This window comes from Coregonus clupeaformis, unplaced genomic scaffold (assembly GCF_020615455.1).
Source record: "Coregonus clupeaformis isolate EN_2021a unplaced genomic scaffold, ASM2061545v1 scaf0043, whole genome shotgun sequence".
Taxonomy (NCBI): domain Eukaryota; kingdom Metazoa; phylum Chordata; class Actinopteri; order Salmoniformes; family Salmonidae; genus Coregonus; species Coregonus clupeaformis.
In genome coordinates this window covers 550,320-694,498 of record NW_025533498.1, presented here as the reverse complement: position 1 = coordinate 694,498, position 144,179 = coordinate 550,320, and the positions used below count along the sequence as shown (strand labels likewise).

At 43.3% G+C, this 144,179-nt stretch overlaps 3 protein-coding genes, 1 long non-coding RNA gene and 1 pseudogene across 7 annotated transcripts; 2 read left to right on the top strand and 3 right to left on the bottom strand.

The window, feature by feature from the left end:
* Window positions 1-210: 210 nt before the first annotated feature.
* LOC121578569 lies at window positions 211-639 on the bottom strand (annotated as a pseudogene).
* Window positions 640-19,038: 18,399 nt separating this feature from the next.
* On the top strand, window positions 19,039-23,456 carry sox12 (SRY-box transcription factor 12). Its single transcript, XM_041891661.2, has 2 exons — window positions 19,039-19,448; window positions 20,043-23,456. The coding sequence occupies exon 2, from the start codon at window positions 20,091-20,093 to the stop codon at window positions 21,279-21,281; it is 1,191 nt and encodes a 396-aa protein (XP_041747595.1). The 5' UTR covers window positions 19,039-19,448; window positions 20,043-20,090; the 3' UTR covers window positions 21,282-23,456.
* Window positions 23,457-79,980: 56,524 nt separating this feature from the next.
* Window positions 79,981-117,989, bottom strand: LOC121577783. The gene is made up of 3 exons (XR_006002677.1): window positions 117,319-117,989; window positions 106,466-106,561; window positions 79,981-82,252 (listed from the first exon to the last, which is right to left on the bottom strand). It is a non-coding gene; the product is annotated as an uncharacterized LOC121577783 (long non-coding RNA).
* On the top strand, window positions 116,149-124,583 carry LOC121577782 (tribbles homolog 2). Of its 2 annotated transcripts, XM_041891663.2 has the most exons (5): window positions 116,149-116,393; window positions 116,810-116,939; window positions 118,038-118,334; window positions 122,117-122,409; window positions 123,177-124,583. In XM_041891663.2, exons 3-5 carry the CDS (start codon window positions 118,038-118,040, stop codon window positions 123,646-123,648), a joined length of 1,062 nt encoding a protein of 353 aa, XP_041747597.1. In that variant the 5' UTR covers window positions 116,149-116,393; window positions 116,810-116,939; the 3' UTR covers window positions 123,649-124,583. The 2 variants fall into 2 exon arrangements, with proteins under 2 accessions (XP_041747597.1, XP_041747596.1); XM_041891662.2 differs by having other exon boundaries at window positions 116,149-116,939.
* Window positions 124,584-128,571: 3,988 nt separating this feature from the next.
* Window positions 128,572-134,328, bottom strand: LOC121577784 (repressor of RNA polymerase III transcription MAF1 homolog). 3 transcript variants are annotated; one of them, XM_041891666.2, is made up of 8 exons: window positions 134,147-134,328; window positions 133,451-133,533; window positions 133,113-133,241; window positions 132,590-132,758; window positions 132,030-132,151; window positions 131,621-131,740; window positions 130,913-131,002; window positions 128,572-130,717 (listed from the first exon to the last, which is right to left on the bottom strand). In XM_041891666.2, exons 2-8 carry the CDS (start codon window positions 133,531-133,533, stop codon window positions 130,690-130,692), a joined length of 741 nt encoding a protein of 246 aa, XP_041747600.1. In that variant the 5' UTR covers window positions 134,147-134,328; the 3' UTR covers window positions 128,572-130,689. The 3 variants fall into 3 exon arrangements, with proteins under 3 accessions (XP_041747600.1, XP_041747601.1, XP_041747599.1); XM_041891667.2 differs by having other exon boundaries at window positions 133,451-133,461; window positions 134,147-134,327; XM_041891665.2 differs by having other exon boundaries at window positions 133,451-134,327.
* Window positions 134,329-144,179: the final 9,851 nt, after the last annotated feature.

The window sequence follows — 144,179 nt, the reverse complement described above, 5'->3', positions numbered from 1 at the left end:
TTCTTCGTTTCTGCCATATTGCCTTCAAATATTTGGCACAATGAGTCCTATACTTTCTAGCCTACACACACTGTATTGACAGTTTCATGACCACTAATTTCTATATCCTCACCCATATGCCTATCTTCCTATTGTATCTCATTCCCATTCCGAATTGAGTTATATTTTGACAGTTCTGCATGTGTCCCACAGAAGCATCAAACGAACTGTTTACTTCAGCTTCTTCTTGGGGCCCAGGTTGTTGGTATGTCCTCACTTCTTCTTGAGGCAGTTGACAGCATGAGGATGGAGGAGAGCGTAGCACTTGCGGAAGATCATTCTGTCACAGTTGTTCTTCTGGGCCAGCTGATGGCTCGAGAGATGGCTCGATGATGCCTCCACGCAGACACAGCACAAAATGCAGGGTGGACTCTTTCTGGATGTTGTAGTCTGACAAGGTGCGACCATCTTCAAGCTGTTTGACTAGTCTGACAAGGTGCGACTATCTTTAAACTGTTTACCAGCGAAGATCAGATGCTGCTGATTAGGAAGCATACCTTCCTTATCCTGGATCTTGGCCTTGACATTTTCAATAGTATCGCTGGGCTCAACCTTAAGGGTGATGGTTTACCCAGTCAACATCTTCACGAAGGTCTGCATCTTGGCAGGCCGGCCGCTAGCTGAGCCTCAACATATGTTTTGAACTTTTCCATTATTCAGATTCCAGTAGCGCATTCTATAATTTTCTCATGAATAATACATGTCCTTTTTAAACAGAAAAACACAAAAGGAGGCTGAGTAGGAGGAGGATGATAATTCCTGGGGAAGCTAGACCAGCACAACAGGCTCCCTGGAGACCAAACAGATGTTTACATTTGAGCTGCATCAAAGACACATCACAGCACATGCCAGTGATGCCAGTGAGCCCCAGGAAGGAAGGCCTGCCTAGCTTGTCACAGAAACGTCTTCTCGGGTTTGCTGTTTGACGCTGTTAAATTCATTAATGAGCAAGAATGAGCTGATTTGAGAGGAGAAGACAAATCAAGGTCTTCCTTGATGGAAATCGTATTACTTTTAAAACAAGGTTTCGAGATGGAAGCGAAGTGTCTATGTGAGCTTTTGAGGTTTTTCTAAATTAACCTGTGAATAAATGAGACGCTCTGGAAACGTGGAATATTGGTGAGATTAATACGAAAGAGAGAACATTTGCTGTATAAGTACAGTATACAGTATATTAGGGGTCCCCAATAGGCGGCCCGCGAGCAAAACAGGATTTTATTTGGCCCCCATGTTTTCTGAGCAAAACATTTTATATACAGTACCAGTCAAAAGTTTGGACACACCTACTCATTCAATGGATTTTCTTTATTTTTACTATTTTCTACATTGTAGAATAATAGTGAAGACATCAAAACTATGAAATAACACATATGGAATCTTTTTGTAACCAAAAAAGTGTTAAACAAATCAAAATATATTTTATATTTGAAATTCTTCAAATAGCCACCCTTTGCCTTGATGACAGCTTTGCACACTCTTGGCATTCTCTCAACCAGCTTCATGAGATAGTCACCTGGAATGCATTTCAATTAACAGGTGTGCCTTGTTAAAAGTTTATTTGTGGAATTTATTTCCTTCTTAATGCGTTTGAGCCAATCAGTTGTGTTGTGACAAGGTAGGGGGGGTATACAGAAGATAGCCCTATTTGGTAAAAGACAAAGTCCATATTATGGCAAGAACAGCTCAAATAAGCAAAGAGAAACGACAGTCCATCATTACTTTAAGACATAAAGGTCAGTCAATCCGGAAAATTTCATGAACTCTGAAAGTTTCTTCAAGTGCAGTCGCAGAAATCATCAAGCGCTATAATGAAACTAGCTCTCATGAGGACCGCCACAGGAAAGGAAGACCCAGAGTTACCTCTGCTGCAGAGGATAAGTTCATTAGAGTTACCAGCCTCAGAAATTGCAACCTAAATAAATGCTTCACAGAGTTCAAGTAACAGACACATCTCAACATCAACTGTTCAGAGAAGACTGCGTGAATCAGGCCTTCATGGTCGAATTGCTGCAAAGAAACCACTACTAAAGGACACCAATAAGAAGAAGAGACTTGCTTGGGACAAGAAACACGAGCAATAGACATTAGACTGGTGGAAATCTGTCCTTTGGTCTGATGAGTCCTAATTTTAGATTTCTGGTTCCAACCGCCATGTCTTTGTGAGACGCAGAGTAGGTGAACGGATGATCTCCGCATTTGTGGTTCCCACCGTGAAGCATGGAGGAGGAGGTGTGATGGTGTGGGGGTGCTTTGCTGGTGACACTGTCAGTGATTTATTTAGAATTCAAGGCACACTTAACCAGCATGGCTACCACCACATTCTGCAGCGATACGCCATCCCATCTGGTTTGCGCTTAGTGGGACTATCATTTTGTTTTTCAACAGGACAATGACCCAACACACCTCCAGGCTGTGTAAGTGCTATTTGACCAAGAAGGAGAGTGATGGAGTGCTGCATCAGATGACCTGGCCTCCACAATCACCCGACCTCAACCCAATTTAAATGGTTTGGGATGAGTTGGACCGCAGAGTGATGGAAAAGCAGCCAACAAGTGCTCAGCATATGTGGTAACTCCTTCAAGACTGTTGGAAAAGCATTCCAGGTGAAGCTGGTTGAGAGAATGCCAAGAGTGTGCCACGCTGTTATCAAGGCAAAGGTTGGCTACTTTGAAGAATCTCACATATAAAATATAGTTTGATTTGTTTAACACTTTTTTGGTTAATACATGATTCCATATGTGTTATTTCATAGTTTTGATGTCTTCACTATTATTCTAAAATGTAGAAAATAGTAAAAATAAAGAAAAACACTTGAATGAGTAGGTGTGTCCAAACTTTTGACTGGTACTGTATATAAAATGTTTTGCTCAGAAAACTTGGGGAGCCAAATAAAATCCTGTTTGGCCCGCGGGCCACCTATTGGGAACCCCTAATATACTGTATACTGTACAGCAAATACTGTGCCTTCAGAAAGTATTCATACCTCTTGACTTATTCTACATTTTCTTGTGTTACAGCATGAATTCTAAATGGACTAAATATACTTTTTTTCTCACCCATCTACACACAATACCACATAATGACAAAGTGAAAACATGTTTTCAGAAATGTTTGCTACATACATAAGTATTCACGTCCCTGAGTCAATACATGATAGAATACCCTTTGGCAGTGATTACAACTGTGAGTCTTTCTGCGTAAGTCTCTAAGAGGTTTACACACCTGGATTGTACAATATCTGCACATTATTATTTGAAAAATTATTCTAGCTCTGTCAAATTGGTTGTTGATCATTGCTAGACAGCCTTACCATAGAATTTCAAGCCAATTTAAGTCAAAACCGTAACTAGGCCACTCAAGAACATTCAATGTCATCTTGGTAAGCAACTACAGTGCATATTTGGCCTGCTGAAAGGTGAATTTGTCTCCCTCTAGCATTTTGCCTGTGCTTAGCTCAATTCCATTTATTTTTATCAAAAAATATGTCCTAGTCCTTGCCGATGACAAGCTTACCCATAACATGATGCAACCACCACCATGCTTGAAAATATGAAAAGTGGTACTCAGTGATGTGTTGTCTTGGATTTGGCCCAAACATAATGCTTTGTATTCAGGACATAAAGTTCATTTCTTTGCCAAATTTTTTGCAGTTTTACTTTAGTGCCTTGGTGCAAACAGGATGCATGTTTTGGAATATTTTTTATTCTGTACAGGCTTCCGTCTTTTCACTCTGTCATTTAGCTTAGTATTGTGGAGTAACTACAATGTTGTTGATCCATCCTCAGTTTTCTCCTATCACAGCCATTACATTTTGTAACTGTTTTCAAGTCACCATTGGCCTCATGGTGAAATCCCTGAGCGGTTTCCAGCAACTGAGTTAGGAAGGACGCCTGTATCTTTGTAGTGACTGGGTGTATTGATACACCATCCAAAGTGTAATTAATAGCTTCACCAAACTCAAAGGGATATTCATTGTCTGCTTTTTTTATTTCTACCCATCCACCAATCTTTGCGAAGCATTGGAAAACCTCCCTGGTTTTCATGGTTGAATCTGTGTTTGAAATTCACTGCTCAAGTGAGGGACCTTACAGATAATTGTAAGTGTGGGGTACAGAGATGAGGTAGTCATTCAAAAATCATGTTAAATACTATTATTGCAGTCCATACAACTTATTATCTGACTTGTTAAGTACATTTTGACTCCTGAACTTATTTAGGCGTGCCATAACAAAGGGATTGAATCATTTGTGAACATTTCTAAAAACATCATTCCACTTTGACATTATGGGGTACTGTGTGTAGATCAGTGACACAAAACATCAATTTAGTCAATTTTAAATTCAGGCTGTAACACAACAAAATGTGGAAAAAGTCAAGGGGTCTGAATACTTTCTGAAGGCACTATATATAATTTCAGTTTTTGGACATAAAAGACTGTAATATCACCAGGAAATCAGTAACAACATTTAAGTAATTTAGCAGACGTTCTCATCCAGAGCGACTTACAGGAGCAATTAGGGTTAAGTGCTTTGCTCAAGGGGCACATCGACAGATTCTTTCACCTAGTCGGCTCGGGGATTTGACTCAGCGAGGCTACCTGCCACCCTATATATATATATATATATATATATATATATATATATATATATATATATATATATATATAACAGTGCCTTCAGAAAGTATTCACTGGCCTGCACATATATGCCAATACCCCATAATACAATACCCCATAATGTCAAAGTGGAATTATGTTTTTCTACATTTTTACAAATGAATTACAAATGAAAAGCTGAAATGTCTTGAGTCAATAAGTATTAAACCCCTTTGTTATGGCAAACCTAATAAGTTCAGGAGTAAAAATGTGTTTAACAAGTCACATGGACTCACTCTGTGTACAATAATAGTGTTTAACATGATTTTTGAATGACTATCTCATCTCTGTACCCCATACAATTATCTGTAAGCACAGATTCAACCACAAATACCAGGGTGGTTTCCAATGTCTCGCAAAGTAGGGCACCTATTGGTAGATGGGTAAAAAAGCAAAATATCAGAAATTGAATATTTCCCTTTGAGCATGGGGAAGTTATTAATTACACTTTGGATGGTGTATCAATAACTCAGTCACTACAAAGATACAGGGGTCCTTCCTAACTCAGTTGCCGGAAACCGCTCAGGGATTTCACCATGAGGCCAATGGTGACTTTAAAACAGTTACAAAATGTAATGGCTGTGATAGGAGAAAACTGATAATGGATCAACAACATTGTAGTTACTCCACAATACTAAGCTAATTGACAGAGTGAAAAGAAGGAAGCCTGTACAGAATTTTTTTTTTTCCAAAACATGCATCCTGTTTGCAACAAGGCACTAAAGTAATACTGCAAAAAATGTGGCAGGGCAATTAACTTTTTGTCCTGAATACAAAGTGTTATGTTTGGGACAAATTACTGAGTATCACTCTCCATATTTTCAAGCATAGTGGTGGCTGCATCATGATATGGGTATGCTTGTAATCGTTAAGGACTGGGGAGTTTTTCAGGATAAAAAAGAAACAGAATGGAGCTAAGCACAGGCAAAATCCTAGAGGAAAACCTGACACTGGGAGATTAATTCACCTTTCACCATGACAATAACCTAAAACACAAGGCGAAATCTACACTGAAGTTGCTTACCAAGAAGACAGTGAATGTTCCTGAGTGGCCGAGTTACAGTTTTGACTTAAATCTGCATGGAAATCTATGGCAAGACATGAAAATGATTGTCTAGCAATGATCAACACCAGAATTTTGAAAAGAATAATGGGCAGATAATGTACAATCCAGGTGTACAAAGCTCTTAGAGACTTACCCAGAAAGACTCACAGCTGTAATCGCTGCCAAAGGTGAGTCTAACATGTATTGACTCAGGGGTCTGAATACTTATGTAAATTATATATTTTTTTATTTCATTTTCAACAAATGTGCTACAATTTGTGAAGATGGGTGAGAAATAATATATATTTAATCCAATTTGAATTCAGGCTGTAACACAACAACATGTGGAATAAGTCAAGGGGTCTGAATACTATCCAAATGCACTGTATATAATTTTTTAATAAGAAAATACATAATTGCTTATATCGGGCACACTTTTAGGAGTTTAAACTCATTTTAATGTGTCTCTTAACACAACACAAGAGACCATAGTGTCTTTACAGTACAGTGTTCCAGTATGATTGCATTGCCAGAGACAGATGAACAACTCATTTACTGTATAAGCTCTTGGCTCTGAACGGCGATGATAACACACAAACATTTCTTCGCATTAGTGTTATAAAAATCTGCATATTGAGTATCAGTGTTGAAATAGCATCCCGTTAAAACAAGGAGCCCAGGATTAGACATGGGGCATTTTTCCTCATCTTCCTTTTCTTCACACCTAGCCCCCCCCTGCGCTCCACTCACTCACACACTCCTCAATGCAAATGAGCATGATACCTATGAAATTAAAATGCAGTTCCCCAGAGATAGCCACACAGATTATGGCATACTGCGGGAATTTTGAGATATATATGTCATGGTGAGTCAAATTAATTTAATGATAGACCGAGACTTGAAACTATGTCATACCTCCAAGTCTGGCATGTACATTGTGTTTCCATTAATTAGGTTTGCCGTATCGGAGGGGTAATAAATCACAAGTCCAGTCACTTCCTCTTGTAATGAAGCCCCAGCCACACCGCATGTCGCATCAGCAAAGCACTATTAGCCGTCTCACAACGTTACAGTTTAAATGTACAGTACTGGTTAGAACAAATACATGTACTGTATGTATAGGGCCTAATATACCGCTTTGTGGACCACACAAGAACCTCCTTGACACTTCCCTATGTGCTTTAACCTCTACGGGATCGGTGTCCCGTATACGGGACGGTTGAGCTAACGTGCGCTAATGTGATTAGCATGACTGTTAACCGCAACAGCAAACTTTGAGGAGAGTGCACAACAACAACAAAAACTTATCACGGCAACTGGATTGATACATTCACTCTGAAGGTAAATAATGTACTTACATTCAGTAATCTTGCTCTGATTTGTCATCCTAAGGGTCCCAGAGATAAAATGTAGCATAGTTTTGTTTGATAAAATCAATTTTTATATTCAAATGTAGGAACTGGGTAGAGCACGGCGCTTGTAACGCCAAGGTAGTGGGTTCAATCCCCGGGACCACCCATACACAAAAAAAATGTATGCACGCATGACTGTAAGTCGCTTTGGATAAAAGCATCTGCTAAATGGCATATTATATATATTATATTATATACAGTTTGAACCCCTGCTGTCTCTGGCTCCACACCCACCCCGCCCGGCCATCTAGATGTGTGAAAGTTAGTGTATAAGCTAATGATCCATCATGTATGACATTCCTGGGAGTGTGTAAACTTACATTTTGTATTACCATATACATTTTGTATGTTCTCTATAGTTATGCACTTGAACTTCTACAGCTTCTACCCCAAGCCATAAGCCTCCTGAACAGCTAATCATGGCTACCCTGTCACAAGCTGATGTGGATGCGGTGTTGGAGTCAGGCGCAGGACACAGAAGCTCAGTCAAAACGACTTTACGAGTCAACAAGACAAATACAAAATAACGGGCCTCAAAACTGGAGGCGAGCGATTACGCAAACAGTGCGTAAATACACTATCAATACGAGAACAAAATCCCATACATCAATGGACAGGCGGACAATCACACACAACTGCAAACAAAACTAAAGGAAACGTATAGGTGACCTAATCAATACATAACACGAAATAGGTGCACTAACAAGACAAGACCAAACAAACATCGAGACATCAAGCGGTAGTAGCTAGTACTCCGGGGACGACGAACGCCGAAGCCTGCCCGAGCAAGGAGGAGGAGCAGTCTCGGCAGAATTCGTGACATACCCGGACTATTTGCATTGCTCACCCACCCCACCCCACCCCCACCCCCCACCCCCTCTTTTACGCTGCTGCTACTCTGTTTATTGCCTGAATGCCAAGCGTCACGTCTGGAGGAAACCTGGCACCATCCCTACGGTGAAGCATGGTGGTGGCAGCATCATGCTGTGGGGATGTTTTTCAGCAGCAGGGACAGAGAGACTAGTCAGGATCGAGGGGAAAATGAACGGAGCAAAGTACAAAGAGATCTTTGATGAAAACCGGCTCCAGAGCGCTCAGGACCTCAGACTGGGGTGAAGGTTCACCCTCCAACAGGACAATGACCCTAAGCACACAGCCAAGACAAGACAGGAGTGGCTTCGGAACAAGTGTCTGAATGTCCTTGAGTGGCTCAGCCAGAGCCCGGACTTGAACCCGATCGAACATCTCTGGAGAGACCTGAAAATAGCTGTGCAGCGACGCTCCCCATCCAACCTGACAGAGCTTGAGAGGATCTGCAGAGAAGAATGGGAGAAACTCCCCAAATACAGGTGTGCCAAGCTTGTAGCATCATTCCCAAGAAGACTCAAGGCTATAATTCCTGCCAAAGGTGCTTCAACAAAGTACTGAGTAAAGGGTCTGAATACTTATGTAAATTCTAAAAACCTGTTTTTGCTTTGTCATTATGGGGTATTGTGTGTAGATTGATAAGGGGCTGTATGCCTGCGGGGCTGTCTGGCGAAAATGTATGTTCGTGGCAAAGTCTCACAGAGATAGGCCTGCGCCCACCACCAAGCTTCCTAGACTCAGTCTTGCATTTAAATGGCAGTAAATCGGCACTAATTTTCCCAGTGTGTCATTTCCCCATGTAATGGTGTCTGATGGGAGCCGGTGTGATTTTACCGGCGGAGCTGTCAAGGCTAATTTACCCAACGCAGTGCTGGAATACAGAGAGGAAGAGCTCTTCTAGCACCTGAGTGAAGGGTAGAAGACGGACTCCTCGGTTTTACCTACAGGAGTGATTGAGTGCTGGGGAGGTGTAGGTGGGAGAGGTGTCCTAGAAAGACCCCAGTCATATCTGCTTCTGTGAGATCATGGTTTGGGACTGTAGCTTTTCCTGACCACGCAGCCTGACAAGGAAAATCTCTGGTCCCTAGTTACGGTGAATGCTGCACAATGGGGGTATTCATAGCTGTAATATCAGTTGCTAAATTGCCACTAAAGGGAAATGCAATCATGTATATAGTAGTCATTCCTCCTGCCTAACAACAGTATGTTGGCAGGCTGTAGGTTTCACAGATGACAGCTATTAAAGCAGGTATAACTAGAGGCAGAGAAGAAAAACAGAAGGCTGGTTTTAAAGGTCAATGGTAGAAATCATTGAAGTGAAGATAATGGTTGGGCACAAATTAAGTGAATGCACACTGCACTGTACAATGCCATGCAATAAAAGGTCTCTGGTTATTCCCTTGCTCTTAACAGATACCTGCACTTACAGCCTATGACAGTGGTAGTTACAAGTCATCACTAATCGGAAATCGTCTCACCTGGCCTTAGCAATTCACATTCACTCTGCACTTCTCCCCCCCCCCCCTTCCTTCCAGCGCCAAACATTTATAACGCAGCCCCTCCTTACACAGTACAACAAAAGTCCCAGGACACAACAACCTGAGCTAGGCGTATTAGCATTCACTGTGCCAGAGGTTAGAGGGAGTCTATCAACTCGTTAGTGAAGGAGAGGCCCTTTAAACTGGCAGATGCTGCATACTGTATCAGCAGAAAGGGTAGAGCAGAGTCGAGTCGAGCAGAGCCGAGTGTAGTAGAGCAGCATCCATCCACGGGCCTCCCTGTTAGCGTGCAGGGCGCAGCTGGGGCTCAGCCCAGCCTTGGAGAGAGATCAAAACTGAGGGCGATACAGGGGAGGCAGGTCCCACCGGGCAGGGGGGGTTGGATCATGCCGGTGTACCCCTACTGCCAAGATCAAAATGTAGTGGAAGGAATATTAAACCCTGGGCTGGGGGTGCCTTGCAGGCAGACAGTAATTGGTACAGGATTGTGTCCTCCGGCACTTACAGCGTTCCTCTCCTCCGCTCCTCCTGCATAGCAGAGCCTCCTACCACTGAAAACGGGAGGATGGGGAGTATACACATACACACAGACATGAGCACACACATTGTACAGTACACACACACACACACACACACACACACACTGGCCATAAACACACCAGGCACCAGTGGCAGAGAAGAGAAAATGTCACAACAACATCCAACACCAATCGTCGTTACAGCGCATGCATTTCAGCAGGGGGGTTCAAATCAACCAAATCACATAACTCTCCTTCTCATTCTCCAATGGGTTTTCACTCACACAAATCAATGTGAGTGGTCATTTGAGAGGTGCTTTAAACTTTTAAATATGTATTTTAAATGTAATTCTTTGTTTAAAAAAATCCTAATCTATCTACATGCAGTGCGCCCTGTATAGTGGGTCTTCCGTGTTGTTTTTAATCATCTGCAGGACTAGACAGACTACTCGGGCTGGCCAACCCCTGACTCTAGCAACTGTGAGTCATGCTAGATTAGAGGTAATTGGCTGCTTTGTTGTCCTTTACCTGGGCGGGCAGATTATAAATACACGGCTGGGAAAGAAGATGGCCTCATTTCCCCCTAGAAACTAGTTTCCAAGGGGACCTGAACAGTGATGGGAATAATGATGAAGTCGCCTCTAAGGAGGAGAGAGAACATAAACATATGAGTGAGTAAGAGGCAGTGTCCCAAATGGCTCCCTATTCCCTATGTAGTGCACTTCTTTTGACTGGGCCCTATTGGGCTCTGGTCAAAAATAGTGAACTACATAGGGAATAGGGGGCCATTTGAGACACAGACAGAGAGGGCCACGGAAGGTTTTGGACCTTTTCTTCTCTCTCAACAAATATGTGAATTCAATGTGAAAATGTGCAAGTTCGACAATTTGACACAATGTTCTTACCTTATATTTCTCTAGCTAGCAACACCTACAGCGTTCCATTCGGAAAAAACATACAGCGCAACATGTTTCTATAATGACAGAGAGAGCTGTTTATTACGCTTAAGAGGATGATGACATGCGCGAAATCTCCTGAGGGATATGTTTTGTTTTGATGAACTTCTATTGGCCGTCTGAGCCTCACCCAAACCATATGTTCCTTGGTCATTGCATGCGAAACAAACCGAAAGTACTAGAGTGTGGAGTTTAGTGTAATAATCTGCCACAAATCCCTAACTGTTGCTTAGATTAGAGTTCCTAAATGTTGGTTGGCTATCTGTTTATTCCTCCACAGCAAAGGGGACATACTGTAGATCCCCCTAAATCAGCAGGCAGCCTTTAAATCTTAAAGCATAATGCTGACATCTAATGTGTCTCTATGAGGGGTTTGATATCCTCCACAAAAACCTCTATTGACTTTAATGACAAACAGATGCCTTTACTTACATACTTAGATGGCAGGAGATAATATAATAAACATGTTTTAAATGTTAATATTTATAATGCTAATGCTGGCAGAGTTGTGAGCCTTCTAGAGTCCAAGCGTGGAAGGCATACGGCACAGTGAGAGCATACTGATACCCTTCACTCCCAAATCCCATTTCAATACAATCTGCCCTCCAGTGACAATACATTTTTGTCAAAACCAGGCCCATGATTTGTTATAAAGGGATATGTGTCTTAACCCTACATGTTTATATTGATGTCACCTCAGTGTCAACCCCCATTTCTTAGCTCATCATTTGAGCCAAATAACTGATCAAGGTGAATCATAAGTGTGTGTGTGTGTGTGTGTGTGTATGTGTGCATGCGTGTGTGTGTGTGCGTGCGTGCATATTTGTGTGTGCGCACATGCCAAGGGCTGGAGACTAGAGAGCTCCAAGGGATGATAGCATTGAAACCATATGTATTGCTAATAAGCCAATGAATATTGTCATAACTTGCCCTCATGGGTTGAGGATCAAACATGCAAAGGTTTGAACACCCCCTTTCCTGGGGGCCAGTTTTATGACCGGTCGTAAATACCGTGCAGACTTTCTCTTCCTTGCCATGAAGTATTGGGAGAAAGGACCCCTTTGTTAACAAAGGAAGTCTTCCTGCCAAGACTCCAACATCCAAAAGCGGAAAATGAAACAATATTCCTACTCAAAAGAATGTGGGAAATGGTTGGTGGGGACTTAAAGAACAATCATGTCAAATTCGTTACTATGTTGTGATGTCATTAAAGACGGTGGAACAACATAACTGTATCTCTGGGGGGCTACACTTCCCAGTTATGAGGTTTGCATCTAATTGTTGTATAAAACTAGTATAATAATAATTTTGTGAAGATAACAATGTGATTTTAGCATTCTAGATGAGATTATTGTTTTCCATATTGATTTGTTCTCAGTCAGTGGCCACGCCCAGATGAGCACAAACATGATGGAACGCCCCTTTTACCCCAAGTGCATAAAAAGCCTTGTGGCGAAATTCACCTCAGACCAGCAGACGTGAAGCGTGAGCTAAACATTGCAAATGGTTGAATTTCTACCAGACCAGGAAGCCCCACGGCTTAAAATGATTGACACTCTACAAGACCAGCAGAAGTGAAGCGTGAGCTAAACGTTACAAAATGGTTCAAAACTACAACTCCATTACCAAAGGAAGACCAAGCACATTACGGTATAAGCCGGATGTTTGCAAATGGTTGAATTTCTACAAGACCAAGAAGCGTGAAGCTGAAGCTACACGTTACAAAATGGTTAGACCAGAAAGACCAGAAAATGTGAGACGTTAGTCCACACGTTTGAAATGGAGAAACTCTGAACCTCTCAACCTCTACATGAGGTGAGGAAGAAGACAATGCACTAGACCTTATCATTTCGGTCTGCAGCTGGCATGTATAGTCGTCTAGAGAACTTTCACTAAAGACACGAGAGGAGAAGACAATCCCTCTCTGACAACCGTTGGTACATCTGAAGTATCTATCTAACAGATCAACTCTATGAACTACAGGGTACGCTGAAGTATCCATTCTAGCCACCACTACAACCAGAAACTCTACCAAGGACATTGGGATCTCTGGTGGGCAGACCTGAGTCCTACATCATCAACTCAACTATCGAGGACAGCTACACGTAAATACATGTTGCATTTCTAATCCGAATGTGCAGGTCCAACGCATTTGTATTTCCATGAGCGTAGTTAAGAAATGTCCGATAGGTGAATTCCTTTGTCTCCTCCCCCCTCCCCCTCTCTCTGAATCAGCCAACCCTCCTTCTACCCAAGCATTCATGCTATTGTTAGTCCAGTCCACTAGGGACCTGTTTTCATTCATTGTATTACGTTAGTAATCAATAACCTATGTGTGTGTTTGTATTGTTATTATTTAGTTAGTTAGTAAATAAATAATTAAGCCAATTTGTGTATTGCTGATTCATCAATAAGGTTAGGGTTCTTGCAGGTTGAAGGATTATGCGACATTCAGAATGAGACTGATAAGAGGTAATTATTTAATAAGTGACTGTTATCGATATATAGCATATATCTTCTAAGAGTTTAATTCGGGAGATGGTAACTCGTTAAACAACTTATTCCGTGGTGCCCCAAATTCCTAATGAGTTAATTGTTACATGATTAATTTAATTGAGTGACAATTAAACATAGTTAGTTGATTCGATAAATAACAGTCACCATACATAAAAGTAAGTCACGTCACGACAATATACAGTATGTCAGGTTTTAGTGGTTCTAACGGGAGAGCTACAGTAGGTGAGGAGTTTGTCTATAATGATGTGCTGGTCTCATGAACAAGAAAGGAGTTTGGTGGATGGGGAAAACTTTGGCCTTGGGATGGGATGAGCCTGTTGTCTAATGTGCGCTAAACCAGGCCCCCCTTTTAAACCTCAGCTGTCACTGCCACACGGCCAGAGCTTTCTTTTATTTCTTTCATTTTATCATCTCCACTTAGACTCTGATCCCAGAGGAATGGCTTGAGCCACCCAATCCTCCTCCCTCATTCGAGGAGAGCCTAAGAGCACGCAGTCGCTCTGACCAGTTCAAGCGCGAGGTAGGGGGAGAAAGAGTAAATGTTATGACCTCTCGTTGCAGTTTCCTGTGTGCAGTGATGCGTCCAGCCCTATAGCCAACATAACAAGTATCTGTCTGGAGAGACCAGTCGTTATGACATCATTCTATGCATAATGAAGCTAAACAACAACGCTGAAACAAGAATCTGTCATTTGAAATAGTAAAGAGGCCATCCTTGTTGTGAGTTCCTCAGCTTCCCCCTAGCAGTCCTCTCAGCCTCTCATATGGAATTGGTTAATTATGTCATTTGTCCATTTTATTGCCCAGAGAGCCCTTTCGTAGGCTACAGATGCCATTGCAGTAATAGAATGGATATTGCTAAATGAATATAAACTTCATTGTCATCTCTTACCAATAAAATTTGATTGCAGCCTCCTTTATCAGATGGGCTGCCAGGTGCTGCTGACGGTGGGTAGGTGTGATGAGGAGAGCAGTGAGACGAGGCGCTGCATGGGCAGTAAAAGTGTTTGTGACTAGACCAGGATGTGTTAATAGAGGCTGTCCCCTCTCTCCTTCCCCCCTAGCCCCTCAGTCGCAGCGCAGGGGCTGTTTCTATTCTGAGAAATGGACAGGAGGATGAGGGGAGACAGAAGCAGGGGGGGAGGAGGAGGAGGTGGGAGAGGGAGAGAGGGGGAGGGGAGCTGTCTTAAAGTGGTCAGGGGTCAGAGTCTGGGAGATGGGGGGAGTTCAGGTTCATTTATCCTGCTCCTGTCTACTCCATTTGACAGGGGGGCCAAAGGTCAGAGGATGAGAGGAGGGGGAAGGGCCGAAATCTTGAACCTCTCAGCTGTCTGCCTGCGCACATGGTGGTGGTAATCAGCCCCCCTTTCTTGTCCCCCTCCTCATCCAGCCAGAGAGCGCCCTTTGACCTTTTTGCAAGGGAAAAACACCATCTCACCCCAAACAGATTGGGCCGAGAATCAGGTATCTTCACATAAGCAACTCACAACCTGATATTCCTGTGACATTGGTGTTGTTACAATATGATTCACGCTGCCTGGTTTACAAGGGCAATGCAGGCAACATGCTCATAGCACAGCGGGTGTTTTTCAGAATGGAAAGCAGTGGGCAAGCCAAGCCAACCAAACTGTTCATCGAAGCTTTAATTTAAAGAGTGGCTAAGAATAAAACCAAGACAAAGGAAATGTGAAAAAAGGCACAAATGAATGTATTCATAAGAGAAAGGTTACATGACACTGTCAGCATGTGTCTTGTGGCATGGAGAAAGCATTCTGATGCATAAATGCACAGTGTCTGTGTGTTCATCAAACCACTCATGAAGTAAATTTAGCATACATTTGCACCGCTGAGCAATGCCAACAACAAATAAATGCACAGCTGAGAGTGAACAGCACCTTAAAGGTACATCCACTACGGCAAACGTTACGAGGGAAAAGGACACATTTTATGCCATTTTTATGAATTCCACAAAAGGGTTCTTAACTGGAGAGCAAGCCTGGTTTGGAGACAGGAGAAATTAGGACACACAGGTTAGAAAGTATTGCAGTGGAAATGTACTTGTATTTACTTGTATAAATTATGTTTCATGATGTTTGGTGGGTATCAAAATGCTCTCTGCATGTGAGCAATAACCATGTGTGATATGATGAGATGAGTTATGTTTTTTCATCAAACTACAGTGGGGAAAAAAGTATTTAGTCAGCCACCAATTGTGCAAGTTCTCCCACTTAAAAAGATGAGAGAGGCCTGTCATTTTCATCATAGGTACACGTCAACTATGACAGACAAATTGAGAAGAAAAAAATCCAGAAAATCACATTGTAGGATTTTTAATGAATTTATTTGCAAATTATGGTGGAAAATAAGTATTTGGTCACCTACAAACAAGCAAGATTTCTGGCTCTCACAGACCTGTAACTTCTTCTTTAAGAGGCTCCTCTGTCCTCCACTCGTTACATGTATTAATGGCACCTGTTTGAACTTGTTATCAGTATAAAAGACACCTGTCCACAACCTCAAACAGTCACACTCCAAACTCCACTATGGCCAAGACCAAAAAGCTGTCAAAGGACACCAGAAACAAAATTGTAGACCTGCACCAGGCTGGGAAGACTGAATCTGCAATAGGTAAGCAGCTTGGTTTGAAGAAATCAACTGTGGGAGCAATTATTAGGAAATGGAAGACATACAAGACCACTGATAATCTCCCTCGATCTGGGGCTCCACGCAAGATCTCCCCCCGGGGTCAAAATGATCACAAGAACGGTGAGCAAAAATCCCAGAACCACACGGGGGGACCTAGTGAATGACCTGCAGAGAGCTGGGACCAAAGTAACAAAGCCTACCATCAGTAACACACTACGCCGCCAGGGACTCAAATCCTGCAGTGCCAGACGTGTCCCCCTGCTTAAGCCAGTACATGTCCAGGCCCGTCTGAAGTTTGCTAGAGTGCATTTGGATGATCCAGAAGAGGATTGGGAGAATGTCATATGGTCAGATGAAACCAAAATATAACTTTTTTGGTAAAAACTCAACTAAGTCGTGTTTGGAGGACAAAGAATGCTGAGTTGCATCCAAAGAACACCATACCTACTGTGAAGCATGGGGGTGGAAACATCATGCTTTGGGGCTGTTTTTCTGCAAAGGGACCAGGACGACTGATCCGTGTAAAGGAAAGAATGAATGGGGCCATGTATCGTGAGATTTTGAGTGAAAACCTCCTTCCATCAGCAAGGGCATTGAAGATGAAACGTGGCTGGGTCTTTCAGTATAACAATGATCCCAAACACACCGCCCGGGCAACGAAGGAGTGGCTTCGTAAGAAGCATTTCAAAGTCCTGGAGTGGCCTAGCCAGTCTCCAGATCTCAACCCCATAGAAAATATTTGGAGGGAGTTGAAAGTCTGTGTTGCCCAGCGACAGCCCCAAAACATCACTGCTCTAGAGGAGATCTGCATGGAGGAATGGGTCAAAATACCAGCAACCGTGTGTGAAAACCTTGTGAAGACTTACAGAAAACGTTTGACCTGTGTTATTGCCAACAAAGGGTATATAAGTATTGAGAAACTTTTGTTATTGACCAAATACTTATTTTCCAACATCATTTGCAAATAAATTCATTACAAATCCTACAATGTGATTTTCTGGAGAAAAAAATTCTCATTTTGTCTGTCATAGTTGACGTGTACCTATGATGAAAATTACAGGCCTCTCTCATCTTTTTAAGTGGGAGAACTTGCACAATTGGTGGCTGACTAAATACTTTTTTCCCCCACTGTATGTGCTATAAAACAGCAAAAGACCAATGATTACCAGAACCTTATCTTTGGTACAAGAGGGGAGGGGTAGATCCCCTCTAGTCTGAAATGAGAGTAGAGGATCTCTCGCTGTGCAGTTCTCTAGCAGCCCACTAATCCCTGAAAAATGATCTATCTGTGGGTAGAATGGTGAGGGGGGGCAACACACACCTCTGATGCACCCCAAGCCCCTAGGACCCCTCCTTTCACAGCCCTTATCTGGCAGACAGCTCCACCAGGCCTGCCCCATGTGAGAGGGGGGTGCGAGGGGGGACGGAAGGGGGAAATAGAGAGAGAAGGGGTCCAATCCTCCAGCCTACACTACCGCAATAATCGGCAGACATGCCTGCTCAGGGATTTCGGCAGGGCCTGAAGTAGGTCGCCCAATGATTGGGTTGTTGTCATTTTGTGTGCGGCCGTTTCAGGGCTAACGTCAGTTGTATTTGTCAAAGTGAATATGTCTGATATCCAGACACTGCGCTGGCACGGAAACTAATGCAATGTGCTTGAGGAAGCAGACGATGAACAAGCAATAATGCCACCATGTGTTCGTTGCATTTTGCCGCTTTATAAGAAGTATACTTAAGATTATTATCACTTAAAGTGCTATTTTAACACTTTTTTAAAACACCTTTTTTGATGAGAGTGTGGTTTGGATTAAAGCCTCAAAATATTGAAACATCCAAGAAAGTGCAAGGTTGCAGTTCAGTTGTCAGACTCTCCTAACCGGCATTGATTATGCCAACAGTATGTACTACACCAGACTGTAAGTATTATCTTCGTAATGGAAGTCTCCTACTAAATACAGTTTGGGGATTTCTCAATTGGTGTATTAATGTGCTAGCTCTGTCCAGCAGAATGACCAGACACACTCCTCATAGAACTTTAATGGTTTTGTCCACTCACATAATTATCGTTCATTTTAATGGACCATTTTCCAGGCTAGCAATAATGACAGAGCTGATGTCACACCAGGACATTGTGCTAACTTTTTCATTCACCTCAAACTTGACATTCAAATCCATACATACTGCATCACAGTTTCTCTCGTATCCCCTCTAGGTTCCCCATGAATCAAAATGCAACAGTATCTGCGGCTAAGGTTTGGTCTGTCCTTAAAAATCGATCGCATATTAATTCATCAGCGTATCTATTTATGATATAATTCATTTATTTATTGTATTTTGCAGACACTGCCATCACTGTACATTTTGATAGAGGAGCATACTGCAAACATACAGCATGACTTGAACTGTTTCCCCTTTGACCTTCTCCCTTGATAACCTTTTAACGCTGATAGTGTGTAGACACATTTCAACATGCACACTTTAACCCACAAAGTGTACTGGTCAACAGATTCATAACACTGAGCACTCCATTATTTAACTGTCAGACAGACACCGTCTTGCAGGAGACAGTTCACTGCAAGTCTCCTTCTTTAAAACTGCACTTAACATTTAAACATTTAACACCCCCTCATTTAACATTTCAACTGCCTCGCTCAGTTTCCCTGTTCTGTCACTGTGCCTGTGACTCACTGTATGGATACCTTCTGCTCTACCACACACACACACACACACGCACGCATGCACGCACGCACGCACACACACACGCACACACACATACACACACACACACTGAGTCGCTGCGCGGAGTGGTGGGTGGAGTGGGAGGAGTTTGTGTCAGAGGAGGTTGATCTGTACTGGGAGGTTTATAGAGTAGCAGATAGGGGTGCTGTCCCTACAAAGAGGGAATAGGAGAGACGCAGGCAATGAACGAGAGTAGACGGTGAGAGAGAGAGAGAGAGAGAGAGAGAGAGAGAGAGAGAGAGAGAGAGAGAGAGAGAGAGAGAGAGAGAGAGAGAGAGAGAAACACAGAGAGAGAAACAGAGACAGAGAGAGACTGAAAGAAAGTCTGCATGCAGCCAGCCTGGGACAGCTTGGTACTATAGAAAGACAGACGTTGGACTCTAGCACTAATTTCCTCTCTGCTCCACTGCAAGCCCAACTCCTTCAGCTCACCACTGCATCAGGAGAGCCAGCCCATGCTCTACCTGTGGAGAGGGAGCCGGCTTCTTTTTTTCAGACACTCAGCATCTAGGTCCTGAGGCAAGGGGAACTGAAGCAGAGTCCTGCAGAATTGCTGGTGAGTGTTTTAGTGTTTGTCCTAGTGGTCACATTTCCAGCTAGTGATGTGAGTGTGTTAGTCATTAACTTGTAATGAGTTCTGTTGTGAGTAATGTTAGATACAGTATGTTTAATTTTTTGTACAGGATGTCTTGGTTTGCCTCTCTGAAAGCAGATGGGATATCTGCTTCTTTTTCACTGAGTGTTAGCTGTATAAGGAAACATATTGTACAGACATAGGATCTTCATTGGATCACCCTGTTGCAGGATAACTTTATTTTAGGTTTAAAAAGGCTTCTGAAGTTTGTAATTTCCACTTAGAAATTTCAGTCTTGATTTTCCCTTATGAAAAATGGATCAATCCCTACAAAAATGTCCATTAATTATAATCCATATAATAATTCACATTTGCTGTTGCTGCAGGATTATTTTCCTGCTGTAGCAAACTGTCTCAAATGAAGATCCTACATGTACTGATCAAATGTAACAACTGAAAATGAATGGGGATAACATCAGTGTAGATTTATGTGACATTTACAGTCCTGCTGTCAGCTGAGTGACTATACTCTTTATGGTGGTATTTATGGCTTCTCTTTTTCCTTTGGTGGGACAGGAGGAGGAAACATTGCAGTAACAACTTAGAGTGTCTGTGTGATTATGGATGACTCCAGCCGTCATTCTTCGTAGAGCGTCTTCCTCCACCATGGTACAGCAAAGGGGACACAAATACCCAGCAGTTATGGACAGTGATACGAGCCAAGAGGTTTTCTTGGGACTGGGCGCAGATGATGGGGAGGAGGTTTTTGGACCGTCACCCTCCAACAAAGACCCCAACTGGTGCAAGACTCCCACGGGTCACATCAAGAGGCCCATGAATGCATTCATGGTCTGGTCGCAGATCGAGAGACGGAAGATCATGGAGCAGTGGCCAGACATGCACAATGCAGAAATCTCCAAACGCCTAGGCAAGCGCTGGAAACTCCTCCCCGACTACGAGAAGATCCCCTTCATAAAGGAAGCGGAGCGGCTCCGGCTAAAGCACATGGCCGACTACCCCGACTACAAGTACCGGCCCCGGAAGAAGAGCAAGAGCTCCATGCCCGTGCGGGTCGGGGACAAGGTCCCCTTGAAGACAGGCAAGTCCCACCTGGGTGGTCGCGCATCCGCTTCCGGCACCTCCACCGCCACCAGCAGAGGGCTCAAGGTCCGAACGCCTTCCTCCAAACACAGAGCCAGCTTCCACAGCAATAAGTTCAAAGGTTACGACGAGGGCATCAGCGATGATGACACAGTGGATGTAGAGCTGGCCAGTCCGGTGGCGAGCCAGCCAGGAGGGCAGAGGCCAGCCTTGGGTGTCTTCCACCACCAGCAGGCTGCCATGACCCCCGGCGAACAGCAGCCTCAGCTTGCAGCCCAGCTCAGAGTCAAAGTGTCTACCACCACCTCCCACCAGCCCACCTCCACGCTCCCTGTGGGCCTCTCCTCTGGGTCTCCTGTACCCCACAGCCTCCCAGAGTCATCCCCCAGGGTGTCCTCTTCCTCAGAGCCTCGGGCGCCCCTCTCCTCCACCGGCCGCTCCTCCACCCCCACCTCCACCAGCTCCTCCTCTTTCGTGTCCTCGGCCTCCTCCGACGAGGAGCTGGACGAGGAGATCTTGCATATTATCTCCAACGGCAACTTCGACAGCATGCCTATGGACTGCTCCACTCTGGACAAAGACTTTGACGCTGCATTTCACACCAACTCAGGATCCCACTTCGATTTCCCAGATTACTGCACCCCGGAAGTGAATGAGATGATATCCGGGGACTTGCTGGTGCCCAGTATCTCTGACCTGGTGTTCACCTACTGAGGCCCAACATGCCTCCACAGGATTCTGGCTTACTTGCAGAAGATATACTGACCTTCATTCATAAAATCCTGTGGTTTTTTGGTTATATTATAAATTGGACACTTTATTTTGTGTTTTCTCAATCAGGTCCGTAAGTGCTATTGCTTTTCTTTTCCCAGTATGCCACATCCTGATGGTCTGGTGTACAAACAGTGAAACGTTGCTCACGTCAAGCCTTTTATCAGAGTTAAAATATTCAGGCACAGAACAGGAGACCATGTACAAACAGCAGAGCAGACACTGAACAGATATGTTCTTAGTAGAGAGATAATAGTGCTTTTAACAGTAAATCTATTCAGTATTTTTTTTTCTCAGTATTAACAGGAGCATGTACAGTAGCATTGCCATGTCTTGCAAATGCATTTGTTGTATATGAAGCAGCATAACAACCATGTTCTGACATAATCAACCAAACTCAAGGCAGCAACTGCAGATTCAAATAAAAAAATGCATGTTATCAACAAATCATCTGTAAATATCAAAGGGTAAAAAGGGAGATCATGTGAGGAATAGTCCTTATGTTGCAGCTAATAGTCCTTATGTTGCAGCTAATAGTCCTTATGTTTCAGCTAATAGGAATCTGCAGCACTTGTCATCAGGCTTTTACAGTAGCATCAGTTAAAGCATAGGCTCTCGCCAGGAGAGAAATCCGCTGCAGACAAGTGCCAAGGAGCCATAATTTATTTCATACTCTGTAATTAGGTAACAGCACTTTCATCGCCTCGCTAATAGTGTAGACTCCAAGACATGGAGTTTATATAAACACAAGCCTTGTGTGTGTGCCTGATTCATTCCATAAAGTTGAGTCTGACTGTAGCGGTGGTTAGTGGTTAGAGAGTGGGGCTAAGTAGTGGAGGGGAAGAGGAAGGGAGGTTGGAGGAGTGAAAGAGGGGCTGGGGGGGTCGATGATGGGGGTGAGGAGAGGCTTGTCTTTCAGGGATCTGTGCATCTGTCCTTGCAGGCAGCAGCCTTTGTGCCGGGGTTCAGAGTGTGAGTGTGTGTGTGTGTGTGCATGTGTAAGTGCGTGCATGTGTGTGTGAGTGTGTGTTTGAGCTCTACTGAGCAAGCGTCTGCCAGCCGGGGGAGTGTAGGGGGGCTAGTGTATTCAGGGGGAGATGAGGACCATGGCCATCTACACACCCACCAGCACGGTAAAATTAATGTCATGTCTGCAGTCTGGCTGCAGCTGCCTGATCAGGGCCGATTCAGCGGTGAATGGAGGCGAAATCTGTGTCTGCCAGCTGTCCCTCCATTGACTCTCTCAGGGATAGTTTTTTCTAGAGGTCCTACTGCCTCCCGTGGCTCATTCATCTGCCCTGATCTGGGGATGAGATGCACACCACCTCTCCTCTCCTCCTATCATCCCTTATCTTCTCTCTCTCAAACAACCGTGAGGGGACGAGGTGACAGAGTGAGAGAGTGAGCCAGAACCCCCTCCCCCTCTCTCCACCCCAACATGTGAACTTTCTTATTTTCATCCCTCTCTCCTCATTCATGACATGGCCTGGCTTTGGCACCGTGGCGAAAAGGACCAGTGTTATTTATTTACTCTCCACCAGCAGCTGCCGAAAAGCCAGCCAGAAAGCAGAACCAAAACCCTTCCTTCAGTTCATATCTTATATAAACTGATGCTAATCCCTCGTCAGACCGACCTTGTTGGAGCCAGCCAGCATCCTCTAACAGAGGCTGCCCCATGCGGTGCAGTGTGTATCTGGAGCAGGCCATGGAGAGGCAGGGGACAGGTGATACATGATGGGACCATGGGAGATACGCTGGGAGTTTTCAGACCAAAATGCACCGTTTGGGGTAGCATCATAATGACTGTGTGGTACAGGGACCATGACGAGAACCGTACTGGATTTTTGTTGTGTTCCTCCTCAGTCCCTCCCCCCAGGAAACACCTGAAGGAACCAATGCTTGTCTATGTGCGGCAGTGTTTTAGTTCCTTGTGATGATGTCTAGAGAGAACTGCACCATAACCTTTACAGTACAATGTCTTCATTAGCAAAAAAATATATAAATTAATAAATCAGGTAACTTGCTTCTGAACTGGAAGGTGGCTTCCCTCGTAGATGTCAATGGTAGGAGAAGATAGATGAAGAGAGATGGTTCTACTACAACCAGAGGCCTTTAAGAGTCCATACAGCAACACTGTTTTCTTTTTTCTGTTACACATAAGTAGGAGTTCCTCAAAACTATTGGAAGGATACCGTGTGAAAAGGAAATAATCCAGCAACAACATCCAACCTCCATCTAAAAGTGAACTGCAATCAAGGTTTTGGGCGGCAGGTAGCTTAGTGGTTAAGAGCGTTGTGCCAGTAACCGAAAGGTCACTGGTTCTAATCCCCGAGCCGACTAGGTGAAACATCTGTCGATGTGCCCTTGAGCAAGGCACTTAACCCTAATTGCTCTGGATAAGAGCGTCTGCTAAATTACTTAAATGTAAAATGTAGACATACTGCATGTGTCCTAGTGTTAAAAAAGTGATTGCCAGTATTCTGTACTTTTAATACGCACCTTCTATTGGTTAGCATAGACAAAGTACGGTAAAGTTCACAATTCCTGACGAAACAGGTGAAATTACAAATGCAGATTCAGCAAAAATGTCTTGGCTCACAAATTGAATGGGTATTTCACCTCTTGATCATGCACATGTTCTGTCTGGCTATAATATTAGCAGTCAACGAACCTACAGTACCTTACATTGTAAACATCCTATGGTAAAGGAACCAATACTGAATTCAACACCAGCAGTAAAAATTGGACTCAGGACTAAAGTAACAGCTTACTGTGGAACAGCTCCTATTAGTTTTAGTCATTTCTAATGTGCTTTGTATGTCTGTATATTAGATCATGCATCTGAAGAAAAAAAATATGTGTAGCTGCAAGAAAATGTGATACTGCTAAGTAATACCTTTTCAGATTCAATCTTTGAAAGTACAGTGTGTTTCAATCATTCAGGTGCATTTAAGTGTAAATAAAATATTTATTTAAATACATAAAAATGTTTTTTTTTCTTAAGCAAAATGTTGAAAGGGAACACCCTTGACCTAACCTAACCAGCATTTCCGATTATTTATATAACAGTTTTTTTTATTAGAATGATACTTCTAGGCTAATTTTCTTTCTTTCTTTCATATTTTAAAAAGAGCGCTAGAAAACGGGCTAGACAACTCACAGATGGGCTTCAGCAAATTAGTGTCAGCGTGATAAATGCAAAAAAGCTGGAGAGAAATTAAGCTGGATAAAAATACCCATCTGGTGGCACCTCCTACTTTGGGCCAGCCTTTGATGAATAGCATTCCCTGAGATGGAAATACAAGGACAAAGCAAATTTCATAGAGCTGTTGGCCCCCCTCCCCTACCGCCTCCCACATCACAAGTGGGGCACAGGAGCCCCTGCCATACTGAGCATGTCTGTCTGTCTGTCTGTCTGTCTGTCTGTCTGACTGTCTCCAGCTACAGCGTCACGCATGTGGCTGCCACCATGGAGACAAGGGGCCCTCAGCAGACCCAGTCCAGGGCTATAGGGGTCCACAGGGGCCACTCTCAACCTCAGGGTCCTAGTAGGACTTAACTTACCATTCCTTTAAACCACACTGACCTGACAACACAACAGCAGCACTGGGAGACCCGGCCTGCTGCACACAGAAGTAGCCAAAATACGACCATGATGCCTCACATTTAAGTACACGTTGTTTACAAGGTTTTATGGTATTATAAACTGAGCTGAATACAGAATGTTTCCTCCGTTTTTCGTCCTCGCAGCAAGGGTTGTTTTGATTTGTTTACAATGTTAAATATGATTTGTAATCTATTCACCAGCACGGTCTTAGTTATGGCAAATTGTAACAAGACATATTTCTGTGATATGAAACAAACTGAATCTTGTTTAGCTGAAAATATGCTTGTTTTACTTTGATTCCTTAATGTTATTGTAGAACATGGGATAATGGGGATGTTTAAATATATTTTAATGTGCTACAAATGCATTGGATCCAGCCTACACTCCAGAGTGTACTAGTCGAAACTGTCTAATCAAATATATAAGGCTCACCCCTATTCATCAGTATATATATTGTATATTGACATACATTTTATGATCTGCGTTGATGAATGTAATTGGTCGATAAGTAGTACCAAAATTCTGACATTGCATTGATAATAGGTATGCATGTACAAATAGTAAATGTCTCTGAAATTGGAGTAACTGCACTTCATATAGCCTCCCATGCAACACCTTGCAATTGAAAAATGGGGGGAGAGCGATGGTGAAAGTCATTTAGAAATATGCATCACTATGCTAACAAAACCTATTGCTAATATTGTCATATTGGAAACCCCCTCTGCTGTGTAGACTGTTTCATTCCTGCACTATTTTTTATGGATTGGTGCATAACAAACATGATGTATTTATATCAATCAGTCAATTGCTATATTGCAATTTGATAAAGCTAATTTATTCTGTGAGTAAAATGGTTAAACAGCTTACCATCTCGTTCATCTTAGTATCACATTTTACCAATAATTAGCATTGCTTTATCATGTATATGTATGCTTTTTGTAGTGTGGTACATTCAGCTGTTCTGACAGCGAGTATGTGGATAGAAATTAAAGCACTTTGTTGTAAATATGTACGTAGATCTGAGAGATGCCATTCTCATTTTGGATAGAGTGATCAGTGTAGTGACTCTCCATTACTGAATAAACTGCTACAGTCAACGTTGGATGTCTGTCTCAAATTCTCTGTTTCTGTCTGGGTTAGAGTGGAATTTTCTCAACGGTCTCTGTATCAATCTGGAAAGGGAATACTCTCAACTGCCTTCTGGGGTTTTAACAGTTGGCTTCCACTGTGACAACGTTACGTGTCGGTTGTTTCACTGTGTCTGTCAGGATGCAGATGTTCTTGTGGTCAAACCTAAGAAACCTGAACATACGCACTTATGATGTCATCCACTGTACATGTACACAATATATATTCGAGGCACACACTGAAACCACTGTCACACACTGACTGAAAACCCACCACAACACATTGTCACAAGCATTTTTTAACACTTAAAGTGTAGCGTTACTGTTATTTCAGCACAGTGAAGAAATACAAAACATAATCGAGCTAGGGGTTATTCCCGAATCCAACTGAGCGACAAAAATTATTCTAAAGGGGAATTATTTGGTCGTCCAAATATAGTGTGCCCTTCTGAATTCCCATTTAGAATTCTAACCTGAGTCTGCAGCCAGCCGGGCTCCTATAGCCAAAGGCCATGTTTGACTGCTTATGCTGATGGGGGTGACATTTATCCCTTTTGTCACTTCAGAGACTTACACATGAGACGGTGTGGTGAATCAAGCAGACATGCAGTGTGCATCAAGCAGACATGCAGTGTGCTCTGCAGAGTCATGCCAGCTACAGATTCAAATATGGGTTAAACAAATGGTATCAACGGCTGCTGAAATAGGGGCCAGATTGTGAATATTCAGCCCATTTCAGGGGTGAGTGACACTTTTTGTATTGTGAGAAGGAGCGAGTGTATTGTCGGAGCGAGCGAGCAGCGTGCAGCAGAGTAGACGTGGTTGGTTGGGTGGAGGTTTGATGTGTGTCACGCTCTTGATTCCCTGAATCTAATAAGCTGATTTGGTGAGAGACACCTGAGAGGATTACTCAAAGGATTATGGGTAGTAGCAGCTTTCACATTAGATTGGATGCACATCACACTCTCTCACATTAGATTGGATGCATGTCACTCACTACCACCCCCTCCCTCCTCTCCCCTCCCTCTCCACAACATACACTAGTTTACCCTGGAGTCCCACCATAATGTCTGACAAATAGCACTCTCCTAATGCCCTAAATACACAAATGTACATGGATAACTGTTTCTGATAACTAACTCCCAGTGCTAGGTGCCACAAAGATCTACAAAAGTTGTGAGTGACCTTACTCATCATTGCCCACCAAAGGGATCGACTGGCATCCATTTTGTTTCACTACCTGGACCCTTTTACCTTCTTACAGCAGCCCACAGTGATAAATGCCCCCAAAAGTGTGTCTGCCTAGTGAAAACAGCCTCATCTGTGGAACAGCTTATTGAGTTTCACAGGGATCTTGGGTAAACACATAGCTGTTTCACTGGCTGAATCATTGGAAGCTTACATTTCACTAGGACCAACTACCAGTGTGTGAGAGTGTGATTTGAAGGAGTCAGGCGCATGAGGGTAAATCACAGAATACAGAGTTTATTCCATAGTACACAGTTACGCTGGATAGCGTCAACAGTCCAAAACAGGCACACTGGAACAAATGCAGGCACACAGGAAAATATACCCCGGCAATACAAAGTACAGGTAGCTCCACCGAGCTACACTCATCTCACATGAAACAATCACCCACAGGTACAAGGGGGCAGAGGGAACACTTAAACACATAATAATGAGGGGAATATGAACCAGGTGTGTGTAATTGACAAGACAAGACAAATGGAATGATGAGATATGGAGCGGCAGTGGATAGAAGGCCGGTGACGACGAATGCCGAAGCCTGCCCGAACAAGGAGGGGAGGCATCTTGGGAGGAAGTCGTGACACAATGGCTCCGGTGGAATTAGCCAATAAAGAAGCATTTCTCCACCACTTTTCTCCCTGGTCAGAGAAAGTGAAATGTACTGTTCTGTCCCTCCTGATGTATCTATTCTCCCCATGAATACACAGTCCTGATAGGAAAGGAATTAGGTCCTTGAAAACTGCTGCATCAGTCCACTCAGGTCCATACCAGGATCAACTAGCGAGGCCTAATTGCTGTTCTTCCAATTACGCAGTGATGAGCAGAGAGACATGGTTATTGCTAAGGAGCTCTGAAGGACTGAAGGAGAGTCCTCCTGCATAATCTGGGGAGTGGGGAGGTAAGGATTGACAGGGAACGCATGGTGTATTTGTGGGAGCTTTTGGGAGAGAGAGCGAGAGTGTGTGTGTGTGTGTGCATCCAGTGTATGTGTGATCTCTGTATTTTTGTATGTGTGTGGTGCTCCTAAGCAGCAAGGCTGCCAGACCCATGTACCAGACAGACTACTGGGGTTCTGTCTGTGCCATGGTGTGAACTCTCAGATGAGGCTACTGAAGCTGCATTCGTCGCCCCTGACCTGGGTCTGACTGCAAGTGTGATATTTCTGTATTTCATTTTCAATAAATGTGCTAAGATTTCTAAAAACATGTTTTTACTTTGTCAATATGGGGTATTGTATGTAGATGGGTGAGAAAACAAATATATTTAATCCATTTTGAATTCAGGCTGTAACAAAACAACATGTGGAATAGGGGTATGAATACTTTCTGAAGGCACTCTATCTATCTATCTATCTATCTATCTATCTATCTATCTATCTATCTATCTATCTATCTATCTATCTATCTATCTATCTATCTATCTATCTATCTATCTATCTATCTATCTATCTATCTATCTATCTATCTATCTATCTATCTATCTATCTATCTATCTATCTATCTATCTATCTATCTATCTATCTATCTATCTACTCCCTCCACAGGAAAGACCACAAGGGGAGTTTCATGTTTGGCCTTTTGGAAAAACACAAGATGCTTAAAGAGACCAGCCTATATAGATCCAGTTATTCTCTGGATCTCCTCACACACATACACACACACCCTCAAATTAAAACACACATGACCATGCGTTTGCCCACTGGAGAATGCCGAGATTTGAGTGGGCCAGGAGACATTGGTGTGGACAGATTTGGACTGTCTGTCCCCTTTGGGCCAGTCTAGTAATGTAGTGTCTCCAGACAGGCTGCGGTACGGTGTGGAGGGGGCCAGAGGAGGCCACACACTGCCAGAAGGGGACAGTATGGAGGCTGTAAGGAGCTGAGCGGACCAACATCTGGCTCCATGCCCAGTGACCAGGCAGCCAGCCGCTGCTCAAGAGGACAGGCCTGAAAGCCAAGACAGACACACAGCCAGACCAAGGATACGTCCCAAATTGCACCCTATTCTCTATGTAGTGCACTACTTTTGACCAGGGTCCATAGGGCTCTGGTCAAAAGTAGTGTACTATATAGGGAATATGGTGCCATTTGGGGTGCAAACCAAGTCTGCTTCAGGTGCTGCTGGAGCCTAGAAGTCTATGGAACAGTCACCCTCAGTCAGTATAGACAGTGGACTTAAAGGCTACTCCTGATAAGTGCATATTGGAGAAGTGCAAACTTGGTTTATGTGCATTACAGTTACCAGTCCCAATTCAAGTTCACTCTTTTTAATTGCTCTGGGTATCTGCATGCTCCAATTAGATCAAGCTAGTTGGAGTCAATAGAGCATGTACATTCAGTACATGACAGTCACAAAACAACGCATTTATCAGGAGATGACAGTATGTTGCTACCTACAGTACTGTATAGTATCTGTAGTCCTTACTGTAAAACCTGCTTTCTCAAGCCCAGTTGCTTTGAGTTGTAGGTGTTAAAAATAGTGACTGCAGCATTTTTAAGGGCTGGCAATATACACACCATGCATCACTAAGATGTCTTTCACTTTTATATTGTCATGAACTGCACCAGTTCTCATTTCCTAGGAAAGCCATTTCAGCGTTGACACTTTCATAAAGTGCTATCTGAACATTTGTGCGCAAGGGTGTGTGCACAAGTGTGTGTGTGTGTGTGTGTTTGTGCATTCGCGCGTCAAATCAAAAATCGAATCAAAGTTTATTGGTTGCATACACAGTTTAGCAGGTGTTATACAGTTGCAGCAAAGTGCTTTATGTTACTAGCTCCTAACAATGAAGTCAAATGTCAAACAGCTAAAATGTAAAGAAACAAATCCAATAAACAACCCAAACAGCACTGTGTGTGTGTGTGTGTGTGTGTGTGTGTGTGTGTGTGTGTGTGTGTGTGTGTGTGTGTGTGTGTGTGTGTGTGTGTGTGTGTGTGTGTGTGTGTGTGTGTGTGTGTGTGTGTGTGTGTGTGTGTGTGTGTGTGTGTGTGTGTGTGTGTGTGTGTGTGTGTGTGTGCGTGTGCGTGTGCGTGTGCGTGTGTGTGCCTTAGATGTTCTAGTTTGTATCTTTCATGGCAGTCCTGTACATTTTGGTAAAAGCTATTGTACTACTTCCACCTCAGTTGGCCTGAGCCCAATGTTATGGTGATAAATACAGAAACACACCACTTCACCCACGAATGTACAACTAACCAGAACAGTCCCCCCTGACTTATCCTTTAATGGCCCATGCTCTTCTACACCTCATGCATTTCAATCTCTACCGTCTGTGGCTGTGCAGTGTGCACGTAACGACTGGGGCTTTTCTATAGGGCTATAGCCTACTACCCACACCATTGACTTGTTATATAAAAGGCAACAACATTTGGTGACATTTCCTCTAACTCGCCTGTGGTGATTGCTGAAGTTGCATTGAACTGAACACTGTGAAAAATATAGATCACATCATCGACTTTAATAAAATTATTTCATTATCAGAACATATACTGTATGTCAAGGTATTACCTGGAATAGTTTTGAATTGGGGGGCAAACTGTTACTATCCAATGATTGAGATCGATGCATAGGTCTACATCTGCGGAAGCATTGTAGGCCTATGCAATATCCATATCCAGCTGTATGTCAGTTATGGTAAGCTCAAGCACAGACGTGTAGACCTCAAGACAGGTGATAATGCAAAGTTGACATCCCAAATGGCACCATATTCCCTATATCAGCGTTTCCCAAACTAGGGGTCACTCTTGGTTCATAGCCGCTAGATGAGGTTGTAATAAACAGAGCAGTTTCTGTTTTCTTCCTACAAATGTGGCTCTATCTTTTGAACGGTTTAAGCTACAAAATATGCTGACCCCATCACTGAAAGATAAGACTCTCAGAAACATGCATGTGTCTTCTGTTTCCCTCTACAATGCCCACAAGCCTCATTGGAACAGAGTGGACAAGACCAGGCAATAAATCAGACTAGGGGGAAAAGAAAATCATCAATAATGATCTTCTTCTCAACACAAAAAATCATACAAAATTATTGCCTGATGATCTTCTGAACTTTCCAATCAATACCTTTCTGATGCATTTCAGTCCCTTCAAACCATACTGTCAGACTGATTTCTAATATACTGTCATAGCCCCAATTTAAAAAGTAAACATTGGCCCTTGATTACATCACTTTTTTTACATGGTGGGGCGCACTTTTTTAAAATATGAAAATGGGGTCGCGAGCCAAAACCGTTGGGGAACACCTGCCCTATATAGTGCGCTACTTTTGACCAGGGTCCATTCGGGGCCCATAGGGCTCTGGTCAGTGCACTACTGTATGTAGGGAATAGGGTGCCATTTGGGAAGCAAAATCACATTAGCATTTCCAGGGAGGCAGTGTAGCAGTAGCCTACATGTCTGGACATGTCTTGCATCAACAGGATAGGCACACCCAATCTGGCAACCTGCTGCTGGCTATGACCTACTTGTCTGCACACTGACCTTCAGTGGTGGAAGACATTCTCCAGACACACACATAGACACAGACGAACATGACACACACTGACACCCACATGCCCACATGCCCACATACATACATAGTGTATACAGACACACATGATTGTAAATGCGTATGAGCCTTTTAAAAATGGATTTGGAAAAATAGAAAATGATAGGCCCCTATATGATATGGAATTTAAGTTGGTTGCAAAATGACTAACTGCATTGCCATTCAAAAGCCTCATGTAACCACAACAATGTAAAACATTAATAAATGTCACATCTCCCACTGTTCTGTGTGTGTAATGTAAACTCTCATGTGAAGAGATCTATGGCTTTAAATGAGTGCTGATGAGTAGACACAGCGTGTGTACATTCTCAGACACATTACTAAAATACAGCACAACACACAGACACACTGCTCAGATTGGCTTTTTAACACAAACCCCTGGCTGACTGTAGAGACAGCGTATAGTACTGTATGTACACACACACACACACACACACACACACACACACACATTCACACACACATCCTCCCCACCTGGATGCATCCACACCAGGGCGAGCTATACGTACACAACGCAAATGCTCATGGGTTTGTAGGCCACTGCTCGTGTCTGAACTCACTTCAAGACAAGATGGAGAAGTTCTCTCTCTAATTACAAGCAGTTGTCTCTTATCAAACATTACATTACAAGACATTTACCAAATAGGTCAGATACTGATACAGTGTTGGACCTCTTTACTGTAAAATTTGCTGTACAATGTCTGCCATTTTGTCAAATGAAGTTCAAAACGTCCATTTAGTTCTTATTTGAACTTAAGTCTTACAGTTTGGGAAAGTCAGAGGGAAGGACACAATAGTAGTTTTAGCAGGCCTTCTAATCCTCCTCCTCATCCTCCACCACGCCTCCTGTGGATATTGTTTCTACTTGGCTCAAATGGATTCCTTTAATCTTGTGTACGCCAGTGGATTTACCCACTTCTCCGTGGGTTTACAGTCAAATGTGGGGCCTGGATCCCCCTAAGCCCAGTTTAGCCCTTTAAAAAGGATGCTGGAGTTTTGGACCACAGTGAAATGCAACCCTCTCTCTCTGGCTATTCTCTGCCTTCTGACACAGAGGCTGTAGAGCCTGTTATTACATAAAGTCATGGACTCGTATGCTGCTCATCACAGTGAGTGCAATCCACAGGATTCTATCTCACAGAAGTGAAACAATACAGAGAGAAGCAAGCAGCAATTGGGTTATATAAACTGCTTCCCTTGTTTACCTTCTTGTATGGACTTTGTGTGGATCTAACAGCAGGGTTTCTATAGATTTAGTGGGGAAAGACAGATTAACCTCAATATATCCCCAACACATTAAAGCCTTTAAAACAACCACCGCTACATCCACGTGTTATACCGTGCAAGCAGCGCACCCACATATTACCGCCGCACTTTAGCTAGATGCGATTTTTCTTTTTCTAATACATTTTCAACATACTGGAAGTGAATTTGCTTCCTGGCTGGGAAGGGAATTAAGGTGAAGAAGGTACAAACTGAGTGACCTCCATTTTACATCTGATTGAATGGAATACAATGTCTTGGTTTTTGTCCATAACCGCTCAAAGGTGTTGCATTCGTTGTTAAAAATGAATGAAGTCAAGACACCCTGTGCCAAGTATATCGGCAGCGCTCAACAATAAATTATTAATGAGGCATGGTATAGTTCCACTGACAATAGCATGGTATATAGTAGTTCCAATAGCATGGTATATTTCCACTGACATACAGAAACGTTACATGAACCACGTTTAAGATGGAAAGAGACTAAATTATTTTGTATACATGACTTATCTGGTTCACATCAAAAGACTGTAAAGGTCAGCTAATTTGTTGTGACATCACACACATCTTATTCTACAGTCTCTTATTACAGCAGTATTACAGATACAGAGAGAGACAGTCTCTTATTACAGCAGTATTACAGATACAGAGAGAGACAGTCTCTTATTACAGCAGTTTTACAGATACAGAGAGAGACAGTCTCTTATTACAGCAGTATTACAGATACAGAGAGAGACAGTCTCTTATTACAGCAGTATTACAGATACAGAGAGAGACAGTCTCTTATTACAGCAGTTTTACAGATACAGAGAGAGACAGTCTTATTACAGCAGTATTACAGATACAGAGAGAGACAGTCTCTTATTACAGCAGTTTTACAGATACAGAGAGAGACAATCTCTTATTACAGCAGTATTACAGATACAGAGAGAGACAGTCTCTTATTACAGCAGTTTTACAGATACAGAGAGAGACAGTCTCTTATTACAGCAGTATTACAGATACAGAGAGAGACAGTCTCTTATTACAGCAGTATTACAGATACAGAGAGAGACAGTCTCTTATTACAGCAGTATTACAGATACAGAGAGAGACAGTCTCTTATTACAGCAGTATTACAGATACAGAGAGAGACAGTCTCTTATTACATCAGTATTACAGATACAGAGAGAGACAGTCTCTCAATTACTGCAATCATACTGAAAGACCAACTGATATTAATCATTTTTATTTTTTATTTTACCTTTAGTTAAGTCACCAGTGTGACCAGGGTCTCTTTCACAACGCATAACATGTGAAAATGTTAACATAATATACAGTTGAAGTCGGAAGTTTACATACACTTAGGTTGGAGTCATTAAAACTCGTTTTTCAACCACTCCACAAATTACTTGTTAACAAACTATAGTTTTGGCAAGTCGGTTAGGACATCTACTTTGTGCATGACACAGACAGATTATTCCACTTATAATTCACTGTATCACAATTCCAGTGGGTCAGAAGTTTACATACACTAAGTTGACTGTGCCTTTAAAAAGCTTGGAAAATTCCAGAAAATGATGTCATGGCTTTAGAAGCTTCTGATAGGCTAAATTACATAATTTGAGTCAATTGGAGGTGTACCTGTGGATGTATTTCAAGGCCAACTTTTCAAACTCAGTGCCTCCTTGCTTGACATCATGGTAAAATCAAAAGAAATCAGCCAAGACCTCAGAAAAAAATTGTAGACCTCCACAAGTCTGGTTCATCCTTGGGAGCAATTTCCAAACGCCTGAAGGTACCACGTTCATCTGTACAAACAATAGTACACAAGTATAAACACCATGGGACCACGCAGCCGTCATACTGCTCAGGAAGGAGAGGCGTTCTGTCTCCTAGAGATGAACGTACTTTGGTGCGAAAAGTGCAAATCAATCCCAGAACAACAGCAAAGGACCTTGTGAAGATGCTGGAGGAAACAGGTACAAAAGTATCTATATCCACAGTAAAACAAGTACTATATCGACTTAACTTGAAAGGCCGCTCAGCAAGGAAGAAGCCACTGCTCCAAAACTACCATAACACTGCACATGGGGACAAAGATCGTACTTTTTGGAGAAAAGTCCTCTGGTGTGATGAAACAAAAACAGAACTGTTTGGCCATAATGACCATCATTATATTTGGAGGAAAAAGGGGGGACCTTGCAAGCCGAAGAACACCATCCCAACCGTGAAGCACGGGGGTGGCAGCATCATGCTGCGGGGGTGCTTTGCTGCAGGAGGGACTGGTGCACTTCACAAAATAGATGGCATCATGAGGAAGGAAAATTATGTGGATATATTGAAGCAACATCTCAAGACATCAGTCAGGACGTTAAAGCTTGGTCGCAAATGGGTCTTCCAAATGGACAGTGACCCAAGCATACTTCCAAAATTGTGGCAAAATGGCTTATGGACAACAAAGTCAAGGTATTGGAGTGACCATCACAAAGCCCTGACCTCAATCCTATAGAACATTTGTTGCCAGAACTGAAAAAGCGTGTGCGAACAAGGAGGTCTACAAACCTGACTCAGTTACACCAGCTCTGTCAGAAGGAATGGGCCAAAATTGTGGAAAGCTTGTGGAAGGCTACCCGACACGTTTGACCCAAGTTAAATAATTTAAAGGCAATGCTACCAAATACTAATTGAGTGTATGTAAACTTCTGACCCACTGGGAATGTGATGAAAGAAATAAAAGCTGAAATAAATCATTCTCTCTACTATTATTCTGATATTTCACATTCTTAAAATAAAGCGGTGATCCTAACTGACTTAAAACAGGGAATATTTAATAGGAATAAATGTCAGGAATTGTGAAAAACTGAGTTTAAATGTATTTGGCTAAGGTGTATGTAAACTTCCGACTTCAACTGTATTTCCATACAAATGTATGTATTCCAAATACATTTATAAATAGACGTCATGCATTAAAATACATTTCAAAATGCAAAGAAAATACATTATTTGGAGAGAAAAAGGTATATTTCACATGTATCCTAAAATGCATCCAGAAAATTATATTTTAAATGTATTTATTTCCGTATGGGAAGGGAACCCTGCATATACAATTTCATAATACAAAATCTAAAATGTAATACAATATAAAACAAGTAAAATACGGCACAACACAATTATTCAAGAAAAACAATTACATTCCTCAATAAGAAGGTCCCCAATCAATATTTTAAATAAAATAACATATATTGGCTAATACTCATAGCATTACTCAACCTATAGGAAAACAGCGGTGGTTATGCATGGCACAAGCTGATTGGACCTGATTTACCCATATTGCAACACCACTACATTGATACTTTGTAATTAAACTTTCAAGACCATTTTGCAGAGCAAGCAAAATGGAATTGAAGATGGGATCATTCCAGTTCATGTTTTCTGAACCAATTTCATGCACAATTTCCTCTGTGGTAGATAGGAGCCGGTGTGTGTGAGGTTGCTAGAGCTGTCCTACGCATATAAAAAGTAAAAGGCATACTGTACTGTACAGGGGTGAGGGGAGTACGATATGGAGTAACATGCTTTTGGCATGCAAATCCACAACTGCTGGATAAATGTGATGAATATCAATTATACACTGCTCAAAAAAATAAAGGGAACACTTAAACAACACAATGTAACTCCAAGTAAATCACACTTCTGTGAAATCAAACTGTCCACTTAGGAAGCAACACTGATTGACAATACATTTCACATGCTGTTGTGCAAATGGAAAAGACAACAGGTGGAAATTATAGGCAATTAGCAAGACACCCCCAATAAAGGACTGGTTTTGCAGGTGGTGACCACAGACCACTTCTCAGTTCCTATGCTTCCTGGCTGATGTTTTGGTCACTTTTGAATGCTGGCGGTGCTTTCACTCTAGTGGTAGCATGAGATGGAGTTTACAACCCACACAAGTGGCTCAGGTAGTGCAGCTCATCCAGGATGGCACATCAATGCGAGCTGTGGCAAGAAGGTTTGCTGTGTCTGTCAGCGTAGTGTCCAGAGCATGGAGGTGCTACCAGGAGACAGGCCAGTAAATCAGGAGACGTGGAGGAGGCCATAGGAGGGCAACAACCCAGCAGCAGGACTGCTACCTCCGCCTTTGTGCAAGGAGGAGCAGGAGGAGCACTGCCAGAGCCCTGCAAAATGACCTCCAGCAGGCCACAAATGTGCATGTGTCTGCTCAAACGGTCAGAAACAGACTCCATGAGGGTGGTATGAGGGCCCGACGTCCACAGGTGTGGGTTGTGCTTACAGCCCAACACCGTGCAGGACGTTTGGCATTTGCCAGAGAACACCAAGATTGGCAAATTCGCCACTGGCACCCTGTGCTCTTCACAGATGAAAGCAGGTTCACACTGAGCACATGTGACAGACGTGACAGAGTCTGGAGACGCCGTGGAGAACGTTCTGCTGCCTGCAACATCCTCCAGCATGACCGGTTTGGCGGTGGGTCAGTCATGGTGTGGGGTGGCATTTCTTTGGGGGGCCGCACAGCCCTCCATGTGCTCGCCAGAGGTAGCCTGACTGCCATTAGGTACCGAGATGAGATCTTCAGACCCCTTGTGAGACCATATGCTGGTGCGGTTGGCCCTGGGTTCCTCCAAATGCAAGACAATGCTAGACCTCATGTGGCTGGAGTGTGTCAGCAGTTCCTGCAAGAGGAAGGCATTGATGCTATGGACTGGCCCGCCCGTTCCCCAGACCTGAATCCAATTGAGCACATCTGGGACATCATGTCTCGCTCCATCCACCAACGGCACGTTGCACCACAGACTATCCAGGAGTTGGCGGATGCTTTAGTCCAGGTCTGGGAGGAGATCCCTCAGGAGACCATCCGCCACCTCATCAGGAGCATGCCCAGGTGTTGTAGGGAGGTCATACAGGCACGTGGAGTTCACACACACTACTGAGCCTCATTTTGACTTGTTTTAAGGACATTACATCAAAGTTGGATCAGCCTGTAGTGTGGTTTTCCACTTAAATTTTGAGGGTGACTCCAAATCCAGACCTCCATGGGTTGATACATTTGATTTCCATTGATAATTTTTGTGTGATTGTGTTGTCAGCACATTCAACTATGTAAATAAAAAAGTATTTAATAAGATTATTTCATTCATTCAGATCTAGGATGTGTTATTTTAGTGTTCCCTTTATTTTTTTGAGCAGTGTATATAACATGGTCATGTTAACTGAATATGGTGCTAAAATAAAATACAGTTATGACAGTCACTGTAGCCATTTTCATCCAATAAAATAAAGAACATGCATAATCTTACACATTATGGCTTCATACTTCCTACGTAATGGTACATGAACCATAGAAAATAAGGAAATATTTGAAAGTGTGTTATTTTGTATTTGTGGAGACCAAACTGACAATTATTTTACTATTTCAGAATGGTCAGAATAAACCTGTTTTTAAAGGGGCACAACAAACCCCCTCTCCTGGTTCCAACCTTCACTGCCAGACATTGTAATGTAAACACGTGCTCCTGCATTGGTTTTCTGTCCTAAACTCAGTAAAGCATAGAGTCAGACAGCAGGCCACTATGGACAGGTTCATGAACACCCGTGTGGTAGTTATACATGGTTTTTGTTTGTGTGTTGTTGTTGTTTATTTGTTAGTGTCGGGCAGCTGTCCATCATGCTTAATGCTGGGGAGGATAAAGGATAGACACACACAGGCCTGGACAAGTACACACACACACACAGGCTCAAACACACCCACAGCCACACACACACACACACACACACACACACACACACACACACACACACACACATACACACACACCTCGCTGCTCCACTGATGAGGACAGTCTGGGCCAAACACTCCACACACAGCAGCTGAACACACACATCAGGGAGCCCACAGACACACACAAATATACATACACACACACTTTCAACACCATAGAGCACCCCAATCTCCCCCCAAGCTCATCACTAAGCTCAGGGCCCTGGAACTGAACCCCTCCCTGTGCAACTGGGTCCTAGACTTCCCTACGGGTCGCCCCCAGGTGGTGAAGGTAGGCAACAACACCTCCCCCAGGAGTGTGTGCTCAGTCCCCTCCTGTACTCGCTATTCACCCATGACTGCGTGGCTACGTACGACTCCAACTCTATCATCGTCAAGTTTGCTGACACAACAGTGGTAGGCCTGGTACTTTTCCCTGCAGCTTAGAGACTGCTGCCCCATGTACAGTGCCTTCGGAAAGTATTCAGACCCCTTGACTTTTTCAACATTTTGTTACGTTACAGCCTTATTCTAAAATGTATTAAATAAATAAAAATCCTCATCAATCTACACACAATACCCCATAATGACAAAGCGAAAACTGTTTTTTAGAAATACCTTATTTACATAAGTATTCAGACCCTTTGCTATGAGACTTGAAATTGAGCTCAGGTGCATCCTGTTTCCATTGATCATCATTGAGATGTTTCTACAACTTCATTGGAGTCCACCTGTGGTAAATTCAATTGATTGGACATGATTTGGAAAGGCACACAACAGTTGACAGTGCATGTCAGAGCAAAAACCAAGCCATGAAGTCGAAGGAATTGTCCGTTGAGCTCCGAGACAGGATTGTGTCGAGGCACAGATCTGGGAAATGGTACCAAAATATTTCTGCAGCATTGAAGGTCTCCAAGAACACAGTGGCCTCCATCAATCGGGGGATAAAGGTCTTGGTCAGGGAGGTGACCATGAACCCGATGGTCAATCTGAGAGAGCTCTAGAGTTCCTCTGTGGAGATGGGAGAACCTTCCAGAAGGACAACCATCTCTGCAGCACTCCACCAATCAGGCCTTTATGGTAGACTGGCCAGACGGAAGCCACTCCTCAGTAAAAGGCACATGACAGCCGGCTTGGAGTTTGCCAAAAGGCATCTAAAGACTCTCACACTATGAGAAACAAGATTCTCTGGTCTGATGAAACCAAGATTGAACTCTTTGGCCTGAATGCCAAGTGTCACGTCTGGAGGAAACCGGGCACCATCCCTACGGTGAAGCATGGTGGTGGCAGCATCATGCTGTGGGGATGATTTTCAGTGGCAGGGACTGGGAGACTAGTCAAGATCGAGGCAAAGATGAACGGAGCAAAGTACAGAGAGATCCTTAATGGAAACCTGCTCCAGAGCACTCAGGACCTCAGACTGGGGCAAAGTTTCACCTTCCAACAGGACAACGACCCTAAGCACACAGCCAAGACAACGCAGGAGTGGCTTCGGGACAAGTCTCTGAATGTCCTTGAGTGGCCCAGACAGAGCCCGGACTTGAACCCGATTGAACATTCCTGGAGAGACCTGAAAATAGCTGTGCAGCGACACTCCCCATCCAACCTGACAGAGCTTGAGAGGATCTGCAGAGAAGAATGGGAGAAACTCCCCAAATACAGGTGTGCCAAGCTTGTAGCGTCATACCCAAGAAGACTCAAGGCTGTAATCGCTGCCTAAGGTGCTTCAACAAAGTACTGAGTAAAGGGTCTGAACACTTACGAAAATGTGATATTTCTGTGTTCTATTTTGAATACATTTGCAAAAATTTCTAAAAACCTGTTTTTGCTTTGTCATTATGGGGTATTGTAAAATCAATTCAAATCAAATCAAAATGTATTGGTCACATACACGTGTTTAGCAGATGTTATTGCGGGTGTATCGAAATGCTTGTGTTTCTAACTCCGACAGTGCAGTATATCTAACAAGTAATATCTAACAATTTCAAAACATATGCCCAATACACACAAATCTAAGTAAAGCAATGGAATTAAGAACATATAAATAAATAAATGGACGAGCAATGTCAGAGCGGCATAGACTAAGATACAGTAGAATAGTATAGAATACAGTATATACAGTTGAAGTCGTAAGTTTACATACACCTTAGCCAAATACATTTAAACTCAGTTTTTCACAATTCCTGACATTTAATCCTAGTAAAAATTCCCTGTCTTAGATCAGCTAGGATCACCACTTTATTTTAAGAATGTGAAATGTCAGAATAATAGTAGAGAGAATGATTTATTTCAGCTTTTATTTCTTTCATCACATTCCCAGTGGGTCAGAAGTTTACATACACTCAATTAGTATTTGGTAGCATTGCCTTTAAATTGTTTAACTTGGGTCAAATGTTTCGGGTAGCCTTCCACAAGCTTCCCACAATAAGTTGGGTGAATTTTGGCCCATTCCTTCTGACAGAGCTGGTGTAACTGAATCTGGTTTGTAGGCCTCCTTGCTCGCACACGCTTTTTCAGTTCTTCCCACAAATTTTCTATAGGATTGAGGTCAGGGCTTTGTGATGGCCACTCCAATACCTTGACTTTGTTGTCCTTAAGCCATTTTGCCACAACTTTGGAAGTATGCTTGGGGTCATTGTCCATTTGGAAGACCCATTTGCGACGAAGCTTTAATTTCCTGACTGATGTCTTGAGATGTTGCTTCAATATATCCACATAATTTTCCTTCCTCATGATGCCATCTATTTTGTGAAGTGCACCAGTCCCTCCTGAAGCAAAGCACCCCCACAGCATGATGCTGCCACCCCCGTGCTTCATGGTTGTGATGGTGTTCTTCGGCTTGCAAGGTACCCCCTTTTTCCTCCAAACATAACGATGGTCATTATGGCCAAACTGTTCTATTTTTGTTTCATCACACCAGAGGACATTTCTCCAAAAAGTATGATCTTTGGCCCCATGTGCAGTTGCAAACCATAGTCTGGCTTTTTTATGGCGGTTTTGGAGCAGTGGCTTCTTCCTTGCTGAGCGGCCTTTCAGGTTATGTCGATATCGGACTCGTTTTACTGTGGATATAGATACTTTTGTACCTGTTTCCTCCAGCATCTTTACAAGGTCCTTTGCTGTTGTTCTGGGATTGATTTGCACTTTTCGCACCAAAGTACGTGCATCTCTAGGAGACAGAACGCGTCTCCTTCCTGAGGCTGCGTGGTCCCATGGTGTTTATACTTGCGTACTATTGTTTGTACAGATGAACGTGGTACCTTCAGGCGTTTGGAAATTGCTCCCAAGGATGAACCAGACTTGTGGAGGTCTACAATTTTTTTTCTGAGGTCTTGGCTGATTTCTTTTGATTTTCCCATGATGTCAAGCAAAGAGGCACTGAGTTTGAAGGTAGGCCTTGAAATACATCCACAGATAGACCTCCAATTGACTCAAAAAATGTCAATTAGCCTATGAGAAGCTTCTAAAGCCATTACATCATTTTCTGGAATTTTCCAAGCTGTTTAAAGGCACAGTCAACTTAGTGTATGTAAACTTCTGACCCACTGGAATTGTGATACAGTTAATTATAAGTGAAATATTCTGTCTGTAAACAATTGTTGGAAAAATTCCTTGTGTCATGCACAAAGTAGATGTCCTAACCGACTTGCCAAAACTATAGTTTGTTAACAAGACATTTGTGGAGTGGTTAAAAAACGAGTTTTAATGACTCCAACCTAAGTGTATGTAAACTTCCGACTTCAACTGTACATGTTAAATGAGTAATGCAAGATATGTAAACATTATTGACACTAAGTGACTAGTGTTCCATTTATTAAAATGGCAAGTGATTTCTAATCTATGTATATAAGTAGCAGCCTGTGCTGGAGAAGGCTATTTAACAGTCTGATGGCCTTGAGCAGAAGCTGTTTTTCAGTCTCTCGGTCCCAGCTTTGATGCACCTGAACTGACCTCGCCTTCTGGATGATAGTGGGGTGAACAGGCAGTCGCTCGGCTGGTTGTTGTCCTTGATGATCTTTTTGGCCTTCCTGTGACATCGGGTGCTGTAGGTGTCCTGGAGGGCTGGTAGTTTGCCCCCGGTGATGCGTTGGGCAGACCGCATCACCCTCTGGAGAGCCCTGTGGTTGCTGGCGGTGCAGTTGCCGTACCAGGCGGCGATATAGCCCGACAGGATGCTCTCAATTGTGCATCTGTAAAGGTTTGTGAGGATTTTAGCTGCCAAGCCAAATTTCTTCAGCCTCCTGAGGTTGAAGAGGCTCTGTTGTGCCTTCTTCACCACACTGTCTGTGTGGGTGGACCATTTCAGTTTGTCAGTGATGTGTACGCCGAGGAACTTTAAGCTTTCCAAACTTCTCCACAACTGTCTCGTCGATGTGTTAGGGGGGGTGCTCTCTCTGCTGTTTCCTAAGGTCCACGATCATCTCCTTTGTTTTGTTGACGTTGAGTGAGAGGTTATTTTCCTGGCACCACACTCCCAGAGCCCTCACCTCCTCCCTGTAGGCTGTCTCGTCACTGTTGGTAATCAAGCCTACTACTGTTGTGTCATCTGCAAACTTGATTATTGAGTTGGAGGTGTGCTTGGCCATGCAGTCATTGGTGAACAGGGAGTATAGGAGGGAGCTGAGCACGCTCCCTTGTGGGGCCCCAGTGTTGAGGATCAGCAAAGTGGAGGTGTTGTTTCCTACCTTCACCACCTGGGGGCGGCCCGTCAGGAAGTCCAGTACCCAGTTGCACAGGGCGGGGTTCAGACCCAGGATCTCAAGCTTAATGATGAGCTTGGAGGGTACTATGGTGTTGAATGCTGAGCTATAGTCAATGAACAGCATTCTTACGTAGGTATTCCTCCTGTCCAGATGGGATAGGGCAGCATGCAGTGTGATGGCGATTGCATCGTCTGTGGATCTATTGGAGCGGAAAGCAAATTGAAGTGGGTTTAGGGTGGCAGGTAAGGTAGAGTTGATATGATCCTTTACTAGTCTCTCAAAGCACTTCATGATGACATAAGTGAGTGCTACGGGGCGATAGTCATATAGTTCAGTTACCTTTGCTTTCTTGGGTACAGGGACAATGGTGGCCATCTTGAAGCATGTGGGGACAGCAGACTGGGATAGGGAGAGATTCAAGATGTCCGTAAACACACCAGCCAGCATGTCTGTGCATGCTCTGAGGACGCGGCTAGGGAAGCCATCTGGGCCGGCAGCCTTGCGAGGGTTACCACACTTAAATGTCTTACTCACATTGGCCACGGAGAAGGAGAGCCCACAGTCTTTGGTAGCGGGCCGCGTCGGTGGCACTGTATTATCCTCAAAGCGGGCAAAGAAGGTGTTTAGCTAGTCCGGAAGCAAGATGTCGGTGTCCGCGACGTGGCTGGTTTTCCTTGTGTAGTCTGTGATTGTCTGTAGACCCTGCCACATACATCTTGTGTCTGAGACGTTGAATTGCAACTCCACTTTGTCCCTATACTGACGTTTTGCCTGTTTGATTGCCTTGCGGAGGGAATAACTACACTGTTTGTATTCTGCCATATTCCCAGTCACCTTGCCATGGTTAAATGCGGTGGTTCGCACTTTCAGTTTTGCGCAAATGCTGCCATCTATCCATGGTTTCTGGTTAGGGTAGGTTTTAATAGTCACAGTGGGTACAACATCTCCTATACACTTCCTGATAAACTCAGTCACCGTATCAGTATATACATCGATATTATTCTATGAAGCTACCGGAACATATCCCAGTCCATGTGATCAAAACAAGCGTGAAGCGTGGATTCTGATTGGTCAGACCAGCGTTGAATAGTCCTTAGCACGGGTACTTCCTGTTTGAGTTTCTGCTTATAGGAAGGGAGGAGCAAAATGTTTTGATCACCATTAGGCTTGAGCTCATCATTAAGCTTGAGGCCCTGGATCTCAACCCCGCCCTGCGCAATTGGGTCCTGGGCTTCCTGACAGACCGCCCCCAGGTTGTGAAAGTAGAAAAAAACATCTCCACTTCGCTGATCCTCAACACTGGGGCCCCACAAGGGTGTGTGCTCAGCCCCCTCCTGAACTCTCTGTTCACCCATGACTGTGTAGCCATGCACGCCTCCAACTCAATCATCAAGTTTGCAGACGACACAACAGTAGTAGGCTTGATTACCAACAACGATGAGACAGCCTACAGGGAGGAGGTGAGGGCTCTCGGAGTGTGGTGTCAGGAAAATAACCTCTCACTCAACGTCAACAAAACAAAGGAGATGATCGTGGACTTCAAGAAACAGCAGAGGGAGTACCCCCCTATCCACATCGACGGGACAGCAGTGGAGAAGATGGAAAGTTTTAAGTTGGAGGTGTACATATCACTGGCAAACTGAAGTGGTCCGCCCACACAGACAGTGTGGTGAAGAAGGCGCAACAGTGCCTCTTCAACCTCAGGATGCTGAAGAAATTTGGCCTGTCACCTAAAACCCTCACAAACTTTTACAGATGCACAATTGAGAGCATCCTGTCGGGCTGTATCACCGCCTGGTACGGCAACTGAACCACCCACAACCGCAGGGCTCTCCAGAGGGTGGTGTGGTCTGCACAACGCATCACCGGGGGCAAACTACCAGCCCTCCAGGACACCTACAGCACCCGATGTCACAGGAAGGCCAAAAAAATAATCAAGGACAACTACTGTCCGAGCCACTGCCTGTTCACCCCGCTATCATCCAGAAGGCGAGGTCAGTACAGGTGCATCAAAGCTGGGACCGAGAGACTGAAAAACAGCTTATATCTCAAGGCCATCAGACTATGAAACAGCCATTACTAGCACAGAGAGGCTGCTGCCTACATACAGACTTGAAAATCACTGGCCACTTTAATAAATGGAACACTAGTCACTTTAATAATACCACTTTAATAATGTTTACATATCTTGCATTACCCATCTCATATGTATATACTGTATTCTATACTATCTTAATAATGTTTACATATCTTGCATTACCCATCTCATATGTATATACTGTATTCTATACTATCTATTGCATCTTAGTCTATGCCGCTCTGACAATGACATTCCTCATCCATATATTTATATTATATTTATATTACATATTTACATTCTTATTCCATTCCTTTACTTAGATTTGTGTGTATTAGGTATTTGTTGTGGAACTGTTAGATATTACTTGCTAGATATTGCTGCACTGTCGGAACTAGAAGCACAAGCATTTTGCTACACTCGCAATAACATCTGCTAACCATGTGTATGTGACCAATACATTTTATTTTATTTTATTTTAAATGGAGTCGTGGTCAGATTTGCCGAAAGGAGGGCGGGGGAGGGCCTGGCATGCATCCCGGAAGTTGGAGTAGCAGTGGTTGAGTGTTTTAGCTGCCCGAGCACTACAGTCGATGTGTTGATAGAACTTCGGTAGCCTTTTCCTCAAATTTGCTTTGTTATAATCCCCAGTTACAACAAATGCAGCCTCAGGATATGTGGTTTCCAGTTTGCATAAAGTCCAGGGAAGTTCTTTGAGGGCCGTCGTGGTATTGGCTTGAGGGGGGATAAACACGGCCGTGACTATAACCAAATAAAATTATCTTGGGAGATAATGGACTTGCTTCCATTCAGCCACAAGAGCATTAGTGAGGTTAGCATTAGCACTGATGTTGGCCGATTAGGCCTGGCTCGCAGTCGGCGTTCCAATTCATTCCAAAGGTGTTTGATGGGATTGCAGTCAGGGCTCTGTGCAGGCCAGTCAAGTTCTTCCACACCGATCTCGACAAACCATTTCTGTATGGACCTCGCTTTGTGCATGGGGGCATTGTCATGCTGAAACAGGAAAGGACCTTCCCAAAACTATTGCCACAAAGTTGGAAGCACAGAATCGTCTAGAATACCATTGTATGCTGTAGCATTAAGATTTCCCTTCACTGGAACTAAGGAGCCTAGCCTGAACCATGAAAAACAGCCCCAGACCATTATTCCTCCTCCACCAAACGTAACAGTTGGCACTATGCATTTGGGCAAGCAGCGTTCTCCTGGCATCTGCCAAACCCAGATTCGTCCGTCGGACTGCCAGATGGTGAAGCTTGATTTATCACTCCAGAGAATGCATTCTCCACTGCTCCAGAGTCCAATGGCGGCGAGCTTTACACCACTCCAGCCGACACTTGGCATTGTGCATGGTGATCTTAGGCTTGTGTGCGGCTGCTCGGCCATGGAAACCCATTTCATGAAGCTCCCGACGAACAGTTCTTGTGCTGACATTGCTTCCAGAGGCAGTTTGGAACTCGGTAGTGAGTGTTGCAACCGGCCTACCACTTCGCGGCTGAGCCGTTGTTGCTCCTAGACGTTTCCACTTCACAATAACAGCACTTACAGTTGACCGGGGCAGCTCTAGCAGGGCAGAAATCTGATGAACTGTCTTGTTTGAAAGGTGGCATCCTATGACGGAGGCCATTCTTCTGCCAATATTTGTCTATGGAGATTGCATGGCTGTGTGCTCGATTTTATACACGTGTCAGTAATGGGTGTGGCTGATATAGCCGAATCCGCTAATTTGAAGGGGTGTCCACATACTTTTGAGAGAATGCCAAGAGCGTGCAAAGCTGTCATCAAGGCAAAGGGTGGCTATTTGAAGAATCTCAAATCTAAAATATATTTTGATTTGTTTAACACTTTTTTGATTACTACATGATTCCATATGTGTTATTTCATAGTTTTGATGTCTTCACTATTATTCTACAATGTAGAAAATAGTAAATATAAAGAAAAACCCTTGAATGAGTAGGTGTTCTAAAACTTTTGACCGGTAGTGTATATAAATACATATATATATGGATATATCTATGCTCGTTCTCATATTGCTCGTTCTCATATTTATGATTGTAAAAAATATTTTTGGGATTTTTGTGTGTAATGTTTTGTATTGCTAGGTATTACGTCACTGTTGGAGCAGCCGCCACAACTTCTCTATCACAGTATCTCTCCACACAATCAGTTCCTCATTCTATTCTACAGAGTCGTTCAACACCGCAGCACTGTACAGATCTGTTCTCCACCGTTGCACATCCCTCTGTGCCAGCAGCAGTGAAGGTGAGGACGTTTTAAAGCTATAGTCCCAGGTCATACCAAATGGAGCTGGCCCACAGGGTGCTGGCGAACTCGCCCCACACACATCCTACAAGACAAGCAGCGCAATTAAGGCAGACAGGAGCGGGTGCCAAAGTGTTCCCCTTGAAATACCCCTCCACTCCATCAAGCAGGGTCTTTGGTATGTTAGTCCACAGAGTCAGGCCAGCTACTGTGTGATGACAGGTAATGAATTACAACAAGATCCCCCTTCAGAAAGGGGCCCTAACCCCACCACATGAGTGGCCATCTTGATCCATGAACTTGTTATGGAGGCACCTGTGGGCAAAGGGCTAAAATGGCCGCCTCAAGTTACATTGAGGGGAGTCGCTGAGTCTGAGTGGGTTTTATGGCACGTTACTACATTTCCGCAGTAACACAGCCACATTGGCCCACATTTGACAATCTGTCACGCCCTGGCCTTGAGAGCCCGGTTTTCTTTAGTTGGTTTGGTCAGGGTGTGAATTTCTACAGTGGGGAAAAAAAGTATTTAGTCAGCCACCAATTGTGCAATTTCTCCCACATAAAAAGATGAGAGAGGCCTGTAATTTTCATCATAGGTACACGTCAACTATGACAGACAAAATGAGGAAAAAAAATCCAGAAAATCACATTGAAGGATTTTTAATGAATTTATTTGCAAATTATGGTGGAAAATAAGTATTTGGTCAATAACAAAAGTTTCTCAATACTTTGTTATATACCCTTTGTTGGCAATGACACAGGTCAAATGTTTTCTTTAAGTCTTCACAAGGTTTTCACACACTGTTGCTGGTATTTTGGCCCATTCCTCCATGCAGATCTCCTCTAGAGCAGTGATGTTTTGGGGCTGTCGCTGGGCAACACAGACTTTCAACTCCCTCCAAAGATTTTCTATGGGGTTGAGATCTGGAGACTGGCTAGGCCACTCCAGGACCTTGAAATGCTTCTTACGAAGCCACTCCTTCGTTGCCCGGGCGGTGTGTTTGGGATCATTGTCATGCTGAAAGACCCAGCAACGTTTCATCTTCAATGCCCTTGCTGATGGAAGGAGGTTTTCACTCAAAATCTCACGATACATGGCCCCATTCATTCTTTCCTTTACACGGATCAGTCGTCCTGGTCCCTTTGCAGAAAAACAGCCCCAAAGCATGATGTTTCCACCCCCATGCTTCACATTAGGTATGGTGTTCTTTGGATGCAACTCAGCATTCTTTGTCCTCCAAACACGACGAGTTGAGTTTTTACCAAAAAGTTATATTTTGGTTTCATCTGACCATATGACATTCTCCCAATCCTCTTCTGGATCATCCAAATGCACTCTAGCAAACTTCAGACGGGCCTGGACATGTACTGGCTTAAGCAGGGGGACACGTCTGGCACTGCAGGATTTGAGTCCCTGGCGGCGTAGTGTGTTACTGATGGTAGGCTTTGTTACTTTGGTCCCAGCTCTCTGCAGGTCATTCACTAGGTCTCCCCGTGTGGTTCTGGGATTTTTGCTCACCGTTCTTGTGATCATTTTGACCCCACGGGGTGAGATCTTGCGTGGAGCCCCAGATCGAGGGAGATTATCAGTGGTCTTGTATGTCTTCCATTTCCTAATAATTGCTCCCACAGTTGATTTCTTCAAACCAAGCTGCTTACCTATTGCAGATTCAGTCTTCCCAGCCTGGTGCAGGTCTACAATTTTGTTTCTGGTGTCCTTTGACAGCTCTTTGGTCTTGGCCATAGTGGAGCTTGGAGTGTGACTGTTTGAGGTTGTGGACAGGTGTCTTTAATACTGATAACAAGTTCAAACAGGTGCCATTAATACAGGTAACGAGTGGAGGACAGAGGAGCCTCTTAAAGAAGAAGTTACAGGTCTGTGAGAGCCAGAAATCTTGCTTTTTTGTAGGTGACCAAATACTTATTTTCCACCATAATTTGCAAATAAATTCATTAAAAATCCTACAATGTGATTTTCTGGAGAAAAAAATTCTCATTTTGTGTACCTATGATGAAAATGACCGGCCTGTCTCATCTTTTTAAGTGGGAGAACTTGCACAATTGGTGGCTGACTAAATACTTTTTTTCCCCACTGTATGTGTATGATCTTGTTCGTGTTTGGCTTGTTTGATGTTAGCCTTTAGATCTTCACGTTACTTTTGTTGTTTTGTTCGGTGTTTATTCAATAAACGAACATGTACGCATACCACGCTGCACCTTGGTCCAATCCTGTACTCAACGAGCGTGACAGAAGTTCCCACCACCAATGAACCAAGCAGCGTGCCCAGGAGGACCAAACACCCTGGACACAGGTGGGGAAGATGTGGTCTTGGGAGGAGATATTTGCTGGTAAAGGACCCTGGGCGAAGGTAGAAGCCCAGGTAGGAGAGGATCAACTGCGACGCCAACGGTGCCGGCCGCTAAGGAAGCCTGAGAGGCAACCCCGAGAAAATGTTTTGGGGGGGGCACACGGGGTGGTTGGCTAAGCAGCAGGAGACTCGGAGAGACCTGCAGATTAGCACTCTGATAGAAGAGGCAACCACATTGCGGGGGCTGTTAGCTCAGAGGGAGCAGGAGTTCTCCCTTCAGAGGGAGGCGCTACAGGAGGCTCACAGGGAGAAGGAGTCAATGGTTGCACGGAGAGAGGAGCTGGCCAGGCAACAAGAGAAGCTGAGAGAGGAATTAACTCTCCAGCAGCAGAGAGCTCAGTCGTTAGAGCAGAGGTTAGCAGAGCCAGCTACCCGCACTCGCTGTAAGGAGCGTGTGTTCATTGTGGAACCAAGTTATGCGGAGATATGCACTGTGTCGCCAGTGCGCATTCACAGCCCAGTGCGTCCTGTGCCAGCGCCCCACACGTGCCGTGCGAAAGTGGGCATCCAGCCAGGACAGGTTGTGCCGGCTCAACGCTCCTGGTCTCCAGTACGCCTCCTCGGTCCAGTATATCCTGCGCCAGTCCTACGCACTGTGTCGCCAGTGCACGTTCACAGCCCAGTGTGTCCTGTGCCAGCGCCCCGCACATGCCGTGCGAAAGTGGGCATCCAGCCATGATGGGTTGTGCCAGCTTTACGCTCCAGACCTCCAGTGCGCCTGGCGGTCCAGTATATCCTGCTGGATGTGTGTATAACCAGTGGTGCGTGTATCCAATCCAGTACGGCCCGTACCGAGGCTGAATGCCCACCCGGACCCTCCCCTAATGAGTCAGGTTGGTGTGGCCGGAGTACGCACCTTTGGGGAGGGTGGAGCGGGGGGGGGTACTGTCACGCCCTGGCCTTGAGAGCCCGGTTTTCTTTAGTTGGTTTGGTCAGGGTGTGAATTTCTATGTGTATGATCTAGATATTGTAGATCTATGTTGGCCGGGTGTGGTTCCCAATCAGAGGCAGCTGTCGATCGTTGTCTCTGATTGGGGATCATACTTAGGCAGCCATGTTGCCTACCAATGTTGTGGGATCTTGATTCTGTGTGTTTGGCTTGTTTGATGTTAGCCTTTAGAACTTCACGTTACGTTGCTTTTGTTGTTTTGTTCAGTGTTTATTCAATAAACGAACATGTACGCATACCACGCTGCACCTTGGTCCAATCTTGTACTCAACGAGCGTGACACAATCGATCTACTGTTATCAATGGTCTTTTTAATGTTGTTTGTCAGTAAAAAAGAATTGTAAAAACAGATGAGCCCATCGACGAGAAATATAATCTGGGGCCTAAATGAGGATGAGAAACACAGGTAGACAGAGTCAAGTTAGAGCCCAAATCTATGCCAACATTAAGTCATTGCATTCATGCTGCATGACAATGCTGGATTCGGAGAAGATAAATTCAGATTTGCCAATTAGTTTTAATTAGTCCTGTTCAATCCTCTTTTTCAAACAGAAAGGCTATTCAATAATACATCCTGGAGGAAGATCCCCCTGAGAGAAAAAAATTGGGCATATTCTCCTCCTCTTCTCCTCCTCCTCCTCTTCTCCTCCTCCTCCTCCAGCCAGCCAGGCACTGAACTACTGGCTGAATTGAAGTGTGAATGACACTTAAGGTGGGGAGGAGACAATATTGGAAGGAAAGGGAAATTGGATCAATTCATGCGGTGATGAATTTGGTTGTGCTTGTGAGCTACTTAATGTGTGCCTCAAATCAGTAAATTAATTCATTTTCACAGTCATACATCAGTGTGTCAGGCACGAAACTAGCTCGCTGTAGCTGGATATTTATGCACTCACTCAACCCCCTCACTCTCTCTCTCCCCTGTAATCGTTATCACTGGGACTCACTGTGTGTGTGTGTGTGTGTGTGTGTGTGTGTGTGTGTGTGTGTGTGTGTGTGTGTGTGTGTGTGTGTGTGTGTGTGTGTGTGTGTGTGTGTGTGTGTGTGTGTGTGTGTGTGTGTGTGTGTGTGTGTGTGTGTGCGCGCGCGCGCGCGAGAGAGAGATAGACAGAGAGAGAGAGAAAGAGGGAACAGAATGAGAGGGAGAGAGGAAATATCAGAGGGTGAGAGCATAAAATGAACCAGTCACCCATGTTTCAAGTACAGTGAAATGCCTTTCTTGCAAACTCAAAACCCAACAATGCAATAGTCAATAACAATGCATTACTAGAAAAAACCCATGAGAAATAAGAAGAAATATGAAGAACACAATAAGTAAGTAAGTAAGCATACTTTTTACAGGGTCAGTTACAATACCATATTTATCTGATATTATTCACACTAGTGAATATGATTTCACCACTGCATTTAGAGTGAATAAAAAGAGAGGGAGAGGAGAGAGGAGAAAAGAGAGGGAAGTGTGTAGAGGGAGAGGCTGTCACATCCATACATCCCCTCTCATCGTTCTGCCAATTGCAACATCATCCGCTAAAGGTCAGAACATATACTTCAAACCAATAGGAGAGGAAGAGAGCATGTCTCAGAGATATTCAAACAAACATGTCATCACACTACACTACAGTAATCTGTCAACTCAAAACGTATTTACCGGTTTATATTTCTAATTATTTGTGATTTGATTAAACATTGCCATAATTATAAAGCTTAACAAATGATTAATGAACAAAATATTCACAGTTGACTATAAACCTTCATAAAGGTACCTCAAAGTGTGATATACTCATTATGACTGGTGTGTATGGAGAACATATTCCCTCTAAAACCCTGAGTAGGTTTATAATCACAGCATACAGTAGATCCAAGCACAGAAGGGAGATGGGAGGAAGAAAATGAGAGGAAAAAATGAAAGGAAGCCTGCAAACAGGGGTTTGACTCTATCTTATCAGACACCTGGGCTGGCTTCATCACAGACTGGAACTGATAGCAGCTAGATGGTGATTAAAGACAGGAAGTAATATTATACATGGCATGGCATAGTGAATCTCAGGGGCTATGTCACAAATGCCACCCTATTCCCTATATAGTGCACTTTGACCATGGGCCCAAAAGTCGTGCACTATGTAGGGAATAGGTGGCCATTTGGGATGGAAGGAGAGTATTCTAAGACCCTTAAACACTACAGTAAGCTGAATATAATCTCATTTTGGTAATAAAGGCTTTTGAAAATGTTTATACTTTGGCAATTTTTTTTGATGCAAATAGGAATATGAGTATACAATACACCCTACTGATAGGTATCTCTAGAATGTTAGCATCATAATAATGTTAGCATTACTTCATTTGAATAACTCAATAACTTGAAGACAATTTTTGATAGAAACTATGCAAAAAAGCTACAACGAAAAGCTAAAACTAACTAAGAAATGGATAATCAGAGCTGTATATACAATGGCTCTGTAACTAAAACTTGAAAACAAATATTGTTGAATAAAAGCCTAAACCCAATTCCCCATCGTGTGTGTGATATTTCATCATGCCATAATAATATTTGCTGACCCCCTGGTGGGGGGGGGGGGGTGAACCCTCATCAGTATTTACACAGGTCGGTCAAAGGTTAATGTGAAATGGCATGACTAATTAACTTCCAGCTTGACTCCCATCACCTTCTCCCTTTGTTCAAGCTTTAGGAGCTCTTCCATCCGCTATCACTATACCTCTCAGTTCAGTGCCATGGCAATTTCCTCCCCGCACCTCCAGTGAGCCCCCTAATAGGTTCTCTTATGTGGAACAGATTGCTCAGTTCTGGTAACGTTGGCACTGCATCTGCTGCCATAATGGACATGGATCTGGAGTGCTTTCCACCTCCTTTTTGATGGTTTTATAATTGCCGGACAGGGCCCAATGAGATGTATGACACCACAGAGTCTTGGAGGCATTGTTTAAGGTCACGCTGATTAATGGCTATGTCACCTACTGCTAGCACAGAGATGGCTTTGGCGTCCCGTGGTGTGTATAAATGACGTTCTCTGCTATGTGTGTTTGTCCTATGTGTAGGTGAGGCTAATCCGTCATCTGCTGTGTTGGATAGGCTTTATCTGCTGCTATTGGAACACTGAAACAATGTACTGAATCTACTGATGAATGAGCCAGAATATAGCATTTTCTGTTTGGACTCCTGTATGGCTAGCTGCTGATCTAATCCTGGAGTATTTCTATTCAAATAACAGATTATAGCCACAGATATGAATAGATGGATGTATGAACTAACAAACAAATAGTGACCTAGAAGAGGACATGATTGTAACGTCGATGCAGGGAGTCAGGAAGCAGGTGCAGTTAGTGAGTTTAATAAAAAACGAACATAGAACGATACAAAACAAGAGAAACATCTGAGACGCAGGTGTGTGTAAAGATGGGTTGCCAGGACCGGTGGTTAGTAGACCGGCGACATCGAGCGCCAGAGAGGGGGAGCGGGAGTAGACGTGACAGTACCCCCCTGATTTACGGCTCCAGCTGCAGGATGACACCGGCCAGGAGGACGGCCCCGAGGGCAAGGAGCGGACCGGTCCGGACGGCAAAGGTGGAACTCTCGGATGATGTTGGGATCTAGAATGTCGTCCACCGGAACCCAGCACCGCTCCTCTGAACCGTACCCCTCCCAGTCCACCAGATACTGGAGCCGACCCCCACAATGTTGGGAGTCCAGGAGTGATCTGACGGCATAGGCGGGGTTCCCCTCGATGTCCAAGGGAGGCGGAGGGGTGTCGTGGGGGACGGCAACAGCCAGGGGACCAGGAACCACCAGCCTGAGGAGGGAAACATGGAAAGATGGTGAGATCATGTAGTTAGGAGGGAGTTGTAATCTGTAAATTACCTCGTTGACCCTCCGGAGGACCTTGAACGGCCCCACAAACCGGGGACTCAGATTCTTACAGGGTAGGTGGAGCAGGAGGTTCATGTTGGAGAGCCATACACAATCACCAGAATGGAACACGGGAGACTCACTGTGATGGCGATCCGCCTGCTCTTTCTGACGGCGGACGGCGCGCTGGAGTCTCACATGGGCATCGTTCCATACCTCTTCTGTGCACCTGAACCACTCGTCCACCGCAGGAGCTTCGGTCTGGCTCGGAGTCCATAGAACCAGGGCCGGCTGATAACCCAGAACACACTGGAAGGTAGTCAGCTCGGTGGAGGAGTGTCGCAAAGTATTCTGGGTGTATTCAGCCCAAGGAAGGAACCAGTCCTGGCAGTGACTCCTCAGGAACCTCCCCTGCTCCTGGTTAATCCTCTCCACCTGCCCGTTAGATTGAGGCTGGTACCCGGAAGTGAGGCTGACTGTGACCGCCAGCTTCTCCATGAAAGCCTTCCATACACGTGATGTGAATTGGGGGCCACATTTGGAGACAATATCCTCCGGAAGGCCATAGTGCCGGAAGACCTGCTGGAACAGTGCCTCAGCAACCTGAAGAGCGGTAGGGAGACCAGAGAGAGGGATGAAACTCCATGATTTTGAGAATCTGTCCACAACCACCAAAATGGTGGTGAAACCATCAGAGGAGGGGAGATCAGTGACGAAATCAATGGACAGATGGGACCAGAGACATTGAGGCACGGGAAGGGGAAGGAGTTTTCCTGCAGGAGTGTGCCAGGGAGATTTAGATTGAACATGAGTTGACAGTGTGCAACGTCCTGCGCCAAAGTGGGCCACCAGTATTTCTCAGAAAGGGATTGAGTGGTGCAGGTGATACCTGGGTGTCCAGCGTCGAGGGATGTGTGTGTCCAGGTCAGCAACCGATCTCTGACGCCCGTGGGGACGTAGATGCGCTCCGATTGGCAGGTGGCAGGAGCGGGTTCCCTCTCCAGAGCCTGCGTTTTTCTGGATTTTTTTGTTGTTATTCTGTCTCTCACTGTTCAAATAAACCTACCATTAAAATGATAGACTGATCATTTCTTTGTCAGTGGGCAAACGTACAAAATCAGCAGGGGATCAAATACTTTTTTCCCTCACTGTACGTCTGTCCCTCATTTTAAGGTTAACGTGTTACGTGAACTGAACTCTCATTTTAATACGATGAAACTATTCCTTTTAAAAAATGTATTTCATAAAATACATTGAATATCTAATAGTCAAATCATTCTTTTGGGACATTTTCTGGTATTTTGTGGTGGAAAACTGAGCGAATCGAACATAACTCGTCAACCCTGTTACCCATAGATACAGTTGAAGTCAGAAGTTTACATACACCTTAGCCAAATACATTTTAACTCAGTTTTTCACAATTCCTGACATTTAATCCTAGTAAGAATTCCCTGTCTTAGATCAGTTAGGATCACCACTTTATTTTAAGAATGTGAAATGTCAGAATAATAGTAGAGAGAATTATTTATTTCAGTTTTTATTTCTTTCATCACATTCCCGGTGGGTCAGAAGTTTACATACACTCAATTAGTATTTGGTAGCATTGCCTTTAAATTGTTTAACTTGGGTCAAACGTTTCGGGTAGCCTTCCACAAGCTTCCCACAATAAGTTGGGTGAATTTTGGCCCATTCCTTCTGACAGAGCTGGTGTAACTGAGTCAGGTTTGTAGGCCTCCTTGCTCGCACACACTTTTTCAGTTCTTCCCACACATTTTCTATAGGATTGAGGTCAGGGCTTTGTGATGGCCACTCCAATACCTTGACTTTGTTGTCCTTAAGCCATTTTGCCACAACTTTGGAAGTATGCTTGGGATCATTGTCCATTTGGAAGACCCATTTGCGACCAAGCTTTAACTTCCTGTCTTGAGATGTTGCTTCAATATATCCACATAATTTTCCTTCCTCATGATGCTATTTATTTTGTGAAGTGCACCAGTCCCTCCTGCATCAAAGCACCCCTATAGCATGATGCTGCCACCCCCGTGCTTCACGTTTGTGATGGTGTTCTTCGGCTAGCAAGGACCCCCCTTTTTCCTCCAAACATAACGATGGTCATTATGGCCAAACAGTTCTATTTTTGTTTCATCAGACCAGAGGACATTTCTCCAAAAAGTACGATCTTTGTCCCCATGTGCAGTTGCAAACTGTAGTCTGGCTTTTATATGGCGGTTTTGGAGCAGTGGCTTCTTCCTTGCTGAGCGGCCTTTCAGGTTATGTCGATATAGGCCTCGTTTTACTGTGGATATAGATACTTTTGTACCTGTTTCCTCCAGCATCTTCACAAGGTCCTTTGCTGTTGTTCTGGGATTGATTTGCACTTTTCACACCAAAGTATGTTAATCTCTAGGAGACAGAATGGGTCTCCTTCCTGAGCGGTATGACGGCTGCGTGGTCCCATGGTGTTTATACTTGCGTACTATTGTTTGTACAGATGAACGTGGTACCTTCAGGCGTTTGGAAATTGCTCCCAATGATGAAAATTACTTGTGTCATGCACAAAGTAGATGTCCTAACCGACTTGCCAAAACTATAGTTTGTTAACAAGAAATTTGTGTAGTGGTTGAAAAATGAATTTGAATTACTCCAACCTAAGTGTATGTAAACTTCCGACTTCAAATGTAGATAGGCTAGAAATGTCTTAACAATTACATTTTTTGGGTGAAGCTTGCATTAAATTCAAATCAAATCAATATAATTGTATTTGTCACATGCTTTGTAAACAACAGGTGTAGACTAACAGTGAAATGCTTACTTACGAGCCCTTCCCAACAATGCAAAGAGAAAAAAATTGAAATAATAGAAATAGTGTGTCTGGACCATGATAATTCCTTAGTGATGTGGACACTGAGGAACTTGAAGCTCTCGACCCGCTCCACTACAGCCCGTCGATTTGGATGAGGGCGTGCCCGGCCCTCCGTTTACTGTAGTCCAAAATCAGCTCCTTTGTCTTGTTTACAGTAAGGGAGAGGTTGTTGTCCTGGCACCACACTGCCAGGTCACTGACCTCCTCCCTACAGACTGTATCATCATCGTCAATGATCAGGCCTACCACCATTGTCTCATCAGCAAACTTAACGATGGTGTTGGAGTCGTGCACGGCCACGCAGTCGTGGGGGAACAGGGAGTACAAGAGGGACTAAGCACGCACCCCTGAGCGGCCCCCGTGTTGATGGTCAGCGTGGCGGATGTGTTGTTGCCTACCCTCACCACCTGGGGGGCGGCCAGTCAGTGCTATGGGGCGATATTCATTTAGACAGGTAACCTTTGCGATCTTGGGCACAGGGACTATGGTGGTCTGCTTCAAACATGTAGGTATTACAGACTGGGTCAGGGAGAGGTTGAGTATGTATCGTCTTGGGTATGTGTGTGTCAGCTTTGCTGATCTGGATTTGGGGATTTTCTCAAGCTCTGTTAAGTTAGATGGGGAGTGGCGGTGAACAGCAATCTTCAAGTCTTTTCACAGATTTTCAATGGGATTTAAGTCTGGGCTTTGGCTGGGCTAATCAAGGACTTTCACATGTTACCATTCCAGTGTTGGTTTGGCTGTATGCTTGGGGTCATTGTCCTTTTTGAACGTAAATCTTCACCCCAAGTCTAAGGTTGTTTGCACTCTGAAACAGGTTCTGATCAAGGATTTGCCTGTATTTGGCTCCATTCATTGTTCCCTCTATCCTTACCAGTCTTTTCAATACATTAGCAAACATTTCTAAAAACATGTTTTCACTTCGTCATTATGGGATATTGTGTGTAGATGGGTGAGAAACAAAATCAATTTAATCGACAGTCTTAGAAAAATGGGTTCCAAAAGGGTTCTTCGGCTGTCCCCATAAGAGAGCCATTTTTGGTTCCAGGGTGAACCCTTTTTGTTCCACGTAGAACCTTTTTGGGTTCCATATCGAACCCTCTGTGGAAAGCATCCTACATGGAACCCAAAAGGGTTCTACCTGGAACCAAAAAGGGTTCTTCAAAGGGTTCTCCTAAGGGGACAGCCGAAGAACCCTTCCAGGTTCTAGATAGCAACTTTTTTTCTAAGATGTGGAATAAGTCAAGGGGTATGAATACTTTCTGAAGGCACAGTAGATTAAAACTCTCTTGGTAAATACTATGGTCTGCAGCTTATCATGAGGTATTCTAACTCAGGCGAGCAAAATCTTGAGTTTTTTAAATCAAATGTTTTTTTTAACCAAGTTACACTTCTCAAAAGGCACCGAATTGGTGGAAGGACTATGGACCTCCTATGGGCCCTGGTCAAAAGTAGTGCACTATAAAGGGAATAAGATGCCATTTGGGACGCAGAAGAACGTAGTGCATTATAAAGGGAATACGGTGCCATTTGGGACACAGACTGAATCTTGAGACTGAACACCCCAATGAACTCCCTGCAGAATGGGGACAGGGTGACTCACCACTGACTGTATACACAGAGAAATAAACGCCTCACTGGGCCTCAGTCAGATGGCATAGTGATGGCTTCTGTCAGCTGGCATAGTGATGGCTTCTGTCAGTTGGCATAGTGATGGCTTCTTACAGATGGTACACTCCATATAGCCTGGGTTCCATTTTGTGTCTGCCAAACCTTTTTTTGAAACGTTGTAATTTATTATTTCGACGTTGGTTTAGGGTTCATTTGAACCAAGGTTCGACATTGGTTAAAGGTTCATTTGATGGCCAGCATACAGTACAATGTTGCTACACAGTTGCCTATGGGTTGAAAATGCAAACAATTACAGTTACAATTAGGCCTACTTCTAATGCTAATTAATAGCTTACACCAGCAACCACCACTAAAACACTGAATTATCATTAATAACTTCCACCAGCAACCACTACAAAACAAATGCCTCTGAGTTAATATATGTATGGATTCCTAACTAATGATTGCCGACATGGTTATGATAGGACTAATCCTGTGTGCTGTGTCGCTTTCCTCAGACGGTCAGTCCTGACCTGAAGCTGACAGCAGCGAGACGTCTGCTCTCCTCAGGGTCTTATCTTATGTCACCAGTGATCAGACACACTCTACCGTCTCTCTCTCGTTTTCACTCCCCCCCCCCCATCTCTCTCTCTCATCCCTCTCTCTCTGCGTCTCAGGGCTACGATCACGGCCTGATTCTCTTTGATTAGGCATTGACCTCGTTCTCCCCGAATGTGCAGGCTGACAGAAGTAATTGGTCAAGGTCACTAGGGGTTGCCATAACAACCAGACAAGCGAGCAGCGAGGCTTCCAGGCAAGGCTTCATGTTCCTGCCTGCATGGCCTTACCAGGCTTAGGCTGCAATCTGTGTGCATGACTGGCTGAGGATGGGTGGGTGGGTGGGGGGCAAGGTGAGGAGGAAGGTAGTCTGAGAAGATGTGGAGGCAGGGATGGGGACATGTAATATTTATGGAGATGGTTGGCGAGGAAATTTGTAAATGTTTGTGCACGGAATAGCCTATTACAGTAATTTCTCTTTAAACGGATAATGATACAATAGGAGAGTACTTTATAGGGATAAATATATATGGTTTGTGGTATTTGTGATAATAATGATTTGTCTTTGAATTATTATACATCCAAGTTTACATTCGGGGAGGTCCATTCTCCTGTTTCTACCTGCAATAGCCACCCCTGATCCAGATACTGTAGGCCTTGGCTTCCTACAGTACAAGATCACGTCCCTGACTTCCACTTGGCTTCCATAGTGTTTCCACTCTGGTGCCCATCTGTCTGTGGTGCTCCATCTTTACCCCCTAGCAGGACAACATCATGTCTCCTTGAAGCCTCTCCACTGTACATAACAACTATCTAACTACAGATACTACTACTCGCTGCTCTCTCTCTGTTGTTATTAAACAGGATGTGTCCCAAATGGCGCCCTATTCCCTATATAGTGCTCTACATTTGACCAGAGCTCTACTAACAAGCTGAACAAGAGGATCCCAGAGAAACCATGTCAACTGCGAGTCACCACAAAGTTACATGTTAGCTATATTTGTTCATTCTCCTTCCTCCTGTCTTTGTTAGTACTTTTATTGTATTATTTTATGATGTGACTTTGTTACTTGTATTGAAAAGCACAATACAAATTTGTATTATTATTATTATTATTGTCTAGACTATTAATAGCAAAAAAGGACGACTTCACAGTCCACACACTGCAGTTTACTCTACCAAGTGAGTTTATAATGGCATAGCTCCTGGCCTAGAACTTCTACTCCTTCTCTCTATAACTCACTCAGCTCAGTGTTGTTATGAGGGACTGTGTGCGCTTCTTGAGGGTGCGTGCACGCGTATGTGCACGTGTGTGTGAGGGTTTGTGTGTGTGTGTGTGTGTGTGTGTGTGTGTGTGTGTGTGTGTGTGTATGCTGTTATGTGGCCCCTGGTCAATTGGCAGCTCATCATTTAGCTCGAGGGCCCCTGTCGGCTCGAGGTAAAACTGACCAGTTATTTGGCGTGGAACGCTTAAGGAACGGTGGGGCATAATATCAGAGGTGATGACAGACATGGCAATAGAATTGTTGCAGTTCTATATTCCATGTGTGGGTTGGTTTGATCCAACACCTGTGTTGCACTGAGCAGTGTGGTGGTACATGTCAGCTAGTGTAAGAAAGGAAATAGGCCTTCTAGCTATAAATGATTGAGATAAATTTTTGTCTGTGTGAGTTGCTCCTCCACCAACATCAAACCACAATGTTTTCTTTAGCCTTCATCAGAAATCACAGAACCATGTCAAAACAGCAGTGTTGTTAGTTGTAAGTTACTCTGTTATTACATAATTTCTAATGGGGTTGTAGCCTACAAAGAAACATTCTTGAGACCGAGATTAATAAAAACAACTCTAATATGTATGATTCTGGAATCTGGTGAACCTTTTTGTGGCGTGGAGGCTCATTTCAAGGCATTTGCTCCCAGAGAGCCTATGGGAGATGAGATGTGGAAGAGTCTGTTTGATTCCTCTGACACATTTTTGATACCCTGGTGGATATCCCCATTTCATTGAAGCTTTAATGAGCCAAGGAGCTGAGAAGCTTTCTTTGGATCTCCATGTGAAAAACATTCTACATTATTTAAAGGTATTACTTCACGTCTGAAGCACTCTCCTAAATGAGTACTGCTTGGGGTGTTGGCGAGAGCCTGGGACTGAACAAAATATGCTATTAAAAAGTGTGTGTGTGTGTATGTGTGTGTGTGTGTGTATGCTGCCAGGCATCCAACTCAAACACATCACTAATGAAGGACAGACCTTAATTGTACTAAGACCATTGTCGTGGTACTGTCATTATACTAGAAAAATTGCAACACACAGTATTATACATAACATAAATAGGCATCATAAATAGTCTAAATGTGTAACACACCACAATAACAATACGTGATGTGAATAAGAAGAGATCAGTCTTGTCTGGATTGTATCTCTATGGAGATGATTGAAAGGGTGTTTGAAGAGAGCTTGTCCGACCTTGTCCTGAAATCACCTTAGTCGACCACGATTAGCTTAACATGGGGAGAGTGTGGTACTGATTAATACTTTATCATGTAGAGCTTTAGAAATTCAGGTCGGTATTGCAAAGGAAATTGGTTCTCAGGTAAAATACATTTTAAATAAATATATATATATTTTTTAATATATACATTTAATCTATAACACCACTGAATGGAGTGATTATGCAAACATATAATGAACACCACCACTGAGTAATCACAGACCTTGGATGCATCCCAAATGGCAGCCTATTCCCTTTAAAGTGCACTAGTTTTGACCAGGGTCCTCTGGAATAGGGTGCCATTTGGCAGGCAGATGTTGACTCAACTCAGTGTTGCAGTTGCTCAATGAGATCTCCTGTAAGTGTGAGTGGGGATGACATCACTATGGGGAATAGTGAGAAGGCCTTCCTGACAGACATGCTGGAAGGAAATCTGACACTGCAGCAGGAAGCTAGCGGCTTCTATTGACAATAATCATTATCCCACTCAACGAGAGAGAGAAAGCCTTGGGTTATGTGTCAATACAGGCCTTTTTAACACCACAGGAAGGAAGGTGAGAAACCACACCTAGCACAGTAAGTAGGCTGCATGCACATGAACAGGTTTTGTCATCAGACATAAAAAAGCTTTTGGTGGGAAAATATCTGAATGTGAAGAGACATTCTTCACAGGCACACATTTTTTACTATAAGATTATGGAAAAAAATGTCTCATTGCAGATACAACATTAACAATAAACCTATTAAGACAACCAAACTTAAAATTATGATGATTGGTCTTAAATAGCTACCGTCTACTATATGTGCCAAGTTATTTCTAGTGTGTTATATTGAGGAATGATTATGATGAATCAGAGCTCTCTAAAACGCATCTATTGTTTGTTTACATAATTGTTATAAATGGTCTGTGGAAAATAGGTACAGGACAGTGATACTCAACCAGGGGGTTGTAACCCCTAGGGGGCCTCAGTGAGCATAATAATTCACTTGCTGTAGTTGCATCATTTCACCACGGTGTGGCAGCATAGGTCAGTTTATTGGTCAGGATGCAGGAACTCTAGTCTAGTGACAGTGGTGAGGGAGATACGGTCCTGATTCAGTCCTGACCCTATCCTCACCACCAGTCCTACTCCTGCCAGACCTTTTCTAATCTCCACAGATAAATCAATGGCAGAATCTCAATCTCAATCCTAATCTACGCTGCCTTAATCTACTGCTGAGCTCTCCCCATGCCCAATACCAGGAAATAAAAAAGGCAAATTCTTGTTATTATCCTTTTCTGTCCAAAAAATAACAGTTGGATGATAACTGATATAACATATGTTATATCAGTAGTACATAGACTGTATATACAAAAGTATGTGGACACGCCTTCAAATTAGGGGATTCGACTATTTCAGCCACACCCATTGCTGACAGGTGTATTACATTTACATTACATTTACGTCATTTAGCAGACACTCTTATCCAGAGCGACTTACAAATTGGTGCTTTCACCTTATAGCCAGTGGGATGACCACTTTACAATGTTTTTATTTTTATTTTATTTTTTTGGGGGGTTGGGGTAAGGGGGGGTAGAAGGATTACTTTATCCTATCCCAGGTATTCCTTAAAGAGGTGGGGTTTCAAGTGTCTCCGGAAGGTGGTCAGTGACTCCGCTGTCCTGGCGTCGTGAGGGAGCTTGTTCCACCATTGGGGTGCCAGAGCAGCGAACAGTTTTGACTGGGCTGAGCGGGAACTATGCTTCCGCAGAGGTAGGGAGCCAGCAGGCCAGAGGTGGATGAACGCAATGCCCTCGTTTGGGTGTAGGGACTGATCAGAGCCTGAAGGTACGGAGGTGCCGTTCCCCTCACAGCTCCGTAGGCAAGCACCATGGTCTTGTAGCAGATGCGAGCTTCAACTGGAAGCCAGTGGAGTGTGCGGAGGAGCGGGGTGACGTGAGAGAACTTGGGAAGGTTGAACACCAGACGGGCTGCAACATTCTGGATGAGTTGTAGGGGTTTAATGGCACAGGCAGGGAGCCCAGCCAACAGCGAGTTGCAGTAATCCAGACGGGAGATGACAAGTGCCTGGATTAGGACCTGTGCCGCTTCCTGTGTAAGGCAGGGTCGTACTCTCCGAATGTTGTAGAGCATGAATCTACAGGATCGGGTCACCGCCTTGATGTTAGCGGAGAACGACAGGGTGTTGTCCAGGGTCACGCCAAGGCTCTTCGCACTCTGGGAGGAGGACACAACGGAGTTGTCAACCGTGATGGCGAGATCATGGAACAGGCAGTCCCTTCCCCGGGAGGAAGAGCAGCTCCGTCTTGCCAAGGTTCAGCTTGAGGTGGTGATCCGTCATCCATACTGATATGTCTGCCAGACATGCAGAGATGCGATTCGCCACCTGGTTATCAGAAGGGGGAAAGGAGAAGATTAGTTGTGTGTCGTCTGCGTAGCAATGATAGGAGAGGCCATGTGAGGATATGACAGAGCCAAGTGACTTGGTGTATAGCGAGAATAGGAGAGGGCCTAGAACTGAGCCCTGGGGACACCAGTGGTGAGAGCACGTGGTGCGGAGACAGCTTCTCACCACGCCACTTGGTAGGAGCGACCGGTCAGGTAGGACGCAATCCAAGAGTGAGCCGCGCCGGAGATGCCCAGCTCGGAGAGGGTGGAGAGGAGGATCTGATGGTTCACAGTATCAAAGGCAGCAGACAGGTCTAGAAGGACAAGAGCAGAGGAGAGAGAGTTAGCTTTAGCAGTGCGGAGAGCCTCCGTGACATAGAGAAGAGCAGTCTCAGTTGAATGACCAGTCTTGAAACCTCACTGGTTTGGATCAAGAAGGTCATTCTGAGAGAGATAGCAAGAGAGTTGGCTAAAGACGGCACGCTCAATAGTTTTGGAGAGAAAAGAAAGAAGGGATACTGGTCTGTAGTTGTTGACATCAGAGGGGTCGAGTGTTGGTTTTTTGAGAAGGGGTGCAACTCTCGCTCTCTTGAAGACGGAAGGGACATAGCCAGTGGTCAAGGATGAGTTGATCAGCGAGGTGAGGTAAGGGAGATGGTCTGGAGAAGAGAGGAGGGGATAGGGTCAAGCGGGCAGGTTGTTGGGCGGCCTGCCGTCACAAGTCGCAAGATTTTATCTGGAGAGAGAGGGGAGAAAGAAGTCAAAGCATAGGGTAGGGCAGTGTGAGCAGGACCAGCAGTGTCATTTGACTTAACAAACGAGGATCGGATGTCGTCAACCTTCTTTTCAAAATGGTTGACGAAGTCATCCACAGAGAGGGAGGAGGGGGGGAGGATTCAGCAGGGAGGAGAATGTGGCAAAGAGCTTCCTAGGAGAATGTGGCAAAGAGCTTCCTAGGGTTAGAGGCAGATGCTTGGAATTTAGAGTGGTAGAAAGTGGCCTTAGCAGCAGAAACAGATGAAGAAAATGTAGAGAGGAGGGAGTGAAAAGATGCCAGGTCCGCAGGGGAGTCTAGTTTTCTTCCATTTCCGCTCAGCTGCCCGGAGCTCTGTTCTGTGAGCTCGCAATGAGTCATCAAGCCACGGAGCTGGAGGGGAGGACCGAGCCGGCCGGGAGGATAGGGGACATAGAGAGTCAAAGGATGCAAAAAGGGAGGAGAGGAGGGTTGAGGAGGCAGAATCAGGAGATTGGAGGGAGAAGGATTGAGCAGAGGGAAGAGATGATAGGATGGAAGAGGAGAGAGTAGCGGGAGAGAGAGAGCGAAGGTTGCGACGGCGAATTACCATCTGTGTAGGGGCAGAGTGAGTAGTGTTGGAGGAGAGCGAGAGAGAAAAGGATACAAAGTAGTGGTCGGAAACATGGAGGGGAGTTGCAGTGAGATTAGTAGAACAACAGCATCTAGTAAAGATGAGGTCAAGCGTATTGCCTGCCTTGTGAGTAGGGGGGGACGGTGAGAGGGTGAGGTCAAAAGAGGAGAGGAGTGGAAAGAAGGAGGCAGAGAGAAATGAGTCAAATGTAGACGTAGGGAGGTTGGAAATCCCCCAGAACTGTGAGGGGTGAGCCATCCTCAGGAAAGGAACTTATCAAGGCGTCAAGCTCATTGATGAACTCTCCAAGGGAACCTGGAGGGCGATAGATGACAAGGATATTAAGCTTAAATGGGCTAGTGACTGTGACAGCATGGAATTTAAATGAGGAGATAGACAGATGGGTCAGGGGAAAAATTGAGAATGTCCACTTGGGAGAGATGAGGATTCCTGTGCCACCACCCCGCTGACCAGATGCTCTCGGGGTATGCGAGAACACATGGTCAGACGAGGAGAGAGCAGTAGGAGTAGCAGTGTTTTCAGTGGTAATCCATGTTTCCGTCAGCGCCAAGAAGTCGAGGGACTGGAGGGTAGCATAGGCTGAGATGAACTCTGCCTTGTTGGCAGCAGAACGGCAGTTCCAGAGGCTGCCTGAGACCTGGAACTCCACGTGGGTGGTGCGTGCAGGGACCACCAGGTTAGAGAGGCAGCAGCCACGCGGTGTGAGGCGTTTGTATAGCCTGTGCAGAGAGGAGAGAACAGGGATAGGCAGAGGCATAGTTGACAGGCTGCAGCAAATGGCTACAATAATGCAGAGGAGATCGGAATGAAATGAACTAAACATCTGGGAAAGGAGAGAGCGGGGCCTCCCTCACCACAACTCCCAAATATAACTCTCCCAACTTCCACCTCAGAAACTATAATTGTTGTAAACTACAGCGGTTCAATGTTTTCTAGGAATAGACTAACTTAGTTTATTCAGCTAGCTAACTAGGTACAGTATTATTCCGTGAAAATCGTCCGGGCACCTAGTCATAAGACGCCACAGCCAGCTAGCATGCCGGACTCCAACAACACGGTTTAGCGCCAATACTCGGCCACAACAAACCACCAGTGTATCAACACGCAAGCAGATCGTTCGTGTCCGTGTCTAACGTTGTGGGTTAGTCCCGACAGCTTGAGCGAGTCCGTCGTCAACTTATTATAAAATCGAGCACACAGCCATGCAATCTCCATAGACAAACATTGGCAGTAGAATGGCCTTACTGAAGAGCTTAGTGACTGTTAACATGGCACCGTCATAGGATGTGGCTGAAATAAGACAGTTCATCAGATTTCTGCCCTGCTAGAGCTGCGCCGGTCAACTGTAAGTGCTGTTATTGTGAAGTGGAAACATCTAGGAGCAACAACGACTCAGCCGCGAAGTGGTAGGCCACACAAGCTCACAGAATGGGACCACCGAGTGCTGAAGCACGTAGAGCGTAAAAATCGCCTCTCCTTGGTTGCAACACTCACTACCGTTCGTCAGCAGCTCCTTGGTTGCAACACTCACTACTGTTCGTCAGCAGCTTCATAAAATGGGTTTCCATGGCCGAGCAGCCGCACACAGGCCTAAGATCACCATGCGCAATGCCAAGCATCAGCTGGAGTGGTGTAAAGCTAGCCGCCATTGAACTATGGAGCAGTAGAAACGAGTTCTCTGGAGTGATGAATCATTCTTCACCATCTGGCAGTCCAACAGACGAATCTGGGTTTGGCAGATGCCAGGAGACAAATACCTGCCCGAATGCATAGTGCCAACTGTAAAGTTTGGTGGAGGAGGAATAATGGTTTGGGATTGTTTTTCATGGCTCCTTAGTTTCAGTGAAGGAAAATCTTAACGCTACTGCATACAATGACATTCTAGACGATTCTGTGCTTCCAACTTTGTGGCAACCGTTTGGGGAAGGCCCTTTCTTGTTTCAGCATGACAATGCCCCCATGCACGAAGCGAGGTCCATATAGAAATGGTTTGTCGAGATCGGTGTGGAAAAAATGACTGGCCTGCACAGAGCCCTGACCTCAACCCCATTGAACACCCTTGGGATGAATTGGAACGCCGACTGTGATCCAGGCCTAATCGCCCAACGTCACTAATGTTCTTGTGGCTGAATGGAAGCATGTCCCAGCAGCTATGTTCCAACATCTAGTGGAAAGCCTTCCCAGAAGAGTGGAGGCTGTTATAGCAGCAAAGGGGGGACCAACTCCATATTAATGCCCATGATTTCGGAATGAGATGTTCGACGAGCAGGTGTCCACATACTTTTGGTCATGTAGTGTATATAATATATGTTATATCAGTTATAATCCACCAGTTAAAATGTGTTATTTTCTGTGTTTTTGATACTTGCACGGAACACAAAACACATCAAATGCCCTACAAACGTTATATTTCGGTACTGTAAAGGGAGGCAGGTATAGAAAAACAATACAAGAGTAATCTACTGTATTACCTACATCTCTTAATCTCCATATGATACATTGCCGGGGCCGGATTACTGGTTTGGGCGGCCCCTGGAGTTCCCAGATAACATATGATAGCAAAATGTGTAGAATTGCAGGAAATTTGCTTTAAAACTACAACATTTTCTCTTAGCCTCATGACAAAATGTGTAGAATAGCATTATAAAACTGCAAAATGTTCTCTCTGCACCATGGCAAAATGTGTTGAAATGCAATTCTGCAATGAGTCGGTGACAGATGAGATGAGTGTAGACTAGAGGAGGCCGAGCAGGAGGGCGGGTGCATTAGCGTGGCTAGCAGGAAAAGGGAAATAAAGTGATGAATTGTCAGGTCAGTATTGAACTGAACTGTGAAAACCAATTATCCTGACAGACTTCCCGTGTGAATGCTAAACCCATATCCCCTAATCTCCTCCCCCCTTCCTCCCACCTCCTTTCCCCCTTCCTCCCCTTCCCTTCTCACATCCGCACTTCCTGGTCTGAAGAGCCCCTCTCAGGAAAATAAAGCATGCTAGTGATTCGAGGAAATCCATTGGATAAAGATAGCTCTGTCATGATCAGGGGAATTTGAATAGGGGATGAATTTGAGTTGAGTTACCAGTCTTGATTTACATGAAGTGGATACATTTTAGGAAGCTATGCATTTGATTTGTGTGGCTTCATCATGTCATGCTTATTGAAACAGAAGCGGCACATGCCTCCGGAATTTGATATTTTCTATAAAAAATATAGCCTTCAACGCATACACAGAATTGATGCAAAGATATTGAATTAGGCCATCAGTGCCCAACAAAAAAAGTATATGTTTTTAAGATAATAACATGATTTTAATATGCCATTTAGCAGACGCTTTTATCCAAAGCGACTTACAGTCATGCGTGCATAAATTTTTTACGAACCCACTACCCAGGCGTTACAAGCGTCATGCTCTACCAATTGAGCTACAGAGGACCACAATGTGTACACAGAATTAATGAAGATATATTGAATTAGGCCATCAGCACCCACTCAAAGAAAGTGGGTGCATGATGCCATTGAGAGATTAAATTGCTGCCAGTCAGTCATCTGGTGTGAATTGTATGAATACAGTAGCTTTCATCAACTCAGAGGGAAAGTCACGAAGCGACTAGCGATGATACACCAAATGTTTGCACTGTAGCAGATGGTCATGGGTTGAGTGGGTGGAAGCCAAAGACAATCTTGGTAATGCATTTGCAATGATGTACAAATATTTTCTCAGACATTAAGAGTACCTTATTCCCTGGGAGTGGTCATGAGCACACCGGTCATGTGAGATATGCCTTGGGCATAGGCACTATGCATTTAAATGAACACACTTGGGGACAAACACTGGAAAATAGCGCAAGATAAAGTGTGACAATGGTGCAATGAATCTGTTTAATGTTAATTCATTGTAGAAATCTGCTCTAAAACAGTATCCGCATCCATCGGATGTACTGTAGCAATCGTAATATAGTAGCCATATCTAGGAAAACCAAGGTTCCAAAGGCTATAGTGTATAAGAGATCATACAAGAGGTTTTGTAATAATGATTCCTATGTTGAAGATGTAAAGAATATTTGCTGGTCTGTGGTGTGTAATGAGGAGCAACCAGACGCTGCACTTGACGCATTTATGAAATTGCTTATTCCAGTTACTAATAAGCATGCACCCATTAAGAAAATTATTGTAAAAACGATTAAATCCCCGTGGATTGATGAGAAATTGAAAAAATGTATGATTGAGAGGGATGAGGCAAAGGGAATGGCAAATAAGTCTGGCTGCACAGCCGATTGGCAAGCGTACTGTAAATTGAGAAATCATGTGACTAAACTAAGCAAAAAGAAAAAGAAACTGTACTATGAAGCAAAGATAAATAATGTAAAGGATAATATTAAAAAGCTTTGGAGCACTTTAAATGAAATTTAGGACAAAAAGGCAAACTCAACTCCATCATGAATCAGATGGCTCATTCATCACAAAACCCATTGACATTGCCAACTTCTTTAATTATTTTTTCATTTGCAAGATTAGCAAATTTATGCACGACATGCCAACAACAAATTCTAAACCTACACATCCATGCATAACTGACCAAATTATGAAAGAAAAGCATTGTAATTTTGAATTCCGTAAAGCGAGTGTGGATGAGGTGAACAAATTATTGTAGTCTTATGTCTATCTACAATGACAAGCCACCTGGGTCTGACAATTTGGATGGAAAATTACTGAGGATGATAGCAGACTATATTGTCACTCTTATTTCCCATCTCTTCAATCTAAGCCTACAGGAAAGTCTATTCCCTCAGGCCTGGAGGGAAGCAAAAGTCATTCCGCTACCCAAGAATAGCAAAGCACCCTTTAGTGGCTCAAACAACCGACCAATCAGCCTGTTATCAACCCTTAGTAAACTTTTGGAAAAAATACTTCAAACTTTCAGCACACTTATAGGGAAGGGCACTCAACAACACTTACACAAATGACTGATGATTGGCTGAAAGAAATTGGTAATAAGAAGATTATGGGAGCTGTTTTGTTAGACTTCAGTGTAGCTTTTGACATTATCGATCATAATCTGCTGCTGGAAAAACGTATGAGTTATGACTTTACATCCCCTGCTATCTTGTGGATCGAGAGTTACCTGTCTAACAGAACACAGAGGGTGTTTTTTTAACGTAAATCGCTCCAACATAATCCAGGTCGAATCAGGCATTCCCTAGGGCAGCTTTCTAGGCCCCTTACTTTTTTCAATCTTACTAATTACCTGCCACTGGGACTGAGTAAAACCTGTGTGTCTATGTATGCTGATGACTCAACACTATACACGTCAGCTACCACAGCAAGTTAAATCACTGCAACACTTAGCTGCAGTCTGTTTTAGAAAGGATGGCAAAAAAATATGCTAGTCATATAATATTTCTAAAACTAAAAGCATTGTATTTGGGACAAATCATTCACTAAACCCTAAACCTCAACTAAATCTTGTAATGAATAATGTGGAAATTGAGCAAGTTGAGGAGACTAAACTGCTTGGTGTAATCCTGGATTGTAAACTGTCATGGTCAAAACATATTGATAAAACGGTAGCTAAAATGGGGAGGGGTCTGCCGTAATAAAGCGCTGCTCTGCTTTCTTGACATCGCTATCAACAAAACAAGTCCTACAGGCCCTAGATTTATCGCACCTGGACTACTGCCCAGTCATATGGTCAATTGCCACAAAGAGGGACATAGGCAAATTACAGTTGGCCCAGAACAGAGCAGCACGGCTGGCCCTTAAATGTACACGGAGAGCTAACATCAAAAACATGCATGTCAATCTCTCCTGCCTCAAAGTAGAGGAGAGATTGACTGCATCACTACTTGTCTTTGTGAGAGGTATTGACATGCTGAAAGCACCAAGCTGTCTGTTTAAACGACTATTACAAAGCTCAGACACCCATGCATACCCCACAAGACATGCCACCAGAGGATTCTTCACAGTCCCCAAGTCCAGAACAGACTATGGGAATCGCACAGTACTACATAGAGCCATGACTAAATGGAACTCTATTCCACATCGATTAACTCATGCAAGCAGTAAAATCAGATTTAAAAAACTGATAAAACTACACCTTATGGAACAGCATGGACTGTGAAGAGACACACACACAGGCACACACACGCACGCACACACACGCTAACACACACACTCTACACACACGTACATTGTTATATTGTTGTATAATGGATTCCCTATTGTATGTGTTGTGGTACGGTAGTGTGCAATAAAGTGTTGTGTGAGGTAGTTTTATTTTGTATATCAAATCAAATGCGCCGAATACAACGGGTGTAGACCTTACCGTGAAATGCTTACTTACAAGCCCTTAACCAACAATGCAGTTCAAGAAATAGTTAAGAAAATATTTACTAAATAAACTAAAGTAAAACAAAATGTTAAAAAAGAAATAAAAAGTAACACAATAAAATAACAATAAAGAGGCTATATACAGGGGGTACCGGTCCCGAGTCAATGTGCGGGGGTACAGGTTAGTCGAGGTAATTTGTACATGTAGGTAGGGGTAAAGTGACTATGCATAGATTGCCTTAATCTTACTTGGACCCCAAAAAGAGTAGCTGCTGCCTTGGTAGCAGCTTATGGGGATCCATAATAAAATACAAATACAAATGTGTCAAAGTTTTAATTACTTCTGTCCCTACTCAAATAAACAATTAAATTAATAAAAGGATATACAAAACTCTCACACACCCACACGTGAATAAACATTACAGTATGGATGCACTCCATCACTCAAATCCATACACACACATTTACCAGAATGCATACTCTGCAACACAGAATGTGGTCTCTCACACACACTAACCCCTACACTCTCATCACTATTACTTCATGCTGGCTCAGAGGATGTTGAGGAAGGCAGGAAAGGAGGGAATGAGTGGGCCGGAGGGGAAGAAGAGAGGAAAGGAAGGAGGGAGGCATTTGCACTGTCTGCAGGCTCCAAGACTGCACATCCTGTGTGTCGCTGCCTTTCGCTCTCTTTTCACATGACCCGGGAGAGAGGATGTTGAGCAACGGGCACAGGCCTAAGCGGCCGGTCAGACAGATATGAGTCCGGCTGCATCTCGATTCTCCATCTTTTTCCTGAAGTGTGCACTTCCTCACTTTCTCGCATTAATTTAACAATGGTACAAGTGCACAGCCTAAGACTAGAATTCAGTCAAGTATGAAAGAAATGAAAATAAGACCAGGAAGTACACTTGGTAAGCCAACCGTTCTAATCTTTCATTTCCATTTACTGAGAGTTCCATCTTGCTTCTAGTGCAGTTCTACCTTCAGAAGAATCTGGAGGCCTATGATATCACTCTGATCCTTCTCCATCTAGCTCTAGGTCTGCTAGTGTGTCAGTCTGTGACTGTGCAGGTTATCAAGGAACTTTGGCCTCTGAGAGACAATGGTCCATTAACAGCAGACCTGGCCCTCCTCCAGGCCCCGGTCATCCCATCCGGCCTTTCTCTCTCTGGGCAATAGGAGGAGGAGGAGGAGGAGGAGGAGGAGAAGGAGGAGGACCTGGAACAATCCCAAAGCCTCTTTAATGAAAGGAATCCAACACTGCTCTGCACAACATTGACCAACTACTGTAGTATCATACAGCAGCAGGATGAGGCCTCAGAGGATGCAGGAAATGCAGCCGAGCCATAAAGTGAATAGTGTTTTTTAGTGTAATCACTTGTTTTACTATAAAAAAGTGGGAGGGGTTGGATAATACGACAAATAACAAATTGGCAATAGCAATACATGGTAAATAACAATTGGCTCCAAACAGTCCATTCTCTCTGACAGGGAATATGGTTTGAATTCCCTGCCTACCAGGTCTGGCATGATGCCATAACATGATGAAGTTACTGTGTTTCTGTTTGTGAACTCAACCCAGACCAAAGGCAGAGTGTGTGTGTGTGTGTGTGTGTGTGTGTGTGTGTGTGTGTGTGTGTGTGTGTGTGTGTGTGTGTGTGTGCGTGTGTGTGTGTGTGTGTGCGCATGTAGCCGGAGAAGCACAATGCTAGTGCATGGCCCACACTGAGGTGTCAATTACAAAGAATGACATCATCCTTTGAGAATCTCTCTCTACTTCCAGTCTGACTAACGTAACCCAAGCTTCTGTTGTGCTTAGATGTGGAGATATAAAAATTTAGTCTTTCAAATAAAAAGCAGCAGGTCTACTTCGCCTGGGGAATATGAAACACTACTCTACTGTGGTTCCTTATTGTTTAGCTGTTGATCATGGGTCATTTCTATGTACAGTCAACACTGGATTAGTGCATGTTTGTCTTACTAACTGTAAGTTGCTCTGGATAAGCGCATCTGCTAAATGACCAAAAAATATAATCATAATTTTAAAAAATGTGAATTACTCTGGATACGTATGCTCTGGTTTACACTCAAAACAGTCCCAAGCCTACGCATTTATCATTAATGAGAAGTTGAATGTACACTATTTTATTTGTATGGAAGAGAGCAAAATGTACCAGTTGTCTTTCAATATCAGAACCTAAGTGACATCAATGCCTGGGGGCTATGCTAGTACCAGAATAAGGACAGAAACACAAACCTGTTCAAACTGGCTAGAGGCTATGTAATTCCACTGGGCACACACTGGTTGAATCAACGATGTTTCCACGTCATTTCAATGAAATGACGTTGAACCAACATCGAATAGACGTTGAATTGACGTCTGTGTCCAGTGGGATGTAATTACCTGATTGCGGTCACGCCACCCTTGTCTTGTCTGAGCACACTACACTACTACCTCAGGGCTGGAACAGGGAAATGTGACACAATGTTTTTCAGACAGGCTCTTTTTTTTTGCCTCGCTTTTTTTTCTCGCTTTTTCAGGCTCTCTCTTTGTATGGCCCTAACTGTCGGGGATAAGACACAACTGGAAGGAAGATATCTTAGGCGAGCGCTAACCATTAGCATGTGACAAAGATGCTTTTGTGACAATAAAGCAGCCTCATTGTGTGTCATTGGGAGGATGTTGGAGGCTCTGTGGTGTGGCCCACAGGGAATGGGATTGTCCTCATGTTACAAAGCAGAAGGATAGAACCCCCCCCTCTCATCATGGACTATTCTCCTTTTTCTGAATGAAGGGGGAAATGAAACAACCAATGTCAATAACACCAAAACATTACATTAATGTAATGTAGCTCAATTGGTAGAGCATGGCGCTTGTAACGCCAGGGTAGTGGGTTCGTTCCCCGGGACCACCCATACGTAAAAATGTATGCGCACATGACTGTAAGTCGCTTTGGATAAAAGCGTCTGCTAAATGGCATATTATTATTATTTATATTACAGCAGAGTAGGCCACTCAGAACATCTCTGTTTTTTGTTGTTATGTAAGCTCAGGGATTGATGGTTACGGGATCACAAACCTAGCTAGAATAACATGTTGACCCCAGCTCATCCGGGAAGTCTTTGACATGCTCTGCTCTGGGAACGGCTTCACTTGGAAGTCAGATGTGTCAGGAGGTGAGAGGTCAACACACCGTAAAATGACACACACACTCTCTCACTAGAATGTGCGCAAAAACATGCGCACACACACAATAACAAACACACACACTACTGAGCCACAGCTCTCTCTTCCATGGGAAACACAAAGTCCCAGGCCAAGAATGTGTAAACACTGGCTTCCTCAGTACAGACGGGAGTAAAAATGAACGTCAATCCACATGTCACACTGTAGGGTTCAGTGAGATGGCCCACAGATGGCTATGAAATTAGAGGTATCAAACACTGTCTCTCAATCTGTAAGGCTAAGTCCCAAATGGCACCCTATTCCCTATATAGTGCATTACATTTAACCAGGTCCCATAGAGTCAAAAGTAGTGGAAGGGTGCCATTTGGGACACAGTCTATAAGGCTTTACACTGAGTATCACACTGATATATTATATTATATTATATTATAAGGGTCTTAGTAACACAGTCTCTGGATCTATATGAACACACAGGCCGTCAAACTGAGCACCTCTCTCAGAGTAGGCCTATAGGGTGTCATGCCAATTCACACTGCATGGCTATGGGGTATCACATTCAACAATGTCGCTCTCCCTCTCCCTCTCCCTCTCCCTCTCTCCCGCTCTGATTGAGAATCAGTGAGACCACTCTCAGTTGAGCATTCAGGAAGAACTGAATGGGTAATTGGATACATCACATGACTGTAGACCTCAGAAATTCGTTCCCATGAATGGGCTGAGAGATTAATTGTATTCAGAATCACATCTCTAGTAGCACATGTTTTATAAATAGGTAGCTATACATGCATGTACAGTAATACGTATTAATAAATCAACTATAGATTTGACTCATTTCCATCTCATATCTTCAATAAAAATATAGTCTCTTACCTTTGATTGTATATAAACGTTTTCACTCTGTGAAGAAAAGGATGGCACCACTTCTGTCTGGATGGATCTGAGTATTTGCTATATGCATGGAGAGAAATAGAAATAGAAAACAACACAAAAACCTCAGTTAAATGTGTCTCAAGTGCATCCACAGCTTCTCCAATAGGAACAGAAGGAAAGAGAGCAGCTAGAATATGTAAACATGCACACACACACACAATTTCTCTGCAACATTGGAGATCATTCCTCTGCAACATTGTTAGAAGCAACCCTATTGTGGGTGAATAATATTATCTAGTAAACTTGTGACTGGAGTTGTGACTAGAGTTTAACGTTGAGGGAATGGCTGTGTAAAATTCAACACAACCATTCCACTATGAAACCATGGGCCTCTACTGGCACACACGGCACACATGCACACAGCACTGTGAAACCATGGGCCTCTACTGGCAGCTTTACACCGTAGTCATGACTACAGCCAGGTCCCCCCATATGCTTTCTGTATGACTCACGCGTATCCTGTAAAATATGCACACACACACGCAAGCAAAGACACACACACACATACGTGCACACACACACACATGTAGACAGCCATCTTAAGATCAGGCCCACAGAAGAGCATAACTACTCGAACAAAGGCTTGGAGTCAAAACAAGAGCAACAAAAGTTACATGATGTTGTTGACATTGAAATACCTCTGGATGCAGATAGCAATTATAGTATATGATGACTTTATGCAAAGAGTAGATTGAAATGTCTCTAAAATTACACCAATATCATGTATTCTGTCTACGTATTAATGAAACCGTTTTCTGTTAAAGGTCAGCAAAATACACAGAAATGTCCTTAAGAGGGACAAAAACTGGGTAATCTGTTCACCCAATATGACATTGTGTTTCTGGGAAAGAGTAGCTAATGCTTTCTGACCCGCTCTCAGACGTTCGTACACCCCCTTTCCCAGCTTGTCACTTTTTCCAGCAAGAGGAACTTGCAAAGAGATTTCCCTTCCACAATAAGCTCTGTCAGAGTATGTGTTTGTGCGTGCTTGCGTGTGCATGTGTGCATGTGTGTGTAGGGGAATACCGATGTTATCAGACACAATCTTTACAGAAAGAGCAGAGAAACCCAGAATTGCCTCTCAGCACATCCTTTTCATGGAAACCACAGAGTCACCAACGGCTCTTCCCTTTCGCTTTGGGTGAAATTGTTTAGTAATTTGTTGTACTTTTTTTTTGTTGTAGGCGTTACTCTTGGTTGGCACCCAATCAAACCTGTCCAACTTCAGAGTTTACATACTACATCTCCATGGTATCCTCCTGATGATGGAGACAAGAGTCTTGAGAGAATATAAAGTGAGTAGTTCAATACTTTCGAGTTGAAGGGAGAAATTGGTTTAATGACTCAATATAAGGATGACACAGATCTCAAAGCATTTCATTTTTTTGTAAGATTTTATTTTATCTTTTATAAAAACAGTACAAAACATACACATACAAACGACAACATCATACAAACATCAACTCCATCAATTGTGTAAATGATGGCAGATTGATTGATTTCCAAATTTTATGTATATGTTTTTTCAAGATGAGTGATGAAAAGAGAATCTTCCAACCCATCGGTTATCTCACTACACCCCCATATGCCATGTCTTGAAATATGCAGACAGACGGATTAAAAGTACGTTTACATTGTAATACTTCTGACAGCCAACTTTCTAGCTCCACCTACAACTTCCGGACTTTATAGCATTCCCAGAAAGCATGGTTATTGAGTTATTATTTACACTTAAGACATGACTTTGCCGATGTGCTGTAGAATTTGTGAATTCTGTCTCTTGTATAATACATTCTATACATTAGCTTATACTGGATTAAGCGTACATTTTCGTTAACTGTAATTTCGTTAGTTATGCTCCAACTTTCCCTCCATCTTGTGCCAACATTAGTTTTTTTTTAAGTTTTGTTCCAATAGTTTATATTTTTTTCCGAAGAGATTGTCAGTTGAATATGCTCTCTGCAAGGTTTTGTATATCTTCTCTATCATATGAGCATCCTTTTCTGACTCAGATAAGATTCCCCTTAAGGATGCTCTGATGTCCAAAAGATTTCAAATCAACATTTTGTGATATGTAACTTTTAAGTTGCATGTATTTGAAACTATACACATTGGTCAGTCCAAAATTACTTTTTAATTCTGTCATGGAAATAAATGTATTTCCTGTTACCAAGTCATTTACGGTTTCTATGCCTTTAGTTTTCCATGTGGACCAATTTATTGGTGAATTCTGAAAAGCTATCCAAGGATTGTTCCATACGGTTGTGTTTTTAGGAAGTGATATTGGTTCTTGTAGAATACGTTTCATTTTCTTTCTCCATTTTGTTGTTATAGTGTTCTTAACTATGAAGTTGTTAATGTTCTTAGCTTCATCCTTTGAAAATAGACATGTTAAAACACTCTGGGGATGAGCATGCACATCTTCAATATGTACCCATTGTTCCTCTTTAGTGCATTTAACTATATGTCACAAGTAAAAGCCTTGGGTAGTGAGATGATACAATTCCAAGTCTGGAAGGTTAAAACCACCCTCAGACTTAAGAAGATATAAAACTTTCCTTTTTACTCTATGAATTGTATTTGCCCATATAAAGTCTGTTATGACAGAGTATACTTTTTTTTAAGAATGACTTCGGTGAGGTAATTGGTATTACCGAAACTAAATACAAAAACTCTAAAGAAGTTTATTCTACCTGTAAGATTTATGGGAAGATCATTCCATTTCATATTTTTCAGTAATGGAATAAAGTTATCTTTATATATTTGATGTTTGTTGTCACTTATTAAGCATCCTAAGTATTTAATATTTTTTGTGGTCCACTTAAAGGATTGCTGTAGATCGTATTATTATTTTTATTTTTTTTGTCCTATTGCCATTTGTCCTATCCCACATTCATTCATATATCCTGATATTCGTTGAGTATTCAGAAAATATTTTTAGCAAAGGGGGCATTGAGTTTTCAATAATGGTCAGGTAAATCAGGAGATCATCATATAAGTTCAGTTTATATTCATATTTACCAATACTGATACCTGTTACATTTGGGTCCTGTCTAATTCTCTCTGCAAGCGGTTCAATTGCCAGTGCAAACAGGAGGGGGGAGATGGGACATCCCTGTCTTGTGCCCCTTTCTAAAGCAATTTCATCAAATAATGTATTATCTGTGTATATTTTTACTTTAGGACATTTATACAACAGCTTTATTAAATGCATGATTTTAGCTGGAAAGTTGAAAGCTTCCAAAGTTTTGAATAGAAAAGGCCATTCAAGACGGTCGAAAGCCTTTTCGGCATTAATAGCCATTATTGATAAATCTATATCTTGATTTTTTGCGTATTGTATTATACTGAAACATGTTCTTGTATTTGTTTGTGTGTATTTTTAATAAACCCTGTTTGATTTATATGCATCAAGTTTGGTAAGACTCTACCTCTCTGTCTACCTTTCTCCCTCTCTCTGTCTACGTCTCTCCCCTATGTGAGCCTGCCTGCCACTGTACAGCAGGCGTTGGGTCTTGCGCAACCTCCCCTGTGCTGTGCTGCCTGTCTGTGTGTCTGCCTGTCTGTGTGTCTGCCTGTCTGTGTGTCTGCCTGTCTGTGTGTCTGCCTGTCTGTGCAGCCAGTGGGGCTGGAGCAGTATTTCCATGGCATTACCTCAGTCCCGCTCCTCTGACACGTATCACATTCCTAAAAGAGGGTTGACTTTCAGCCACACAGACAGACTCACTCGCTTGCACCTGAAAGTGAAGGGGGGCAGCTTACGCAACTGCCTGGGGGATTGCTCAACCTCTCCCTCACCGTCAACAGGAACTGTGTCGACACACCGGGAGCAAAAACAAAAGCCAGAGCAAATAAGTCACCATAGTAACTATCAACACATGCAACCAGCAATTCAATATTTAAATGGGGCCCTCCTCCCTCTCTTCCCAAAACTAATCGTTGAGAGGTTGCTGCACTACCAGACTAGCCCGAGGCATGTTACTGTAGTTAATAATATACAGGTTTCACTGTCTGTGCTGGCTTGTGGTGCATCTGTATGGACAATCTGAATGTGTCTGGTGTGATAAATACTCATCATCACCATCATCCTCTAGCCTCGTACAACCATCCTGATCTCACAGACATTTCAGGAAAGTCACACTGAGTTACAAGAACGCATCACATGACAGTGGTCTGAGCAGGTCCCTTGAGGACACCCAAACCCATCTGATCCTACTCTGTTGTTACTCGTCTGGAAGTGTTCTACACAAGGAGGCTGGAACAAAGAAGAAGGCCATCCGGGAGATAAAGTGAATACCATGTCAGTGACATTAACACAGTTACACCCTGCCTCTTTGTTTAAACACAGAAGTTCAGTGAAATTATGTTGTGAGGTAACAGCAGGTTGGTGAGTTTTTCCTCATAACAGGATGTTTCCTCATAATAGGGATGGATGTTCCACATAATTGACCTCTACCTCCTATTGCTAAAACTTCTACTTCATTTATCAGGAAAAAGAAAGGTGCAAATTATCACAGGCTTCAACCCACCTTTCAGAATCCTACTTCTCCACAGTTCACAAAACACTCCTCTGTCGTTTCATTAAGTGTATGTGATTATGTTGGAGTTACATCATGTGGCGCTTTACTAACTCTCCCCAGTCGGAGTTTCCAACAAGAAAATAAAATACTTTTATTCAACTGTCAAAAGCGAACAAGGCCTGCAATTTGAATCAAACAGAGAGTGCCGATGGTAGAGGAAGATTATTTTTGACCCTGGTGTAGGACCCTCTATTGAATTGACATGCCGCATTACAGAGTGTTTCATCAGAGTTCCATTCCCAAGCCTGTGTGTACTGAAATGGCTGCCACTACCGTAGCAGTCATCTGGGCAAGGGGAGTTAATTATTGTATAAGGAATGACGGTGATATAAGCCTGAAGTAATACGAAGAATGGGGTTGGGGGGAGGAGAGGAGGCGGTATGCAAAAAGTGGACATGCACTTTCCCCTTTGTACTTCCTTTGTGAGACTTTATAAGTTAATTCTTGTATATGGGAACTACAGTAACAGTACGGCTATATTTTAGCAATTGTATTCTCTGAAGTATATCATAACCTATTCATATCAGTGCATTAATTGGCATCTAGTGGATATCAAATCCCTTCCATCAATCAATCTTTAATTCTCAACTGGGAATTAATACTGTACAACCAAGCTGACTAGTCTTTATTAAAGTTGTACACTGGATGAACTCCTTCAGTTCCAGGACATTTCTCATGTATCCGTCCTTACCCACTCAGCTATGTGGACAAAGTGTTTGCTTCCCTTTCCTTCCTGGTTTGCGACCCAGCTTCATGGGTGACAGGGAGTCCGATGCTGTGGCGACCGAGGGGAAGGAGCTAGGAGGAAGGAAGAGATGAGGAAATCAATCAAAGCTCAGATAAAGCACAGACAGTTCCATGGATTTCCTGCTCCTAGCAGGATGACGCTCCCAGCACTGTGACGAGATGACTGATATAGTTATTTTCTAATGAACAGCATTAATAGTGGGGCTTGCGAAGCAAGAGTCCCCACTTTACATTTTCGACATACTTCCGACTTCTCGTTATTCAGACCCCCATTGATTTTGTTATAATGTTTGACTCAGTTAGCATAAGAACACGGCATAGGCCATGGTCAAATGTGTCGGATTGTAGGATACTAGCTTTAAAACTGTAAAATGTTCTCTCCGCTCCATGGCAAAATGTGCAGGATGGTAACTTTGCCACCGCTGCTGAAAGAAATCCTAGGAGAAACCATATAAATAAAATTAATACAAAGGGCTTGGAACCTCTAACCCTGGCAATTTGACTGGTAAACGTATAGGTACACTCACAATACTCAGAGTCGATATTCACGTAATAAGGAATTCCCCTCGACCACGCCCACAAAAAGGGGAAAACAAACATTATTTCCAATTGACCCGCATTGTAAAAGAGCCAACTTCATCGTAGATTTTTTGTTATACAGAAATAACCAAATATGCAGAAAAGTTACTGTGTTGTTCACAGGTCAAAAATGTTCCCAATGCTCCCATTAGGGAAGAAGAGGCTGTGAGAAGAGTCCTGTGGCTTTAGGCTATTTGGTGTTGGAGAGTGGGAAATGTGGGGTCCTGGTAGCTATGTGTGTGGAAAACATTTCAGCACAGGTATAGTCTGTTTGTAACTCCATTCAATACTTTTAGCTGTATAGTCCGTTTGTTTGTGTTGTTGGTCTTGGCTAGCTTAATGTTCCGGTTGGTTGCTAGCTAGCACTCACTTAATCACGTGGCTGCTAGCACCATCATGAAAAGGGGCATGAGGGAAGCCCTACAATATTATGTTTTTCTAAGTAGTGAGAACGTTAGAGGCAATGTTGAAAAGTAATCTTTAAACATGTTGTACTTTTCTTAAATGTAGTTTTGTAATTGATTAAAACAAGCAGACAACAAGAAAATTGCATTTGAAAAAGTTTTTGCTGTGGGCCAATGGAGTAACCTTCAGTGCCTTCAGAAAGTATTCACCCCCTTGACTTTTTACGCATTTTGTTGTATTACAGCCTGAATTTAAAATGGATTAAATTGATATTTTTTTGTCACTGGCCTACACACAATACCCCATAATGTCAAAGTGGAATTATGTTTTTCAAAATATTTACTAATTAATAAAAATTAAAAGCTGAAATGTCTTGAGTCAATAAATATTCAACCCCTTTGTTATGGCAAGCCTAAATAGGTTCAGGACTAAATATTTGCTTAACAAGTCACATAAGTACATCGACTCACTCAAAAGTGTTTACCATGATTTTTTTAATGACTACCTCATCTCTGTACCCCACACGTACAATTATCTGTACGGTCACACAGTCGAGCAGTGAATTTCAAACAAAGAAGGGCACCTATCAATAAAATAAAAAAAAGCAGACACTGAATATCCCTTTGTGCATGGTGAAGTTATTAGTCACACTTTGGATGGTGTATCAATACACCCAGCCACTACAAAGATACAGGTGTCCTTACTAACTCAGTTGCCAGAGAGGAAGGAAACCGCTCAGAGATTTCACCATGAGGCCAATGGTGACTTTAAAACAGTTACAGAGTTTAATGGCTGTGATCGGAGAAAACTGAGGATGGATCAACAACATTGTAGCTACTCCACAATAATAACCTAAATGACAGAGTGAAAAGATGGAAGCCTGTACAGAATAAAAATATTCAAAAACATGCATCCTGTTTGCAACAAGGCACTAAAGTAATACTGAAAGAATTGTGGCAAAGCAATTCACTTTTTGTCCTGAATACATTACATTTTAGTCATTTAGCAGACGCTCTTATCCAGAGCGACTTACATGAGCAATTAGGGTTAAGTGCCTTGCTCAAGGGCACATCGACAGATTTTTCACCTAGTCAGCTCAGGGATTAGAACCAGCAACCTTTCGGTTACTGGCACAACACTCTTAACCACTAAGCTACCTGCCGCCCCAACGCAAACTGTTATGTTTGGGGCAAATCCAATACAACACATTACTGAGTACCACTTCCCATATTTTAAGCATAGTCGTGGCTGCATCATGTTATGGGTATGCTTGTAGTTTTTTTTTTTTTTTTTTTACATCAGTTTATTTTAGTAAATACTTCTTAAACCTTATTTTTCTTAAAACTGCATTGTTGGTTAAGGGCTTGTAAGTAAGCATTTCACTGTAAGGTCTACACCTGTTGAATTCGGCGCATGTGACAAATACAATTTGATTTGATTTGACTGGGGAGTTTTTCAGGATAAAAAAGAAACAAAATGGAGCTAAGCACAGGCAAAATCCTAGACAAAAACCTGGTTCAGTCTGCTTTCCAACAGACTCTGGGAGATCTCCGCGCCGGAGATGCCCAACTCAGAGAAGGTGGAGAGGAGGATCTGATGGTTCACAGTATCAAAGGCAGCAGACAGGTCTAGAAGGACAAGAGCAGAGGAGAGAGAGTTAGCTTTAGCAGTGCGGAGAGCCTCCGTGACACAGAGAAGAGCAGTCTCAGTTGAATGACCAGTCTTGAAACCTGACTGGTTTGGATCAAGAAGGTAATTCTGAGAGAGATAGCAAGAGAGTTGGCTAAAGACGATACGCTCAAGAGTTTTGGAGAGAAAAGAAAGAAGGGATACTGGTCTGTAGTTGTTGACATCGGAGGGATCGAGTGTAGGTTTTTTGAGAAGGGGTGCAACTCTCGCTCTCTTGAAGATGGAAGGGACATAGCCAGCGGTCAAGGATGAGTTGATGAGCGAGGTGAGGTAAGGGAGAAGGTCACCGGAGATGGTCTGGAGAAGAGAGGAGGGGATAGGGTCAAGCGGGCAGGTTGTTGGGCGGCCGGCCGTCACAAGTCACAAGTCACAAGCAGCAGAAGGGTGCATTTGCCGATGTACTATTAGCTGATAATGTTTACTTTGCAAGCTACTGGTAGAAACTTTGTACAGTTGGCTAAACATAGTGGTAAATTGACCTAATGTACTTTTTTTCTCCAACCAACGTAGGCCTAACTAGCGAAGTTAGCTAACATTATCCCCTTTTCAACATTGTTTATAAGAGTGTTTAATCACGGCTACATTGATTGATGGACCACATCAAATTGGCTAGCTAGCTAATAACAGATGACATCAATATGGCTAGTTAACAAGCTAACTTTCAGGGGATAAACTAGATGGCTATATTTGCTGCCATCTATAGTGGTGATGACAGTAGTCCGACTGACAACATTGCCAATGTTAAGCTCTTTCCAAAAGCCTAATCTCTGATGAAGCAAGCTAAATTACACGTTGTTTGCTTAGCTAGCTGGCTACATGCCACATGAATAGGCTACCCTCACCTATATGAAAATACATGATAAATTGATATTTACTGATCATGAAAAGCATGCAGTTACTTGCTGTATAACTCTGATAGAGCTAAATGTGGAAAAATCGGAAATGTGTAGTTCTGACTATGCTGTTCAAAAGGTGATGAAAATTAAAACTACAGTTGAAGTCGGAAGTTTACATACACCTTAGCCAAATACATATAAACTCAGTTTTTCACAATTCCTAACATTTAATCCTAGTAAAAAAGGTCCTGTTTTAGGTCAGTTAGGATCACCACTTTATTTTAAGAATGTGAAATGTCAGAATAATAGTAGAGAGACTTATTTATTTCAGCTTTTATTTCTTTCATCACATTCCCAGTGGGTCAGAAGTTTACATACACTCAATTAGTATTTGGTAGCATTGCCTTTAAATTGTTTAACTTTGGTCAAATGTTTCGGGTAGCCTTCCACAAGCTTCCCACAATAAGTTGGGTGAATTTTGGCCCATTCATCCTGACAGAGCTGGTGTAATTGAGTCAGGTTTGTAGGCCTCCTTGCTCGCACACGCTTTTTCAGTTCTGCCCACAAATTGTCTATAGGATTGAGGTCAGGGCTTTGTGATGGCCACTCCAATACCTTGACTTTGTTGTCCTTAAGCCATTTTGCCACAACTTTGGAAGTATGCTTGGGGTCATTGTCCATTTGGAAGACCCATTTGCGACCAAGCTTTAATTTCCTGACTGATGTCTTGAGATGTTGCTTCAATATATCCACATAATGTTTCTTCCTCATGATGCCATCTATTTTGTGAAGTGCACCAGTCCCTCCTGCAGCAAAGCACCCCCACAGCATGACGTTGCCACCCCCGTGCTTCACGGTTGTGATGGTGTTCTTCGGCTTGCAAGGTTCCCCCTTTTTCCTCCAAACATAACGATGGTCATTATGGCCAAACAGTTCTATTTTTGTTTCATCAGACCAGAGGACATTTCTCCAAAAAGTACGATCTTTGTCCCCATGTGCAGTTGCAAAATGTAGTCTGGCTTTTTTATGGCGGTTTTGGAGCAGTGGCTTCTTCCTTCCTGAGCGGCCTTTTAGGTTATGTCGATATAGGACTCGTTTTACTGTGGATATAGATACTTTTGTACCTGTTTCCTCCAGCATCTTCACAAGGTCCTCTGCTGTTGGGATTGATATGCACTTTTCGCACCAAAGTACGTTCATCTCTAGGAGACAGAACGCATCTCCTTCCTGAGCGGTATGACGCCTGCGTGGTCCCATGCTGTTTATACTTGTGTACTATTTTTTGTACAGATGAACATGGTACCTTCAGGCATTTGGAAATTGCTCCCAAGGATGAACCAGACTTGTGGAGGTCTACCATTTTTTTTCTGAGGTCTTGGTTGATTTCTTTTGATTTTCTCATGATGTCAAGCAAAGAGGCACTGGGTTTGAAGGTAGGCCTTGAAATACATCCACAGGTACACCTCCAATTGAGTCAAATGATGTCAATTAGCCTATCAGAAGCTTCTAAAGCCATGACATCATTTTCTGGAATTTTCTAAGCTGTTTAAAGGCACAGTCAACTTAGTGTATGTAAACTTCTGACCCACTGGAATTGTGATACAGTGAATTGTAAGTGAAATAATCTGTCTGTAAACAATTGTTGGAAAAATTACTTGTGTTATGCACAAAGTAGATGTCCTAACCGACTTGCCAAAACTATAGTTTGTTAACAAGAAATTTGTGGAGTTGTTGAAAAACAAGTTTTAATGACTCCAACCTAAGTGTATGTAAACTTCCGACTTCAACTGTAAATACACTGAATAACAATATAAAGGCAACATGTTAAGTGTTGGTCCTATTTTTTATGAGCTGAAATAAAAGATCCCAGAAATGTTCCATATGCACAAAAAGCTTATTATCCCTGTTAGTGACCATTTCTCCTTTGCCAAGATAATCCTTCCACCCTATCAGGTGTGGCATATCAAGAAGCTGATTAAATAGCATTATCATTACACAGGTAAATAATAAACAATAAAAGGGCACTCTACAATGTGTAGTTTTGTCACACAACACAGTGCCACAGATGTCTCATGTTTTGGGGGAGCGTGCAATTGGCATGCTGACTGCAGGAATGTCCACCAGAGTTGTTGCCAGAGAATGTAATGTTCATTTCTCTACCATAAGCCACCTCCAAAATCATTTTAGAGAATTTGGCAGTACATCCAACCGGCCTCACAACCACAGACCCTGTGTATGGCGTCGTGTGGGCGAGCGGTTTGCTGGTGTCAACGTTGTGAACAGAGTGCCCCATGGTGGCGGTGGGGTTATGGTATGGGCAAGCATAAGCTACGGACAACAAACACAATTGCATTTTATCGATGGCAATTTGAATGCATAGAGATTGACGAGATCCTGAGGTCCATTGTCGTGCCATTCATCCGCCGCCATCACCTCATGTTTCAGCACGATAACGCACAGCCCCATGTCGCAAGGATCTGAACACAATTCCTGGAAGCTGAAAATGTCCCGGTTCTTCCATGGTCTGCATACTCACCAAACATGTCACCCATTGAGCATGTTTGGGATGCTCTGGATCGACGTGTACGACAGCGTGTTCAGGTTCCCGCCAATATCCATCAACTTCGCACAGCCATTGAAGAGGAGTGGGACAATATTCCACAGGCCACAATCAACAGCCTGATCAACTCTATGCGAAGGAGATGTGTCGTGCTGCATGAGGCAAATGGTGGTCACACCAGATACTGTCTGGTTTTCTGATCCACGCACATTAACATCTGTATTCCCAGTCATGTGAAATCCATAGATTAGGGCTTAATTTATTTATTTCAATCGGCTGACTTCCTTATATGAACTGTAACTCAGTAAAGTCTTGCATGTTTGTTCAGTATTTGTCTGCCTGCTGCAAGATGAGGTCTGCCCGCTGCTCCTAATCTGCAGCTTTTTTGGTATATAAACCTGAAGGGAGTTCTTTGCCAACATCTACTTAGGCATAATAACACATTTACATTTTAGTCATTTAGCAGACGCTCTTATCCAGAGCAACTTACAGTTAGTGAGTGCATACATTTATTTTTTAATATATATATATATTTTTTTTTCATACTGGCCCCTCGTGGGAATTGAAACCACAACCCTGGCGTTGCAAACACCATGCTCTACATCCCTGCCGGCCATTCCCTCCCCTACCCTGGGCCAATTGTGCACAACACAGTGCCACAGATGTCTCATGTTTTGGGGGAGTGTGCAATTGGCATGCTGAATGCAGGAATGTCCACCAGAGTTGTTGCAAGAGAATGTAGTGTGGGTCTCCCGGTCAGCTACGACAGCGCCTGGATTCGAACCAGGATCTCTAGTGGTACAGCAATGCAGTGCTTAGACCACTGCGCCACTCTGGAGGTACATGAGTATCAACTGTCAGTTCACCTGCAACAACTGTAGTTTAGACATTTTAATTTGAATAAGAGTTGTGTAGCCTATTCAGTTCAGTCAGTCAGCATCAGTGATTCGTATTTTCTTGCAACTTTCTGAAATGGCACAGGAATGCCCGTCTGTCTGTGTCTGTGTCTGTGTGTGTGGGTGTGTCTAAACTTTGTGTAGCAGTTTGTAGCATGCTTATGATAACCTTTTTCTGGTAGAGATGGAAAGGTTTTCCCAAAAACCTTCTCAAGCCTATGCTTACCTGAAAGAATGATATCATGATTATTTGCATCAATCCAATGGCCATTTGTTTTCCAAACTCTGCAATCACATGAGCACAACAGAAACATGGCTAACCAAACAACAATGGTCTCTATGTATGTAGCTCAGTTGGTAGAGCGTGGCGTTTGCAACGCCAGGGTTGTGGGTTCGATTCCCACGGGGGGCCAGTATGAAAAAAATAAAAAAAATAATGTATGCACTCACTAACTATAAGTCGCTCTGGATAAGAGCGTCTGCTAAATGACTAAAATGTAAAATGTAAATGTCTTGCTGATGCTCACTTGCATTAAAGGGTAACTACACCCAAAAATCTAAATGTATTCTATTTTTCCCATACCTCAAAAAAGGTCTCCTGATGTGGTTTAAGCATTGTTGTAGACTTAGAACATCACATTTTGTTCTTGTTTTTAATTTAAAAAGTGTGATTTTGAGAGCGAAAACCTAAAAAAACTTGAACAAACTGAAACATGGAAAAACTGAACAGAGAAAATGGAATCAGGTGTGTGAGTGAATGCACCAATTTGTAAGTCACTCTGGATAAGAGCGTCTGCTAAATGACGTAAATGTAATGTAAATGTGTGTATGTATGCTATGCTCAGTTAACTTGTGTGTGTCCCCTGGGGGCAGAGGTGCTCCGAGGGAAGGTTGTAACACCTTTCCCACTGATCCCCCTCCAGTCCAGAGAGGACTACATGAACATCCCCCTGTCGTCCTGAATACGTTGTAATATGTATTTTATTTATTTAAAACTTCAACAATGACTCATTGTCTTCTGTGCTCTATTATGACAGTTGGCATATACTGTGGTATTCTAGTAGGAGAGTGAATGAAAATGTAGTGGTCCAAGTGTAGCTATTTCTGATGAAATGTGTGATCTAACTGCCCCACAACCCAAAGTAATAAGGTTATTTTACTCAATTTAACTTTGACTATATGTAGCTGCTTTGCTTTAAATAGTAAAGTAAAACTTTTAAAACTTCTTCCACTACCACAAAACGACTTTTAAAGACCTAAAGCAAGCCCCACTACTTTACTTAATGTAAAGTTAACATCTAAGTTAGTTATTATACAACATTTGAATGACCTTGTCATGAGAGATATCAAATGGACTTTTGACTGATCTCAAAGTGCTAGACTCATATCAATCTGTCAAATGTGTCAAAGTGCTAGTCAAGTAAAGTGTCTCTGAATAGTCTTTTTTACCTTTGCTTTTGTTTTCGACATGGATTGTACAGCCCTCATTGCATAGTACTCGTACTCCGCATGCAGTTCTGGGGCCTGTTCTATTCGCCGCTGCTCGATCTCAGGGCCCTGGTTACTCACAGGCAATCATATGAGCAGGGAGTGGAAACGCTGGCTAAACCACAGACCTCAGCCCCACCACTCCACTCTAGTAGTCCCCCCTTTCCTGCAGGCAGGCAGGCAGGGCCTTATGGTTGCCAGTGAGGCTGTGGGACTGTGAGGGGGCTGAGAAGGGAAATCCTCACAGAGATTCAGATGGGAAGTGTCCCAGATAATTGCATCCTGATTCCTGACTATTGTCCCTGCCCTGTTTTCCTGATTATTGTCCCTGCCCTGTTTCCAGGCTCCTAAGTGACATCCCCTGACCACAGACAACCCTTTTAGACTCCAAAACCTCAAAATGCTGTGTGGGGGAGAATCAATCACGCTGAGCCACTTTACATCTACATCTAGCTACCCACTAATGTCAGCTTAGCTGAATCACAGAGGACAATTCAGTCAAAATAGTCATCCCTCTCCTAAATACAGCTTGGAAAGCATCCAATTAGCAACTAACTCGTATTAACTGTTAGCAATATGAGTATGACAGACAGAGGACAAGGTGCCAGGTGTAAAGTTATGTGTAAAACCATAGAACTGTTTACTTTAAAGCAGCATCCTCATTAGGGAATCCCACAGGCTGTGACACGCCAAGCCAGCAAGAGTACCCACACCTAATGCTGAGCTCATCTAAAACACATATATAGTCAATATGGAGTCAACAACAAATCCTACTACCCACACTAGAGACCTTTTCATCTGTACCACAGTTACAGAAAGACTTAGTCATTTACACACCCTGGTTCGCTCCGACAGACAGTGAGTCACATGGCTGTGGCTTGCTATATAAAGGAGGCAGACAGGCATCGAAGCATTCAGTAACTGTTCGATTGAACATTAGAATGGGCAAAACGAGTGACCTAAGCGACCTTGAGCGTGGTATGGTACCGGTTCCAGTATCTCAGAATCGACCGGCCTCTTGGGCTTCTCGCGCACAACAGGGACTAGGGTTTACCGAGAATGGAGCAACAAACAAAAAACATCCCGTCAGAGGCAGTCCTGTGGGCAAAAACAGCTAATTGATGAGAGGTTGAAGGAGAATGGCGAGAATCCTGCAAGCTAACAGGCGGGCCACAAACAGGCAAATAACGGCGCAGTACAACAGTGGTGTGCAGAACGGCATCTCAGAACGCATAACTCGTCGGTCCTTGTCACGGATGGGCTATTGCAGCAGACGACCACACCAGGTTTCACTCCTATCAGCTAAAAACAAGAAGAAGCGGCTACAGTGGGCAAGCGATCACCAACACTAGACAATTGAGGAGTGGAAAAACATTGTCTGGTCCGACGAATCCCGGTTCCTGTTGCGTCATGCTGATGGCAGAGTCAGGATTTGGTGTAAGCATCATGAGTCCAAGGCCCCATCCTGCCTGGTGTCAACGTGTACCTAATAAACTGACCACTGAGTGTATATCATTACATCATTCCACACACTGACACCTTTCTGTAGTCTTCAACAGCCACCGACCAACATCTGTGAAGTCAGAGTCGCTCAATACTAGCCAGTAAATGTAAACTCTTTCAAATTAAAGAAAAGGAAAACCCAGTTTTAAAGACTATTGGATCTGAGCATCTATTGAATACAATAGCTATATATTTGGGGAACTATACTGCTTTTAACCACAAGCCTAGGGATTCTGTCAGAAATAATGAGTGAGAGAGAGCCAGAAACCCCCAAATTCCTCTGTTTTGATGATCAGACCTTCATCTTGTATGGTAAAACAGAGTTTAACAACAAGCCAAAAGCACCTTGCTGTTTTGGTCCATGCTTTATGTATGAGTACTGAGTGTATCCAGATCAAGCTGTGCTCTGTCTCATGGTATAGCCTAGCATTAATGGCAGACCACTGTTGAGTCAGAACACTTGGCCTCTGATTTCATCACATTTTGTTATGAAAGGCATGTGATTCAGAGAAAACGCAGCTTCAATAAGGCCACCTTCGTGCCTGGGTGTGGAAATGCATTTGAAATGTCGCTCTTGATATAGAGAGCGCCATTGCACCAGCCAGCAGCGATGGAATGAAATGAAACAGTAGCTTGGGGGTCGTTAATAATGCACATCTATTGTGTCCCAAATGGCACCGTATTCTCTATATTATGCACTACTTTTGACCAGACCCCTATGGGCCCTGGTCAAAGGTACTGCACTATATAGGGAATAGGGTGCCATTTGGGACACAGCCCGAGTGGGTGACCTCTAGCTTGACCTAAAGGCTAGTGAGCCACGGCAACACTCAGCAACACATACAGCATTACCCTTTACAAATGTATATAAATACGTTCCCTCATTTATTTTATTTTTACATGGCAATTCTACATTGGACCCGAAATCCAGCATTTGGTTGACCCCAATCCTGCCTTGTACTACTGTACCAGTGAAAATGCCATGTTCATTTTGTGTTCTGTTGAAAATAGGAAAATGCTGATGTGTCATGTGTAAATCTCGTGTACTTGTTTGTGGTTTGCCGTAAGGGTAGAAACACAAATAGAGTAGACTAGAGGGAAATGAATGAGCTCAATGTATGTGGCCTTATCAGCCAGAACCAAAATACCTTTCTCAGTATTTCACTGGGCCTTAGTTAATTTTCCATTGACCTGGGCACCCACTGGCTCTCTTCTAGTACACCAAGCCTCCTTGGCTTCTATGCCAGGTTAGTATGATTTCATTTAGCCCGCATTATGATTTTATTACAGTCATAAGGCTCTCGGTGAGATTGTATCTGTTGCCCTCGACTACAGGCTCTGCTCGCTTGCGAAAAGTCATTTCAGTTTCAGAGGCCTCATGCTATGTTTACACAAGACTCGAAGACATGTATTTGACATGACTCACATAACCACGCAGGCAGGAGTTCTTTGTGGAGACAGGGTTTTATTGTTTTGATAGAAAAGGGCAAAAGACAGTACTATGGGATCAAATACAGATTGTCTGTACCTTTCCATTGGCTAAAGTTAGGCAATAGCCTACAGCAGAATTAAAAGGTTCAAGCAGTTGTTCAAAGTTCCTTGACTTTTCTTCTTTCTTTTGATGGTACCAAAAAAAAAGTTACATGAGAAAAAAAAGTCTGTGTTAATATATAAAATAAAATAAATGTGTATTTGTCACACGCTTCATAAACAACATGTGTAGACCAACAGTGAAATCCTTACTTACGGGCCCTTCCCAACAATGCAGAGAGAAAAAAAGAGAAATAAAAAGAGAAATAATAATAACATGAATAATAATAAATACACAATGAGTAACGATAACTTGGCTATATACACATGGTACCAGTACTGAGTCGATGTGCAGGGGTACGAGGTAATTGAGGTAGACATGTACAGTACCAGTCAAAAGTTTGGACATACATACTCATTCAAGGGTTTTTCTTAATTTTTACTATTTTCTACATTGTAGAATAATAGTGAAGACGTCAAAACTATGAAATAACACATATGGAATCATGTAGTCTCCAAAAAAGTGTTGAACAAATCAAAATATATTTTATATTTGAGATTCTTCAAAGTAGCCACCCTTTGCCTTGATGACAGCTTTGCACACTCTTGGCATTCTCTCAACCAGCTTCATGAGGTAGTCACCTGGAATGCATTTATATTAACAGGTGTGCCTTGTTAAAAGTTCATTTGTGGAATTTCTTTCCCTCTTAAAGCGTTTGAGCCAATCAGTTGTGTTGTGACAAGGTAGGGGTGGTATACAGAAGATAGCCCTATTTGGTAAAAGACCAAGTCCATATTATGGCAAGAACAGCTCAAATACGCAAAGAGAAACGACAGTCCATCATTACTTTAAGACATGAAGGTCAGTCAATCCGGAAAATGTCAAGAACATTGAACGTTTCTTCAACTGCTGTCGCAAAAACCATCAAGCGCTATGATGAAACTGGCTCTCATGAGGACTGCCACAGGAAAGGAAGACCCAGAGTTACCTCTACTGCAGAGGATAAGTTCATTAGAGTTAACTACACCTCAGATTGCATCCCAAATAAATACTTTACAGAATTCAAGTAACAGACACATCTCAACATCAACTGTTCAGAGGAGACTGCGTGAATCAGGCCTTCATGGTCGAATTGCTGCAAAGAAACCACTACTAAAGGACACCAATAAGAAGAAGAGACTTGCTTGGGCCAAGAAACACGAGCAATGGACATTAAACCGGTGGAAATCTGTCCTTTGGTCTGATGAGTCTAAATGTGTAGATTTTTGGTTCCAACCACAGTGTCTTTGTGAGACACAGAGTAGGTGAACGGATTATCTCTGCATGTGTGGTTCCCACCGTGAAGCATGGAGGAGGAGGTGTGATGGTGTGGGGGTGCTTTGCTGGTGACACTGTCTGTGATTTATTTAGAATTCAAGTCATACTTAACCAGCATGGCTACCACAGCACTCTGCAGCGATATGCCAGCCAATCTGGTTTGCGCTTAGTGGGACTATCATTTGTTTTTCAACAGGACAATGACCCAAAATACACCTCCAGGCTGTATAAGGGCTATTTGACCAAGGAGAGTGATGGAGGGATGCATCAGATGACCTGGCCTCCACAATCACCCGACCTCAACCCAATTGAGATGGTTTGGGATGAGTTGGACCACAGAGTGAAGGAAAAGCAGCCAACAAGTGCTCAGCATATGTGGGAACTCCTTCAAGACTGTTGGAAAAGCATTCCTCATGAAGCTGGTTGAGAAAATGCCAAAAGTGTGCAAAGCTGTCATCAAGGCAAAGGGTGGCTACTTTGAAGAATCTCAAATATAACATATATTTTGATTTGTTTAACACTTCTTTGGTTACTACATGATTCCATATGTGTTATTTCATAGTTTTGATGTCTTCACTATTATTCTACAATGTAGAAAATAGTAAAAATACAGAAAAACCCTTGAATGAGTGTGTCCAAACGTTTGACTGGTACTGTGCATATAGGTGGGAATAAAGTGACTAGGCAACAGGATACAGTGAGGGAAAAAAGTATTTGATCCCCTGCTGATTTTGTACGTTTGCCCACTGACAAAGACATGATCAGTCTATAATTTTAATGGTAGGTTTATTTGAACAGTGAGAGACAGAATAACAACAAAATAATCCAGAAAAACGCATGTCAAAAATGTTATAAATTGATGTTTTATTTTAATGAGGGAAATAAGTATTTGACCCCTCTCAATCACAAAAATTTCTGGCTCCCAGGTGTCTTTTATACAGGTAACGAGCTGAGATTAGGAGCACACTTTTAAAGGGAGTGCTCCTAATCTCAGTGTGTTACCTGTATAAAAGACACCTGTCCACAGAAGCAATCAATCAATCAGATTCCAATCTCTCCACCATGGCCAAGACCAAAGAGCTCTCCAAGGATGTCAGGTACAAGATTGTATACCTACACAAGGCTGGAATGGGCTACAAGACCATCGCCAAGCAGCTTGGTGAGAAGGTGACAACAGTTGGTGCGATTATTCGCAAATGGAAGAAACACAAAAGAACTGTCAATCTCCCTCGGCCTGGGGCTCCATGCAAGATCTCACCTTGAGGAGTTGCAATGATCATGAGAACAGTGAGGAATCAGCCCAGAACTACATGGGAGGATCTTGTCAATGATCTCAAGGCAGCTGGGACCATAGTCACCAAGAAAACAATTGGTAACACACTACGCCGTGAAGGACTGAAATCCTGCAGCACCCGCAAGGTCCCCCTGCTCAAGAAAGCACATATACAGGCCCATCTGAAGTTTGCCAATGAACATCTGAATGATTCAGAGGAGAAATGGGTGAAAGTGTTGTGGTCAGATGAGACCAAAATCTAGCTTTTTGGCATCAACTCAACTCGCCGTGTTTGGAGGAGGAGGAATGCTGCCTATGACCCCAAGAACACCATCCCCACCGTCAAACATGGAGGTGGAAACATTATGCTTTGGGGGTGTTTTTCTGCTAAGGGGACAGGATAACTTCACCGCATCAAAGGGACGATGGACGGGGCCATGTACCGTCAAATCTTGGGTGAGAACCTCCTTCCCTCAGCCAGGGCATTGAAAATGGGTTGTGGATGGGTATTCCAGCATGACAATGACCCAAAACACACGGCCAAGGCAACAAAGGAGTGGCTCAAGAAGAGGCACATTAAGGTCCTGGAGTGGCCTAGCCAGTCTCCAGACCTTAATCCCATAGAAAATCTGTGGAGGGAGCTGAAGGTTCGAGTTGCCAAACGTCAGCCTTGAAACCTTAATGACTTGGAGAAGATCTGCAAAGAGGAGTGGGACAAAATCCCTCCTGAGATGTGTGCAAACCTGGTGGCCAACTACAAGAAACGTCTGACCTCTGTGATTGCCAACAAGGGTTTTGCCACCAAGTACTAAGTCATGTTTTTCAGAGGGGTCAAATACTTATTTCCCTCATTAAAATGCTAATCAATTCATAACATTTTTGACATGTGTTTTTCTGGATTTTTTTGTTGTTATTCTGTCTCTCACTGTTGAAATAATCCTACCATTAAAATGATAGACTGATCATGTCTTTGTCAGTGGGCAAACGTACAAAATCAGCAGGGGATCAAATACTTTTTTCCCTCACTGTAGATATTGAACATAAACAGCAGCGTATGTGATGAGTCAAAATAGTTAGTGTAAAAAGGGTCAATGCAGATAGTCTGGGTAGCTATTGGTTAACTATTTAGCTAACTATTTAGCAGTCTTATGGCTTGGGGGTAGAAGCTGTTCAGGGTCCTGTTGGTTCCAGACTTGGTGCATCGGTACCGCTTGTCATGCAGTAGCAGAGAGAACAGTCTATGACTTGGGTGGCTGGAGACAATTTTTTAGGGCCTTCGTCTGACACCGCCTGGTATAGAGGTCCTGGATGGCAGGGAGCTCGGCCCCAGTGATATATTGGGCCGTACGCATTACCCTCTGTAGCGCCTTGTGGTCGGATGCCAAGGAGTTTCCATACCAAGCGGTGATGCAGCCAGTCAAGATGCTCTCAATGGTGCAGCTGTAAAACTTTTTGAGGATCTGAGGGCCCATGTCGAATCTTTTCAGCCTCCAGAGGGGGAAGAGGTGTTGTCGTGCCATCTTCGCCACTGTGTTGGTGTGTGTGGACCATTATAATTCCTAAGTGATGTGGACAGCGAGGAGCTCTCGACCTGCTCCACTACAGCCCATCGATGTGGATGGGGGCGTGCTCGGCCCTCCGTTTCCTGTAGTCCACGATCAGCTCCTTTGTCTTGCTGACGTTGAGGGAGAGGTAGTTGTCCTGGCACCACACTGCCAGGTTTCAGACCTCCTCCCTGTAGGCGGTCTCATCGTCGTTGATGATCAGGCCTACCACAGTCGTGTAGTAGGCAAACTTAAAGGGGAATTTCACCCTCTGGGAATCTGGGCTTGTTTTCATCATGTCTGAGGCATCAACACGAATTCGACGATGGAGCATCTATTAGCTACATGGTGACATTCAACCATACATGTTTCAACCGGAATATAGCGAAGAGGATTAGAAACAAAGAGTTGGATTTAGCTTACGTTAGAAGCTCAGCTACAATCGATGCCAGCACCAAGAGGGCAGATGACAAATACGGTGCCTAGTTAAGTATGTTATATTTCCTGCAAGCCACCTAGCTTGCTAACTTTAGTTTATTTACTGAAACCATATTGTGTATTTCTGGCTAACATACTACTGTGTTACAGTGAGGGAAAATCAAATTATTTTTCTATTTGCTAACTTAGCTAGCTATGTTAGCTGGCTAAACAACTACTGGTAGCCATATCTATGACTAGAAATAGAAGAGGTTTTACAATCGGAGATCTTTTATATCTCGATTGTAAAACCTCTTCTCTTTTTAGTCGTAGATATGGCTAGCTATTAAACAGCATGCTACAATGTTACAACCAGCCACCTAAAGCTAGGTTTACCAGCAAACGTTAGCACATGACTGGAGTTGGCTAGCTACTTAGCCTGGCACCTGCTAACTCGTTATGCGCCACGCCTCACATTTGTAACTTGTTAGCAAACGTGTAACATCAGCAACGGTAAATAATTTTACTAGCTAGCTATGTAACATAATTGACGAGGATTGACATTGGTTATGATTATGACCTTGGATGCATTTCAATCTCACAAAATTATATGCATGACGCAAGATAGGATTCCAAACAGATGTAAATAACAAGTATTGCATATCCAGCAAGCTAGCTAGCAAAGTTTACTACCAAACGGTGAGGAGAAACAATAATAAAACAATTTACTGTTGTAAATCTCTAAAACTGTAGCTGGTTTTACTATAAAAATATTTGCCTAAGCATGCCTGATAGACATGGCTGTAGGTAGATACTGTCTGGCTACTTATCTAGGCTCATTTGTACGGTCTGGTCACTGTGCAAAGGTTGAGGGTTATGCCATATTTCTTTCTATTAGGCTAGATATTGTTGTAAATGTAATCTCTGTTCCTGTGCACATGTATGCATGTTCAACTAGCCAACCCTAATGTTTTGATGTTATGCTGGCACGGTTCAACTGTTGTTCAAACTGTACAATAGAGTTCATGACAACACTCCTCCCACAGCTTTACAAGTATTCCCTGAACTTACTGTATGTTTGGAATGGCAATTTCATCATGACCACCTCTCCCATCATCTGCTGATCACCAGTTCTCTTAGCTACAGATTGTTACACCAGATAATGTGATTTAACCAAAGATTTGGTATCCATTACTGGGAGTTACAGGATAGATACTGTTTGGTGTAGCACAGAGAATTTTCAACCAACGTTAGTGATGCCGTCTATGTCCTCGATTCTGGGAAACAGGAGTCTCATTAAATGTCCATGTCCAGTTGCAGGGGTCAGTTTGAATTTAGAAAATGATCCGTTATTAAAATAAATACTTGTCTATAAAGTAATCCAACAATATGTGCGCTGCCATCGTGTCTATTTCAAGTCTTCTCACTCATTGATTGAGACAGGTCTCTGTCATCATGACATGCAGCACTTTGGGGTGGACACCCAACTGTCTCGATCAATGAGAGAAGACTTGAAATAGACAAGATGTCGGCAAAAGTCTTTGGGTAAATCACATTATCTGGTGTAACAATCTGTAACTACAGTTCTCTGCACTTCTGTGTCTCTACACCTGAGACACACTCGGACACTGTTTGATGCTACAGAGCCCTGTACAGCTTATATAAATATCTCCTGTGAATTTGAAAATGTCGAAGATTGATAGAAAATATCCATATTTATTTATGGTGGTTCTACATCAGGGCTTTCCAACCCTGTTCCTGTAGAGCTACCGTCCTGTAGGTTTTCACTCCAACCCTAATCTAGCAGACCTGATTCTAATAATTATCTGCGTTTTCACAGGCAGGCCAATTCTGATATTTTTTCCACTAATTGCTTAATCACATCAGATATTTTTCAGAACTGATCTGATTGGTCAAAAGACCAATTTGTGAAAAAATATCAGAATTGGGCTGCCTGTGTAAACGCAGCCATAGTCCTTTATCTGGCTTCGGTACATTGGCATTGGTGGGCTGGGGAAGCTGAGACTCTTTGTGATTATGGCGCTGGGCTTGTCCTGTCTGCGGTGATCAGCCAGCAGGATAAGACTCTGCCGAAAGTGGTGTAGGGCTTCTTAACTACCAACCCTTTGGTCCTCTTGCAGAAGATCTGCTGGTATTGCACATCTCCTGGAAAGACATGGTTGTGGTCTTAGCATTTTAAACTTGTTGTGTCCCGAAGGGCAATTTTCCTTTGTTGGTAAAGGTATCAACCGAATGGGACCGGCTAGCGTATTATTAAGGGACAATGAGGGGGCATTGGGAGCTGCTTTTGAGAGGAAAGATCAGTCAACAAAGTGAATGAGCTAGGGGGCTAAAGAAGGTGTGAACAGTTCTTACACAGTATGAATTGTTGTGTATGGGAGATTAAGGAGAAATGGCACCTCAATCGCTCTCATACACAACAATACATTTACTGTCCAAGCACAACCCTTCACAACCAAAAAACCCTTTTCCATCTCAAAGTACTGTCCGTAAACCTCTCCAGCCCATTGACTTTGACAGATCATTCTTGTCAATAGTAGCCCTTTGCAGGGGAATTTTGTAGACATGTCTTTGTGTTTTGAGAATCTGCAGAGAGAATAATGAGGTGGTTGTGTCATTACTGTTCTAGTCTTGATTTTATTACTTTCAGTGTCCCTTGCTGGTTTCTGTCCCATAATCTTGTTGTGCTCCATAACCGCAAGGTGTGTCCGCTCTCTCATGCTTGTGTGCTCAAAATCCCCCCACTTTCGGGTGTTTTTCAGCAGGGCACTGTGGAATGACTCCAAATAACCTGAGTTTTACAACAACAACAAAAAGGTTCAAAAGGAAAAGGGGTAGACTAAATTGACTAAATGGTCTGGAAGGTACTCTGTGGTCCTCAGGCTACCTCTAACCACATGTAACCCCGTGTCACGCCCTGGCTCTGGGGACTATGTTATGTTGAGCCAGGGTGTGTAATTCTATGTTTGATTTTCTATGTTGGGCTGAGTGACTCCCAATCAGAGGCAACGAGTGTCAGCTGGGTGTCTCTGATTGGGAGCCATATTTAACTGTCTGTCTTTCACTTTGTGTTTGTGGTTTCTTGTTCATTTCGGTTTGTGTTAAACTGTAGACGTCACGTTATCGTTTATTGTTTTGATCGTGTGATCAGTAATAAAAAGATATGTTCACCTTCAACGCTGCGCCTTGGTCCTCATCTCTAACCAACGATCGTGACAGAAGAAACCACCATAACAGGACCAAGCAGCATGAAGAAGAGAGAGGAAGGACTTGGGAGCAGTTGAGTAGGAGTCTCGACTGGGCCAAGCCAAGAGAAGAGGAGAGAGGTTGGAGTTTGGAGCAGTGGGGTGAGAGTCTGGCGAGAATGATGGAGGCCTGGCCCGACGGGGAGGAGAGACCCCCAGAAATTTTTTTAGGGGGGCTCACGACGTCGGGGCAGCAGGAGGCCGCTATGGAGGCGGTCCAGCGGGGTTGCAGAGGAGGCCGCCAGGTTACGGGGGCCACTGGTAGAAGAGGGGATGGAGGGTGTAGAGGCACGGCGAGAGGTACTGGCGTGTGTTGCCAGTCCGGTCCGGCCCGTTCCAGATCCCGGTGTAGAGCCAGTGGTGTGTGTCCCCAGTACGGTCCGGTCTATTCCTGCTCCCCGCACCAAACCTACGGTGTGCGTCGACAGCCCAGCCCGGCCCATTCCTGCGCTCCGCACCAAGTCTGTGGTGCGCGTCGCCAGCCCAGTCCGGCCCATCCAAGCTTCCCGCACCAAGCCAGTGGTGTGCGTCGTCAGTCCGGCACGGCCCGTGCCTGCTCTCCGCACCAAGTCTATGGTGCGTTTCGTCAGCCCTGTCCGGCCCGTTCCTGCTCTCCGCACCAAGTCTGTGGTGCGCGTCGCCAGCCCAGTCCGGCCCATCCAAGCTTCCCACACCAAGCCAGTGGTGTGCGTCGTCAGTCCGGCACGGCCCGTGCCTGCTCTCCGCACCAAGTCTATGGTGCGTTTCGTCAGCCCTGTCCGGCCCGTTCCTGCTCTCCGCACCAAGTCTGTGGTGCGCGTCGCCAGCCCGGGTCCGGCCCGTCCAAGCTCCCCGCACCAGGTCAGTGGTGCGCGTCGTCAGCCCGGTCCGGCTCATTCCTGCTCCCCGCACCAAGTCAGGGGTGCGCTCGTCAGCCCGGTCCGGCCCGTTCCTCCTCCACGCATCAAGCCAGGGGTGTGCGTCGTCAGTCCAGCACAACCCGTGCCTGGGTCATGTCCGAGCCGGATCCGCCGCCGAGGCGGAGTGCCCACCCGGTCCCTCCCCTGTTGTGGTTGTTTGGCGCGGCCGGAGTCCGCGCCTTTGGGGGTACTGTCACGCCCTGGCTCTGGGGACTATGTTATGTTGAGCCAGGGTGTGTAATTCTATGTTTGATTTTCTATGTTGGGCTGAGTGACTCCCAATCAGAGGCAACGAGTGTCAGCTGGGTGTCTCTGATTGGGAGCCATATTTAACTGTCTGTCTTTCACTTTGTGTTTGTGGTTTCTTGTTCATTTCGGTTTGTGTTAAACTGTAGACGTCACGTTATCGTTTATTGTTTTGATCGTGTGATCAGTAATAAAAAGATATGTTCACCTTCAACGCTGCGCCTTGGTCCTCATCTCTAACCAACGATCGTGACACCCCGTAACACAAACACTACCCAATTCATGTCTATACCATGCTTACTGTAAATTGAGCTCTTAGCCGTCAGTTTGTAAATATTTTGGCCAACTTACCTTCACCTTGTGCAGAGCTAGGGGTTGGAAGCGCATGTCGGTGGAACCAGATTCTGTACCACATACAACAAAATAAACAACATTACACAATTTAACCACCCCACTAATTTTATTGACCTCTACTAGACTGGCTAGCTAAGCATACCTAACATGGACATTTCAATATTGTCAGCTTGCTGTTAGCTAACTAGTGTCAGCAAGATGGCTAACCAGCTGAGACTGGCTGAGAACCAACTAACCAACCATACAGAGTGAGTTAGCTATATTGACAATTCTCTTTTTTGTAAAAAAAAGTATTTTCCAGACAAGGCTGGAATAGATGGCTGCCAAATTGAGATATTCTTTAGTTGGTAACATTAGCTAGCTTACGTTAACTAATGTCAGTCAAAGATAGAACGAACAAACAAACAAACATGTTTACTCTGCTGCAGGTAGCTACCAGTCTAGCAGTGACTACCATGGCAAAGGTGAAATTGATTAACAGTGTGTATACCAAAAGATAGCTATATGATTTAGCTGATGGCTTTCAGAGTTCAATACAGGACTGTTACGTTAGCTAGCTAGCTAACTTACCCAGCTAGGCTAGCAAGCTAGCTAACGTTAGGTTACTTCTAATTGAGAATCTTCCATTTTGTTGTGAAGGGAAAAAAATTGCTGGTATTGCATCACTTCTCAGCTGTCGTCAAAATGTATTCCCCATCAGTTCAGCCTCAAAATCCCTCTGATAATCTTTGGTCACCGCATCATTCTTGATATCTGCAAGCCACTGGCAGAATCGGGATGAATCTCTAGTAGGTAGAATGGTAAAAGATAACTCATTTTCGCGCTTGTTTGTAATTAGCACAGCCAGGCACTGAACACCACACGGGCATGATGACAAACAGTGAAAAACAAACGTTTTCAAAATAAATCTTGCTTAGAGAAGTTCTGAGATTACTATGTGTTGGTCGTTCGAAGTAAACAACGGCCATATAAAAGTTTGTGGCCACGCCCCCTCTACCTAGCAGGCGGGCGGTATCAGCATTCGCTATGAATGCCGGACTTTGTGGTTCACTATGAGCATACCAATACACAGGGAGTCAAAACTTCACGATTCTACCAGTAAAACTAATATGTGCTAGTTCTAGCTTGTGGTTTGGATAATTGCGTTGTTTATGATAAAAACGTAATGTTGTTAATATAGTAATGACTATATGCCATGGCAGAGCCAGGATGAAATTCCCCTTTAATGATGGTGTTGGAGTTGTGTGCGGCCACACAGTCGTGGGTGAACAGGGAGCACAGGAGGGGACTAAGCACTCACCCCTGAGGGGCCCCCGTGTTGAGGGTCAGCGTGGCAGATGCGTTGTTGCCAACCCTCACCACCTGGGGGGGGGCCCGTCAAGAAGTCCAGGATCCAGTTGCAGAGGGAGGGGTTTAATCCCAGGGTCCTTAGCTTAGTGATGAGCTTGGAGGGCACTATGGTGTTGAACGCTGAGTAGTAGTCAATGAACAGCATTCTTACGTAGGTGTTCCTTTTGTCCAGGTGGCAAAGGGCAGTGTGGAGTGCAAATGAGATTGCGTCATCGATGGATCTGTTGGGGCGGTATGCGAATTGGAGTTGGTCCAGGGTGTCTGGGATGTGAGCCATGACCAGCCTTTCAAAGCATTTCATGGCTACAGATGTGAGTGCTATGGGGCGATAGTCATTTAGACAGGTTACCTTGGCGTTCTTGGGCACAGGGACTATGGTGATCTGCTTGAAACATGTAGGTATTACATACTGGGTCAGGGAGAGGTGAAAATGTCAGTGAAGACACTTACCAGCGCATGCTCTGAGTACGCACCCTAGTAATCCGTCTGGCTTTGCGGTCTTGTGAATGTTAACCTGTCTTACTCACATTGGCTATGGAGCGCGTGATCACACAGTCATCCGGAACAGCTGGGGCTCTAATGCATGGTTCAGTGTTGCTAGCCTCGAAGCGGGCATAGAAGGTATTTAGCTCGTCTGGTAGGCTTGCGTTACTGGACAGCTCGCGGCTGGGTTTCCCTTTGTTATCCGTGATAGTTTGCGCATGCCCTGCCACATCCAAGGAGCGTCAGTAGAGCCGGTGTAGTAGAATTCGATCTTGGTCCTGTATTGACGCTTTGCCTGGTTGATGGTTCGTTGGAGGGCATAGTGGGATTTCTTATAAGCGTCCGGATTTGTGTTCCACTCCTTGAAAGTGGCAGTCCTAGCCTTTAGCGCAGAGAGGATGTTGCCGCTTCATCAGACCACTTCCGTATTGAGCATGTCACTGGTACTTCCTGTTTGAATTTTTGCTTGTAAGCAGGAATCAGGAGGATAGAGTTATGGTCAGATTTGCCAAATGGAGGGCGAATGAGAGCTTTGTATGCATCTCGGTGTGTGGAGTAAAGATGATCTAGAGTTTTTTTTTGACATGCTGATAAAAAGATTGTAAAACGGATTTCAGTTTTCCTGCATTAAAGTCACCAGCCACCAGGAGTGTCGCCTCTGGGTGAGCATTTTCTTGTTTACTTATGGCCCTATACAGCTCGTTGAGTGCGGTCTTAGTGCCAGCATCGGTTAGTGGTTGTAAATAGACAGCTACGAAAAATATAGATGAAAACTCTCTTGGTAAATAGTATGGTTTACAGCTTATCATGAGGTATTCTAACTCAGGCGAGCAGAACCTCGAGACTGCATCAATATTAGAGATTGCGCACCAGCTGTTGTTAACAAAGAGACACACACACACCCTCCCCTGAGCTTCCCCGACGCCACTGCTCTGTCCTGCCGATGTATGGAAAAACTGCTCGATTTATATTTACCAGGTCCTTGTTCAGCCACAACTCTGAGAAACATAGGATATTACAGTTATTCAGATCACATTGATAGGATAGTCTCGAACTGAGCTTATCCCCAGAGCTCATCCAGTTTATTCTCTAGTGATTGCACGTTCACGAATAGAATGGAGGGTAGAGGCGGATTATCCACTCTCTGACGTAGTCTCTTCAGGCATCCCGCACGCCGGCCTCTATAGCGCCGTCTCCTCCTTCTTCAAGTGTCAGAGATTTGGGCCTGGTCCGGGATAAAATTGTTGTCTCTACCTTCTTGCCTTTGTGCTGTTGTCTGTGCCCAATAATGTTTGTACCATGTTTTGTGCTGCTACCATGTTGTGCTACTGCCATATCCTGTTGCTATCATGTTGTTGTCATGTGGTGTTGCGACCATGCTGTGTTGTCATGTGTTGCTGCCATGCTATGTTGTTGTCTTAGGTCTCTCTTTATGTAGTGTTGTGGTGTCTCTCTTGTCGTGATGTGAATTTGTCCTATATTTTTATTTTGAATCCCAGCCCCCGTCCCTGCAGGAGGCCTTTTGCCTTTTGGTAGGCCGTCATTGTAAATAAGAATTTGTAAATAACTGACTTGCCTAGTTAAATAAAGTTTAAATTGTAAAAAAGATTTTAAAATATGTCATTCACCTCCGACTCATTGAAGTTGAAGTCCTTGTCCAAATCGAGGTTAGTGATAGCTGTTTTGATGTCCAGAAGCGCTTTTCGGTCACAGATGGCAGAAACCTTATGTACAAAAAAAGTTAAGATCAGCGCAAAAAAAATACATAAAATACCACAATTGGTCAGGAGCCCGTAAAACAGGCTTTATTCCCTCCAGCGCCATTCTCAGCAAGTGAGTCATTATTAACCAAAAAATACCCAGCTAAAATACCCATCTTAAATACAGCTAAGCCAAGAAACTAGCCAATAGCTTGGAGGGGCTGATGCAATCCGTAACCATTCTGACTTTCAGTTTCCTTCATGGTCATCACTTCCGAATATTTATTGCATTGTTAGGGACATGACTTCTTATTGAGAAATAATTTCACAAGAACCGCTCAACTCAGCATTTTCCACTTTGTTTGTGAGTTAAGTAATCCCTCACATTTCCTCTGAAATAAACAAATAAGGGGAAGGAACAGGGAAGTCCCTCTAATAGGTAATTGGGTGTCATGCTATGCTACCCATGTGAGCGATTAAGTTGAAGTCGCTTGGCTTTTTCCGCAAGCCCATAATTAGATGCACCACTTAAAGTAGCATTCACATCTTTCCTCCCAATCAAATCAAATCAAATCAAATTTTATTGGCCACATGCGCCGAATACAACAGGTGCAGACATTACAGTGAAATGCTTACTTACAGCCCTTAACCAACAGTACATTTATTTTAAATAAAAAATTAAAATAAAACAACAACAAAAAAGTGTTGAGAAAAAAAGAGCAGAAGTAAAATAAAATAACAGTAGGGAGGCTATATATACAGGGGGGTACCGGTGCAGAGTCAATGTGCGGGGGCACCGGCTAGTTGAGGTAGTTGAAGTAATATGTACATGTGGGTAGAGTTAAAGTGACTATGCATAAATAATTTACAGAGTAGCAGCAGCGTAAAAAGATGGGGTGGGGGGGCAGTGCAAATAGTCTGGGTAGCCATGATTAGCTGTTCAGGAGTCTTATGGCTTGGGGGTAGAAGCTGTTGAGAAGTCTTTTGGACCTAGACTTGGCACTCCGGTACCGCTTGCCGTGCGGTAGCAGAGAGAACAGTCTATGACTAGGGTGGCTGGAGTCTTTGACAATTTTGAGGGCCTTCCTCTGACACCGCCTGGTATAGAGGTCCTGGATGGCAGGAAGCTTGGCCCCAGTGATGTACTGGGCCGTACGCACTACCCTCTGTAGTGCCTTGCGGTCGGAGGCCAAGCAGTTGACATACCAGGCGGTGATGCAACCAGTCAGGATGCTCTCGATGGTGCAGCTGTAGAATTTTTTGAGGATCTGAGGACCCATGCCGAATCTTTTCAGTCTCTTGAGGGGGAATAGGCTTTGTCGTGCCCTCTTCACAACTGTCTTGGTGTGTTTGGACCATGATAGTTCGTTGGTGATGTGGACACCAAGGAACTTGAAGCTCTCAACCTGTTCCACAACAGCCCCGTCGATGAGAATGGGGGCGTGCTCAGTCCTCTTTTTTTTCCTGTAGTCCACAATCATCTCCTTTGTCTTGGTCACGTTGAGGGAGAGGTTGTTATCCTGGCACCACACGGCCAGGTCTCTGACCTCCTCCCTATAGGCTATCTCATCGTTGTCGGTGATCAGGCCTACCACTGTTGTGTCGTTGGCAAACTTAATGATGGTGTTGGAGTCGTGCCTGGCCATGCAGTCATGGGTGAACAGGGAGTACAGGAGGGGACTGAGCACGCACCCCTGAGGGGCCCCACGTGTTGAGGATCAGTGTGGCAGATGTGTTGTTACCTACCCTTACCACCTGGGGGCGGCCCGTCAGGAAGTCCAGGATCCAGTTGCAGAGGGAGGTGTTTAGTCCCAGGATCCTTAGCTTAGTGATGAGCTTTGAGGGCACTATGGTGTTGAATGCTGAGCTGTAGTCAATGAATAGCATTCTCACGTAGGTGTTCCTCTTGTCATCATTTCTTCAATATTCAATATCATTTCTTCAATATTTCATTATGTAGTAAACACTCTATGGAGTGCTTTCGCAATCCTTTAAGTTAAGCTATGCTACACCACCTCACACCACCTGTAGCTAAAATCATTAAAACTGTGAAAACCTCTCCACTTGACCTTCTTCTGTTTCCCCCATATTGATATTCACAGGCTACATAGAGGCAGAGTGTTGAGTGTTGAGGCAGGCTTCTAGGCTTCGCAGGAAATTCCAGAAGACACTGGAGGGATGGAGAATCTAAGCAACTGGACCAGTAGGCACTGGGAAGCCCTGGTCTATAAAGGGGTCCTTTCCCCTTTACACACACACACACACAGCATCCGACTACGCCACATGTCAAACCTCCAACCAACCTGATCCTTTCAGAGGATTGCTCCAGAGAGTAGAGTGCACTAGCATTGCCTAGATGTTACCCTTTTCAAAAAGAACAGGTCAAGAGAAACATGACCACATCTAGTGAAACACAGTCCAGACAATGGATGGCTGTTAGCAGAGGCTCTGGTTGCTAGCACTGACTGGTGTTTGACATTGGTGTGACTGACCTAGTAGCTTCACAGGAAGCAGCACACTGCAGTATATAATGGATTGTGGATTAGCCAGAGGCAGCAGTGCCCTTAAGCCTTTCTCCTTCCTACAAGTGTTAGCAGACACTAAGCTCCCACCAGACAAAAGCATTCAATTCGGTCAATACCCAGACCAGCTGTTAGCTAAAACTAAACTACATGAGGGCGTAGGTTTAAAACGATCAAATGTCTCTGACAATTTGTTTAGGGGACAATATACAGTACCAGTCAAAAGTTTGGACACACCTACTCATTCAAGTGCTTTTCTTTATTTGTACTATTTTCTACACTGTAGAATAATAGTGAAGACATCAAAACTATGAAATAACACATATGGAATCATGTAGTAACCCAAAAAAAGTGAAACAAATGAAAATATATGTTATATTTGAGATTCTTCAAAGTAGCCACCCTTTGCCTTGATGACAGCTTTGCACACTCTTTGTATTCTCTCAACCAGCTTCATTAATAAAGGTTAAATAAAATAAAAAATATATTAAAGAAATACCAGCTTCATGAGGTAGTCACCTGGAATGCATTTCAATTAACAGGTGTGCCTTGTTAAAAGTTAATTTGTGGAATTTCTTTCCTTCTTAATGCGTTTGAGCCAATCAGTTGTGTTGTGACAAGGTAGGGGTGGTATACAGAAGATAGACCTATTTGGTAAAAGACCAAGTCCATATTATGGCAAGAACATCTCAAATAAGCAAAGAGAAACGACAGTCCATCATTACTTTAAGACATGAAGGTCAGTCAATACGGAACATTTCAAGAACTTTGATAGTTTCTTCAAGTGCAGTCGCAAAAACCATCAAGGGCTATTATAACAACCGGCCATATGACAACTGGCCGTGATTGGGAGTCCCATAGGGCGGCGCACAATTGGCCCAGCATCGTCCGGGTTTGGCCAGTGTAGGCCGTCATTGTAAATAAGAATTTATTCTTAACTGACTTGCCTAGTTAAATAAAGGTAAAATTAAAAATTAAAAAAATTATGAAACTGGCTCTCATGAGGACCACCACAGGAAAGGAAGACCCAGAGTTACCTCTGCTGCAGAGGATAAGTTCATAAGAGTTAACTGCACCTCAAATTGCAGTCCAAATAAATGCTTCACAGAGTTCAAGTAACAGACACATCTCAACATCAACTGTTCAGAGGAGACTGCATGAATCAGGCCTTCATGGTTGAATTGCTACAAATAAACCACTACTAAAGGACACCAATAATAAGAAGAGACTTGCTTGGGCCAAGAAACACGAGCAATGGATATTAGACTGGTGGAAATCTGTCCTTTGGTCTGATGAGTCCTAATTTAAGATTTTTGGTTCCAACCGCCGTGTCTTTGTGAGATGCAGAGTAGGTGAACGGATGATCTCCGCATGTGTGGTTCCCACCGTGAAGCATGGAGGAGGAGGTGTGATGGTGTGGGGGTGCTTTGCTGGTGACACTGTCAGTGATTTATTTAGAATTCAAGGCACACTGCAGCGATACGTCATCCCATCTGGTTTGGGCTTAGTGGGACTATCATTTGTTTTTCAACAGGACAATGACCCAAAATACACCTCCAGGCTGTGTAAGGGCTATTTGACCAAGAAGGAGAGTGATGGTGTGCTGCATCAGATGACCTGGCCTCCACAATCCCCCGACCTCAACCCAATTGAGATGGTTTGGGATGAGTTGGACCGCAGAGTGAAGGAAAAGCAGCCAACAAGTGCTCAGCATATGTGGGAACTCCTTCAAGACCATTGGAAAAGCATTCCTCATGAAGCTGGTTGAGAGAATGCCAAGAGTGTGCAAAGCTGTCATCAAGGCAAAGGGTGGCTACTTTGAAGAATATAAAATATAAAATGTATTTTGATTTGTTTAACACTTTTTTGGTTATTACATGATTCCATGTGTTATTTCGTAGTTTTGATGTCTTCACTATTATTCTACAATGTAGAAAATAGTAAAAATAAAGAAAAACCCTTGAATGAGTAGGTGTGTCCAAACTTTTGACTGGTACTGTATAAACATGGGTTGTGTAAGGTCATGGAATCTATTTAAAACTGTATAGTCTTTGACTTGAGACTGTTGTTTGCACAACAGCATTTAGGATGTGTCACTCTTTAGAAATGGTTTGAACAGCCATTAAAGGTAATGTGCAGGTAATACAGTAGGTATGGTCAGGGATGTAGCTCAGTTGATAGAGCATGGCGTTTGCAACGCCAGGGTTGTGGGTTCGATTCCCACAGGGGGTATGAAAAAAATAATGTATGCACTAACTAACTGTAAATTGCTCTGGATAAGAGCGCCTGCTAAATGACTTAAATGTAAAATGTAGGTACAAAGGACTGAAATCACAACTCTCTCGTCACTGAGCTAGAATAAATAAATCAATAAGGACCGGTGGTGGGGGAGGGGGAAGGCCTTGGGGATTTACCGCTTCCTCAAAGGGCAGGGCCCCTCTTTCCTGATTAGACATTAATGAGCCATTAGAAACAAACTGCAATACACAAACTGTGCCTCCCTATGCAATACACCCACGGCCCTGCTATGTGTTGTGGAGCTGCTCCACTGTACCACAGCCAGCAGTAAGAAGTGTTAAAGGACAGTCATAATGTAACCCGACACCTACGACTTTTGATCTGTAAAGAGATTAGATCTCAGTGTCTAATGAGGTGGAGGTCTGTTAGAGCACGGGTAGTTGCAGTGAACAGGGCTGAATGGGTCATGATAGGTCCCAATACAAAAAAAGCATTGGATGAAGAGATCACAGAGATCACGCAGAGAGGCAGGGCAGCCTCAGGAAAGACCATAAGGGACAGCAGCAGCAGAGTGTAGACTCTTATAATTCAATCTAGAAAGAGGCATACATTAACAGAACCCAGCTAATTGAAAGGCTAGAGGAAGGTGACAGGTACTTTGTTGCTCCTGCTTCAAATGACAAATCTTTAATGTGATTAATAAAAGAGCAAACCAGATGGCATCATCAGGTTAAGTGAAGAAGTGAATCAAAATATGAAGCTTCATTTTAACCGTTCTGTTAATTTAATTAGATAAATTAGGCTTTTCCTTTTTCTTTGGATCTTTCTCTGTTTTCTTTGGATCTTTCTCTGTATTCTTTGGATCTGTCTTTCCAATTATTGAATTGTCTTTAAGATAAATGGGCTATAACTAAAATAGAAGCTTTGTCAAATGTCCTTGGGGAGCCTGAAAACAGGAGCACAGTCAGAACAGCAGGTACCGTCTGCCTGAGAAGAACACCACTGTCTAACTTGTTTATGCAAAAAGGACCTGTCGCTACAATGGAATTTCTGCTTTCGTAATCTCCTGCAATGCTGTGGCCGTGCCAGAGCGAGGCCAGGCCAAGTATGGTTGGCTCTGCTGTTATTTATCTTCCTGGCCGCAGTTAAGAAGTCCTGATGATGTTTTCCCTAACAGAGAACCATCCACCACAAAAGCAGCATGCTGATGCAATACCCCAAACTTTCCCTTTTCTTTCCACTGACTGAATCACAATTACAGCAGTGGGAACAGACCAGATTTCTGGAAGCGTCTGTCTGTTATTAATGCCAGGAACTTCACTGTACTGCGTTCTGTGGTCTGATAGTTGAAGGGCCAAACTCCAAAGGAGCCATTGAAACCCCTAGAAGCACTGCTAATCCAATTACCTACAGACATACCAGTACCAGTCAAAATTTTGGACACACCTACTCATTCAAGGATTTTTCTTTATTTTTACTTTGTAGAATAATAGTGAAGACATCAAAACTATGAAATAACACATATGGAATCATGTAATAACCAAAACAGTGTTAAACAAATCAAAATATATTTCATATTTGAGATTCTTCAAAGTAGCCATCCTTTGCCTTGATGACAGCTTTGTACACTCTTGGCATTCTCTCAACCAGCTTCACCTGGAATGCTTTTCCAACAGTCTTGAAGGAGTTCCCACATATGCTGAGCACTTGTTGGCTGCTTTTCCTTCACTCTGCCGTCCGACTCATCCCAAACCATCTCAATTGGGTTGAGGCGGGGGATTGTGGAGGCCAGGTCATCTGATGCAGCACTCCATCACTCTCCTTCTTGGTAAAATAGCCCTTACACAGCCTGGAGGTGTGTTGGGTCATTGTCCTGTTGAAAAACAAATTATAGTCCCACTAAGCCCAAACCAGATGGGATGGCATATCGCTGCAGAATGCTGTGGTAACCATGCTGGTTAAGTGTTCCTTGAATTCTAAATAAATCACAGACAGTGTCACCAGCAAAGCACCCCCACACCATAACACTTCCTCCTCCATGCTTTACGGTGGGAACTACACATGCGGAGATCATCCGTTCACCCACACCGCGTCTCACAAAGACACAGCGGTTTGAACCATAAATCTCCAATTTGGACTCGTCAGACCAAAGGACACATTTCCACTGGTCTAATGTCCATTGCTCGTGTTTCTTGGCCCAAGCAGGTCTCTTCTTGTTATTGGTGTCCTTTAGTAGTGGTTTCTTTGCAGTAATTTGACCATGAAGGCCTGATTCACACAGTCCCCTCTGAACAGTTGATGTTGAGATGTGTCTGTTACTTGAACTCTGTGAAGCATTTATTTGGGCTGCAATTTCTGAGGCTGGTAACTCTAATGAACTTATCCTCTGCAGCAGAGGTAACTCTGGGTCTTCCTTTCCTGTGGCGGTCCTCATGAGAGCCAGTTTCATCATAGTGCTTGATGGTTTTTGCAAATGCACTTGAAGAAACGTCCAAAGTTCTTGAAATGTTCTGTATTGACTGACCTTCATGTCTTAAAGTAATGATGGACTGTCGTTTCTCTTTGCTTATTTGAGATGTTCCTGCCATAATATGGACTTTGTCTTTTACCAAATAGGGCTATCTTCTGTATACCCCCCCCACCTTGTCACAACACAACTGATTGGCTCAAACGCATTAAGAAGGAAAGAAATTCCACAAACTAACTTTTAAGAAGGCACACCTGTTAATTGAAATGCATTCCAGGTGACTACCTCATGAAGCTGGTTGAGAGAATGCCAAGAATGTGCAAAGCTGTCATCAAGGCAAAGGGTGGCTATTTGAAGAATCTCAAATATAAAATATATTTTGATTTGTTTAACACTTTTCTGGTTACTACATGATTCCATATGTGTTATTTCATAGTTTTGATGTCTTCACTACTATTCTACAATGTAACATTTTTTACAAATAAAGAAAAACCCTTGAATGAGTAGCTGTGTCCAAACTTTTGACTGGTAGTGTATAAGCTATAGCCTCTTTGTAAACTAGGCCTATTCTGAGCTAGCCCCCTCACGTATGCAACTGACATGGAAGGACAGCACATGACCTCCAAACCCAGTAGTGGTGGCCCCCTATCAGTTATGATAGCAATCTCTTGAAAATACATGGCTGGAGCGAATACCCACTTGACAGGCAGCCCCATTGCCTCCAGTCCATGTTCCCCAGGACATTTTGTATCATGGGTTACCAAGACAGCCATGTCTACATGACTCCAGCATCAAGCTACGCCACTGCACTATTTACAGACTGCTATTTATTGGACTAAGATCAATCAATCAATCAAATGTATTTATAAAGCCCTTTTTACATAACAAAGTGCTATACAGCAACCCAGCCTAAAACCCCAAACAGAAAGCAATGCAGATGTAGAAGCACGGTGGCTAGGAAAAACTCCCTAGAAAGGCAGAAACCTAGGAAGAAAGTTATTGGTTTATCATTGCACTATTCACAGACTGCTATGTTCCCAACACAAATGATAGTGTTTCATAACCCTTCCATGTGAGTGTTGATGCAGAGGGTGATTCAATCAACATCAAACTGTGACTCACAGAGGTCAGAGTTAATGTAGGGAGACTGAGGCAGCAGGCAGGCAGGGGGAGAAATGCTCCCAGAGAATATTTAGGGATATTTAGTGCTGCCAAGTTACATTGCGAAGAGTGACAATTTCATGGCTGTAGCTTCAGGCAATGTCTCTAGCAGTCATTCAACACTGTGTGTGCGGCTGAAATGTTTCCATTTTAAGGCAAAGATGATCTCCGACTCCCACTCATAGGGCTGTCTAGAAGTCACCATGGCACAGGCACAGGAAGCTGCCCTCACCCACATGCTTACACACACTTACACACATGCGCGCGCACACACACACACAAACACCCACACACACACCATCTGACTCAGCTCAGGACCACACCAGTACTGAAGCAGTACATCCTCTCTTTGGTCACACAAAGACATGACTTTGAATGGAACATTTATCAGTTATTTTTCACATGTGCAACTCAAGCACAGGCCATTAAAAGCTGCCTGTGCAGAACTAATGATCCATGTGTTTCATTGACATGAATAATGTGAAATGCTCCTCTGTGTGTGTGTTAGTGACACATGCATGCATGTGTGTGTTTAAGTGACGCATACCGGGAGAAGTTATATCAATAGCTGGACAAAAGGCCTTGCCCACTTAATTTCCATCCTTTTGGAGCTTTGTCATCAATGTTAGGCCATTTTTTCCTGATACTTGCAATGTGTTGAACATAGCTAGCTAATGATAGCGCTCTTCTAATTTTCAAAATCTATTTCTCCCCTTTTCCATGGTTGCAACATCAAACTGAAATTTTATAACCCATAACCCGTCCCATGTGCGTGCCATCCAGAGAGCATGCATTGTGAGAAATGGTGCAATACCATCACTGCTATTGAGTCATAGGAGGGGTGTGGCAAACCCTGTCCAACATATAGTTGGGTTTATAGTGGCATGTTTTCTGTTATTAAATAACATTCCCAATGTCCTTTTGGACAAATTAAATTACATGTGCCAACTCTGGCATGTGGACAAAATTGTTTAGAAAACATTTGGTCAGAGCAAATTTGGATTTTGTCACAGAATTACTATATGGCCAATGACTCGCAACACACCTTGTAACTTCAGATTTAAGTTGCACGATTCGTTTGTTCCATATGTAAACTACGCGAGTGACTATTGCGAGGTTCACCCGCCGATGTCGTCAAACCAGTGGGTGGAGCTACGATGTTGCAATCATGCTCAGTTGCGCATCATCAACTTCAATGCTGTAACAGAAAGGATATTTGAAGCCACTGCGCTCTCCGGTCTATTCTTAATCAGACGGGCAGTCGGTGGGGGCACGTCTGATTAGAAATCTACTTTTTAGGGACTCAATTTACAAATTAAAGGATTACTACGCAAGTGACCAAATAAGGGGACGTGTAGCCTACTCTTCCCTATGACCAATAATTATTTATTATACGAGGTTCCATACTTTGGACGAGTATGCGCTATGTTTTTCATTATTGTTTAAGAGCCTTTAAACAATTTTAAAGGTTTGTGTTTTCTCGGTTTATAAAAAAAGTTTCGAAGGTTTTCTAATAGCCTACGGTTTAGAAAACCTGTCATCGAAAGGAAAAACTTTCGATACACAAGTCGCTACCACACAGCCGGAATAAGGAACAAAAGCATCTGTACCAACAACACAGGCGGTGTTGCCGCCACACTTCAAAGCGAAATAACCTGTTCAATTTGTCAATGACTTTCATACCTCTTCTGCTTTGGCTCAGTGAACAGACATCCTGAGCAAGAACCAACGAAAGCTCATTTGAACTCTTATTTTATGCATACATAGCTAATTTGTAACTGTTTAAGTTACAAAGACTGCCTTGAACCACTAGGCTATTTATTTTATAAAGGAAGAAAATAACATTTGTCTGAAGCTCTCCAATCTCTTTGGTTTCCTCAACAGCGCATGTGTTTTTGCTAAGTTTACTGCACATTTCGAGTTTCTTGACAAGCAAAGCACTACACCCGAAGCTGGAGTTACCAGACCATTGTTCTGTTTCGAAGAGCGGACCCCTTTGTCTTCCACCGCCAAGGTAACAGTTGTTAACATTTTTCGCCCTACCTTCAAAGTATGCATGTTTTTATCATTAGGCTACAGTTTAAGGGGTTGCTTGCAGTCCCGACTCGTATTGAGAATTCATTGATTTTTTACGTGTATGCCTATGTTGTTAAACAACAAGGTTAAACTTTAGAAAGTGATGGTGAAACTCTTCCTACGAGTCACGACCTACCCCTCCTCGCGGCCGGGGAATGTCTATCGCAACATTGTATTCCCCTCGCGCTCACTGTTTCTCGGAATTGCTCACTGTTCTGACAATTTTCGCCCGGTTCAACAAATATTTATTTTTGACTAAAACATGACCCCCATGTGACCTCTCGTGGTTATAATGGCAATTTATCATAATTTTTTACCTGAACTTCTTGCGTTATTTGGCGCTTTCAAAACAACGGAGAACTCGGAAAAACGAGGTCAACTCATGAACTTTGATCGTCAGAAAGTCGGTACTCTAGAAAGATGCCCGAGTTCCCGAGTTGGATGACGATTCAAAACGATTCTTCCCAGTCGAAGGTCGTTTTTTTTCGAGTTCCCAGTTGTCTTGAACGCTCGGAAGTCGGATATTTCCGCGTTCCCAGTTGTTTTGAACGCGGCATTAGAAGAATCTAATGGAAGCGTGACGTCACTTTCATGACGTTTGCCCATGATTTCATTTGGGTGGCTGTGAATGACTCGTTGAGTCGGAGCCGCATTTCGAAAGAGACAGATAGTAATTTGAGTAATGGATAGCCTATTACAGGCAACACTGCTCATCAGTCGAGACTCCATGGCATCATCCAAGCTCTTTTAGCCTATTATATGGCACTGTGAAATGGTGGATATGATTCACATGTCTGCTATTGCAGTTCCCTTGTCACAGATTAATTGTATATTCAAGTTCCCCTTGTCACAGATACATTGTGTGTGTACTAAAAAGGGGATTTGCACACACCAAGTTCTTCTAGCTAGTTTTGTCACTATGCATTTGAAATGTTGTCTTTATGTAACATGCATTTTCAGTGTATTCAATCTGTGGTTTAGTCACATCCTAGCATATGTCAATGAAACCCACTAAAACAACTTATGTGACTTTCAGATGAGTGTGAACATCTCCTCTCCCGCCCCTGCACCTACTCGTCCCCTGCGGCTGAAGCGGCTGGAGCTGGACGACCCTCAGGATGACACAGAGGCCCTGAAATGCAAGCGTCACCGGCTGAGCCTTCCACCATCATCCCCTGGCCTGGCCCCCTGCCTGAGGCCCCTGAGCCACAGTCCGGGCTCCGACCAGCACTGTGTGTCCTGCATTGGTCCCTACGTCCTGCTAGAACCCACAGAGGGGACAGAGACCTACAGGGCCATCCACAGGGTTACGGAGCAGGAGTACACCTGCAAGGTATGTATTGTAGCTAGCCCCATCACAGTATAGAGTGCAGTGGTGTACCGCAGTTTCACGGGCCCCTGCAAGGTCTGAGCAAGGGCCCCCAACCCCCAATATACACTGAGTGTAAAAAACATTAGGAACTCTTTCCATGAAAAAAATAAAAAATGTATGCACTCACTAACTGTAAGTCGCTCTGGATAAGAGCGTCTGCTAAATGACTAAAATGTAAATGTAAATGACAGACTGACCAGGTAAAAGCTGTGATCCCTTACTGATGTTACCTGTTAAATCTACTTCAATCAGTGTAGATGAAGGGGAGGAGACAGGTTAAATAATGATTTTTAAGCCTTGAGACAATTGAGACATGGATTGTGTATGTGTGCCATTCAGAGGGTGCCTTTGAACGGGGTATGGTAGTAGGTGCCAGGCGCACAGGTTTGAGTGTGTCAAGAACGACAATGCTGCTTGGTTTTTCACGCTCAACAGTTTCCCATGTGTATCAAGAATTGCCCACCACCTAAAGGACATCCAGCCAACTTGACACAACTGTGGGCCAGCATCCCTGTGGAACGCTTTCGACACCTTGTAGAGTCCATGCCCCGACGAATTGAGGCTGTTCTGAGGGCAAAAGGGGGTGCAACTCAATATTAGGAAGGTGTTCTTAATGTTTTGTGCACTCAGTGTGTGTGTATATATAACAAAAAAATAAATGCAACATGTAAAGTGTTTCATAAGCTGAAATAAAAGATCCCAGACATTTTCCATATGCACAAAAAGCTTATTTCTCAAATTTTGTGCACAAATTTGTTTACATCCCTGTTAGTGAGCATTTCTCCTTTGCCAAGATAATCCATCCACCTGACAGGTGTGGCATATCAAGAAGCTGATTAAACAGCATGATCATTACAGGTTCACCTTGTACTGGGGACTATAAAAGTGTGCAGTTTTATCACACAACACAATGCCACAGATGTGTCATGTTTTGAGGGAGCGTGCAATTGGCATGCTGACTGCAGGAATGCTGTTGGCAGAGAATTGAATGTTAATTTCTCTATCATAAGCCGCTTCCCACGTCGTTTTAGAGAATTTGGCAGTACGTCCAACCGGCCTCACAACCGCAGACCACGTGTAACCACGCCAGCCCAGGACCTCCATATCCGGCTTCTTCACCTGCAGGATCGTCTGAGACCAGCCACCCGGACAGCTGATGAAACCGAGGAGTATTTATGTCTGTAAGACAGCCCTTTTGTGGCGAAAAGCTCATTCTGATTGGCTGGGCCTGGCTCTCAAGTGGGTTGGCCTATGCCCTCCCAGGCCCACCCATGGTTGCGCCACTGCCCAGTCATGTGAAATCCATAGATTAGGGCCTAATTCATTTATTTAAATTGATTTATTTCCTTATATGAACTGTAACTCAGTAAAGTCGTTGAAATTGTTGCATGTTGCGTTTTATATTTTTGTTCAGTATATACACTACATGGCCAAAAGTATGTGGACACGCCTTCAAATTAAAGGATTCGGCTATTTCAGCCACACCCGTTGCTGACAGGTGTATAAAATCGAGCACACAGCCTTGCAATCTCCATAGTCAAACATTGACAGTAGAATGGCCCCTACTGAAGAGCTCAGTGACTTTCAACATGGCACCGTCATAGAATGCCACCTTTCCAACAAGTCAGTTCGGCAAATTTCTGCCCTGCTAGAGCTGCCCCTGTCAACTGTAAGTGTTGTTACCGTGAAGTGGACATGTCTAGGAGCAACAGTGGCTCAGCCGTGAAGTGGTAGACCAAACAAGCTCACAGAACGGGAGTGTTGAAGCACGTAGCTTGTAAAAATTGTCTGTCCTCGGTTGTAACACTCACTACCGAATATTATACATTTTTTATTTTTTTGTGTCTTAAAAAAAAAACTGCCTCTGGATTTAACGTCAGCACAATAACTGTTAGTCGGGAGCCGAGCAGCTGCACACAAGCCTAAGATCACCATGCGCAATGCCAAGCGCCGGCTGGAGTGGTGGAAAGGTCACCGCTATTGGACTCTGGAGCAGTGGAAATGCGTTCTCTGGAGTGATGAGTCACGCTTCACCATCTGGCAGTCCGACGGACAAATCTTGGTTTGGCGGATGCCAGGAGAACGCTACCTGCCCGAATGCATAGTGCCAACTGTAAAGTCTGGAGGAGGAATAATGGTCTGAGGCTGTTTTTCATGGTTCGGCCTCTTAGTTCCAATTAAGGGAAATCTTAACTGTACAGCATACAATTACCTTCTAAACGATTCTGTGCTTCCAACTTTGTGCCAACAGTTTGGGGAAGGCACTTTCCTGTTTCAGCATGACAAAGTGAGGTCCATACAGAAATGGTTTGTGAAAGAACTTGACCGGCCTGCACAGAGCGCTGACCTCAACCCTATTGAACACCTTTGGGATGAATTGGAACTAATCACCCAGCATCAGTGCCCAACCTCACTAATGCTCTTGTGGCTGAATGGAAGCAAGTCCCTGCAGCAATGTTCCAACATCTAGTGGAAAGCCTTCCCAGAAGACTGGAGGCTGTTATAGCAGCAAAGGGGGGACCAACTCCATATTAATGCCCATGATTTTGGAATGAGAGATTGGAGAACCTTCCAGAAGGACAACCATCTCTGCAGCAATCCACCAATCAGGCCTTTATGGTAGAGTGGCCAGACGGAAGCCACTCCTCAGTAAAAGGCACGACAGCCCGCTTGGAGTTTGCCAAAAGGCACCTAAAGGACTCTCAGGCTATGATAAACAAGATCCTCTGGTCTGATGAAACCAAGATTGAACTCTTTGGCCTGAATGCCAAGCATCACGTCTGGAGGAAACCTGGCACCATCCCTACGGTGAAGCATGATGGTGGCAGCATCATGCTGTGGGGATGTTTTTTAGCGGCAGGGACTGGGAGACTAGTCAGGATTGAGGGAAAGATGAACAGAGCAAAGTACAGAGAGATCCTTGATAAAAAACCTGCTCCGTAGCTCTCAGGACCTCAGACTGGGGTGAAGGTTCACCTTCCAACAGGACAATGACCGTAAGCACACAGTCAAGACAACGCAGGAGTGGCTTTGGGACAAGTCTCTGAATGTCCTTGAGTGGCCCAGCCAGAGCCTGGACTTGAACCCGATCGAACATCTCTGGAGAGACCTGAAAATAGCTGTGCAGCAACGCTCCCTATCCAACCTGACAGAGCTTGAGGCGATCTGCATAGAAGAATGGGAGAAACTCCCCAAATACAGGTGTGCCAAGCTTGAGGCTGCCAAAGGCGCTTCAACAAAGTACTGAGTAAAGGGTCTGAATACTTATGTAAATGTGATATTTCCGTTTTTTATTTTTAATACATTTGCTAAAATGCGGTGTGCGCAATGAGCATGCTGTGTTGGCTTAGTCAAGTCATTTAATTGTCACTACTGGCTTACAAGCAGGGTTTCCCAAACTCAGTCCTGGGGTCCCCCTGGGTGCACATTTGGGCTTTTGCCCTAGCACTACACAGCTGATTCAAATATTCAAAGCTTGATGATGAGTTGGTTATTTTACTCTGTTGTGTAGTGCTAAGGCAAAAACCAAAACATGCACCCAGGGGGGGGCACAAGGACCGAGTTTGGGAAACCATGGCTTACGGTGAAGTTGACCTATGCACACATCCTTTTGGTGTGACATTATTTGACAATGAGTTCACTCAAGTGGGTACATTACCCTCAGGAGAAGACATTCATATAGTCTGTAGTTTGTAATTTGACCATGACCTTATGAACTATGACCTCTAACCTAACTCTACCAGGTGTTCTCTATGAGGCGGTACCAGGAGTTCATCGCCCCCTACATTCGCCTGCTGCCCCACGACAACATCTGCCGCATCGCTGAGGTGGTGACGGGCGAGCACAGCGTCTTCGTCTTCTTTCAGCGCAACTACGGCGACATGCACTCATACGTGCGCACGTGCAAGTGGCTCCAGGAGGAGGAGGCGGTTCATCTCTTCAGCCAAATGGCGGTGGCGGTGGCACACTGTCACAAGCATGGCGTGGTCCTGCGCGACCTCAAGCTGCGCAAGTTTGTCTTCGTGGACCAGCAGAGGTTAGTAGTTTATGCTCTTCTTAAAGTGGCATTCAGCAGTTGAAACAATAACAAAGCGCTCTACCCACCCCTGTTTCGGTAAAAAGCTAAGGGATGGATAAACGTAACGACTGACCATCTACTGTATAAAAATTCTAGTTTTAACCATAGTTTGAGGCTATATAGTGTTTGTTTAAATTGACTTTGTTTAATAACATTGGAGTAAAATGGGCTATTATTTTGGGTTCTAATGGGATAAGTTATATTCTTCAAGAATCAATGGGTAGATATAATTCATTTTAAGTCAAGAAATGGATGTAGTAACTGCTGATTGCCCCTTTTAACTTATTTAACTTAACCTAATTTTAGCTGAGGAACATGGTCATTGGATTTTCTGTTTGCAGGTTGGATTGACTTACAGTAGTGACTGAGACATGTGGCCCAAATTCATCATCTGAATGTTTACTTGAGACAAGACAGCCAGGCATATGTGGACTAAGTTCAGTTGCATTATGTCACTGCTAAAGAAGGCCCTTTAGTTAAGCAACTGTCAAAATGGCACTAAAGCTCCTCATGATGCCTTCATCATAACAGCTATGTCATGTGATTAGGGCTATATTTCTCCCACCCTGTAAACACAGGTGTCATTCCAGACAGAGTTATGTAAGCTACTGTATTATGCATATGACCCAGTGAATCACACAAAGCAGAAAACGACATGTCGTCGCACCATGTGGGGGTATGATGATGATGACTCAACATCTCTCTCTGGTTCTCCTTCCTTTCAGGACCAAGCTTGTTCTTCATAACCTGGAAGACTCCTGTCTGCTCCACGGGGACGACGACTCTCTTACGGACAAGCACGGCTGCCCGGCCTACGTGGGTCCCGAGATCCTCAACTCGCACCACTCGTACTCAGGGAAGGCTGCTGATGTCTGGAGCCTGGGCGTGGTGCTGTACACCATGCTGGTGGGTCGATACCCGTTCCAGGATGTGGAACCCGCCGCCCTCTTTAGTAAGATACGCCGGGGGACGTTCACAGTGCCAGAGTCGCTCTCGGTGCGGGCCAAGTCGCTGGTGTGCTGCATGCTGCGTAAAGCACCCTCTGAGAGACTGGAGGCCTCGGAACTGCTGCTCCACCCATGGCTGAACTGTTCCAACAACACAACACCTCCCAACACGCACCTCAACGCCAGGAACTGCACTGACCAAGTGGTCCCCAGCTACACAGAAGCGACTGAGGACACGGGCTGTTTCTAGAATAAAAAGAAAAATGTCCTCTGTCCTTTGTCGCAGTGATGCAAGTACAGCAGTATAATCTCCGTAGAGGGAATACTGGTAATGCAGGGGTTTTTCCTACCTACCTTACATGTTTGGTGACACTTAAGAAACATAACATAGTCAAATGGCATTACAAATTGCTAATGTCTAACTGCAGTTTGGTATCAATGTTGTCAAAGCTTTGTTAATCTGTTGTTAGACATTAGCATGTATAGATGTTGAAGTTGTGCTTTTGAAGAAGTTGTGAACGTGTTATGCAGGGCCCTTAATCGAAATTGATACCAAATGTATTATATAGTTCTGTGTCATGAAGCATGTGTTTGTTTAGGTAGTGACATTGCTGTTCCGCAAAGCAGTAACTACTAACTACTGGATCTCCTGGCCACATGTGTAACAGACGCCTCCTTCCAGTTAGATGTACATCTGCTTTTCTAGGGTCCAATGCAGTTATTTCCACACTGCAGTGTAACATCAAGAAAAGCGCTTTTCAAAAGCTACCCAACTATTGTGCTTTAACCAATGGAAATTGTTTTGTTGACTCAATGGGAATCACAGGTGAAAACAGTCCTCCAGATACCTTGCCCCATATAGAAGGAGTCTGTCTAGCAGTATTCCCCTTTCGCAGAAAGCAGTAATTTCACCAATTTTTGATCGTGAGCAACTCAGTTGGGAACACTAAATTGAAGATGTATACTGAACAAAAATGGAAACGCAACAATTTCAAAGATTTTACTGAGTAACAGTTCATAGAAGGAAATCCGTCAATTGAAATAAATTCATTAGGCCCTAATCTATGGACTTCACATGATTGGGCAGGGGCGCAGGAGGAGCCCACTGCGGAGCCAGGCCCAGCCAATCAGAATGTGTTTTTCCCCACAAAAGGGCTTTATTACAGACAGAAATACTCCTCAGCTTATGGCGGTTTATGGTAGAGAAATGAACATTCAATCTCTGGCAACAGCTCTGTTGGACATTCCTGCAGTCAGCATGCCAAATGTACGCTCCCTCAATTTGAGACATCTGTAGCGTTGTGTGACAAGACTGCACATTTTAGTGGCCTTTTATTGTCCTCAGCACAAGGTGCCCTTGTGTAATGATCATGCTGTTTAATCAGCTTCTTGATATGGCACACCTGTCAGGTGGATGGATTATCTTGGCAAAGGAGAAATGTTCACTAACAGGGATGTAAACAAATTTGTGCACAAGATTTGAGAAAAGCTTTTTGTGCTTATGGAAAATGTCTGGGATCTTTTATTTCAGCTCATGAAACGTGACCAACTTTACATGTTGCGTTTATTTTTGTTCAGTATATATCTGACAGGACTGATACCTGATGCCTCTGAACTTGATGAAATCCTGGAATACTTGAAGCACGTTTTGTGCCTTTGTTTGTGTGTACTGTTTACATATTTTAGTGACATCTGGATCCTACCAACCATTAAAGTGCCTTGTTTTCATAACCACAGTTTGTTGTAGTCCCCCTCCCCTATCTTATATCCCTATCAGAACTTCACCAAGCTTTTCTTTACCAAAGACTTAAGCTACCCTCAGTCATTACTTATGGTGTGCCGATCCAGGTTTAGTGAGCTGTGATTCAGTGATAGTTCAGCATGGTGTCCTAGATCCCTAGACAAGTGTAGTCGTCATTACCTCAAGCGTGAGTTAAATGTCTGTAGTATATAGTGCTGTAGTGTACTTTAAACACCCATATAATGGTGAAACTGTGTTAGTATCTGTTGACCTGAACAAAGGCATCACATACATTACACCGTAATGTGTGGTGTTAGTCGTGATGATGCCTGCATGCAGTTCGCTGACCCTAAATAGATCTCAGATCCTACTTGTTCTTTACTATGCCATAGCTCTTATTGTGACTTTTTATATAGGATGCAAAGGAAAGTACACTACATTTGGTTTTCTTAGGTTGGAGGGTTGGTGGATGTACTTTTTTGTCGTTTCCAGTAAAATAAATCCTTCAACAAACGAACTGTTTGCCAATCCCGCTTTTTTCGATAAGACCACACATTGTCGTTGGAGATGGTTGTAACACACTTGTTCATTACCCAATCTCTATTTTTGTGTTGTTCAGGGTCAGATAAATAATTCCAGGAATCAAGAAATTATTTAAAACTACAAACCCACAGAGCTTGATTCAGCTTTGATTAATACTAGGATGTACAGTGGAACTGACTATTATCTAGAGAAGCGCAAAACCGTGCAAGGACAGGGGTTATGACCAATTCATAGTAAAGATATCTGTATGATTTCTGCTATACATGTCAGCTACTACAGCGACTGAAATGACTGCAACACAACACTTACAGTGAGGGAAAAAAGTATTTGATCCCCTGCTGATTTCGTACATTTGCCCACTGACAAAGAAATGATCAGTCTATCATTTTAATGGTAGGTTTATTTGAACAGTGAGAGACACAATAACAACAACAAAATTCAGAAAAACGCATGTCAAAAATGTTATGAATTGATTTGCATTTTAATGAGGGAAATAAGTATTTGACCCCCTCTCAATCAGAAAGATTTCTGGCTCCCAGGTGTCTATTATACAGGTAACAAGCTGAGATTAGGAGCACACTCTTAAAGGGAGTGCTCCTAATCTCAGTTTGTTACCTGTATAAAAGACACCTGTCCACAGAAGCAATCAATCAATCAGATTTCAAACTCTCCACCATGGTCAAGACCAAAGAGCTCTCCAAGGTTGTCAGGGACAAGATTGTAGACCTACACAAGGCTGGAATGGGCTACAAGACCATCGCCAAGCAGCTTGGTGAGAAGGTGACAACAGTTGGTGCGATTATTCGCAAATGGAAGAAACACAAAATAACTGTCAATCTCCCTCGGCCTGGGGCTCCATGCAAGATCTCACCTTGTGGAGTTGCAATGATCATGAGAACGGTGAGGAATCAGCCCAGAACTACATGGGAGGATCTTGTCAATGATCTCAAGGCAGCTGGGACCATAGTCACAAAGAAAACAATTGGTAACACACTACGCTGTGAAGGACTGAAATCCTGCAACGCCCGCAAGGTCCCCCTGCTCAAGAAAGCACATATACAGGCCCGTCTGAAGTTTGCCAATGAACATCTGAATGATTCAGAGGAGAACTGGGTGAAAGTGTTGTGGTCAGATGAGACCAAAATCTAGCTCTATGGCATCCACTCAACTCGCCGTGTTTGGAGGAGGAGGAATGCTGCCAATGACCCCAAGAACACCATCCCCACCGTCAAACATGGAGGTGGAAACATTATGCTTTGGGGTTGTTTTCTGCTAAGGGGACAGGACAACTTCACCGCATTAAAGGGACGATGGACGGGGCCATGTACCGTCAAATCTTGGGTGAGAACCTCCTTCCCTCAGCCAGGGCATTGAAAATGGGTCGTGGATGGGTATTCGAGCATGACAATGACCCAAAACACACGGCCAAGGCAACAAAGGAGTGGCTCAAGAAGAAGCACATTAAGGTCCTGGAGTGGCCTAGCCAGTCTCCAGACCTTAATCCCATAGAAAATCTGTGGAGGGAGCTGAAGGTTTGAGTTTCCAAAGTGGAACAAAATCCCTCCTAGATGTGTGCAAACCTGGTGGCCAACTACAAAAACGTCTGACCTCTGTGATTGCCAAGGGTTTTGCCACCAAGTACTAAGTCATGTTTTGCAGAGGGGTCAAATACTTATTTCCCTCATTAAAATGCAAATCAATTTATAACATTTTTGACATGCGTTTTTTCAGGATTTATTTGTTGTTATTCTGTCTCTCACTGTTCAAATAAACCTACCATTAAAATTATAGACTGATCATTTCTTTGTCAGTGGGCAAACGTACAAAATCAGCAGGGGATCAAAACCTTTTTTCCCTCACTGTAACAAAGAGCTGCAGTTAGTTTCAGAGTGGGTGGCATGGAATAAGTAAGTCCTAAATATTTCTAAAACTAAAAGCATTGTATTTGGGACAAATCATTCACTAAACCTTAACTAAATCTTGTAATAAATAATGTGGAAATGGAGCAAGTTGAGGTGACTAAACTGCTTGGAGTAACCCTGGATTGTAAACTGTCATGGTCAAAACATATTGATACAACAGTAGCTAAGATGGGGAGAAGTCTGTCCATAATAAAGCGCAGCTCTACCTTCTTAACAACACTATCAACAAAGCAGGTCCTACAGGCCCTAGTTTTGTCGCACCTGGTCTACTGTTCAGTCGTGTGGTCAGGTGCCACAAAAAGGGACTTAGGAAAATTGCAATTGGCTCAGAACAGGGCAGCACGGTTGGCCCTTGGATGTACACAGAGAGCTAATATTAATATGCATGTCAATCTCTCCTGGCTCAAAGTGGAGGAGAGATTGACTTCATCACTACTTGTATTTATGAGAGGTATTGACATGTAGAATGCACCGAGCTGTCTGTTTGAACTACTGGCACACAGCTCGGACACCCCACAACACATGCCACAAGACCCCAAGTCCAGAACAGACTATGGGAGGTGCACAGTACTACATAGAGCCACGACTACAACTCTATTCCACATCAAGTAACTGATGCAAGCAGTAAAATGAGATTTAAAACACAGATAAAAATACACCTTATGGAACAGCGGGGACTGTGAAGCAACACAAACATAGGCACAGACGCATGCATGCACACACACGATAACATACGCACTATACACACACGTACACATGGATTTTGTACTGTAGATATGTGGTGGTGGTGGTGTAATAAATACAAATGCTACTACTGATTATTTATAGTACTGATCTACTAGCTAGTCCCAAGCCTTGTACTGATTGGATAACACCAATTGTGAATGGAAAACAATCTCACCCAAGTTTGTCTAAAGAATTACACATATTATTTAATCAGTGTTATAAAAACTGGGCAGTGAGGCAGTTTTAGTCAAGACCTTTATTGTACATGGTGAGTTGGTGACAAATCAAATGGATACAAGTTTTGTGAAATAAAACCACAATTATGAGGTCTTGTAAGCTGCCAGAAAGACAAAATGAAACTATTCTGTGAGGTATACAATTAATAGGTCAACCTTGCGATTGGGAAATTAAAACTGTTTCACAGATAATATATCCTAGTCATTAACACGAGACTAAAATAAATGTGGTTCTGATGCACGAGTTAGCCTACTTCCGCAACAATATTACCTTGCTTCTTAGTATTTAATTGGACCATATTGTCAGGAAGTCTGAGATAATAAGCCTGCATGTCCTTGCCATGACAACCACCTTGTTTTCACACATGGGCCACATTGAACACAACAAATCAACAGTGTTGTCTAAAACAGCTGTTCAGTAGACAAAGATAATCAACAAGGAAATTTGTACTGTAGCCATGTCTACCTGCGCAAAGTATGTTTGTCAAAAGTCAATATGCTGATCACTTTGGACGTTGACATTTGAAATCAAATTCAGGAAGTCAAAATTGGTTTGTGATTTCAACATCTCTAGAGAGCATGTTCTACACTAGAAGCAGATAGATATACATGCAACTTTACAATACCCACTGTATCTTTCTACCATGTTGTACTTAATGTCCAAAGGATGAGTCTATTTCACATTTTACTTACACAAAACGGGCAAGAGCAAGACGTATGCAGTAACACTGTCCAGCTGGTAGTCAATAGGACAACCAAAATACTGATACAGGAGATGTGACCGTTGAAATACAGCTAACCAATCACTCACTACTGGGCCTAAATAGGTAGCTTTGCCCTTCAGTCCACCCATTAGTCACAAATGCATTATTGTATATTCAGTACATTTCCATCATGCTTAATTTGATAAGGAAAGTTGGACCATAGGCATCACTGATCTCTACAGGGAGTTTTTGCAGTGGAAATTATCACTCTAGATTTGTCTTGAAACTATAAGTCTAAAATGACATTTCAAAATGCCACACACGGGGGAGCGCAACAGTCAGACTAAAGGGAAACTGCTCTGTAACTAGACTTCTGTTTTCATAAAACTCTTCAGATAATCACACTAAAAACTGCTTCAACTAAAGCAATACCTAAAAACAGCTTTTTAAGTTATATTAAAATACAAGATATGTAAATTCAAACAGTATACTCTACAAGCAGAGTTTGTATAATATGTGAGAATTCACGTGTCACACAAGTCCTTAAAACACATCATGGAATTGAGAATCAAGATTAGATTCTGGAGTGCTTTTGGAACAGAGATGCAGCAGAATAGTATTTGCTGGCTTGACCCATAAAACTATAGACTGCACTTGTCGCTAAATAAAAATAAATAAACAATTGTAGGTTTGAGTAGCATTGGTATGGAAGGCAGAACATCCCCAAGAGGCAGACTGATTCAAGCTGGTATGTGACTTTTCCATCAGCTGAGATTGAAGTGACAGTATTGGTTTGGCCATCAGCAAACAGCAGTTTTATGGATGTAGCTACAGTGGAGGACAGCTAAATTGAGGCTGCCCCCTGGTGTTCAAAGTTCAAACATGCCCTCAAGTATGTAGTCTGAGAATGGTCCTATACCTAAACATTGAGAACCCATTTGGTATGAGAACAGCTCACACTTTGGAATGGTAAAGCTTGAAAAACAAAACATGATAATAAAAATCTAAAACTTTTGCTTAATTAATGCATTAGCAAAACCAGCATAGAGAATGTGAAATATGTTGCAAATTAATGAGTGCCAGAACATGCTCCAATACCAGGTCAAACACGCCAAACAAAGCTTTTGCTTCTGATAAACAAGGTAAGGAGAATGTAGCGATGGAAAATTAAAATGATACACAAATAAATGGGAATAATCCACATCTGATCATGAGTAACAGATCTCCAAGCTCACAGTCTGACTTCTGCAGTAAAATACAGTGAGGTTCACCACACAAAGTACAAGAAAAAACTGAAGCAAATTCTCAACACGAAAAATTATGAGTTTAAGATGAGTTGTAAAATAAATGGTGGTGATGTGGGTACAGACAGACATCCCAGTATACTGTTTGGTCCTGTATGAGACTGGGACTGGCGCTTCACTGGGCACACAGGGCACCATACCGGCTGAGAGAAGAAATACATGGTTTAGATTAAAAGATTAGACAGACCCAAATGATGTATCCATGAACAGTACTAATTCAACATACAAAATAACTTTGACACTTAAAAGAAAGTAAAACAGTTTCATGCTCTATGTTTTTAATACCAAATCATATTTTAGGTTTTCTATGGAGAATGCAGGCTGTGTGCCCTCCTTACCCATCTTCATCCATGTTCTCATAACAATCTTCATCCAGCTCCAGATCTAGTTCGTTGCCAATGCCAGAGTCCCGTGGGGCCATGAATAAACTAACACACAGGGACAAAAGCAAATGTTGCTCACCACAGACCACTTCAATGTATAAGCAATTCTTTCAGGGATGGAATATACGTATTTTGGACATTGGCCAGTAAACTGTGATTTCAACTGACCCGGGTAACAGACGGATCCAAAATCTGTGTCATGCGATGTTTGAAAAGACAAAATGTCACTGGCCTGGCGGGTTAGTCTGGCACAGACTGAAAAGTAATAGCCTTGGGCTAGTGGGCTAGCTTAATTTCTATCGCTTCCCTGGTTCTTTGGCTATGTTGAATGACTGCCTAGGACACTTATCCATGTATCCATTTAGCTTTGAGCAAAATATAAGTATTTATTGTCAGTATGCAGTTATATTGTCTATGACCAACCATGTACAGATTGTAAACAGATGATTTCCACTCAGATAAAAGAATACCATACCCAGACAACTGACACGTCAAATGGACATTAGAAGTCAAAAAGGTATAGTTCACCCAAAAACATAATTTTGTATTTTGTTCATTAGTCGACTGTTAATACAATCCCAAAGAATTCTGTAGTCAGCAGTCAACTTTTCAAGAAAAGGAAAAAACTGTGGCGATGATGGGTTTTGCAGTCTTTAGTCTAACCTGACCGAGCGGCATGTGAAGAAGACTATCCTCTTCAGCCTTGTGTTGTAGAAGAAGTAGTTGAAGGACCACATGTTGCCCTCCTCTCCGTACGGGTCAGAGTCCAGGTCTGGGTTGTAGCTGCAACGTTCAAAACAATATGGCCCTTAAATTCTGGTTTACAAACAGCATGTATGCCTCCCCTCAAGGGAAAACAAAATAACACATAAAATGGATTATTGCTCTATGAAAACAGTACCACTTGCCCAAGACACTTGTCATATATCTGAAAGGATTGGATGGGTGTAAGCAACATGGTAGTGGCTCCACCTAGCACTCTGATGCTCGTGCAGGAGTTTCTAGTGATATTGCTGCCAACTACGGACCACACATACCCTCTCTACCTTTAAGAAAACGTGACGTTACTCACCTGTAGATGTCACACTCTGACAGGCAGATCTCAGCGTCAATGGCCTCCCACAGCTGGGGCTGAAGCAGACTATACTCCTCCCGGGCCGCCGCCGACAGACTACTGTTCACCGCGTTGAACACCTGAGGTCACACACTATGTTAATAATGGCATACAAACGCATAACTTACATTTACATTTAAGTCATTTAGCAGACGCTCTTATCCCGTGTATATCCAGCCAGGTAAGAATTCAGCTAAGACTGTCCATGACTAGACATCTAGTTTCAAGCACTGTGTGCTATACTTTTAATTTTCGAGTTGATCTGTTAGTCTCTTTCCGTAGCCTTTTGTCCTCCAGGTAATGGTCTCATACCACATAAGACCTGACAGGCTTTGGGTTGTGTACAAGCTGCCTCGGCACATCAAGCCCAATCAAATCATGCTGCTGTGTAGTGAAAGCCACGATACAAAACCAGCAGAATATGCTGGTTCCGGTGTAAGCAATTCATAACAGCAACACGAGGCAGGTACAGGTACAGGCACTGTTGAGTAGGTAGGAGATGTTAAATAGATCCTCACCCAGTTAACGCTGGGCTCTCTGCTAAAGTCGTGGCTCTTGGTGCGGCTGAAGTCATAGTCGGGGCGGAAGGATTCGTTGAGGGTGGCGATCAGGTAAAAGAGGGTCTTCCTGCTGCACTTGTCAGAGAGAGGCCCTTCCCCCTCGTCTCCACTCTGACTCTGGCTCAACCTGCAACAACAGCACAAAACCACAGACACACACTTATTTGTGTTATGAACATGTTCAGTCCACACTTGTTCATACTTGTAGTGCATTCTTGTCATTTGAACTGTCTGCTTGACGGGAACTACAGGATTCGTCTAGGTCTTCATGTGACCAGGCCATGGGCATTACAGAATACTGATAGAAGTGTAATGACTACAACAGATTCAACTCACTATCACTATGTTATACATCTACTTTAGTGTGTGTGTTCTACATGCATTAGCTACATTTATCTGCAAAACACTGACCATTTCTCCCCAGTACTGAATAGACCTCTGAGTTCCTATGGTGATGGTGTAGTGTGGACTGAAGTCTTACTTGTTGGGGCTTATTCCTGAGGACTGTGGAGGGGACAGGGCTTCCAGGACATGAGGCAGTCCCTCCTGACAGAACTGCTTGAACATCTGCTTGTCCTCGCCTGCCATCTTGCAAGAGTAGCTCTCGATCCTGAGAAAATACAGAATGGTTCATCACATCATGCATACACTTCAACAAATGTGGTTGCTGAAAATCTACTTCCTGTGTAACACAGTTCAGTTATGTTAGGTCTTCATAGCAAGGCATTGAAGTGTTGTCAAATTATGTGCAAATTTTGTCCATTTGTAGGTCTACATAGCAAATGGGCTAGTGGCACTATCGACATGTTGATAACTTACCTTCCTATTATCTGACAGTCCCCCGTTTCAATGGTGAGTCTGGTGTTTATTGCTTCAAAACTTGAATTTTCCAGGAGTTTCATCTTGACAGTTAATATTTTGCATGTAAAAAAATGAAGTGTTTAAAGTGCATAAACTCATCCCCTATTTAGCCCCTAGGCTTAAAGACTACCGTAAAAGTCTACAATCTGTCACCACCAGGTCAGGTCGCCAATTATAATAAACAAAATTACACTTGTCTTCTTCGCAATCCTCGGTCTTGCTTTGTACACATTACTTAGATATTCAACAATGGTCGTACGAATTTAACTAACCTAACAATTAACTATGCACTGGCCCACATCAAATAAACTCGGTCAAATGTGTCGTTCAAAAAACAGCGAACGCACAAACTTTTCAGGCCTACTGTACCCAGCTGGAAACCTTTCGTGCAATAACAATGCTTGCCTTGAATTGAAAATACCTCCGACCACAAAGATAACTGGCCGTGGAGATCCTCAGCTCGCACGCGTAAAAACAGTTTGTTGTATCTAGCGCTCCCTCAATTCAATACCAAAGTAACCAATTTCAATCACAAACTTTAAATTCAATATTGCACAATTAACTTAATGATGATGTAAAGATCTTTGTCGAGGGCTTATGGCACTTATATGTCTGATAGAAATGTCTTCCTTTTTACTGTGAAATTTCCAATACCTGCCATTAAATAAACTGAAACTGGATAGACAATTCTTCATCCCAGCTTTTGTATCAGAACTTGAAGAGAAATCCCAGGCTTCTCGAAGCCTTTCGCCTTCGCTATGCACCTGAATTCGTCTAAAAACAGCAACCCACTTTCGTTGTTTTGATCCTTCCTCAGTGTAACTGCACTTCCTTCTTCTCTACAAGCCCAGTTCCTCTTTTACCGGATTTTTCCTCAAGAGGGCGCCATGGGGGCCAGATAAACATGCCATGATGTAGCTAGTTATGATAACACCCCCTTGCTCTTCGTCCAGTTACAGTATACTTTCACTTGCATGAGTTAGTTAGTTAGTTAGTTAGTTAGTTAGTTAGTTAGTTAGTTAGTTAGTTAGTTAAAAAACACACACACAATTTTATTTATTTATTAAAATACGTATTGGTCTATCTGGATATTATTAAACGGCAGTCTGTCATCACTGTCTATGTACAGTACTGATATGTAATAAATTGGAATGTGCAAATGGCTCCTTTTCTTGAATATAGTTTCGTTTCGCTTTTCATTTAGACTTCTGATCAGTGGCGTGTATTCATGGATGCCAAGGGAAGCCAGACATCCCAAAAAATTGACTAATAAAAAATACAAAAAATAAAAATGTAGTCTGTGTTTCTTAATTTTCCTTCAATTCGCAAGAGGCTGAATGTATCTCACAGGAGAAAGCAACCGAGCGAGCGAAACAGCGCCCCTCTGTCTCTACGTGTAGGCCATCTATCTGATGCTGTCTGGTCCGAACGAGTGTGACATTGTTGCCGCCTGTAGCGTTGAAGGCAAGGCAAGCTTGCGAGCATCTGGCCTCCCTTGACAAAAAAAAGTATAACAAATGTGCCAATCAGCGTTGAGCTGTGAATGGTCCTGGCACCCAAAAAATTTTGTAAAGGGAAGCCAGCTTGGATTTGGCATCACTCCTTTCAAATCCCATTGAGAGCATACATCATTGATTGAAAAACTTGAATTGTTGCATCTCGTTGTGTTGTTGTCTTCCAGTGGCTGGCTAGCCAGCTAGCTAAAATTGGCCCTTTCCTAAATTAGCCATGGGGATGGAGATAGGGATTTGGACTTGTGGTTTTACGTAATTCCCTGTACTGGCCAATGATTCTGATCCAACCATTCATTAATACATTGTTGTGCCCCTGGCCTGAGAGGATGGAAGTTCAATATGTAGCTAGATGTAGAAGGCTAATGTTAACTAGCTAAAGTTGCCCATGAATGGAAGTTAGGCTAGCGAGCAAGCATTTCAGCCAGGTAGCCTAGGACAACAAAAACTAAAAGCGTGTACTGTATGACAGAGTGATATACCGTTTCGTCAACATGAAAGAGAGGAGGATGGCATTGGCGTTTCTCTAAAAGTAGAGTGAGTCAACAAGTTTGTCTACTTGCAAGAACGCGCACATGCACACAGAAATCAGAATCATGGACAGCCACATTATATTATATTTAGCTTACGTTGATTAGACAAAATTGTTTATGGTATCTTTTAGTTGTCACTGTATTAGACTCAGCAGAGGTGATTTGATGATGTTGAAATGTTGAAGTTGAAATGGTGCTGGAATAGTGGAGGCAGCTCCTGTTTTCTTTGCGACTTGCGGTAACTCTCCGTGGTTCTAAATCAATAGTTGTTCAGTGGTCCGAAAATGTCGGTAACATTAACTTGCTTGACCATGATGTAGGTCATGTAACTGTCTGTTACTGTACATGCAATATGCTTTGTGGACTTCACTGGACAGAGGTTGCTATCCGATTTTGTGATAAAACAAATGTGTGGTTAAATGTATTCTGCCATTGTTTTCTTGCCACTGTCTTGGCCTTTAGGCCTATATATCGTGGTCACAAGGCATATGAATTAACAGGTTATAGAGCAAACAACACATTTATCACAACACATTGGTTGTAATATGGCTCTTCCCCAGTGGCTAAAGTATACTTATGGCTAAAATATCACATGTTATTTAGTTTACAATACAATATTAATATTGTCCTTAGTAGGCTGTCAAAGTGAAAGGGTACTGTCAAAGTGAAAGGATGCTGTCAAAGTGAAAGGGTGCTTTCAAAGTGAAAGAGTGCTGTCAAAGTGAACGTTTCCATTTTGCATGATGTTGTTTTTCACTTTGTGTTATCCTTCTGTATCATGACTTTCTTTTGCTTGTCATTTCATAAAATAGGTCAAACTATGACTTCTCATGAGGTGACCTTCACAAGCAATTTAAAATCAAAAGAGGGTAAGAATAAAGGTTATTCATAATAAAGTTAGGCATGCATAGCCTATGTCTGTGTGGTTCTCATTTCTGTGTTTAAATAGGCAGGTCAATAATGGGCCAAAGAGCAATGATAGTGACGCATTATATTTACATGTACATTTTAGTCATTTAGCAGACGCTATTATCCAGAGCGACTTACAGGAGCAATTAGGGTGAAGTGCCTTGCTCAAGGGCACATCGACAGATTTCTCACCTAGTCGGCTCGGGGATTAGAACCAGCGAACTTTCGGTTACTGGCACAACACTCTTAACCACTAAGCTACCTGCCGCCCGGTGACATATGACTGTGAAACACTGTACGTGCAATATCTGGTCTCTGGTCAGGTTTTAATTAGTATTGTTAGAAATTGCGTAATTCAAATCTGGTATTGGAATAAGAGAAAACATAATCAAGAGATATTCAATCCAAGCTAAATTTATTATATGCAAAATGTATGTATGATAAGTATGAAGGTTCGTATACGGGCTCACTGAAAAACCACGCAGGGCAGACAGAGAACTAGAATTATTGTTTACAGATTCTTTCTCAAATACTCTGACAGAAAGCCTCCACCTCTTCTGTTGGCCAACCAGAGCAAAGGACTGAGTGTGGTCCAGACTCCATTCAGCCAATCCGTTGGCGCAGGGGTTGGTCCCAACTCCTCGGCACTCCATTTGTTGCCAGGCATACAGTGGGGAAAAAAAGTATTTAGTCAGCCACCAATTGTGCAAGTTCTCCCACTTAAAAAGATGAGAGAGGCCTGTAATTTTCATCATAGGTACACATCAACTATGACAGACAAATTGAGGAAAAGAAATCCAGAAAATCACATTGTAGGATTTTTAATGAATTTATTTGCAAATTATGGTTGAAAATAAGTATTTGGTCACCTACAAACAAGCAAGATTTCTGGCTCTCACAGACCTGTAACTTCTTCTTTAAGAGGCTCCTCTGTCCTCCACTCGTTACCTGTATTAATGGCACCTGTTTGAACTTGTTATCAGTATAAAAGACACCTGTCCACAACCTCAAACAGTCACACTCCGAACTCCACTATGGCCAAGACCAAAGAGCTGTCAAAGGACACCAGAAACAAAATTGTAGACCTGCACCAGGCTGGGAAGACTGAATCTGCAATAGGTAAGCAGCTTGGTTTGAAGAAATCAACTGAGGGAGCAATTATTAGGAAATGGAAGACATACAAGACCACTGATAATCTCCCTCGATCTGGGGCTCCACGCAAGATCTCACCCTGTGGGGTCAAAATGATCACAAGAATGGTGAGCAAAAATCCCAGAACCACACGGGGGGACCTAGTGAATGACCTGCAGAGAGCTGGGACCAAAGTAACAAAGCCTACCATCAGTAACACACTACGCCGCCAGGGACTCAAATCCTGCAGTGCAAGACGTGTCCCCCTGCTTAAGCCAGTACATGTCCAGGCCCGTCTGAAGTTTGCTAGAGTGCATTTGGATGATCCAGAAGAGGATTGGGAGAATGTCATATGGTCAGATGAAACCAAAATAGAACTTTTTGGTAAAAACTCAACTCGTCGTGTTTGGAGGACAAAGAATGCTGAGTTGCATCCAAAGAACACCATACCTACTGTGAAGCATGGGGGTGGAAACATCATGCTTTGGGGCTGTTTTTCTGCAAAGGGACTAGGACGACTGATCCGTGTAAAGGAAAGAATGAATGGGGCCATGTATCGTGAGATTTTGAGTGAAAACCTCCTTCCATCAGCAAGGGCATTGAAGATGAAACGTGGCTGGGTCTTTCAGCATGACAATGATCCCAAACACACCGCCCGGGCAACGAAGGAGTGGCTTCGTAAGAAGCATTTCAAGGTCCTGTAGTGGTCTAGCCAGTCTCCAGATCTCAACCCCATAGAAAATCTTTGGAGGGAGTTGAAAGTCCGTGTTGCCCAGCGACAGCCCCAAAACATCACTGCTCTAGAGGAGATCTGCATGGAGGAATGGGCCAAAATACCAGCAACAGTGTGTGAAAACCTTGTGAAGACTTACAGAAAACGTTTGACCCTTTTTTATTGCCAACAAAGGGTATATAATAAAGTATTGAGAAACTTTTGTTATTGACCAAATACTTATTTTCCACCATAATTTGCAAATAAATTCATTAAAAATCCTACAATGTGATTTTCTGGATTTTTTTTTCTCATTTTGTCTGTCATAGTTGAAGTGTACCTATGATGAAAATGACAGGCCTCTCTCATCTTTTTAAGTGGGAGAACTTGCACAATTCGTGGCTGACTAAATACTTTTTTCCCCCACTGTAAGTTGCTATGATAATAACCTGCGGAGTCAGCACCCAAAAGACACCATTCCACTGTACTCCATGTTCAAGGACAGTTTCACAGACTACAAAGAGAGAGTGTTCGTATCTGTAAGAAATACAAGTCTTATCTGTCCTACCCCTAACGTTCCTTACATGAATAACAGCCTGTTATGTGAAACAATCCATATCAGTACAGTGCTCCTCATTAATGCATTCCTTCCAAGCTATTCATCACATACAGATCCAATTATGAGAAAAATAAAACCCAACAATTCCCCCTTTTGACACCCTCTAGGGTGTCACTCATTAAAATACAATACAAACAAAAATAAACACTTTTATTAATAGACAATTTGATAATAAAAGTCCTTCAGTCCTTCCATCTACACCCAACTTGCAAACGGTTGGCTACAAGTCACCCAGGCACTTCAAACCTTCACATAAGGAAAGACAAACATTCTCAATGGTTAACTTGATTAATAAAGCATAAAACACAGGATTAATAGAACACAAAACATAAGATTATTAAAACATAAAACACCAACAGGGAAGTACATTTTGGCCCCCTTTAGACACCCTCTAGAGTGTCACTCCACCAAGCCTGGTAGGTCATATCCTTCATTCCTTAGGTCGGAGTCCGGGATTGGGCCGTATCTCACCATCTGTTTGGAAACCACCTTCTCCATCTCCTTTTCTCACCAACCCTCAGACACAGGAAATAAGACAACATCCACAAAGAACAAGTATACCCATAGAAGCTATAACTTCACCCAGAATAGTTACAACAATAGTTTTCCATTTACCAAATATGTTATCAAACCAACCGTTTATGGAGCTATCAATACCAGAGTTCTCAGCCAGTTCGTTCGCCAGCGTGGTGATGGTCACTCAAGCGCTTTGGTCACGGGCCCGTCCGGTGCTATATTGTTGGAGATGAAAGTACAGCACATATATCCAAACAGAACACAAACCCCGTCCCGCTCAGCCACAAGCATATCTAAAGCTATTCTATTCTGCCATGTCATTAAGCTAGTTGCCGCTGTCTGCTCAGCTAATCCCTTTATTGCATCACGAGTGTGGTTTATAAATCTTTTGCTGGTTATATTAAATATAATTTATCCAATCTACATTTTTATTAATTGTTGACCACAAGAAAGTACTTGATTCAAACCCAGCTGCGATCTGATTGTGGATCCCATCAATATATATCCTTTCATCAAAGGATCCCGGGAGGAGGTCCTACTTTCTATGTGACAACTCACCAGTCTCTGACACTTTTGATTGTTTACATATGTAGGTGAGTTCACAATCAGTTATCACCACACATCCATCAGATGTCAGCACGGGTCTGGTTTTGGTTCCTAAAATCCTCTGGCTGCAACAAAGAGGAGAGATTAGTCATGGTCTCTTTAGTTGTGACATTCTCTGTGTGGGAGCAGGAGCTAAGAGGCCCTACCCTGTATCCTGTCTTACTAGTCCTAGAAAAACAATTAGAATCCCCTGTGACTTCAAACTGAGGCAACCCAGGTCGGGATGACTTTGTTATCGGGGGAAACAGATAGTGCAAGTTACCATGAGACTCTTTCACCACATTCCCAGGTGGCTTGCATGGAGGATAAACCTGACAGAGAGTCAAAGCCTGTCAAGGGGAACGGAGTAGTTGTTAACCTTGGTTTGGCTGTCCTACAGGCATAACAGTCCTCTTTAGACCGTATACTGAATCCATTCCAACCACAGGTTAAAATCTATTTACTCCATCTCCATCTGTACTACTTCCTTCAGGTCTATAGTTTGCACTGTCTCACTACCTCCCTCAGAGAGGTTTACTCTATAGGGTGCCCCAGTTGAAGAAGATATCTCACTTGTCAGGTCTGTAATCTGTTTTAGCATAATTCAGACTTTCAGACAGTACCTACCCTTATATGGGTCGCACTGCCATTTCTGATAATTCCCTACTTTCACAATACTCCACCTGTCCCTAAACTGTGTATGGAGATTGGTGATGTCCTTCCCTAAAGTCCCTAGTATTTCCCCTTTCCCTACGTCTAGCTGTCTCCTATGCCTTTTCAACTTGTGTTAGGTTAACTACCACTTCTGGCTGAAACAGGAGGGTCCGTGTGTGTTAGGAATATGGCCCCCACAATCAGACAGCTACCTACCGTCGGGAGACCTGTGAATCCCCACCCTCGCCCTGAGAACATGTCAGACGCCAGAGGCCAACCCATTGCTTCACCTTCTATCGAACTCACACAGGGATGATCAGACAGGGTAAGGGAATCTTCGTTAAGGAGCCAACCCCCGAGCCCTAGTGGTGATCGGATCTTTCTCCTAACTCTGTGTTTGTTCGTCAGGTGTAGCTGGGTTTACCTTTTTGCAGTGAGTGACATGCACCCAAATGGATCTCTCAGCTATTCTGCTGGCAAAGGCAGTACTTGGTAGGGCCCTTCCCGCCAGGCCTGCTTCAGTCTCCTGGTTAGATAGAGTGGGTCACCTTCTCCTTTAGTTCACCTGTGGGGCACAAAACCTCTGACATACAGGTGTGGTTAATAAACTATCATACATGTTGTTGTTTTTTTGTTTTTTTTGTATTTTGTCCTCTCCTTCGTATATATTTAATATTTAATCCAACCATCCCCTTTTTTTAAGTATTTTGTCCTCTCCTTCGTATATATTTAATATTTAATCCAACCATCCCCCTTTTTGACACATGATTTGGCCATGTGTCAATATTACCACCTACCTAAACAATCACTTTAGTTAATATTGGTAATTCATTATCCAATTGCCATTCCTCCACTCTCTCTTGTGTTATTTTATGGTTCAAATCAAATATATTATTACCAAATTATAATCTTCTTCACAATTTGCACAGTATTACAAATTACCCTCAACTTAGTAAAATAAACTATCTTAAAGTCCTCCTCTCATGCCTTTAGAATTTACTAGTGTGTATGATTAAAATAACACCAGAAGGTTAAAACAGAGTTCAGAGGCAATTGAAATCATTTAACGAACTGTTTAATCCCATAGTATACTAAACATTACCATTATTCTAAATATTTCATAAATGTTAGTTATCCCAAGTGTTCATTAAGTCCTCATGACATTCATTCTCATAAGAAATCATATATACCCCAAACTCAGCCAAAAGCTAAAAAACTCCATAAAATTCACTGTGTGCTCCTCTAAGACCTATCACCCTTGACCTGCTGAAACCCCCCAAAATTGAAACAACAAGGCTTTATAAACATCATACTAGGTGTGTTGTTTTTTGTTTGAAAAACCCAATTTGAAAAACAACCACAAATAGCCAGGCCTTAATTTGGTAGCTCACTTTTATGACCTAAATACTGCCTAACTTCACTACTGCTCCCCTAGCCCTAGGCAACATTCCAACGAGATGAGCTAATCTCTTTCTCCTGGTTATCCCCAGTCTTAACCCATCAATAATTGTTTGTATCAATCTAATTCCTCATTTCCCGCTAAACCATTTCAGTTCGCTATTCAATTTATTTAACTGTTCTCTCTGATTATGCCCTAATTAATGAAACAACTACTTGCTATCGTTGATTAGCATACATTTAATGATGTTTCTACCATCTGAACTGTACTGTCTCTCACCCTCCCCTTGCTCCTTCGGGGAGAGCGCATGGTAACCTTATAACATATTTTCATAGACTTTTCTAGAATACTTCTATTTAAGCTATCTAATTCAACCTTTCACATTTCTCAATCCACATAGTAATCTAGGTATATAGCCCCACTGCGAAAGCTTTGTCTACTGTCCCTACCTGTGTTCGAACCAGGGACATCGCCAGTCACTCCACACCATCTACGATTCTCTCAAAGTAAATACTTTCACGTCGCACATCCAGCCACGTCATCACCCCCGTCTAGCCAGCCCTTCCGTCTCAAACACCCTAGTAGCCTAAATAAAACACACTCTCTAACAGCGTTCTGCATTTACCTCTATCATCGGGTTTAAGAACTAACGTAACAACATTAACTATTCTCTATTGCTGTAGTAACGTCTTGTTTGGTTCAGTTTATTTATTACGGAGTGTCCATAATACTATAATAATACATAATCGAATTCCCCTCATGCATACAGATTTCACCTTATGCCATTGAAATGCCAAATAAACCATAATAGTTCAATGGAGCCTCCTATTGGCTCTCCCCTACCTATACATTACTTCTATAACCACTTTAGTTATGGTCCGATTACAAATTAAACCTTATCACATGATCAAACAACGCCACAACCTTAAACTCATATGGGGCGGCAGGCAGCTTAGTGATCAGTAGCGCCGCGCCAACAACCGAGAGGTCGCCGGTTCCAATCCCCGAGCCGACCAGGCGAAAAATCTGCCGATGTGCCCTCGAGCAAGGCACTCAACCCCAATCGCTCCTGCAAGTCGCTCTGGACAAGAGCGTCTGCCAAATCACCAAAAATGCAAATGTAAATATTCTCTACTTTCTCACCCATCTCATCCCTCGTCAGAAACCCACAGGCACCTCTCAAATAATCACCCCGTGGTGTTCCCAGCCAACTCCAGTCTTTCCTCGCTCCAAAAGCCACACTTTCACTCTCTCCAGCCCCTCCCCTCGCAACTCTCTCTTCAGCTTTTGAGGAGCTGTGTTTCCAATATTCTGTCGTTATTTAAGGTACTTTAATCTAGTTATTTAAATCAAATTATTCCCACCTAATTAGTTAAAGTTGGTGCATGTTTATATTTAAACGATAAACCAAATTATTTCAGTCTAATTGTTTAACCAGTATTTTGCAGGGTCAAACATCAAACGTTAAATCAAATAATAAACCGAATTGCTTCAACACAACTATTCAAAACCAGTATTATGCTATGTCAAACATCAATAACAGGTTATACGGTTTTAAGCAACCACAAACCCAACAGTTATCCCCAAATTTATACAGTTTGGACAGGCACAGACGTCTTTGATTCCCAATTAGTTTTCTATCAAGGTATACTGGTTTATCATTCACACTCTCATGCATACGTCACCCCTGTCTTAAAGAATTTTAAGTGTCTCCTTTGAACCTAGTCATATCTAGTCTGAACTGATATGTGCCATAGCGTCGCACTGCCTATTTATTTAAAGTACCTCCTATGGGTGTCTTTTGTTAACGTTTGCACAATTTAAACTTTGTTTCCTAATTGTAATTCTCATTATTTACCGTTTTAAAATATTGTTTGTATTCTCAGCCAAAATGGTACACAGTTATTACACAGTTAAACGTAGTATACAGTTATCACTGTCACAGTTCCCTCAGCCAGAACCCAGAAGCAGACCAGGACAAGGAGAGTAGAACGAAAGTGAGGGTTTATTCAGATAACAAAAAGGTGCAGAATAATCCAGGGACAGAGCGGGCGGCGTGGGTGAGTAGTTGGGGGTGCAGTACTTGGTCCAGTGATGGCTCGGCAGCCGCCGACCATC

Bases quoted from the DNA above. Each gene is read 5' to 3' on its own strand.
- sox12 (XM_041891661.2), top strand. From the start codon at position 20,091: ATGACTCCAGCCGTCATTCTTCGTAGAGCGTCTTCCTCCACCATGGTA.
- LOC121577782 (XM_041891663.2), top strand. From the start codon at position 118,038: ATGAGTGTGAACATCTCCTCTCCCGCCCCTGCACCTACTCGTCCCCTG. The intron at 118,335-122,116 runs GTATGTATTGTA...TAACTCTACCAG, and splicing joins AGCAGGAGTACACCTGCAAG to GTGTTCTCTATGAGGCGGTA. The intron at 122,410-123,176 runs GTTAGTAGTTTA...CCTTCCTTTCAG, and splicing joins GTCTTCGTGGACCAGCAGAG to GACCAAGCTTGTTCTTCATA.
- LOC121577784 (XM_041891666.2), bottom strand. From the start codon at position 133,533: ATGAAACTCCTGGAAAATTCAAGTTTTGAAGCAATAAACACCAGACTC. The intron at 132,759-133,112 runs GTAAGACTTCAG...CTGTTGTTGCAG, and splicing joins TCAGGAATAAGCCCCAACAA to GTTGAGCCAGAGTCAGAGTG. The intron at 131,741-132,029 runs GTGAGTAACGTC...TGAACGTTGCAG, and splicing joins TCAGAGTGTGACATCTACAG to CTACAACCCAGACCTGGACT.